The 104,182-nt window shown below is 53.9% G+C and overlaps 1 protein-coding gene and 1 long non-coding RNA gene across 7 annotated transcripts; one reads left to right on the top strand and one right to left on the bottom strand.

The window, feature by feature from the left end:
* The first annotated feature begins 751 nt into the window (after nucleotides 1–751).
* Nucleotides 752–34,387, top strand: LOC106004680. The gene is made up of 3 exons (XR_001177726.2): nucleotides 752–874; nucleotides 14,815–14,885; nucleotides 34,162–34,387. It is a non-coding gene; the product is annotated as an uncharacterized LOC106004680 (long non-coding RNA).
* NDST1 (N-deacetylase and N-sulfotransferase 1) lies at nucleotides 28,017–86,682 on the bottom strand. 6 transcript variants are annotated; one of them, XM_045079577.1, is made up of 15 exons: nucleotides 86,465–86,682; nucleotides 57,874–58,773; nucleotides 51,175–51,669; nucleotides 48,297–48,384; nucleotides 46,938–47,092; nucleotides 46,070–46,255; nucleotides 44,348–44,476; nucleotides 43,362–43,544; nucleotides 42,304–42,400; nucleotides 40,945–41,068; nucleotides 38,718–38,892; nucleotides 36,449–36,619; nucleotides 35,678–35,787; nucleotides 33,839–33,941; nucleotides 28,017–33,051 (listed from the first exon to the last, which is right to left on the bottom strand). In XM_045079577.1, the coding sequence occupies exons 2-15, from the start codon at nucleotides 58,384–58,386 to the stop codon at nucleotides 32,932–32,934; spliced, it is 2,649 nt and encodes an 882-aa protein (XP_044935512.1). In that variant the 5' UTR covers nucleotides 58,387–58,773; nucleotides 86,465–86,682; the 3' UTR covers nucleotides 28,017–32,931. The 6 variants fall into 6 exon arrangements, with proteins under 6 accessions (XP_044935512.1, XP_044935513.1, XP_004737874.1 ...); XM_045079578.1 differs by lacking the exon at nucleotides 86,465–86,682 and adding an exon at nucleotides 86,011–86,168; XM_004737817.3 differs by lacking the exon at nucleotides 86,465–86,682 and adding an exon at nucleotides 67,881–68,203.
* Between the last annotated feature and the right edge of the window lie 17,500 nt (nucleotides 86,683–104,182).

Genomic DNA, 104,182 nt, shown 5'->3' with positions numbered 1-104,182 from the left:
ATCTTGAGCACAGGGGCAGTGCTTTCTTCTTTCGAGAGAAGGGATCCCCCACTTCCCTACCTCGGGTTGGGGGTGGGGAGACCCCAGGACCCCAGAAGGAGGGCCAAGGTATGGGCTGGGAGCGTGCCCGCCTGCCTTTCCCACTGGAGCGCTGCTCTGGGCAACCCCCCCCAACTCTGGGCACGCATCCAGTGGAGACGTCAGCAGGGCTGGGAACTGGGCCGGCCCCAGGAAATCCCCTTCAGGTTGGCAGATCCCAACAGGCCTGGAGACCTCAGGTGAGGGAGACTCCCTCCCTGACAGCTCAGCTCTCAGTCCCTTGTGCCCTCCATCTGTTCTCCCCGAGGGAAAACGGAGGCCTCGTGAGGGCTGGGCCTTGGCCAGAGTCACATGGCAAGATGACAGCCGAGTGGGAAATTGAACGGGCCTTGAACGGGGCTTTCAGACCCTGTGCTTGCTGGCATGCTTTGCTGGTGGGCTGTTCCCCAGCTCCTTCAAGTCAGGGGCCCCTTCCTCCTGTTCTGCAGTCCCCCTGACTGATGTTTCTTCGCCCCCAGCGGTGGCCTCTGCTCCCCGCTCCTGTTATGCTCAGTCCCTTCTCACCAATGGTCTCACCAGCCATTTAATTGAATACTTTACACAGAGCAAGTGCCCATAACAAAGGTGAATGATCCATTATGATGACATTGACTGGGTTTCTATGGGGCTCCGAGCCCCCTGCCAGGTGTGGGGGCTATGACATTTACTGAGAGACGGGTCCGCTCCCTCCCAGGGCCCATGGAAGAGAAAGAGCAGCCCCTGTGGCAGGCAGCTCTGCACCGAAGGGAAGCTGCGGTCCAGAGAGGTTCAGATGTTTCTCCAGGCCACACAGCCAGTAAGTAACGGGGCTGAGCCTCCAGCCAGGATTCCCTGATTCCAGAGTTAGTGCCTGTAACCCTCTAGGGCCTCGCTCATCACCCAGACCCCACCCTGGTCCCAAGACTGCAGAGCTCAGCTGTTCTCAAAAGCCTCTACATTTAATAAGCTTAGGCAGACAGAGCTCCCTCGAACCATCCATGAAGAAGGGGCATTGACGCAGGAGCTAGAGGCCTGGGTTCTTGGCCTCAGTGCACCACTAACACCTAGACAAAGTCCCTTCTCTAGGGACATGATTTTTCTCCTCTGCAAAGTGAAGAGAACCACTTCGCTGAATTATGAAGATCACAGGATATAAAGGATGGGGTGGGGGGGGGCTTTGCCAAGTACGTGGTGATTTTCCTGTCTGGAATTTCATGCTGTGGATGGATCCTGGCATTAAATCCTGTCTGGGTTCCAACGGGCCCTGACTGGCTTCTTTGCCAGCCAGTGCCCCCTCTCCGTACCCTGCGTTAGCCCCCAGAGTCAGCTTCCTGAAGAAGGCCTTGCGTCTTGCCACCTCCCACAGTGACCCCTCAGCAGTTCCCACTGGCCCAGGGCAGCCAATGAGTTAAGACTCCTGGGAACCCGGTCCTCACCTCTGCCTCCTGACTCTTTCCCAGCCCAGACCCATGTCAGCCTGGCTGTCCCTCAGGCCTCGGGAAGCTTTCTTGCCCCAAGTGAACTGAACTAGTACCGCCCTCACTTCCACCATCACTTACTGGGGAGAAAGGCCCCTGGGCTTTGGTGCAAATACTTGCTACTCTACTGGCAACAGCTCAGTGAACTTTTTTTTTTTTTTTTTTAAGATTTTATTTATTTGGGAGAGAGAGAGAACACAAACAGGGGGAGGGACAGAGGGAGAAGCAGACTCCCCACTGAGCCAGGAACCCAATGCAGGACTCGACCCCAGGACCCCGGGATCATGACCTGAGCCAAAGGCAGATGCTTAACCAACTGAGCCACCCAGGCACCCCTCAGAGGCCTTTTTAGAAAGGAAGCTTTCTATGGGTTCTTGGCTGGGCTCTGGGAAGTAGGAGGGTTTCCAGGTAAGTGAGAGGTACTTGTCGAAATGCTAATTGTTTCATTGGGTGATAATAAAGCGGCCATGCATGGAGCACTTTACTCTGGGTCAGGTACCACGCTGGGGCTTACCATGCATTGCCTGCTTGTTCCTGACAATCAGACAACCGTTTGTGGCTGGTAGGGAGGCTGAGCTGTTTGCCTGAAGCCCTCCTCACTGCCCCCAACCCCGGCTGTGGCAGAGCTGGTATTCAAGCCTGGCCCGCCCAGCTCCAGCTTCTGTTCATAACTGGCTCTCAAGTCAATGTTTTCTATCCCCATCAACGGTGGAAGCTCCTGGGGGAGGGATATTTGGCCTCAGACAGCAGAGCTGAGCACAGGGCTATGTTCTTAATGGGCATTAGTGATATTTGCTTTCTTGAACACTGGAGCAGTCCTGGTGAGATTCAGTGATGCATGGAGGTGGGGCGTGGATGTGTGCACATGTGTGTACTCCCCCCCCCGAGCCTGGCAAGCCCAGCCCAGCTCATGCAGAGCCCATGACCATGGTAGGTCACCTGGAGCGCAGGAAGCACTCATAGGCGCGATTCCGCTGCTGATACCCATGACTCGCTCTGTTTCCAGTCCTTCGGGCAATCTGGTGGCCCCCAACTCGCGGCCGTTACTAAACTGATAGGTGTAGCTCATTTCATCCCAGAACTCTAGGGCTCAGTGACCCCTCTGTGTACGTGGATGGTGAGGGCTGGGGAGGTTTGATGTCCAGGAACACAGTTCACTAGCAAGGGGATCAGCACAGGAGGTTTTAAATGCAGACTTGAAGAAAGAGGAAACCCCAAAGCCCATTGCTTCCCACTTGCCAGCTTAGCAGAAGCTGCAGGAAAACAGCAGGGATCACCTGAATTTCCCAAGGTGGGCATCCTGGGACACAGCACTCCATCCCTGACCCTCACTGCCACAGCCTCACAAGTAAACACCAGCCTTTACCATCCAGGCTCCCTGCTAGGGATGGGAACGTAAGGAGAAGCCATATGGGTTAACACACTCGCGGATTCCACACCTGCACACGGAGCCAGACCAATTGATCTAAAATTCAAACCCCATCTTCCTTCACCTTCCAGCCTCTATGTGCTGACTCACGTCTTGAATGGACAGGGGGCCTGATCCAGAGCAGGACGTGGCAGCCCCTTCTATGTCCCCAATGCCCTGTTCAGCAGGACACTGCTCCCTAGGCCCTGTCCTCCTATGGGCCCAGGCGGGCACCCCAGCTGTGAGAAGGGTGGGCCACAGGTCCAGGAGCCCTCATTTCTGGCAGACCAACCTTCACCAGGGCCCCCTCTGACACATGAGACGTCCTGATCAGATCTCCGGTAATTGAGTTGCTTTGGGGGGTAAATTCCATCCAGATGTGGAGGGCGGGGTGGACTTCCTGAGCAAAGCAGGGGCGGGGTACTGAGACATGGGGGCCATGCAGCCAACTTGCCAAGCACCCAGGGGGCCTGGGCTAGAACATTGTTTTATGATAAAGCCAGAAGGAGAATTTCAGTGCCAGGACACGAATCTAGCCCCCTCCCTTAGTGGGTAGATGGGGAAACTGAGGTGTGAAGATCCTAGAGAGGAGAAGAGACTGGTCCAACATTGGCTGGTTGGTCTCACATCTCCTATCTTAGCCAGATTTCTTAAGTCTGGGAGTTTTTATGGATGGAAGGAGGCCCTTGGATTAGAAGTTTCCCATCGGCCCTTGGATTAGAAGGTCAGGAACTGGGGTCATGGAGTCGGGAATCTGCAGGTGGGGGAAACTCTAATCACCTCCAGCTTAAATCCCCAACCAGAAAGTTCTGTATTTCATTTGCAGGGATTGGGGGGAGGGGAGAGCAGGAAGGGAGAAGGCTCCAAGGACAAGCCTGTAAACAACATGCCCCCTGCACCCCACCTGGCCCTTACTGGTGGTGGGAGAGCCTGGGCCTCTTTTCCCAGGGGAAGCCCCTCCGTACTTCTGTCCTTTGACCTCCTCCGGGCCACATACCTTCCTGGCTCCTTTGGGCTGGCTTACTGGAAAGCAGGAAGAGGCCAGCCAGGCGGGTGGGTTGGGTTGGGGGGGGCATGAGAACTTGCAGAGAATGAGAGGAAACAAGGGGGGGGTTAATGGGCTGGGGGAGGACAGATTAAGAAGGGAATTTTTTTCCTCCTGCCTCATGTTTTGGCTGCCTTAGTGTGAACATGTCTAGGCGCCTTATCACAAAGGCCGGCATGGTCTGCACGAGAAAGAAAATAGCGTACAGTGGGAAAAATGACATCTTGATAAAATATCCCTGTGGAATGGCATTGTGGGTCTCTTATCAGCAGGCGGCTGGACCCCAAATACCTCTTGTCTGACGGTCCCCAGGCCCCTAGACCCCTCTTCTTCTTCCCCTTCCCTGGCCCTGTACCCCACTGCCTCTCCAGAGGGGCCTGTGCTGAAACTGGGACAAGTCAGGAGACCCAAGTTCTAGTCCCGTCTCTGCCACTGAGGCTGGGTGAGCTGGGCCAAATCCCTTCCTCTTCCTGGGCCTTGGTGTCCCTTCAGTAAAGTGTAGGGAGGCATGGATGGACCAGATAGTTTCTGAATATTCTTCCACCATGAATACTTCCTGATACTACCACCTTCACACTTTGCCGTTCTATGCGTTGTGAAAATTCCCAATTCCCACCCAAACACCGTCACACATTAAATGTTTCTGATGAAACAAAAACAAAAACAAAAACCGCAGGGAAGTGGGTGGGGGGATGGGGTAACTGGGTGATGGACATTTGGGGGCACTTGATGGAAGGAGAACTGGGTGTTCTATGCGACTGATGCATCTCCGAATTCTACCTCTGAAACTAGTCCTACACTAGATGTTCATTTAATTGGATTAAACTAAAGTTTTTTAAAAGTGCAAATCCCCTTCATTTCCATTAGACCTGGGAAGCTCTTGCCTGAACCCCAAGTAAAGCTATGCAGCTGAGAAAGAGGGTTCTTTTCAATTCTCACCCGAGGAGTCCAAGGAGAGCATAAGGCTTTCATTTCTCTTTGGATGCAAATATTGACCCCACAAAGTACTTCCTACATAAAAATCCTTGTAGAAAACAGGTAAGGGAAACGATGGATGGATCGTGTCTTCTCTGACCCATGCCCTCATCCTCATCCCCCCACCCCCCACACCGGGAGTGTGCAAAAACTCCAGGGTGGTAGCTGGAGGTCTGGATGCAGCCACGGGAGCTTGGCTCACCACTACCTCCTGGTGTGAACTTGGAGGACCCCTTCCTCTCTGCGAGCCTCCGTTTTGTCCTCTGAACAAAATTGGAGGGGGAACGCCCACCACGCCCACCTCACTAGCCACAGGCTATTGGGAGGTAAACTAAGCAGGAAATAGGAAAGTGCTCTGTCTGCCAACTGTAAGAGCTTCTTATCAATGTGGGACCTGGAGGACTCCGAGGGACCATCTAGCCCGGTCCTTCCTCACGCGGCTGGAGAAACAGAGGCCCAGAGAGATGCGCAGGGACAAAGTCACACAGCGAGATAGCAGCAGAAACAGGGGCCAGAGGAGAGAGCCGGGGAGGTGGCAGGACCCTCTTCTCTGACCATCTGCCCTCTCTGAGGATGGCCTGTCCCAAGGCCAGGGGGCAGACTTGTGGGATTTTGGAGACCCTGCCTGGCTTGAAGATTCAATATGAGCCCTCTGAGCTTTCCCTTCACATAGCCCCCCAGCCCTGAAGGGACGGGGAGAAAGCCCCTTTGTGTAGCCGCTGGGCCCCAGCTCTGACCGCGGTTTTGTTTCCTGAAGACCTTCCCCGCCACCCCCCTTCACAGAGAAGCCCCATCTGCACCCCAGCTCCGCCCAGCCAGTCCCCCTCCCCCGCTGCCTTCTACAGCAGCCTCTGGCCTGTGAGTCTTGGCCTGCGCACAGCACTCCACAGAGCACCTCTGTCCTCTGGCTGTCTGGGTGGCAGGGTGTGGGCCAACACCCTGTGCAAGTGTGCAGGCTGGACCAACAGGGGCCGGGGCCAGCTTACCCGCACAGGGTGCCTCCTTGCTCCCAGCAGGGACAGCCCCTCCCCATATCTGACTTCACAGATCACCTTGTTTTGTCCTGCTTTGTGACTCCAGAGCAGAGTCCCAAACAATCAGAACAGCCACAAGCGTTTTCACCTATAAGAATAGATCTGGCGGCTCCAGGTGCCTAGAGCAGAGGAAAGGCCCAGAAAGGAGAGGAGGCTGGCCTGAAGCCACACAGTGAACTAGAGGCTAAGCAGAGACAGACCCAGGTGTCCAGGGATCTATCTGCAATTCGGGCAAGCTGGGCCTCTGCAGGGAAGACACTTCCCTCCCATCCAGGTTATGTCCCCACCTCTGCTCCCAGCATTGCCCACAGGCAACCTCTTCCCTGATCCCTGACTATAGATAGTGTACAAATCAGGGCCACCCCAGGCAGTGTCCCCATCCCAGGTCCTAAGCCCTGCCCTGCAAATGAGGAAGCCAAAAATCAAGCCGTCAGATGTAGAGTTCAAAGAAATGGGAAAAGGGTCTGAACAGACTCGGAGGGCTTACCCTGATGACTGACAGATCTCTGAAGGACTGTCCTGGCCAAGAGCGGAGCACTTTGTTCAGAGGGCAAAGGTGAATCTACAGAAACCCAGCAGAAGGTCAGATTTCTGTTCAGGCTAAAGAAGGGCTTTCTCACCACCAACACTGCCCAAAGTTGGAAAGAGATGTCTTAGGAGGTAGTGAGCACCCCGTCACTGGAGAAGTGCAAGTGAGTTTCAGATTCCCACATGGGGCAGGCAGGGGCTAGGGGAGGTATTGGAGAAGACTCCCTCAAAAGCCCTTTTGTGTCCTGAGATGGTGTGATTTGAGCAAACGCATACAGTCACTCATGCTCACAAGCCACAACTACTCAAACACATGCCTGTTTGTGGGCTACAAGCAGGGTTAAGACTACACCCCTGTGGAGTGTCCTCTGTCCTCCCAGACATGGGGGTCACGGGGGATGGGGGTGCAGAACTGCATTCATTGGTCCCTGGCTAGGACCCAGGCACCACACCCTCTCGCTCAAGGAACCTTCCAGAATTTCCCCCAAGGGCATTACTCTTCCCCACCTCCAGATCCCCATGCCGGTATGCTTGTTGCTTGCCCTCATTCCACCTGGAATCAGGACAGCTTTTCTCAAGATTATTTTTGGTGGCGCAGGGACACTGCATGGAAACAGCTAATCTCCCAGCAGTGAGAGAGTTATTCCTTCAAAAGCTGTCTTTCATTCATCAAGGAGAGGGTTGCCAAATTTAGCAAATAAAAATACAGGATTCCCCGTTAAACTTGAATTTCAGATCAAAACCAAATTTCTTTAAGTATGACTATATAGTCTATGCAACATTTAGGATATACTTATATGAAAATATTATTTCACTGTTTATCTGCAATTTAACTTTAACTGGGCACTTTGTATTTCTTCTGACAGCTCTAATCAAGGAGGCAGTCTTAGCTGGGTGCTAGCCTGTCTTTCTCTCACATTGGCTCATCTCGTTTGTTTTTATCAAAGAGAGAGCAAGTCTCAGGCTAACTAGAACTGAACAAGATTGTTTTGCTTTTGTTTTATTCGACGTTGTCACTCTGAGGGGCAAGGGATGGGAGTCTTGCATTTGCAACAGCAGGACAAAGTTCTTTTCTAAAGAAATGTATTCAGATTTTTAAAAGGAGACGATTTAAAGAAAAATGTTAGATAAGTGGAATCACAAGCTAAACACAGATATGACAAAAACCAGGAAGGCAGAGCCCAAGGGACTAGCTAAGAAGATGTTGACCTTCTTCCCCATCTGTGAGCTCCTAGGCAGGGTCCCTTCCTCCCTGCTTTGGTCCCCTGTGCCCTATGCCCTGTGCCCTAGAAGTCTCCAGCCCCCGGGGCAGGCCCTCAGGAGACATAGAGGCTCAGTGGCCTGGGCCATGTGTTGCAATTCTTGGGGCGATCCTTCAGCCTGTCCTCCATCGCTGAGGTCCCCCAAGCCCCTTTATATAAAACAGCCTCCCCAGCCTGGGCTCGACTTCAGAGAGGCTGTTTCTGAGGAGGCAGCCGCCAGGGACTTCTCAATGTGTTTCCAAGTCAAATCCAAAGCTTTTCAGCTTTGCCAGGAAACCAACCCCCCCTTTCCCACCCTGGCTGCCTCCGGGAGGGAGGGCTGCAAGGCCACATCCTCTCAGACACGGCTCCCCTGCCTCTTGAGCCTCCTGGCCCAGACCCCATCGGGGCCCCACCCCACGCCTGGCACGGTGTTTCCATCCGCCCCCACACCCTCCCGCAGAGGCTGGAGTCCGAGGTGGGGAACGAGGGGAGGAGCCTAGGAGGATCTCATTCCCCGGAGGCGGTGATGGCCGAGGTCCTTGCTTTGAGCCCACTGGACAGGGGTAGGGCCCTGTGTCAGCAAGGCTACTCCTCACGAGCCCCTCCGCTCAGAAACCCCTTCCCCCACCCCATCACCAACAACAACCAGGATAGGAGCTGTTCTTTCTGAGACTCTGCATCAAACACGATGCTAAGTGCTTGCAGGAATCTTCTCGGTTCCCCTCACAGGGACCGTCGGGGGTGGGAATGTCATCACCCTGTTTTACAGAGAAGAAAGCTGAAGCTGGGAGGTGTTAAGTAACTTGATCGAGGTCACACAGCTCAAAGGGACAGAGCCCAGGATTTGAACCCTCCCAGAGGAACTGCCCCTCCTGCCTCAGTTGCCAGCAACACGTTGGCCCCAGGAGGGTTCTGGGAGGCAAGGTGGGGAAGCTGAGGGACCAACATGGCCGCCACGTTCAGTCAGTCACAGGAGAAATCCCCTTCGTGACCTCCCCCCGAGTCTGGACAGCATCTGAGAGGGGGCACTTCACCAATTTTGTGTGCAGCCTGGGGTAGCCCCTTGCCCCCCTCTGGGTCTCTGGTCCCCTCCCACCACAGGGGCCTGGGCCAGGCAGCGATGGTCTTTGCACTCTCCCTCCGGGAGCCTGTGGTCCCAGCACGCGTGCAGCTGGGGGAGCACGTCAGGTGGGCAAGGCCTGGGGACCATCGCAGCTTGACTCCCCTCTTGATCCTCAGCAAAGATGCTTCTCCCCGAGGCAGAGCCGGCTCGGCCCAGACATCAAAGGGCCTGCACGGCTGGTGCTTTGATGGGAGTCTTGTAAAGTAATAGGAAACATGAGGATGACACTGCCCCAGCCCAAAGCACAAGACTTGGAGAAATGAAAAGAAGAAACTCTTGGCAGCCCTCCGCATGGGTTTTGGCTGAACTTGGGCCCCTCACAGCTGCCGACAGCCTGTCCTCTCTCCACTAGGCTGCTTGTGGCCCGTGCAGGGTTGCGAATCCTGGGCCTGGCGGTGGGCCTGGCGGCCTCCCCCACAGCAAAGGAACACGTTCACTGGGGCCCCTTCCTCCCAGGCTCCCTTAGGCATTGCTGGGAGCCTCAGCGCCCGGAGCTCACAGGGGCTTCCGAGGAACTCTCCCTTGAGGATCTTCTAGCCCCGCCTCGACCTTGAGACTGTGTGGCTCCTAACCTCATAGCCTGCTCTTTCCACCCCCTCCCTCAGAAACAATCGACCTGAGTTTAGAAACCTGTCACCCCCTGTTCAAAACTGGCCGGGGGCAGCTTGGTGCTGCCGTCGGAGTGCGGGGGGCTGGTTTCCTCCAACCCAGCACAACCACCTCTGGGAATGTAGGCAGCTTGCACTGGCCCACGTGCTCAAAGGTGGACGCAGGAGGATCTGTTCATCCCAGGATTGTTTGTGGAACCAAAGGCCTTGAAAAATTGTCACTGTTAATTAGGAGGGACTGGGTAATGAAGAGCAGTGTCCACACGGCACAGCAGCAGCGCTGGGCAGGAATGATCTGCAACGCGTATTTTGCAACAAAATGGTGTGTCCCATAGGCTTCCACATTGTGTCAAAAGGAGGGGTGGATCCCTTGAATAAATGTAGCAGAGACTATCTCTGGGAGGATCTAGAAGACTTAACAATAGGGTCACTTCTAGGGAGGGAACTTAGGGGAGCATTGAGTTGTATCAATTGCTTTTTTTTTTTTTTAAAAAAGGTATATGCAATAGGAATTTTTTTAAGATAAAAAAAAAAAATGGGAAAGCCTTAACAAAAAGTTTTCCTACTTTCTAGAGGATAAAGTCCAGAGGCTTCAGTCTGACTTTATGGCCCCAGGAGTCCCTGTGACTGCTAGTCCAGCTTCCTCTTCTGTCCTTTGCCCCTGCACCCCACCCCATACCTGTGCCATGGGGCTGTTGCCTGACTCCATCTCTGGCCTTTGATAAACACACGCATACACACACACACACACACACACACACACACACACACACCAGACTCCCCTCCTCTTCTGATTCCCACGGTCGGGTGTCCAGGGCCTCTGAGTACACTTAACCCCCGCTTTCTTCCAGGGCCACCGCAAAGCCCCCTTTCTTGCCAACATGTAGAACCCATTTTCCTTGAGGCTGGGATCAAACCAGCCCAGTCTGCCTCTGAGAGGCTTCTCCCCGACTAAACCTACCCCTCCCCAGCTTCAGGAGTTGGGATTACAGGTGTCCAGGCGGGTGTAAACGTTCTAGCCAAGGGATGAGGAGCCAGAAACTCGGCCCTACAGCCTCTTCCCTGGGGAACCCCAAGAGTGCTAAATCAGGCCCAGAGGGAGAGCTGAGGGCCAGCTGGCTCATGAGGGAGGTGCAGGCTGGTCTTCCCACTCCAGATCTGGAGCCTTACCTACCCTCCACCCAGGACGCGGCCTGGCGTCCACTCTGACAGCTCCAATAGGCTTTGAGAAAGGTGTGGGAGGGTATCTGTACCCAGATCTGACCTTCCCAAGAGCACAAAAAAAACCCCCTAGATTTTAAACCTTTTCTTCTAAAGAGGAACTGGAGGCCCACTGACTTGTCCTGCGTCACATAGAAACCATGGGAAAGACGGGACTGGAACACGGGACTTTGACCCCTCCCCAGAGGCTGTTTTGCACAGTGTTTAGGAAACAGGGATCGGGTGTCACCTGATTTGCTGTGTGGTCTTGGACAAATCTACATCACTTTTCTAAGTTCGTCTGCTCATCGCTCACAAAAGGGAGCTGAGCTCTGTAGCTGCCCCTTCTAATCATGATGCTGAGCTCTTCTATTCTAGCAGGATAATGCAATTTTTAAAAGTAGGACTTCAGCAACCTGGAGTTTTATGATTATTAATATTTTTAGAGTCTAAAAACTTCTACCCAGCCATCCTTTCGTGTGCACCTCTGTCCCCCGACCCATCCACCCACCTACTGACCCATCCAACACCCATTCAGGAACACCTTCCACACACTCACCCTTCTACTCACCTACCCATCTGCCCCATTGCACACGAGCGTGCGCACACACACACACACACACGCACGCACCTGCCCACTCACTCATTTGTTCAACAAATAGCTCTTACTATACACCGGGGCCTGTGGACCCTGATGAATGGGAATGACTCATCTGCCTCCTTTTCGGAGCTCTCAGCTAGAAGGGGCCCAGTAGCCATCACATAATCCCACAAATGAGAACAGAATTACAAACAACGCTAGGCAAGGCCCCAGGTCTAGAAGGGCCATTCTGAAGGAGTTCGATCAAACCTCCAGTGTGTGGTAGGAGCTGGAGGGGAAATACTGAGCAGCTTTCCCAAGGAGAGGTTACCAGAGCTGGGAATGGCAGGAGGAGGCGGCGGTGAACCAGAAAGCAGGGTGGAAAGGGAAGGCTTGTGTGTTCGGAGGTTCCTGACGTAATCGCTCCCCGTTCCTGCCACAGCGCGCTGGATTCTAACGCCTATGATTTGGGAATTCGACTGAGCCCCTGAGACAGGGCTGGTCTCAGCTGCCCTGCCTACCCTAGACAGAGACGAGCGGCACAAGTGGAGTTCCTCTTCTCCCTGCTCCGTCTGCCAGCCTCTGGCACTCACCTCCGCCAGCCTGGTGTCTTGGGCTGCAGTTGCCCCATGTGTCAGGGAGCTTGATGTCCACGGGTCCTGAGGACCTTCGGGGTCTGGTTCCTGCTCCTGTCCTGCCAGTGTCCCTCTCCAGGGATGGCGTAGTCACTAGGTGCCTCTTGGCTCCTCCTTCCACAGCACCTGGTTGATGAGAACTTTGCCCAGCTCAAGGTTTCCTGGGGCTTCTCTGGGGCCAATCCTGTACAGTTCTTAAGAGCACTCCAGACCAGAGCACCAGGGCCAAGTTCACGCATCAGACCCTCCTTCAGGAAGGGACCAGAGGGATTTCAAGAGCTTGTCTGGTTCCCTTCAGAATGGTCTGTTCCCTTGTTGGTGCCGGGGCTCACAGGTATCTTGGCTTTAAGCTGTGCCCACAGGATGCTTGCCTCTCTCCTCCCATCCTTTTAAAAGTCTGCTTGGACCCCAGCTTGCCAAAGCCTTCACATGTTGGCTGACACAATCCCTTCTTCATCCAAGGCTGTATGGCCTCATGACAGAGCTTGGGTTTTGGAGAAAAAGGCCTGGGTTTGAGTTCTGACTAGCTGTGCGTCTTGGTTTCCTTCCCTGTAAACGGGGGAAAGATAAGAGTACCTATCTTCTTGGGTCATCAGGAGGAGTAAAAAAGAGAAAGCATACAAAATGCCTGGAGCCACGGCATCAACGGTAACCCAGTGGCGCGACAGTTCCTGTTCACGCTGCTCTGTAGGAGGTCCACGTCTGAGCCCCGTATCCGGGGTATGGACAACCATTAGCTCTCGTGGTTGGGCCCGAGCTTGTCTCCCCAAGCAAAGCCCCGACCTTGGCTTAGGGAGACTTGGCTGTTAGGCCTGGCTCTGCCACCCACTCCTGGGGTGACCTTGAGCAAGGTTATCCTCTCGGCCTCATAGGACCCGCTAAGCTGTCGGTCCCTCGATGATGGGAGCCTAGGCTACTCTCCCCGCCGAGGCCCAGTGTTAACCTCAGTGCCAGGCACACGGAAGTAAGGCCTCAAGGCTGGCTTGAGAGGGCAAAGGAGGAGAAAGAGGGGAGAAGGGGGGGGGTGGTCAAGGAAGAGACGGTGCCACCCCTTCCCGTTCAGAAGCTCCGGTCTGGGGAAAGTGCTTGTTCTCCCTGAGAAACCAACACAGTGGTTAGCAGCTTGGATTTACTGTGTCTCTGGCTGCCTGAGTCTGGACAAGCCTGGTCTGTTCAGCTGTGTACCAAGGGCTGGGTGAGGAGGCTTAGAGGGACTCAGGCGGCAAGCGCTCCCTCCTTGGCCCCCAGCAGCCTGGGCAGGAATGCCGCGGTGGGGAGCCAGAGGGGGTCAGGGTGTGTACCCGTGGGAGTGCGAGTGCAGGAGAGGGGCCCCCTGTGTGCCCAGGGCGGGGCTCTTCTGCTTACCACCTCTGTGACCTTAGGCAAGTGACCTCACCTCATCTGGGCCATGAGGGGGCCTGTTCCTGGGGGCATTAAATGGTGTATGGAAAAAGCCCAGGACCTAGGAAATGCTCAATAAATATGCTCTTACAATAATTGTTATTGTGTGGATGCTTGGGTGGCTCAGTGGATTAAGCTTCTGCCTTTGGCTCAGGTCATGATCTCACGGTCCTGGGATCAAGTCCTGCATTGGGCTCTCTGCTCAGCAGGGAGCCTGCTTCCCTCTCTCTCTCTCTGCCTGCCTCTCCGCCTACTTGTGATCTCTCTCCGCCAAATAAATAAATAAAATCTTTTTAAAAAAATTGTTTTCGTGTTGTTAGTACTGCGTATCTAAGTGTGACCAAGTGTGTGTGAGGCCAAGTGCAAGATTCAGTTTGGGGAGAGTGGGGGTGTGTGAAAGGGAAGAGAATGCTGAAACGTTGTCGGGACTAGCTGATGGTCGGGTTTGCGTGTGAAGTTGAACGAGTGCGTACACGTGAATACCACAAAGGGTGCTGGTCCCGAGCAGTTCACAGGATTCTCGGGTGCCAGGAACCGTTGAGAGGCCACCTCCAAATCCATTCCTCTCCATCAACGCTTCCCGCAGAGGTCACAACTCGGGCTGTGTGGTCACGCATCCTTCTCCCCAGGGATCCCAGGAGGGAGGCCTCTGAGGCCCCAGGGCTAACTGTAACCCCTAACCCCAGCCGGGTCTTCTGGCGGCTGCCCAGTGGCAAGCAGGCCTGTCCCTGCACAGAACTGTACCTGCCGCAGTCCCCACGCCAGTTGTGAAAGTCTGTGCCACCAGGTGGTATTATAGAAGATGCGCTATCGTTCATGGTCTCTATGTCCCTGTGAACCGGAGAGAACCAGGGTGCTGGCTCCCCCAGTTTGCAGACAGGCAAAGTGAGGACCAGACAGGATTTATCCATGTTCTCCTCCGTTCCAAACCAGGACTCCCCCACTCTTTGGGGTCTGCCAGAGAACATCAGGGAAAGATATGTCCCTGGGCCCGCGGTACCAGCCAGGTATCCCTGTGGGGACCAAACACGTCCTCCAAAGGTGGGGCCGGGGCAGGGTGGCCACGGGAGGCAGCCTCCAGGGCTCTGGGGAGGGAGAGGGCTCACGTGTACGAGTTCAATTGTTCAGCTCTCACTGGGTCAGCTGGGACACATGTCTCTCAAAGCCCCCACACAACATACTCTTCAACCCACTGATTTTACTTCTTGGAAGGTATCCTAAGGAAATCATCTATATGTGTATGAAGGTAGAGAGGTAGAGATTTGGTGCTGAGTTGTCCATTTTAGGGAAATTCTGAAAATTACCTAAAAGGCAAACAACCACAGGGCAGCTGTGTAATGAAGAGTTTCCGGCAAGGTTGATGGGGACCTACGTTTCTGAACGCGGGCAGATGTTCACAGCGTGCTGCCGTGTGGAGGAAGGCAGGTTACAAAGCCAGACGTGCATGGTGAGCCCACTTATTTGAACAATAAGCATACATAAATATTTATTTCCACAGATTCAGAATACCAGTAAAGAAGAATTTACACCATGTTAGCAGTCAACCCATCATATACAGCGAATCTTGGGGTAATGTTTAGTTCTCTCTTTTTTAGTTGTTCCTTGTATGTTGTTTTTCTTGTTTTCTTTTAATTATTATGTATTTAATATGAAAAGCATTAGAAGACCTGAGATGAGGCTGTGCTCTTTGTTGCAATCATGGTTCCTTTTTTAATTTTTTTTTTTTAAGATCTTATTTATTTGACAGGAAGAGATCACAAGCAGGCAGAGAGGCAGGCAGAGAGAGGGGGGAGAAGTAGGCTCCCCGCTGAGCAGAGAGCCTGATTCGGGGCTTCGATCCCAGGACCCTGAGATCATGACCTGAGCTGAAGGCAGAGGCTTAACTCACAGAGCCATGCACCGCAATCATGGTCCTTAAGAGGATTCTATGGGGCAATAAGCCTTGGGTAGATCTTAGCACCTGCAGGTGGAGAACCGCCTTCTCGCCCAGAATCTGTCTTCAGATCTACTCCCTGAACCGCAGATCTGGGGACCTCTCTTGGATCTTCCCACAGAAGGTCTGGGCCCTGATCACATCTCTGTCTGTGGCTCTGGCCAGAATAACACAAGAGCCTTAGGCAGGTGAGATACTTTCCTCTCTGGAGCTTAAAGCTATTTTCTGGGCAGCTATGTGCCTCATCCAGTAGGACAGGGTGGGTGAGGACCGCCATCCCCAACTCTGAACTGAGTCAAGGCCCAGGGACACACTGGCCAAAGGTCAAACAATGGAACCAAAGCCACCTGAGCCCAGCTGTGGAGGAAAAGGAGGTAGAGGCTCAACATCTGGGCTGCTGCCCCTGGCCCACTGCTGGTCTGCCCTGCCCCCCTCCCAGCTCCCCAAAGGCCAAGAACATCTGGCTGCTGGCCTTCTTCCAGGAGGGGTGAGTGGCGGTGGAGGGGCCTCCTTCCGCCAGGGCTTGCTGCTGTGGTGCAAGGCACATCAATCAAGGCTGCAGGGCTGGCTGGTGCTAGGAAGGGAGCTGATTCCCTCCCCACCCCCTCCCCAGACATTCCTGCGTAATGGAATCTCCTTTCCTGTCTATTTATTACCAACCCACAGAGCTCCGCCAAGCTCAGTCTACAGATTGAAACCCCACCAGCCCTGACTTTTCTTGGGGAAAGGGGTACCCCACGGGGGACCTGAGAGGAGCACCAGACCCTAACCCTCACCGGTATGTCCCACCCTGCTCTTCCATCCTGCCCATGGGTTTGCACAAGGGGCCAGATCTGAGTTAAGCACATCATGTAGTGGTTTTGTGTTTCCAGAGCTGGGAAATGAGCACTTTCTCATTATCCTCATCTTAACAAATGAAAAAACTCAGGCTCAGAGAAGTCAACTCACTTGCACGGAGTCACACAGCAAGGCAGAGTGCATCTGATCTCCAAATGCAAGCTCTTTCCTGGCTCTATATAGTATCTTCCTGCTGAAAATACTTATTCTTTCTCCATTAAATGACCTTGGCACTGTTGGTGAAAATCAGTTGACTACAGAGACATGGGTTTAATTCTGGAGTCTCTGTTCCTTTCCACTGATCTAAATGTTTAGCCTTGTGCTGGTGCCACACTATCTTGCTCACTGTTGCTCTACAGTGAGTTCTGAAACTGGGAAATGTGAGTCCTCCTACTCTAGTCTTCTTTTTCAGGGTTGTTTGGTTTCTTCTGGATCCCTTGAAATTCCATATAAGCTTTGGAATCAGCTTGTCAATTTGTACAAAGAAGTCATTTGGGGTTTTGATAGAGATTGCGTTGAATCTGTAGATCAGTTTAGGGAGTTCCATCATCTTAAGAATATTACTGGAGTTGGGGCGCCTGGGTGGCTCGTTGTTTAAGCATCTGCCTTTGGCTCATGTCATGATCCCAAGGATCCTGGGATCAAGCCCTGTGCCAGGCTCCCTGCTCAGCGGGAAGCCTGTTTCTCCCTCTGCCTGCCGCTCCCCCGCTTGTGCTTTCTCTCTTGCTGTATCTCTCTCTGTCAAATAAATAAATAAAATCTTTAAAAATAATAATAGTAATACTATTACTGGAGTCTTCCAATTCATGAATATATGATATCTTTCCATCTATTTAGATCTCCCCCAGTCTATTTCAAAAATGTGTTGTAGTTTTCAGACAGAAGTTTTGCACTTCTTTTGATAAATTTATTTGTGTGTATTTTGTTCTTTTTGGTGCTGTTGTGAAATAATTGCTTTCTTAAATTCCTTTTTGGAGTGCTCATTGAAAATGTATAGAAACACAACTGATTTTTTAATATTGCTCTTATGTCCTGCGACCTTGATGAACTCATTTATTAGGTCTAATAGTTTTTTAGTAGGTTCCTTAGGGTTTCCTGTGTATGAGGTCATATCACCTGGAAATAAAGATTAGTTTTACTTCTCCCTTTCCAATCTGGATGCCTTTTTTGGTTCTTTTGCCTTGCAATTCTGACTAGAATCTCCATAACAATGTTGAGAGAAGAAGTAAGAGCAGACCCTTCTCTTCTTCCTGGGCTACATCTCACCCCTTCCTTTCTCATGCTTCCTTTTCCTCATCTCCCATCCCAAACAGTGGGTGAGGGTAGGGGCTATCAGGAGAGAAATATATACAAGGAAAATGGCAAGAATAATATGAGAAAGAAGGAAATCAATGTGTTGGATATCTGAAAGCTCAAGAAATAGACCTTGAGCCCCATGATAGAACTGAGAAAACTGAGACCCCCCCCCAAAAAAGATGTAACGATTAACATTTATAGAGCACCCACGAGGTACCAGAGACCCAGGATAAATAGATGAAACAGACACTGAAGGGTTAAAGATGGAACTCAAACTGAGATCGAGACCTTGGGATCATGACCTGAGCAGAAGGCAGACGCTTAATGACTGAGCTGCCCAGGCATGCCTAAAACTCTTTTTTCTAGAAAAAAATGACTTGGGGTGCCTGGGTAGCACAGTTGGCTGAGCTCCTGACTCTTGGTTTCAGCTCTGGTAGGGCTCTCCGGGTCATGAGATCGAGCCCTGCGTCGGGCTCTGCTTGAGATTCTCTCCGTCACCCTCTGCCCCTCCCACGCATGCTGTCTCTTATTTAAAATAATAAATAAATAAATCTTAAAAAAAAAAAAAAGAAGAAGAAGAGAGCAAGAGAGAGAAGAAAGAAAGAAAGCTACACTCCCAAGGTCACACAGCAGAGAGGGAAGGAGCTGGGGTTTGGAGCCGGGTACCTCCCAGCAAAGGCTCTTCACTGCCCAACCCCTGCCACCCCCCCCACCCCCACCCCCACCCCCCACCCCCCGCTCAGGGACGCCCGGTTCTGCGTCACTACCTGATCACCCTTAGCCCTCACATGGCCCTCTCTGGGCTTCTTCTTGCTCCTTTAGAAGGAGATGGAGGCTCACAGAGGGCAGATGACCACCCTGGTCAATCAGCCAGGAAGTGGAGGACGGTACCACCTCTGCTCAGACTGCGCTCCTCAAACAGCCGCCTTCTCACTGCCCTTACCTCAGCTGTCCACCCCCAGGGAAAACGCTGACCTTCTGAATGCTCTGTGTGTCTCAGGCACCTTCCTCCTCCAGGTTTTGGCATTGTCCTGTGTAAGGAGGGGCAAGGCTCTTTTGGGTTTGACGTTGAAGGGTCTGGACGCCTTGTAACGCAGGGTGGAGCCCAGCCGGGGACGCCTATCTCCAGGGAGCTCCTAATCTAGGGCTAGTCCCACCCATGGGGATCCCCCAAGGCCATCCTGTGGGAGACATCCCACCATGACCAATTGCCCTCAGAGTATCTCTGTCAGCAGCCTCAGGCTGGAAAGTGCATTCCTTGGGAAACCAGAGCGCCTTCTGGGACACCAGGCCCCTAAAGGGTCCTGGCCCAGCCAAGACTGTGGTCAGTGCTGGCCACAGCCTGGCCTGCACAGCCCTTCCTGTGGGGGCCTGAGTGCCAGGGAGGCGGCCCTGTGAACAATGGACAGCTCTGTTCGGGGCCTGGGAGGCGGCGGTTAGTTCAGTCACACCTCACACCAGCTGGGGATCCAATGCTCCCCTGCTCACCTCTACTAACTGGAGCCTTCAGGCCTCAGAGGAAACACAGACACCTTACACTTAGCTCCCTCCCAGCTCCCAGACAGGCCAAGACTCCGAGGTCAGGAGTTAGGACCAGAATGACTTTGGGAATCCTAGAGAGGGCAACTCAGCCGAACCAGCCACGAACCCCTAAAACCCCACCCAACCGATGTCTTTGCTCAGATCCTCTGACCAGGCCTCAGTCCTCATTTGGTGAACGAGAAGGGCTCCAAGAGGCTAAGCAGTCTGCCTCGGGTCACCCGGCTAGGAAGCAGTGGAAATGGAACTCAAACCCAGATCCACGAGCCTCCAGAGCCTACGGTCTTCAACACTGCCCCAAACTGCCCTTTAAAAATCCCCAAGTGACAATGAGTCTCAGGGTTCAGGGTGACCTGCACAGATTTCAGCACACAGAAACACACACATATACACATGTGTGCCCACACACATGTGGAAACACACACACACACACAAGCACCTTTCTTACCAGACAACCCTGCCAAGGACAGCCTGGGAAAGGCCCTGGAGACTGTCCAGGCTCAGTCCCCGCCCCCCCCCTCCCACCCCACCTGGAAGGGGCCTCTCTTCTTCCCCAGTCCCCCGTATGGGCCCAATGGTCAGAGTCCCCTTAGTGTGTCACCAGTGGGGCAGGAGGTCAGTCCTGCCCTGGAGCTCCCCGCAGCCCAGCAGGCCTGGAGGTTGGTGGGACCTCCTCCCCCAATCCTCCCAGGGCCCACAGGCCCCCGGCCAGGCCTGGCTTCCGGAGCTGCCGCCACCTTGGCCGGCTGCACCACACATGGTTTCAATCAGCAGCCTGCGGGATGAATGGTGCCTTGTGAGAGCTCCGCAGGGCTCACCTAGCACAGGGCAGCCAGGTGGGACAGGCTTGGGGAGGCAGGAGTGCAAGGGGACCTGGGGATGGGGGGCATGAGCTAGGGGCGCGGGCCTGCAGTCACACAGAGAAGAGTGGGGTCCCGGCCCTGCCACCCACAACTCACGAGTCATTTCCAGGCCCCCTTCAAGGGAGTGCAAGGATGCGGGGAGATGGTACCCAGTGCTCAGAAAGGGCCTGGCACCCACTAGGCACTTTGTTACCTGGAGTCCAGCCTAGCCTGTCAGGGAACCCCGGGGGCGGGAGGCTCACCAGATCGACTTAATGGCTAAGGGAGAGGACCCCCCCAACCCCCCACCCACCGCCTTAGAGCAGGCGACTTCATTTGCAAAGAGAGAAGGCTGGCACCAACTGCTTCCCCCAGCTCCCTCTGCACCTTGAAGGGGCCTTGCAAAGGGAGCTTGAGAAGTGGGCCTCAGTTCCATGAGAGGGGGCAGAGCCGTCTTACTCGTCCATCCTCCTCCTCCTTCTATTAATGCTTCCATTTCACACATAATTTAACTATGACTCAGAAAGGGAAAGCAACCAGGCCGAAGCCACACAGCCGGGGAGAAGGCAAGCTGGAGTGCGAGGCTGCGAGATGCTGCCCCAGAGCCCCGGCTCTTGCCTTCTCCCCCACCTGCTGCCTGGGTGGCTGGCCGGGGGCACCCATCCACAGAGCTGAGAGCTCCTTTCCTGCAGGTCTCCAGCAGACAGGCCTGGTGCGGGCAGCACTCCCTGGTGACCCTGCTCGGCCTCTTTCCCCACCCACAGAGCTTCCAGAGACCTAGTCCAAAGGGCCCAAGGACCCACGTCCTCCTCCCCACCTCTCTCCCACCAACAGCTGAGCCTGGCACAGAGAAGAGGCCTCTGGGCATTTAAGAACGGAGGGGAGGGAGGAAGGGAGGGAGGAAATGTCAGGGAGGGGCAAAAAATTCATCGTGTTTCTTTGTACTGAACCAGGATGCGGGTCCTGTCACCTGACAGTCACGTGCAGTCTCCTTACTCCTGGGACAAAGGCCCATGGACCCTGCAAAGCATCGGGCTTCATCATCCTTCCTTCCTTAACCAGCCCCCCCCCAACCCCACCAACTCTCCACTCTCCAGGCTGAGGCCCCTCAGGTGCTCGGTAGCCCTTAGCTCTCCATCCCTCCCCTCCAGGCTTTGCCCATAATTTCACCTGCCAGGAACCCTCTCGTCCCTGGTCCTGGCTAGCTAGTCTTCCAAAACCCCTCCAAGCCCTCTATGCACCAGGGTGCCCAGTCCTCTGGGCTCCAGAACATCCTCCCAGATGTTTCTGGGAGCACAGCCCTAGGACCTCATGGACTTTCACTGGAATTGGACCCAAATTCAGAATCTAACTCTGCGGAAGAAGGAGATGCTTCCTCTCCTCTCCGTTGGAGATAGGACACCACCTTTTCGGCCTGGGTTTCTCTTGTTTTCAACTGTCTGTGAAATCAAGGGAGATGCACTCATGCAGCGATGTGTGGGACTTTTAGTGGTTCCACTGAGAAACCAACTCTGGAGCACAGTTTTAAGAACAAGCCCTTCCTGCTGTCTTCTGTGTGGACAGAGTGTCCCTCCTAGGCAGCACCAGCTTACCCAGGAGCTGGGTGTGCATGTCTCCCTGGGCGCCCCTTGCCCTGCTATTCTCAACCTCCTTGCCCTTCGGTGTGATGGGTCAGGGAGGGCCTCTGGGGAAAGCAGTCCCGTGGAAGTAACTATGGACATCTTTAGGGTTAAGAGGCAAAAGTGTTCAGCATGGCTTTGTTTAGGAGACTAAAAATCTAAAATAATGCTTCTTTCAACTATTAAATAAAGTGTGGTATGTTCACAAGCTAAACCCCATGAAGAGGAATTTTTAATGACACCAGAAGATGGTCATCATTGATTACTAGAGGAAAAAAAAAAGCAGATTATAAAACATTATGCTGGAAGAGGAAACCCAGCCTCCAGGCAGATATGTAAATGAAGGAGGGGTATAGGGTAAGACTCAGACTTGGAAACTAGAAGTCCTGGGTCCAAAGTCAGACTTTGGCACCCTGTAGCCAGGAGACGACAGATGAGTCTCGAAACCTAAAAGCTGGCCTTGCAGTGTGTGTCAAGTGGGAAGAACACTGGCCCTCTGGTACATGGCACTGAGGGCACTGAGACTGGGACAGACCAAGCACCTAATAAACATGAGCTTTAATGAGTACTTACAGCGCTGCTCATTGCTATGCTGAGATATTTTCATTTTTCTTAGGTTGGCCTATTTGTTTTTTTAAAAAAATGTCTGCAACAAATGTGAATGACTTGTATTAAATAAGAAATATAAACAAACATGACTATATAAGGAAGCGGCCCCACGGAACTCATGCCTGAGTTTTCCAGCATGTTCCTGAGGACATCCCTCACTGTGAAGCACGGATGAGATTTTCTGGAGAAACTGATCTGCTTGTGGTATCTGAAGGTTTCCCGGAACACACTGGCTGCCTGTGGGCTTCAAGCCACGGCAGTGTGTTCACCCTCAGTGTCCAGGGAGAGGGGGTCATTGACATAAACTATGACCCAGGTTCTGTCGCGTCCATAGGACAGTGTGTGAAGGAGTCCCACCAAAGAGTCAGAAGCGTTACCCCGGGGACCAGACCAAGAGCGACACTCAGGCTTCAGAGTTTCTGCACCTCACCGGTGATGTCAATTCTTTCGCAACAATCTCATGTCACAATAAAAATGGAAACGGCATCATTCGATGTAGCAGAAAAATGTTTAATAACACGTAAACGTGTTGACAACTTATTATGATAAAAAGAGGTTTGCAAAACAGAATGTTCAATATTGTCATGTCTACAAAAACAACTTCACGCATCCGACAGAAGGGCAAAGTCCTAAGATATGAGCAGCGGTGGGATACATTTCAAAAATTTTCCTCTCATTTGTCTGGATGTTCTCAATTTTCCACAATGGACAGCTATCACTTTTGTGATTTTTTTTTTTTTTTGAAGTGTGTTTTCTTAAAAGGAAGGATTTGGCCCCAAATGTTGCCAGCATTTTTAGCCTTTGTCTTGCCTCCACTTTCTCCCCTCCCCCACGAGCCTGTTCTCTCACCTGATTTTAATAGACGCCATTTTGCTGTCCCTTCTGTGTCCTTGAAAAAGGCCTGAAATCCTAGTTGGAGCGGGACAAGGCAGAAGCCAGGGCACAGGTCCAGCCCGCTGCTCCCCGTCAGTGGTCCCCCACCACCGCGCGCCGCCTTCTGGAGTATTGTTCTAATTAGCGGGGACGCAAAGCAGACCCAAAGGCGGAACTATAAACACTAGAGGCAAAGACCCATAAACAGCTGGTAACTGACTCCAGCTTGTGCAGATGGCCCTGGCCCTCTTTCGCACTAGGGGCTGGATGGGGGCTGGGCTGGACACTGAGGACTCCCCTCTGCCTCCCCTCCTCAGACCACAAGCTGCTATGAGCCAGGTAGTTAGAAATTTGGGAGGTCTGACATGGGGGAGCTTATATCTACATGAACAGGCAGTATGGGGACAAAGGGTCTTCAAGATCATGACAGCCCCATTACCTGCCCCGGGGCCTCAATTTACCTATCTGTAAAATAGGGAAGAGAAGAGCCAAGTGAGCCTTCTTTTTTTTTTTTTTTTAAATTTAATTAATTTATTTACTTGAGAGAGAGGAGAGCATGAGCAGGGGAGGAGCAGAAGGAGAGGGACAAGCACACTCCATGCTGAGTATGAAACCCAGCATGGGGCTCAATGTAGAGCTCGACATGGGGCTCAATCCCACAACCCTGAGATCATGACCTGAGCCTAAATCAAGAGTCAGATGCTCAACTGACTGAGCCACCCAGGTGCTCCCTAAATGGGCCTTCTTAGCTCTACTACATCAGGCCTAAAAATACGCCTTGGGACTAAATGCCTATCATCTACCTGATAGTATAATAGTATAATAACAATATATACCATTTGATAACATAAACATCCACTATAATAAAGTTATCTGCAACATAACCCATACATCATACTATGTATTATTGTGTGATACTCTTTAATATTTCCTTTTTTTTTAAATGACCATCTGATCAATATCTGTGATCAGAGGCAAGCCAGGAAGACTTCCTGTATGAAGAGATTTAAGGGCTGCAGATTTGACAGACAGAGGGAATAAGCCTCCAAAAATGTCATAATGGAGGGGAAGGGAGAGTCTTGAGGGAGAGGGAATTTACGGTGCTTCTTGGGAGGATGTCTCGGGCTGGGATCCACACCGATGTTCTACCCCAGAAGCACACAGACTAGTGCTGTAGAGGGCAGGAAGAAAACACACTGGAGGGGCACCTGGGTGGCTCAGTCCTTAAGCATCTGCCCTTGGCTCAGGTCATCATTCCAGGGTCCTGGGATCCTGCTTGGTGGGAAGCCTGTTTCTCCCTCCCCCACTCCCCCTGCTTGTGTTCTCTCTCTCTCTCACTGTGTCTCTCTGTGTCAAATAAATAAATAAAACCTTTTTTTTTTAAAGATTTTATTTTTATTTGTGAGAGAGAGAGACGGAGAGAGAGCGAGCATAGGCAGACAGAGTGGTAGGCAGAGACAGAGGGAGAAGCAGGCTCCCTGCCGAGCAAGGAGCCCGATGTGAGACTCAGATCCCAGGACGCTGGGATCATGACCTGAGCCGAAGGCAGCGGCTTAACCAACTGAGCCACCCAGGTGCCCCAAAATATTTTAAAAAAGAAAAGAAAACATGCTGGATTGAAGTGACCAAGACTTGTCAGCCTCTGGTCACGCAACATAATACCTGGGGAACTCATTAAAACACAGGTTCCTGGGCCCTTCCCGGAGTTTCTGCAGCAGAATCTGGAGCAACACGGCCAGGTAATTTAAAAAATCCGCTCAGTTGATTCTGAGTCAAGAAGTGTCCATATCTGGCACAGGTGGGTGTTCAGGAGCCTGGGGTCCAGAGTTCCCGGTGGCTAGAGATAGAATGTGGGGGAGGGTTGAGTCTCCTCTCCTGCCCCATGCCCGGTCACCAGCACAGTATAGCCCAGGGGGGTTCCGGCTGTGGAGTCTCCCAGACCAAGGACTCCAGCTGTGTGATTCTGGCAGAATTACTTTACCTTTCCGAACCTCAGATTCCTTATGTTTATAATAGGAATGATACTAATACTTAACCTCAGAGAGTTGTTGCAACGATCAAAAGAAGTAGTCCTTGACAAGCAGAAGGCCTGCCTGAGAAGTGAGAAACGCTTTTTAGTATTCATATAATTTAACTGATTGATATTATTATTTGTAATATTATTACCCCTCCACCAGCGACCCCCAGCTGCTGTGGAGGTGTTCTGTGGAGAGGTTCTCAGGGACCCTAGCTGTGAGAAGCTGAGGTCACACTGCCCCTTGCTGGACAAGTTATAGACTGCATCGAATAAGCCTAAATTCAAGCTCCATTTTTCTCCCTTTTACCCAAAAATACTTCAGCGTGCACCTAAGAAAAATTCTATTATTCTTAAGTAACAGTACAATCATTAAAATGAGGAAATTTCACACTGATACAACACTATATGCAATCGACACGGTCCGCATCCGCATTTTGCCAGTGGTCCCTCTGGTGTCCTTTATAGCTGATTGTTTCCCGGCCCAAGACCCCTCCCAGAGTCACAGGGGACATGCGATTGCCAGATGTCTTCACTTTCTTTTAATTCAGAACCATTTCTCAGCCTTTGTTTTTCCATGACCGCGACATTTTTAGAGTTCAGGCCAGTTATTTTGCAAACTGTCTCTCAGCAGAGATGTACCCGCTGGCTAGATTCATGTTACACTTTTGTCAGAAACTTCACAGGCGTTTGGCGGGGTCTGTCTCACACCGTGTCAGGTTGTCCAATTCCGATGATGTGGGCTCTAACTCCCCCAGCTGTTAGCATGTGGGAGTTGGGCTCTGCAAACCAGACAGGGAGGGGAGACTTGCCTCCGGTCTCACATCAGTCTGGATCCTCGGCTCGGGATCTTGACGACAGCTCAGGATAGCTGTGGCAAGGCAAGAACCGCCCCCAAGCCCCACGGCCCCAAGCTCTGATGGGAGCCCAAGGGCTGGGCCAAGGACACCTGTGCTGCCTTCATGGCATCATCCCTACACCAGTCTGGGTGCCTGGAGCTCCCTTTTTGCATCACCCATTTCTATGTATTTTTTTATGAAGACTCATTCCTCAAGTGATACACAAATATCTGTCTTTGTTTTTTTAAAAGTGTTGCAGCAAAAGCTTAAACCCCCTTTGAACCTTTGCCCTCTTCCCGGTCTCTTCTCTCTCTTCCAGAAGTAACCAGTTACCAGTTTGGGGTGAGAGGGATGTTATCTACACTCCTAGGAAAAACACACACTATGTAACATTCCTTTAAAAAATGGTCACACTGTAGGTCGGTCTCATAGAAATTTCCCTGGCAGGACTTGAAGACTGAGTTAGTTATTTTCATTATCACATACCAATGTGTGGCTACACTAGTAGCTATGTAGCTGATCCCCCATGGATGGACATCTAGGTTGCTTCCAGCATTTTGCTATTATGGAACACACTGCCCTAGGCACACGATCCATGGCTTCTGAGGGAGATGCCTACTTCTGGGAGCCTAGACTGCTCTTGGAATACCAGATTCCTTGAGTGGACTCCTCAGTTTTTTATGACTGCCTTTATTCACTTAACCTATTAGAAATGCAGACTCCTGGGGCACCTGGGTGGCTCAGTGGGTTAAAGCCTCTGTCTTCGGCTCAGGTCATGATCTCAGGGTCCTGGGATCCAGCCCATCGGGCTCTCTGCTCAGCGGGAAGCCTGCTTCCCCCTCTCTCTCTGCCTGCCTCTCTGCCTACTTGTGATCTCTGTCAAATAAATAAATAAAATCTTAAAAAGAAAGAAAGAAAGAAAGAAATGCAGACTCTTGGCACACCTAGGTGGCTCAATCATTGAGCATCTGCCTTCGGCTCAGGTCATGACCCCGGGGTCCTAGGACTGAGACCCACCTCAGCTCCCTGCTCAGTGGGAAGCCTGCCTCTCCTTCTCCCACTCCCCCTGGTTGGATTCCCTCTCTCACTGTGTCTCTATCAAATAAAATTTTTAAAATCTTTAAAAAAGAAAGAAAAGGAAAGGAAGGAAGAAATGCAGACTCTTAGGGTGCCTGGGTGGCTCAGTCAGTTAATGTCTGCCTTCACCTCAGGTCATGATCCCAGGGTCTTGGGATCAAGTCCTGCTTTGGGCTCACTGCTCAGTGGGGAGTCTGCTTCTCCCTCTGCCTTTCCCCTTGGTTTGCACTCTCTCTCTCTCTCAAATAAATGAAATATTAAAAAAGAAGAAGAAATGCAGACTCTTGGGACCTCTGAGAACATCTGGGCTGGATTTTCACACTGTGTTTCAAGGATTTGGGGGTTCTGAGATGATATGGGGGACCAAGAGGAGGAATTAGCTGGTGAGAGCCCAGACCCTGACCCCATTCCAACAGGAGTACTCCTGCCTTTACCCAGTTTTCAATGTTTCTTTTTGAAAAACAAATACCAGCTATTTTAAAATTCAAGAATCTCTGATGTGGCCAGACCCCCTAACTGGCATGGGAATGCTTCTGTATCGTGCCTTCTGGAGCTGCTCCCATTACTGTAGCCTCCAGCCACGTAGTGTGGGCGATGCCACATGGCCCATCCCAGGCTCCCGGCTGACGACCCGTGAGGTCTCCGCCAGTGCTGCTCCCGTGCACCAGGGCTGGCGTGTTGGTGCTCCCAGCTGTGACCTCGCACGCCCCCCAGCAGCTGTCCACGCTCCTCTGGCCCTTCTCTGCCTTGCACTCAGTGGCCCAGGTCAGTGTTCAAATCTTCCCATGCATCAGGGACTTGGTTAAAAAGCACTTAGCTGGGTGCCACTCCCAGAGGTTCTGAAAGAGCACATTCTGGGGAGTCCAGGGAGGTACATTATTTTAGAGCTTCGCAGAGGGTCCTGAGGGTTTCCCAAAGTGTGGTGTCTCGGCATGGAGAGGTTACAATGCAGACAGCTGGGCCCTACCTCACATCTGCCAGTGATGACTCTCTGGGCATGCAGTCTGGGGATCTGCATTTCCACCAAGTTCTCCAGGAACGGCTACTGCGTCCAACTTCCTCCACACCCCTCAAGGACGAGGGAAACAGGGGATCAAAGAGTAAAAGGACATCCCCATCATACACAGGGGCGGCCAGATTGGCTGTGGTGTGAACCTCCATATGGCCGCCTTCCCTACAGGCCTTTCTTAAAGTTCAAAGACACACAGACATGACCAGTGCGTACAAATAGAACCCCACTTTATTAGCAGTTAGTTCGAGATTGTACATTAATGGAGGAAGGTTCCCACTTTTAACACAACCCAAAACGGCTGGTTCGAGAGCCCTGATCAGGTGAGCTGGGCAGCACCCCTTCTCCCCCCTCTCCCAACCCCCACAAGGGAAGGAAACCTGTCTGCTCCCCTAGCGTGCCCCCCCACCCTCTCCAGTCAGCCCTCTCCTCTCCCCAGGAAATGACATGAATTTCATGCAAATTACAAAAGGAGCCCTCTTGCTGATAATAAAAGCTAGCACAGTCATAGAAAGCCCTCTCCCCTCCTTCATTCTCCTCAAGGGCCAGAGAGAGGGAGAAGAGAGGGAGGGATGAACTTATTAGGATAAAACACAACCAGAGTCTCCCCAGAACCTTGACACTGACCCCTCACAAAGCCCACGCCCCTTCCAAAAATCTCTGGCTGGCCGAGCTGACAAAGACGAGCCCTGGGGGGCAGCTGGCCCAGGGTTGCACACCAGGCACCCAGCATTGCCTGGAGGGCAGGGGTCTGGGCCCTCCACCCTCACTTCCACTAGAGCAGACCTGCTTTCTTCTTGGACATTTGAAAACCCCTGTTATAGCCCCATCTGCACATCTTATAAATGGGGAAGTTGAGGCCCTGGAGGGGAAACCGTGACGTAGCTACTAAACGTACCCAGTTGGGACGAAATTTCACATCTCCTGCCTCTGGCCCCTGGCTCTCCTCCTCACACTACAACTTGGGGGAGGCAGTTCCCCGCTTAGGCCCTTCCCTGGTGCATCCCAGGGGCCTGGCTCTGTTCCAGTGCACACAGACCACGGGCCTCCAGGAAGTAAAAACCGGGAGGCCACAAAACAGAGAGACAGACAGACAGGCAGACAGACAGACATGCTCTTCGTGCCCTGTGGCCCATCGCCAGGATCAGAGCGGGCAGCACAGGCTCTTCTGGGCCGGAGGCATCTCCTTCCCAGCAGGCCCAGCTGCAAGGGTTGCCTCCCTTGCCCTCCCCTGAGCTCCCGGGGCTCCACCGAGCCCTGCTGCTGGTTTGGCACTTGGTACAGGGGACAAGAGAGAGGCATCTCAGGCTGGAGTGAAGATGTCAAGTCAGCACAGAAGGCGGAGATCCATGCAGCCTAAAACACCCTGAACAAGACAGGGGCTAAAGGAGCACGTTCTGGGACACCATGAAGAAATGATCACACAGATCCAGATGCGGGACTTCAATAGGACGGGGGCCTGCTCTCCTCAGAAATTACATCATTTAAAGAACCAAAGCAACCAGAGAGGGGAGAGACTGAACAAAAAGCGCAGTTACAAGATGTCATGTATGCAACTTGAGCGGATCCTGATTCTAAAACCAGGCGTAAAAGTTATGGGGGTGGAGGAGCAAACATGGATTCAATAGCAGATGTTTTTAGGAAATCACTGTTGTCTCGGGTGTGATACCGGCCAAGACATAGCATGATGTCTTAACTCTCCGGGGATGCGGGCCGAGGCATTTTGGTCCAGTCTCGTGATATCTGCAACTCACTTTAAAACTAGTTTGGAAAAAAAATTCATACATACAGAGAGAGAAATCAAATGTGGCAGAATGTTCATTTTAACTCTAGACGGAGGATAGCAGGTGTTCATAATAAAATAACTGGTACGTGTTTTCATTTGCTCTTTCCCTCACAACCCGGTGGGGACCATTCCCTCCTAAGGGCACCCATCTCTGTGGGTCAGCCTAGTCATCCTTCATGGGGAACAGATGGCTGCTCCCTCAGCGGGGCCTCAGGCCCTGGCTGCTTCTCCTCATGGGCCTGGAAGAGGCCCATCTTGAAACCTCAGACTCCTCCACACGCAAGATGTGCACTATGGGCGGTTCTAGAACCCCAAGTGGCTGAGGCAGTCACAGGGGACAACCCACCTGCGCCTGCCCCAAGCAAAGGCTCTCGAGAGGGATGAGAGAATGGTCGGCAGTGTCCACTCCATGATTTAAGCTGTTTCTCTCTCTCTGGCCAAACAAAGTACGTTAGAGGACACTGAGGATGCAGAGATGCCGTACCTACTGCCCTCTGGTTTGCCCTCTCGTGAGGAAGATCTGTGTGCTCAGTAGCTGGGGGCCCCTAGAGGGATTTGTCTGTCCCCTTCCTCAGTAGCTACAGTTCCTGGCAGCGGGTCCACGAGCAAGATTCATGAGTGGGAAGGAAAGAAGTAGCAGGGACCAGACAGACTCAGAACATGTGGCAAGTCAAGTGCCCAGCCTTCCAGAAGGACCTAGACAATATTCCCCACCACTTCCTCTGCTCCCACAGGGGTCCGCCGGGGCCTCCAACCTGCCTGCTCCTTCCTCGGGCCAGAGGCAGAGAGAAATGGAGCTGCCAGTGCACCGGCCATTCCGAGCTCCCAGAGAGGGGGGCAGGCGTCCAGACACAGAAGGTAGATCTCAGCAGTGGGAGCTATAAAGGTCTAGCACAGGCCACGGAGCCCAAGCCCCTTGCCGCAAGATGGGAGATGAGGCCTGGGGTCCTCACTGTGGAAGATGCTGCCCCCTTCTGCGAGGGTCAGGTTCCATGGCACTGGCAAGTCTTCACAAGCATACAAGCAGGCGTGCCACCCTGTCCCCAGACACTGTTCCTCATCCCCTGCGGGCTTGATGCTGGGTTCCCAGCCTCGAAGGCCCCAATGAGAAGCATGGTGGGAAGGCTTCTCTCGGAAGACAGTGAACCCACACGCAACCGTCCCGCTGAGTATCCCCCTTTCTTCTCCACTGCCGGCGAAGAACTTGAGAAAAGGGCTTGGGTTCAGAGGTCAGACAGACCCGGGCCCCACCCCCATCCCCAAAGACCGGGGGAGGACCTCTCAGAGAGAGCAAGGCAGGACTGCATGTGCAGACCAGGAACGGAGAAGGCTCAAAGGCACCCTGGCTGGGAAGGAGTGGTTTGTCCCCTATCCTGGATGACCACGGGTGTGACTGAGGGAGGGACAGGAAGCTGGCACAGAGTAGGGTCCCCAGGATGGGCTCAGAGGCAGTGTGGCATTGAAAGAAGAGCACTGGACCCGGAATCAGGAGTCTCAGGTTTAATTCTCCTCCCTGCTCTCACCCAGTTCTGAAACGTCGGCCAAGGAGGCCGCCTCGCCTTTCTGCTTCCATACCCGTCAAAGGACCCTTCCAGCCCCAAGATGCTAGAGTCTTCCCAACAGGACAAGGCTCTCCAGAAAGGGTTTTCTGGATGTTGGCTGGAAGCTGATGGGCAGTGGGAGGGGCCGGGGAGAGGCACCCAGCCTTAGTCACTTCACATTGTTAAAGAGGCGGGTGGGAGCCGACCCTAACCGGAAAACAGCCCCGAGATCCCGAGGTCTGCAGGGGGCCTGGAGACAGTTCTGTGGGTCCTGGCGGGCAGCCCAGCTCCCAGGGCGGCTCCCAACCTAGCACCATGTGACAAGGACGGGACAGGCCGGCCTTCAGCCCCCTGGCCTCCCGCCCCAGCCCTGCTGTCTCCTTTGGCCAAAATTCCTCCAGGGTCACTGAGCTTCATGAGACCAGCTGTCCCGGAGAGAGCGGGTCTTCCCTGGGCGCTTCACTGCCTCTGTTCAGCTGCAGTAGCCCCAGGGCAGCCGCGACACGGGAAGGGAACAGACACCTCTCCAAGAGGCACCTCCACAGTGTCTCCCCAAGGCCCAGACACACGAGGACACGCCCTCCCCTCCCTTCCATATCATTCTTTAGCACTGAGATAGGACACTGGGGCTTGCCACCATTTTGTATGACTGAATTAAAAACAAACCCAACCAAAAAAAATATAATATATATATATACACATTATATATATATATATATATATATATATAAAAACACAGTGCGACCCCAGCACCCAGGGTATAAACTCTGGCACCAAGAAAAAAAAAAAAAACAAAATATTAAAATACTTTAGCTTCTTAGTATTTGGGGGTGCAGGTTAAGGGGGTCTAGGAGCCCTTGGCCGCAGGTAGCTGGGACAAAGCCATGAATGGCAGTCTCACCCACACTGCCCAGGGTCTGCCCAGGGGCCAAGGTTGGGGGTGGGCATGGGGACAACATATGTACATTGGGACATGTATACTGGCAGACTCCTGAACCGCCTCAGTCTTTTACCACAGGAAATACCACACGTCATATCCCAGGATGAGGAACAGGGTAGGGGGGCCTGGGCCTCTGGGTCCTAATGGCATGGCAGTGCCCCGGGGTCCCGAAGCAGACCCTGAGGACTGGGTGGATACTGTAGGAATCAGCGGTTCTTTCCCCAGAAGGGAAAGTGAGATGTGAAGGTATTAACCGGAATGCGTGTAGAGGTGCAGAGTTCTCTTGAAGGCCCCCCACCACATCCAGCCCAGTGACTTTGGGCACCCAGCTGGCCCCTCTGAAGTGCCTGGCTCAAAACAGTCAGGGAGGCATCCAGTCTCTCTCCCTAGTTTGGCAAAAGGCCCAGCTGGGCTCCTCTCCCTGTTGTCTGGAGGACAGGGCAAACATGGCAGCTAATACTGAGGGGAGACCCCGCCGGCGCAGGGAGTGATGGGATGAAGGGGAGGGCATGGTTGGTAGGACACAGTGAGGGACAGAAAAGGGAGTCTCACGGACTCCCTCTCACCAGGAAGTGGCCTTCCACCAACAGGGGGTGGCCTCCCCATGGAAGGCTGTGCACGGAACGGACCTCTGGTGGCGAGGGAGGTCCCGGAGGCCACAGACCCAGCACTGGATGCTCCGAGGCGCTTGTGGACCCGCCTGGGCTCTTCTCCTGGCCCTGCCTGGGCCTCAGCTGAGTATTGCTTGGAAGTGCCCGGCCAGCCCAGGCCCAGCTCCCCACTCTGCGGGTCAGTCTGGCTCAGCATGCGGCAGGCCGTCCAGGCCGTCACAAATGTTCAGTCTGGCTGTGGTGGCCGCGGCTACCTGGTGTTCTGGAGGTCCTCCCGCAGCCAGGTGGGCAGCGTCTGGCCCATCTTGTACAGCAGCTTGGAGAGCTCGATGTTGTGGTCCCGATAATAGTCCTTCAGGAAGGCGCGGGACTGGAACAGGAGGAAGAGTTCAGATCTCAGGGATGTGCTGATTCTAGAGGGACCTCTCCCCTCTGGAAATCTACCACTGTCAGCTGTCAACCCACACACCTATCATCTATTCATCACCATCCTCAAAATGGCAGCCTCCGAAATAAAGCGAGATGGCAGGACACCAAAGCATAGTCCACAAGGTCAAAATTCTTGTGATTGGGAGAAAAGAAGGAATTCGTTAAAATCAGGACTGAAAGGCAGGGTGTGTGACCTTTGACCTACGCCCTTCGGACATGCCATTCTCTCCTGCAAGAAGGCTTATCCCCCTATCCATCCATACCTCGGGCCACACGCTGTCCCCCCCGCCCCCCCGCAGGCCCAGCTCCGAGCCCCTCCCCCTCTGGTCCCCCTCCCAGCTTCAAGTGCCATCTCTGGTTGGAAATCCGCTAGCACTCGCATGCAGCTCTCTAACTGCAGGAAGCACGTCCTGCCTTATATTCTTCCTGGTGTGTGTGACTTATTTCCACCCCCCACCCCCTACCCAGTGAAGGCAAAGACACGTCTGATCCATCCTCAAAGCCCACGGCATTCAGCCCTAGGCAGAAGGTCATAAATAGTCACTAGACTAAATCTTTTCTAACCCACCATGTCCCAGCTTCCATTCCCTCCTTGTAAGAACATCATCCAAGAAAGGCCAAGGCCGTTAAGGTACTCAGTGCAGGGTCAAGAGGAGAGAGGATTCCCGCTGCTCAGGGACACTCCCCGCCCCCGGGATCCAGCTGCCACAGGTGGTGTGTGCACTTACATCCAGGTCCATCTCTGGGTATTTCCGGCCCTTGCTTTTGCCCAGACACTTGGTTTTTCCTCCTTCGAGCAGCTGGCACCAAAATCCTTTCTTTGGATCAAACCTGCGGAGGTGGGGAAAGCCTATGGATGGGAGCCAGCCCAGCCCACCCCTTCCCACCTTAAGGCCAAGTTCACAGACTCTAGGAGTGGCAGAGCCTGGACCACAACCTACTCCCCTAAGCACACTCTGGAACCCACAGATAGATAGATGTATGGGGGCTGGGGTTTGCTGCTGCTGGCCCTGGGCTACACTAAACATGCCTGCCCTCTTCTTCCCAGCAGAAAGCAGCTCACGTGCTGAGTTGCTCTCATCCTGGTGAGGCAACCCAAGTCCCTCCAGCAAGCAACCCGGAAGAAGAACATCTGCCATTCATCCTTCGGGATTCGAGGAAACCTTCCCAGGGCGCTCTCCCACTCGGGGCCAAGCACCTTTTTTCACCCAAGAACCCAAGAGGGAAGCAAAGCTTAGTGGCATTGTGGTGGGTGTGTGTTCTAATAAACTGTTGATTTTTCAAGAAATGCAATGTCTGCACTAGTACTTAAGCATAGCCATCACTGAGAAGTTCTGGCTTTTAGAGTAAACTTCAGAAATGACAGAGCCAGACTGCCTTCAGGATGCAAAGTCATGCTGGGCCTTCAAAGGTTTTTTCTGAAGGGAGGGAGGAGATGAGATCTGAAGCTGCCAAGGGTGGGGGAGGCACACTGGCATCAGAACTCAGCCCCAGATCAGGGCTGAATGCTTCCAGCATGAGGACAGCGGGAAAGCAGAATTCGCATTTGGCAGGTGTAGGAGACAGGGAATTCTGACTGGGTCACAGGGCAGGCATAAAGGAGGAAGATGAGGATGATGAAGACTTAAATGATCTCTGAGCATCAGTACATGCCAGGCACGGAGCTAAGAGCTCCACATGCATGCCTCATGCAATACAGGGGCCCTTGGGAAGCAGGAGTCATCACCTTTATCTCCAATGTACAGATGAGGAAAGTGAGGCTTGAAGGCCCTAAGACACTTGTCCAAGGTCACACAGCTAAAGACATAATGGGTCTTCTAACCCAGGCATCTCTGATGCCAACAGCCCCACACCCTTAGCTGCTGCTCCTGTCTGCCTCGAGGTAAAGGATTGCTTCTCTTCTTCCCCTTCTACCTCCAAGACAGTGAAAAGGGGACATTCTTGCTGCATGACTTTCCCAGGAAGGTAACCAGGGAAGGTGATTTTATTCCTCCCTCTCTTGAGACCACCTCCTCACCCCATACAGCTGTGTAAGCCACTTGTCTGTAACATGGTTAACACATAACTCCCTAGCCCTGAGCTCCTGCCACACAGGCTGGCCTCTACCCGTCTTGGGAGGGCATTCTCAGTGCACCTGTACCAGGTTCTGCGTGAGTGCTATTATAATCCATCAACAATTATCTATAGCTTCCTTTTCCTGAAATTATATTTAAATCATGACCTAATGCTAAGAAGCCCTTGTGGGAACTAGGGCTGCCTAATATTAGTTTAAGTTAGTTTAATAAAAGATTCTAGAAACGTTCAGCACAGACTGAAAAGAAAACCCCAGTGGTGGGACTGACCAGAGTGGAACATATTTACCACCTCCCTTTTTTATTGAGTTGATACCTTTATTAATATGACCCAAATCATATTAATATTAGCTTTTCCACTAAATAGCCATTGGGAATATGCACATTTTCTAACTCTAATTTATCTGTGTCTCCTCCATAATTATTCAGGCCTTTTGCTTTTGGGTCCAGGTGCCTGCTCAGAAAATCACCCCTTTGAAAAGCCAAGACACTCACGCCAAGGTTTTGTGGTAGTCAATAGTGTTGGTCACCCCAAGGAACTTCTGCACTGTGTCCATCACTTTGGCAGGTTCTGTTCGCAGCAGTTTGCCATCCAAGACCAGAATCTGGAGAAAAGAGAGAAGAGACAGGATGATCTGAACCTGTATTTACTACAAGAGCAAACAGGTTCCCGGTCTTCTGGTCAGCAGCCATGGTTACAAACTGGGGACTCTTCACTCCATAGACTCTGCCTCCTCTCCCACTCCTGCATGGCAGGTGTCCCTACATCTCAGGCTTCTGCAGTCCAACTCTCTGCTCTCTGCCGGCTTCCCTCTCCTGGAGAGGAAGCTATCACTCCACTCCTTCCTGCCTGTCACAACCCTACCATATCCCTCTCTGCCTCTCTCTAAGCCTCTGGCCCAATGTCACTCTCCCGCCTCAACCCTCCAAGAGGTTCCCTAAAATGCCTCATGTGATCTAGCCCTGCTTACCTCTCCACTCAGGCTCTCCACATCACCACACCCCTCTCAGGAAGGCAGCCTACCCCAGGGCTTTTGGAGTCCCCTCAGGGACACAGAGCCTGGTAACAGGACATGGGCTCAGGGAATTTTCACACATTAGCCTTGGGATGAACAAGAACGAAACTTTCAAAGACCCCAAAGATCTAGCTCGCCAATGAGGACATTTCAGACCCCATGACAAAAGAGATTTGAGGCTCTCTGCCAGCTTCCACAAGCCAGAACTGTTGAGTGCCCCCCACCCCAAGGGCCAGGGATAGGCAGCTACCTGGTTGGCGTGAAAGGCGCTGAGCCAGCGCTCAATGTGGGTCGCGTACCAGCCGGGGACCAGGCAGCGGCTCTGGAGGGCCCGCAGCTTCAAGGATGCATCAGGCCCAGCCGTGATCACTTCGTGGAAAGTATACTTCAGGGCCACTGGGTCATCATGGGCTCGCTGGTGCTGCAGGTTAAGGGAAGAGGGTCAGTGTGTCACATGGGGGCACAAAACAAAGAAGCTCTCTTCAGCAGCCACGAAGGGGCCTAAAGACCCTGCCCGGAACCAGCAGCCCTGGGTTCAAGTCCCGGATCTGCCTCTCACTACACTTTGACTTTGGGGAGTCATGACCTCTCAGAGCCCTAGTTTTTCCATCTTTGCAAGATAGGAGTAGAACTAGATCAGAGTTTCCACATGTTGACTGTCTTCCTGTCTCCTCTCTGATGTCTCCCATATCCACAAGCCACCTGTGTGCGCCGAGGTCCACACACTTTGATTCCCACTGACTCATCTTTCTTATTCACATAAAACTATTTCAAAATAAAACTCACTACTGCCTCCATAAATAGAAGACCAGACTCAGCTGTCACATAAAGAAGGTGATCATTCATACATACAATAAAAATAAAGCAATGTTTGCAAATGCCAGCCAGATAAAAATAAATGTCTGCTACAGGTCCTGAGCCCAAAGCTTGCACTCTTTTTGTTGAAAACAGAGCTTAACAACATTAGAAAGTACTTAAAAGCCATTTATACTAAACTGAGAATTTGTCCTCTGTAGAAATTAGAAGGTGTTATTATTTAATGTATGTGTCCCCTCCTCAAAATTCCTGCGTTGAAGCCCTACCCCACAGTATGATGGTTTTTGGATATGGAGCCTTGGGGAGGTACCTAGGGGGGAGATGAGGTCATGAGGGTGGGGCCACCACAATGAGGTTAGTGCCCTCGCAAGAAGTGACACCAGAAGGAGTGCGAGCTCCTGCTCTTGCTCTCGCTCTCTCCCTCTCTGCCTTGTGAGGACACAGTGGGAAGGCAACTGTTTAAAGCCAGGAAGAGGGCGCCTGGGTGGCTCAGTGGGTTAAGCCGCTGCCTTCTGCTCAGGTCATAATTCCAGGATCCTGGGATGGAGTCCCGCATCGGGCTCTCTGCTCAGCAGGGAGCCTGCTTCCCCCCCTCTCTCTCTGCCTGCCTCTCTGCCTGCTTGTGATCTCTTTCTCTGTCAAATAAATAAATAAATTCTTTAAATAAATAAATAAATAAATAAATAAAGCCAGGAAGAGTGATCTCATCTGGAACCAAATCTGCCAGCATCTTGATCCTGTCCTTGGAAACTCCAGCACCATAACAAATTCCTGTTATTTAAGCCCGAGTCCATGATACTGTAATTATGACTGCTCGAACAGACTAAGACAGGCTAGGAAAGGAATCAGAAAATGCCATGTTTGAGCCACCTGATAATGCCATGGGCTGGTCCCATCCGGAGACCAGGAGCCTGCCCTCCAGGGGTCACACTGTTAGGCCTCCCCACTGCACCGAGGCTCACACATCCCTCAGGGTGGGCAGTCTGTGGGGAGCAGAGAGCAAGTAGGATCTGCACCTGGCCCGCCACCAGGATGGCGGATGCAGTGAGGCCCCAGAGAGGAAGGGACAGGCTCAGAGGGCTACAGGGTGCTGCTGAAAGTGGCCAGGACTGAGGAGGCCTTCCTGGACCAGCGGGTGGATGAGCTACTCACCCCCTACATCCTGGACCTGGACCAGAATCCCAGGAAGACTGGCAGGCAGGGGAGGAAACCTCCCAAAAGGCCTGATCTTAGGCTTTCCTATAAGCCTAGGGGAATGGGTGCTCAGAAGAAATTAAGTCAGGTCATTGAAGTTAAAGAAAGTTCTAGTTCTTACATTGTCGAGTGGGGATGAGGAGTCATTACCTTCTCTAACTCAGACAACAGTCAGGTAACTTCGTTACCTGATCAGGTGTCTGCATCCCCTACCATGAACGCAGAGACCTAAGCCTTAATTTAATTCCCTCTGAATCCTCACCCCCACCCCACCCCGTGCCTAGCGAGGAGGCCAGTTAGTAAGATCACTGTTCACCCAATCTCACTTTCATCAAAGTGGAACCAGCCTCCACCCCTTGTTGGTGTCAGAATCAGAGGCAGGACCCCAGTGAAGCTAGCAGGGTGGGCAGGTGGGCTTAGTAAGTACCTGTCGAATGAATGTATGAGTAGCTGAGTGGTGGACAGAGCCCCATGCCCCTACCCAGGGCTCCACCCCAGCCCCAGCTCACCTGGTACCAGGAATAGGCCCGGTCCGCTGGGTTGATGAGGATGGTCAGGACCTTGGCCTTGGGTAGCAGAGCAGCCGCCCGCCGGGGCGCCACTTCCGAATCGAAGTAGTTGGCGCTCTTCTCAAAGTAAAAGTCAGAGGTGGTGTTGGAGGGGATGGGGAAGAACTCCATGTACCTGCAGGAAGCCCAGAGGGAAGAGCTCACAGGCAAGACTCGTGAGAAAGGGGCCGGAGGAATGTGGCGGGAGAAGTCGCTGGGGTGGGAGTTCAGAAAGCCAGCAGGCACACTGATCCCAGTGACCTGCTCCTGGTAGGGATTCTAGATGGTCGGCCACTGGGAAGTGCCCCTTTGTGGAATCCATGCCTTTTGGGGGGACCTTGGAGTCAGGAGGATAGGAAGACTTACAGAAGTGATATGGGTTGTAAGGCAAGGGATGGTGCATGGTATGTTTGACTCTTGAATGAGGTATTCCCAGTTAAAATGACTGGGGCTTAACCCACTGCTCTAAGGGCGAAACTGGGACACCTCTGACCCCAGGAAGAGCCTGAATGGTCCCAAGAGATGCCTCCTCCTGCTCTGCCCCATCCCGAGTACAGGGTTTCTTTACTGGCCAAGAATATCACTTTCTAGGCTGTCACTGCCGACTAGGAGACAAAGCCAGGGGGAGTGTGTCACCTTCTGCCAGTCACACCCCTCCCTGGCCTCACGTAGGTCAGCCTGACAGCCTTCCAGAGGAACCTTCCATATCCCAGCCCAAGGGATGCCCATTCCAGCCCTCTGGGACCAGCTCTGCAGGACCCCTCAGGAAGCTAAATGAACACTCCAGAGCCTTCTAGGGGCTCCTACTCATACAGAATAGAGGGACAACTTCAGGGCTTCATGGGAACCAAAGCCCACAGGCCCACGTTAGGTAAGGGTGTAGGATCCCTACTGGATCCTGGGAGACAGGGTTACTCCAGAAACCCCTTCGTCAGAACTGCCCTGGGGCTTCTGAGGCTCCTCACCCCGCCCTATACCTACCTACAAAACCAAAATCTTGGGAATGGGGCTGAGGAACTGCTAGCTCTCCTATTTCTGAATTTTATTTATTTTTTAAATTCTAATTACAACATACAGCATTCTGTTAGTTTCAATTTCTGAATTTTCTTTATGAAATAGCATCTGTACACCCACAGTCCATTGTCTGTAACACCGAAATTGAGAAAGCTCTGAAAACAGAAGCGTTTTCCCTCAAGTTTAGAGCAAAGCCATTTGGCAGCAAAACCGGACCTATTAATCTTAGTGTAAATAGTCACGGTCTTTGCTAGAAACGTGTTTATGCGTGTATGTGCTGCTGGGGTGCTTGCTGATGGGGCGCTGCCCCAGGCCCTGCTGAGGTTAAATGTACGGTGTTGTACCATGTCACCTCCTTAAAACCTGACAGAGGGTGACATTCAGGGACCCCAGAGATAGTCCACGTGTTAGAGACAGAGACAGGTAGGCAGCTAGGCAGGCAGACGATAGACAAAAAAGAAAGAGAAAAAGTACAGAAACCAACAGAAGAAGGGCCATAATCTCTCCACCCAGGCAAACCACTGACACAAAAATAATAAGAGTAACACATGGATAGGGTAAGAAAAGGCGAACAGTCGAGAAAGATGCAAACTGAAATGACTGGAGCGTAAAACTATCCCCACGTGCGCCACCCCCACCCCCTACTGCCATAACCTCTGGAGACAGGTTCTGGAAAGAAGCTGCGATTGCTACCACCTCCCACCTCCCCAGGCAACTCCCCATAGGCTGGCAAGCCACCTCTGACGGGCTCACAAGAACACCACCTGCTCCACGGTGAGGCAAGAAATTTTGGCCAGCTCTCAGGGTCAGAACATTTGGATTTTAGCCCCTGCCCTGTCCCCAGCTCTTGGGACCTTGGGCAAGTCACTGTCCTCCTCTGGGATTCAGGTTGTTTTCCCATAAGCAAGGGAGGTGCTGGCTCCTACCTCCAGCAGCCTCTGACCCCAGGCGGTGACGGAAAGGGGCAAAGGGCTTCCTCATCAAATGTCCCGCCCGTGACAAGGCTCCAACATCATGACTCAAGGGTCACTGAGCTTTGTCCCTGTTTACAGGAACTTCAGCTGTGTGTGAGGAAGGGCCAGCTGCTTCCTGCCATGAGCACGGCAGACCTCCTCCGGGGCAGACGCCATGCCAGCAAGCTCCCATCCAGCCCTGGACGGACAGGGCCACTCACCAGTCGATGCCTTTGTGATAGTTGTGGCCGTTAAAAAACTGGATCTCCTCAAAGGTCTCTGAGCTGGGGTAGTTGCTGCTGAGGTCCGGGTGCATACCCAGAAACAGGTAGAGGGCTGTGGTGCCTGCAGGGATGGAAGAGAGCTGAGACCAGGGCTGTGTCCCCCCTACAAACACGGAGTCGGGATCATGGATTCTGACTCCAGCTCTCCATGACTCATGGAGAGATCCTGGGAAAGTCCCTTGCCTTCTCTGGGGCTTAGTTTCTACACCTGTGCAATCCAAATTAACTTCACGAAAGCCAGGACAGCAAATACAGGGCATGCACGTGGAAACCGCAACTCTTGCATCCACTGTAGATATCACTAATTCATCACGGCATCCTAAACACTAACCAAGAACTTGGTCTCAGAATCCTTCCAACCCCTCTACTCTAGGAGCCATGCCCAGTTCATTAGGGTTGTCTCATAATCCCAGACCTAGAAGATTTTCAGGTCTGGGCCTCTGTCCTCTGACACATGGGAGGAGCTCAGAGAAAAGGGAGCTCTCGACCCTGCAGGCTGTTGATGGGAAATTCATGAAGGGCTAAGAGATCTGGCTCAAATGGCTTCTCCTTCTGGGAGCCTTCCCTCATTCACACTGTCTGTCCTACTCGACAGTACAGGACCTACCCCTTCCTTCAGAGAGTTCATTCCTTTCCTATGCTGAGTCTATGGTTTGTAGGCTATAATAAGACATCTTGGAGGAGAAGGAAACTCTAGAGTTTAGTTTCTTTAAGAGTATAAGCTTGAGGGGGGGGTCAGAGATATAAGGGTTCAAGACCTAGATCTGTCACTGCCTAACTGAGTGTGTCAGGGGAGGTCACTTCACTTCTCTGAGCCTCAAGTTATTTTATCTGTAAAATGGGCATACCCATTTGAGCGTTACAGTATGTGTGGATGGCAAACACTCAGCAAGCATATCATTGCTCCTCCCCCTTATACCTCTGGCAGACATGACTAATTGATTGCCGTCCTCTTTGCCCTGAACCAGTTTTGCCTGGCACTGCTCAAACGTGTGGAACAGCTGATCTGGGCGCCTCTGCCTAGATTCAGAGATGCCCAGGAAGAGAGCTCCCTGAGGCTGTGGTTCAGGGCTGATAAGCAAATTCTACACCCGTCCTCCACCCTCTCCCCCCTTTCATACTGACAGGCGGTTCACGTTCATCCCAACAATTCATATTCATCCCAACTTCATTCTCAGTTCCTGGGAAAGAGGGGGGCAGATTATCAGGGCCTGGAACCAGGGCAAGGTGGTCCCGAAATTCTGTGGCTGAGACAGCAGGTGGCGAGGGACCCTGGCCAAGAACAGAGAGACCTGCCTGTTTTCTGGGGGCCAATGATGAGGAGCTTTGGGAAGCGGTCACATGTCTTCTCCTTGGACCAGATGTCTTTGTGACGTTTGTCCTCACAGGGGTCCTAAAACAACAATGGAAGGAATGTGAGGGGGGAGGCCCAAACCCAATGAACGGACTCTGGCTGCACACAGATATGTGGCTCTTACAGTGCTGGCAGGTAGGGTACCTATGTGTGTCCTTGTCACACGCCACCTCAGGACACTGAGCTGCTCGCAGGCAGGGACCACTTCCGGTGAGTCCTAGCAAAACACTCAGCCCAGTGCTTGGCACGCAACAGCAGCTCACGAACATCTGCTAAGTTTAATTGGGTGAGCTGCATCTGAACCAGGGGTCAGCAAACTTCTTCTGCAGAGGTTAGTAAATGTTGGGTAAGTGTTTAGTAACTACTTTAGGCTCAAGTACTACCTGGTCTCTGTCCCAACTACTCAATTCCGTTGTTGTAGCATGAAAGCAGCCCTATACAATAAGTACGAGAATGAGTGTGGATGGGTTTCAATAAAACCTCACTTACAAAAACAGACTGCAGGCCCCATCTGGCCCATGAGCCCTGGCCTGCAGACCCCTGGTCTGAGCTATGAGATGGCTTCCATTCCAGCTTAGCTTCTCTTTCCAGATTTTGACAGTCCCCGGGGCAGACCCCCCCCAAACCCTCCCATCAGTCCCCTTTCCCGTTGTACAGAGCCTTCTAGCATGCGAAGGGACATAAAGGACTGAGTCCAACCAGGCCAGGCAAGAGCTTTGATCTGCCCTTGATCTACACTCTGCTCCTTTACAGCCTTATCAAGCTTTTTCAGAAGGTGTGTGTGAGTGTGCACACATGCATGTCTGTGGGGGTGTGTGTACATACCTGCGTGTGAGAACATGCGAGTGTGCCCATGTAAGAGTGCACCTGAGTTTGCACTCAAGAGTGACTGAGAGTGTGGGGCCAAGCCCACGCCTGGCGTGTGTGCCTGGCACTGGTGAGCATTCCATCTCTGCGACAAGACACCCAGGTGACCCCCCGCACCCACGCACCCACCCACCTGCCAGAGCGGGTCCTTCTCCTCGGAGAAGATCTGGAAGTACTTCTGTGCCAGCTGCACGGGGGGCAGCGTCTGCAGCCGCAGGTTGGTCCAGGAGTGCAGGAAGCGCACCAGGTGCTTGAAGGTGTACAGGCCCAGGCGGTCGTTCCCATAGTTGGACAGGTGCGTCATGAAGATGCTGATCTGCTCCGGGGGAGGGGAGGGCAGGGCCAGTCAGCATCTGAGTCCCCTCCACCCCACTTTTGACTCTTCTGGTCAGGCCACAGCTTGCAGAAGTCACTCTATGACTATTCTGAGGCTCCCTGGGGCCTTTAGCAAACTCGCTGAGTGACCTTGGCCTAGGCACAGCCAGGTGAACCCAGGTCTGGCTGACTGACCACCAACTAGCACAACCCTGAAATGGGAAGCTGACCTATTGTGCAGTCATATGCGTGTTCTGTATTTTTGTCAGTGGAGTGTTCACAGAAGACAAGAAGGGCTCAGTTATCCCATAAAGCTGAGTAACACCACTGCTTAGTATCTACTTAATGGTATTAAAGCATGGATGATTATTTCCATTTTACAGTTAAGGAAAGAGAGAGCCAGAAAGCTCAGATGAATAGTTTAAAATATATGTACTTCAAAATAAATGTATATATACAGATATAGTTTATGGATTAATGACTTACTATTTTTGTTAGTACCTAACATCCATACATTTATACACACATGCAAAGACTAGAAAAAGAACACATACAAAAACACTCACACTACTGCACTAAAGTACAAGACTCTGGAAGGAAAAAGGAAAGACAACTCGGATTCTCTTCCCAAGGTCACACAGCAGAGCAGGGCGAGAGCCAGGGGTGTAGGGCAGATATCCCCACTCCCGGCCCTTGTACTGGCTGCAGCCCCCTCCTCCCCAGGCCCAGGAAAGCCAGCCCCGGCTGCAGACAGGCTGTCCAGCAGTGGCCCCTCACCCCCAGCCAAGGGCTATGAGCACTCACAGGATTGAGGAGCACGGTGAGGAAGAGCTCGCCCCCGTTGATGATCTTGTCCAGCTCGCTGGAGCCACCAGGGTACTCATTGTAGAAGATGGTGTGTGTGAAGAGGCCGCAGGTCTGTCGCGGGAGGACCTGGGGATGGGGCAGGGGAGAGCTCTGACCCTCTTATGTGACTACACAGCCCCCACTCTTGGGGGCCCTCTCCTCCAGTGACCTTCTGCAGCCTGCAACATTCCTTCAAGTGAGCCCGCGGGCCCTTGCCGTTTCACGAACTTCGCCGCTACTCTCTGTTAACAAAATGAGCAGGCCCCAAAGTAACAAAATAGGCAAGTGAGAACACTTGCCCCGCAAGGGTCCCTGACCTTCTGCAAAGCAGTCCTCCCGGTCACTCTCATAAGTCCATCACAGCATTAGAACCTGCCCAGGGATGCTCCCAGTCACTGGCTGGCTTAACTGTCGATTCTGCCTCCTCTCTTAAAACGGCACCCCACGAGAGCAGAGAACTTGCTTGTCTGGTCACCACCTCCTCCCCAGAGAGAATACGAATGCCTTGTATTGAGAAGGCCAGTGGAGGAAGGGAAAGAGAGAGGGGTGGACGGACAGACAGACAGATGGACAGATGGGCAGATGAAAGCATGGGCCTTCCCACACATGCCCCATCTGGACTGTCAACAATTCATCTTTCCAGTGGCTCAGGCCCAAAACCCTGGAGTCATCCTGACTCCTCTCTCTCCCCCACACCCTACCTCCAATTTATTAGCAGATCCCGTCGGCTCAACCTTCTGATTAAGTCCAGAATCTGATCACGCCTCAACCCTGCACCCTAATGGAACCACCACTCTCTGATCTGGAAGACTGAAGGGGCCCCCCCAACTGGTCTCCCTGTTTCCCACTTTGTCCCCTGCGGTCTCTGCAACTCAAGGCTGCCAGAACAAGGGAAACCTTTATAAAGGTATGAGCCCGATCATAATAGCACTGCATGCAAAAACTTCCCATCTCACAAAAAGCTAATGTCCATCCAATGGCCTCATGTAGCCCTACATGATGTGGCTGGCCCATCACCCCTCTAACCTCCTGTCCCCCGCCCCATACTCCCCTCCAGCCATACTGGCCTCCTAGTTGGCCCTCAAATACACCTAGCACAGAGCCTGCCTACCTCAGGGCCTTAGCCCTTGTTCTGCCTTGAAAGCTTTTCCTCATATAGCAGCATCGCTCATTCCTAGGAAGGCCCTTCCTGTTCCCCTTATTTAAAATGACTTCTCCTCTTCCCTGGCACTCCCCTTCCCCACCTGACTCTTCTCCATGGCTCCATCACCAACTGGCCTCACATTACGCATGTCACATATCTGTGAGTGCACTATCTCCTGCCACTAGGACGTCAGGTCCACAAGGGCAGGGACCTTCACTGGTTCTGTACACTTCTGCATCTCCAGTGCCTTGAACATTGCAGAAGCTCATTAAAAGTGTTGAAGTAAGCAAACGAACGAGACAGAGGCCTGTTCCCTATCCTCACGAGAGGCCCCTTTGGAAAGTGTTCAGCTCCCAATGCCCTGTCACAAAAGCTTTTTTAAAAAGGAGCTCAGGAAAGGGCCAACCCTGCAGCCGATCCTCCCTGAGATGGAGAACCTTCCTTGGATGCCCGAGGGGACAGCAAGGCCTGGCCTGCGACCCTAACCCGAGCACGTAGGCCATACGTCCCCAGATGTGCAGCGGGGGCCCACTTACCATGATGCCATTATGGATGAAGCCGCGGCGGTAGCGGGCCGGCTTCAGGTGGGGGTACTCCTCTGTGCTGGTCACGCGGATGCTCCACACCTGCTTCCAGGCCTCATACAGCTGCACGTGCACGGGGTACACACCCGAGTGGTGGGGGGCCACCGCATAGCCCATGTCTGTGGGGATGCCGTGCTCCTGGGGAGAGGAGGCCCAGGCCAAGGTGAGCATGGGGCTCCTTCCCCACCAGGTCTCATTTCCCCTTTGTAGCATGGGAGAGAGAAATCAGAGGCTAGAATGGCAGGGCAATGGGTCCATGCCCTCATGGTACAGATGGGAAAGCTGAGGCCCAGGGAAGGAAAAGGACTGGGCCCCGAGTCTCAGAGTGAGGGACTGACCAAGCTGGGGAACTCTTAACTCTCAGCCCCGTGTTCATGCCCTCCAGCACCCCGGTGTGAGGAGCAAGGAATGGGCTCTTCCTGCCTGTCGCGCGGCCTCTGACTGGCTGGTGGGCCAGGCTGAGCCTGAAACTGGGCCTCATTCCCTCCTCCCCGAGTACCAGCTCCAGCTTCCCTGAGCCTCCCACTCTGGCCTGAAGACAGAGCTTGGGCTCAGGAAAGAAACTGGCCTGGCTTTAAGCCCTGCGGGCCCTCCTCTCAGCTGCTGGGGGTCCCCGCACTTTTTGGTGTTTTAGCTCAAAGGGACAGTATCGATAATCGCCTCTCAGGGGCTCTGCGAGGCTTTAGAGAGACAGGGGCTGCAAAGACCCTGACGAAATGCTATGCGATGGAGCTGCAGGACAGCGGTGAAAGGCCAGTGGTCGGGACCCCCAGCCCCCAGCCCACCCCACCAGCTCCGCCCCGTGGGGAATCTTACTCACGACAGCGAACTTCTTGTTCAGAGCCATCTGCTCGGCCAACACCGACTGGTTGTGGAAAAGGTGCGGCTGCATGTGGCTCCACATGTGGGGGAACCACCAGAACTCCTTCACGTACGACAGCAGCAGGTCGTCCCCCGCATCCTCAGCGTCGGTACCTGCAGCCAGAGCGCCGGCCGCTCAGCTCAGCCCGGCCTCCAGGAGGCTGCGGCCCAGTCCTTCTCCTCTCTGGGCCCTGGGGCCCCATGCGTGCCATCCGTGATCCCAGCGCTTTCTCCCAGCTCTGGGAGGCCTGCTCTGATCCGCTTCCTGTCTGCCTACTGGGCCGTTTGTCATCTGTCTTCTACGTCATGATCTGAGCCGCTCTGTATACAGACAGGACGTCTAGTCCTGTCTCATACTATGACCCAAACTACCTCTGAAATGCTGAGGACCAAGAATCCAAAAAATGTGCAGTATTGCTATGAGGCTTTGGGAGCCTGTTGCTGAATTCCCCCCACCCCCCACCCCCAGAATTGCAAAGTATTAGGGTTTTTCCTAGAATTGCAGAGAGGCTCTCCACACTGTGGCCCAAGCGGAAGGCAGTCTGGCCTAGGGATGACAATCTTTCCCTCCTGCTCAGACAAGAAGGGCAGCATTTGAGGAACTTAGGAGAGCCCGAAAGAAGAGGGAAGGCATGAACCTTGCCACCTGCACCCTCAACCTCAACCCTTAAGACTTTACAGTGAGGGACGCCTGGGTGGCTCAGTTGGTTAAGCAGCTGCCTTCGGCTCAGGTCATGATCCCAGCGTCCTGGGATGGAGTCCCACATCGGGCTCCTTGCTCAGCGGGGAGCCTGCTTCTCCCTCTGCCTCTGCCTGCCATTCTGTCTGCCTGTGCTCGCTCTCTCCCCCTCTCTCTGATAAATAAATAAAATTTAAAAAAAAAAAAAAAAAGACTTTACAGTGAAACGGCAGTGGCCATCTCTGGGGCGGCAACAATTATACAGCACTCTCACTGTCCATGCGATGTATTTCTGCGGTGTTCTTAAAACTCACCCGATTACCTTTTTAAGCAGGCATAGTACAAATAATTTGTAAAGATGGAGGAGAGGGGGAGACAAGAGGGAGAAGATGCCCCCAAAGACAGCACAGGCTGAAGGAAGGGAGGGGTAAGTGCGGGCTTACGTTGTCTTATTGCTGCCTCCACATGCCCTCTGCCGGGGGCTGTGACTGTCTGTGGGCTATCGGATCAGGGGGAGGTCACCAGGGTCAAATGTGGCCCTAACATTAGCCCATCAGCCCCCCAGGCACAGTTCTCCATGGATCCAGATGCTGAAGGCCCCTGGAAGTTGCTCCTGGGTACACAGCCAGGCCCGCTTACCTGTGTGGAAGAATTTCCCTGAGTAGCCCAGGTTGAAGGTGAAGTTTGGGATGTGCGTGCGTAGTTCATTCTGTGTATCGAACAGGGCCTAGGGTAGGCAGAGGAGGAAGAAGAGGGTGAGGTGAAAGCCAGGGGCTCTGTTCTTCCCACTGAGGGCCCAGAAAGATCCTGTTGTAGGACCAGTCGCAGAGTCTGCAGGGCCCAGCAAAAGATGAAAATGTGGGACCCTTGCTCCAAAATCGTTTTAAATATCAAGGCCAGGGCAGAGCACTGACCTTGTACAGGCCCCTTCTGTGTGCGGGGATCCCATACCCATGAAGCCAGCCCTGAGCCGCCACCTGCCTCGGGCCTCCAGCCAGAGAAGAACTGTCGCTAGCCCAGCTCTACTATGTGCCCCTAAGAAAGCTTCGTGACTACTCTAGGCCTCAGTTTCCCCAAGTATGAAATGAAGGTAATAATTCCTCTTGGGCTGATTGAATGAGACCCTGCGTGTCAAACTGCCTGACATTTTAGTCAGCAACGTAAAATGGTGGCATGGCTATGTCTTTGGTCATGGCCACTGTAAGCCTCGGATCCTCGTCCACCAAACGTGGAGGGTCTCTCCTGGTGACTGCCAAGACTGATGTCACAGGATCATGACTTTCCAAAGACATATGGCGTCCCCAGCCATGCGATGTCCCCAAGTATGGCGCACCCCATGCTGGGCAAGTCAACAAAGGGAGGCTGACGCTTGCAGAACAAACACACACTTGTACTCTGGAGTCAGGACTCCAAAAGTCCCCACACCGCACAAAGCACACAAGGCTGCTAAGACACCTGCGAGAGCGTGCTGTCAGACCGTTCTGCAGACGGACAGTCTTGGGGCCCCCACTAACATTTCACCAAGGCCAGGCACTGCCTTACAGACACACATGCTCTAGCCGTGTGGCCCTGGGCAAGTTAAGTCACCTCTCTGAGGCTCAGTGGTCTCTTCTGCGAAATGGGACTTAGGATGATACCCGCCTCAAGGGGCTGCTATGAGGATCCGCTGTGGCCATATACAGAAAGGGCTAAGTGCAGAGCCTGGACTGGCCAAGCCCTGCATAAGCAGCTGCTGTCTGTGTGATTGAACCCACACCGTACAGCCAGCACTGTCCAAGTTAACCGGGCGACGCTCATGTCTCTGGAAGAAAGGCTGAGTTGTAGCCTGTGCTTGGGATTAAGGCACAGGGCGAAGAAGGAAACCTCTGCCCCTTCAGACTCGCAACGATGTTTAAAGCAAGTGGGACCCTGGCTGGTGAAGCAATCAGCAGTGTGCTCGGAGCTGAGCGCACAGAAGAGGGTGTCGCTATTAGTATCCTGGGACAGATAGAGCTTCGACCCGCTCTCTTCCCTCACTGCCAAAGTGGGGAAAAGAAGCAAGCAGGGCAGCCTCAGGGCTCGTGGGGGACGCCGCAAGCCTGGCAGCCTGGTTTCCTCATGGGATCAACGCTGAACCAGTCTCAAGGACTCACCTGGACAGCAGTAAACACTAAGGGTACAGGAGGAGAAAGCAGAAGAGCGCCCTAAGCAGCAAACAGAGCGATCTACTTTGAGAGGTCGGCAATTGCACCGCATGAAGCCTCAGAGCTGGAAAGCCTCAACAGGCATCACCTCAACACTTGCTTTCAACAGGACAGCCCTTGAGAAGGTGAACTCCCAGGAGCAGACACAATGTGCAAAGCAGATCAGCGCAACACAGCCCCGTCCCATGAGATGCGAGCTGGGAGGGCCCCTCTGTAAACTAATACCCCCCCCCCCCGTGGGGAAACAGCCTGAAAACTGCCTATCTGCCCCTCTTGGGAGTTCCCCCTGAGGCTCAGACATGGGAAGGGACTTGCCCATGAGTTCCAGCCATTCAGGGTCCAATGGGTCTTGACTCCCCACACAGTGCCTGCCTCCCAACACCATTTGCTGTTCTCCTCCGGAGGTGTAAGAAAGAGTAGAGCGTTCACTCCTGCCCCTCTGCCTTCCTCCCAGGCCCCAGGGCCAACCCTAATTGTGACTTCAGGAGGACAGAGAACACAGTGCCCACAACAGGGCTCACTTGGGAGGAGAGCACTAAGTCTCTTTTGCCCCCTGAACATCAAAGCGAGGTCTGGATTTGGTGCTAATATGTTCTAACGCCTGCTAATCTCCTAAGGGAGGAAAGGGTCATCAGGCAGCAGTATCTCTGTAGAATTGAATCCCCTGGCTTTGTTTTCCTTGGATCTGCTGTTGTGCCTGCCCTCTATTTATGGCAACCAGTACTGATTTCTAGTGATGCCGTTCTCTTTGCAAAGAACTCTGAGTAAAATAAAGGCTAGATGAAAGTGCACTTTCAAGCTTGCTTAATGGTCTTCATTTGTAGGCTTCTCTTCAGCAGTGATGCGTGTGTGTAAAATTTCGAGGTCTGCAAAATGCTTTTACATACAGTTTAGTTGGGTAAACACTTTTTGAAATAAACACATCCATTCTGCTATTTATACAGACCTCGGTTAGAATATGCCTGTGTACAATTCAAGCTCTAATTCTTGTTTAAAAAGTTTTGTGGGAACTCTAGGACTGACATAAACATTTTTGAGAGTGAAACATCGCATCTGGATTAAAAGGCAGATACCTAACCCTGCAGAGCTCCCACCCTTTGGCTTCAACAGTGGAATCTCTCCCACTGCGGATACCTTCCTGAGCTCCACACCCCAAAATTCAAGGCTTCAATATAATTTCCAGTGACACTTTTGTCTAATCGCTAAAGCCGGCTGGCCGAGGAAGGGGGACGCACATAGCACCGGGGAGAGGCCGACCGCGAAGTAATGACGGGGAACCCCAAGGGTCGAAGGTGGCGAGGCCCCACCCGACCTGTCTGGCAGCCCCCCCATACCTTCACGTCCTCCACCTTCATGCGTGTGCCCTCCTTGCCCACAAAGATGTCATCGATGTCCACCAGGATGTAGCGGTCCAGAGGCAGCGAGAGACGCTTGCCTGTGAGGAAGGCCACGGCGTCGACGAAGACGAGCTTGTGCAGCCAGAAGTTGAGGTTGTTGCCAAACAGCACGCGCTGGATGCCATCGTGGAGGCCCAGGTCCTGGACCACGGTGGCGTGCAGCGCAGCGTGCAGGCCAGCGTCCGCGCCCAGGTGTGGGATGGACTCGGACGAGCGCGTCTTGGCCAGCAGCACCGGCTCGTAGGTGGAGTGGTTGGACTGGAACACGGTCCAGTCCTCGCCGGGCAGCACGCCTTTCTCCACCTCGCTGGGCCGCGTCACGTAGAGCAGTGGAGACTTGGGGTTGATGCTGCAGTCCTTCAGGCCCAGGTTGGAGTGCAGGAACAGGGGAAAACCTTTGAGCTGCGCACTCAGCAGGCTGTTCTCGTTGGCCTGTAGCCGGGGCGGAGGGCAGGGAGAGGGCAGCAGAGCCGTCAGATCCAGAAGCCCCCAGGGAATGTACAATCTCAGGTGGGGACTGGTCACAGTAGGATCAATGGTATTCTCGGACATTCAGGGAGGCTTTATCGCATCCCTGGCCCTGTGCTAACCTAGCTGCACAGACCCAGCTCTGTCTGCAATATACCAGCAAACATGCACCACGTACTTCCCAAAGCCAGAAACCCGGGTCACACCACTTGGCGCGCAAGGATGCTGTTAATCATCACAGTGACCCCACAACAGAGGCATCGCTGTCATTCCCATCTTACAGGTGAGGAAATAAAGGCCCAGAGAGATTATGTAACTTACCCAAAATCACACAGTGGAAACTCTAGCAGCTCTGAGCCTAGGCTCTGCCCCAGACTGCCTGGCCTCGGGCAAGTTATGTACCCTCTCTGTGCCTCTGTTTCCTCTGCTGTAAAATGTTCCTCATGGGATGCTAGAGGGTGATGAGTGTTCATCCTGGCAAAGTGCTTGGGTCCGGGCTGGCAGCACCACAGTTGCTCCTCTGGTCCCCATACCAGCCTTAGGACATGGTGCCTGTGTTATCGCACTTCATGGGGGCGGAAGCTGAGGCTACCCTCAGACGCATGGGGCCAGGAGGAGCCCCAGTGACCAGCCAGACCATCTGCCCCTGGAGCCCACACGCCCAGTCACCAGGTCCCTCTGCCTGGCTCTTCCTACACCATCCTGGCTCTTGCTACACTAACCTCTCCTTGGGAGAAATCTTAGGTGGATGCCAATGTAGAAGAGATCAGAGAGGAGGCATCTGCTGGGGGTGCCCCATAGCATCCCCAATCCTCCATATGTACCCAGCACCCCCAAGGCCACCACCTCACAGGAGCTCAGCTCCCTGCACCTCCCTTCTCCTCTGGGGCCTGGTGCTGCCCAGCTATGTGGGATCTGCAGACAGTGCCCGCAGCACCCCTTCTCCTGTTCCCTAGACTCACAGCCCCCGTCCTTCATACCAACCCCTGACCCTTCCTAGCCACCTGCTCCTGGATATGGTACAACTGGCCTTTGTCCCTGTGCCAGTTTCATTCTATTTCCTTCACCTGACAAACTCCTGTTCATCCTTCAAAACCCAGTGCCAAAAACCCTCCTTTGCACTGGCCTCCCTGGAACCAGGTTAGAGCCTCACCCACAATACTTTTCACCTTGGCTGCTGCATTATCTGTTCAGGGTCTCTCTCCCACCAGTCTGCCCTCTTGAAGGCAGGTGCTATATCATTTCTACCTTTGGAACCAGGTGCCCCTAAACAGGCTTGATACCCAGAAGAAGCAAACATTTGATGAGCAAACTGGATTTTTATTTTTATTTATTTTGTTGGGAGGAGGGTAAGGGAGAGGGGTAGAAGTAGAAGGAGAGAGAGGCAAAACTCGATCTCATAACCCTGAGATCATGACCTGAGTGGAAATCAAGAGTTGGATGCCTAACGGACTGAGCCATGACTTAACTGGATTTTTTAAAAGAATAGAAAGGGACAGACAGATCCTTAGTACCTGGCCCCTGACAGTTGTTCAATAATGGGTTTCATTTGTTGATTCCACAACTATTACTATGTTTCGTGCCAGGGATACAGCGAGGGAAAACAGATACAGCTCCTGACCTCATGAACCTTAAAGTCAAGCAGGGAAGAGAGAAAGCAATCCAAATCACAGAAATAAATACAAAACTTCAATGAGGCACATCCTACACAGAGCAAGTTCATAGTTCTAGAACAGTCAATAACTGGCCACAGCTGGCTCAAGGAAGACTTTCCAGAGAAGGGACTTTCAAACTAAGGTTTAAAGAATGCTTAAGTAACAACTAGGGAAAATAGGGGCCACATTCAAAGGACAGCAAGTGCAAAGGCCCTGAGGAAGGAGAGAGCTCAAGGAATAGAAAGAGGCCAGCAGAGTGATCAAGAGGCAGAGGAGGAGATGAGGCAGGAAGGTCAGCTGGGACCAGACCTGGGATCCTGGAGGCTTCAAGGGGCAGCAGGAAGCCATCAAAAAAACACTATCAAAAGGTTTCAAAGACGGATGACAGGTTCCAATTGGCATTTTTAAAAGATCCATCTGGCTGCCGTGTGGAGAATGAGTGGGGCAGGGAAACACAAAGGGCACCACATGAGGGCCCCCAATGAGTCTGGAGAGGAAGTTAGGAGGGTAACCCAGGGCCACCCAGGAGAGCTGGTCAGGTGAGCACTGCACAGGACACTCAGCTGAAGACAGAGCCGCGTGCCCCAAGTGGAGCTGTCTGTGCGCAGAGGATGTCTTTTGCTAACAGCCCTCACAGAGGAGTGCTTGTTTCTAATTCCCACAAAGGCTCTGCAGGGCTCTGGCCTCATACAATGCAGTAAGGGACCTGCATGCACTTCTCCACATACCAGTACCTGCCAAGGCCCACCCTGTCCTCAACTAGCCTCGAGAGTCGAGACCCAATGCAGAGAACAAGCCCGAGAGGCCACTCCACTCAGCCCCGAGGTCCATGGGACCCCTAAGCCAGCACTGGCCAAGGATAGGAACTACTTGGGCTACGTGGGGGCAAAAGCAGGGGGGCCTAGTGACATTCCGGGCCCTGTCCCTCACCTGCTGTGGCCTGGGAGGCCACACTGGCCGGCAGGCACTGGGGGATCCCATTTCAAAGCCCCATTCCTGAGCTGACTGCCAGGCCCTGGCAGCTCAGCCAGCGGCCCAGCTGGGGAACATGGAGGAAGGCAGAAAGCCAGTCAGCAATGCAAAGGAGCCAGTTGGGGAAGGGAATGGAGAGCAAGACTCAGCATTGCAGAGAATGACCCTACCTGTAGGCTTCAGCCCACCGGAGGGGACCCCCTCCTGTCCCTCAGCACTGAGGACCCACTCAGGAGACACCAAATCTCCCAACGGAGTCATGCAGGTAGAGGGAGGAAGGGCCCTGACCCGGGAATCAGGAGGCCCAATACAGACTCTGTTAGTAACCAGATGGATGACCTTGGGACACCCCCCAAAGGGGTCTTCTGTGGGTATCGGTCCCCCAGTCCGTCTGTCTGTTTGCACTGACATGCCCGTGCGTGGCTGGGTTGGAAGGCAGGAGTGTGGTGGTGGTCTAACCTCGGCCCTGACTTACTGGCCATGTTACTGCAAACAGCTACTCTGCTTGGAGCCTCAGTTTACTCCTGAAAATAAAATGCCTCCTTCACAGGGTGGTCACGAGACTTACCCAGGATAAGGCCCACAAAGCAATGCATTCAGCATCTGGCACATAGTAAGTGTGCGATAAAAGAGGTTGGGCAGCCCTTGTCAGTCCCCTGCTAGGATGTGGTCAGCTCCAGGGCCTCTGGAGTCATGAGGTTGAGATACAATGATGTCAGGAACCAAGGCTATCGATGAAGATCAGCCCTGACCCCCCAGGACCTCCCAGAGGCGCGTGCCCGTCAGAACCATGAGACAGACAGAGGCGACCGACTGCCAGCTGTATTTGCTGAACACGGTGATGACAAAGCAAGACTAGCTGCCATTTAATGGGTGGCTCAGGGTGCCACCCACTGTCATCTTCAGCACGGCCCCACTTCACAGATGGGTTGAAGATCCTGCCCCGGGTCCCTCTGCTTATAAATGACAGAAAGATATGAACGAGGGTCCGGACTCTTCAGCCCCTGCTCTAACACTGATCTGGGAATCCAGCACCTGGGAAATTTGGCAAGCGAGTGTCTCCAGACCTCTGGAGTGCAGAGACCCTTTGGGTTTGACAGGTCCAACACATTGCACCAACGCAAGCCTTGTGCAAAGAGCCAAAAGATGGAGCCTGACCACCAGAGGGCTCTGTTTGAGCAGAAAGTCACAGGCCCCAGCTCAAGACCAAGCAGCAGTCTTGTCTCACGCAGTATGGTAGAAGAGCATGGAGACTGGAACTTCCACAGACTGCGCCGCCAACCCCCTGACCCCGAGAGACAGTGAGCCTGTCCCTCTGCTCCCTGGGGCCCCATGTCCACCTTCTGTAGAGCCAAAAACTGGGGCTAGACAGGACCCAAGCTCTGGTACACCAACTGTGCCCCCGGCCTGGTCCCTGGAGACTACAGGAGTTCTGTGCTCAGATGCAAATTATACTCCAAAAGGGGCATCTGAGGCCCTGGATTCATCACATGGTGGTTATGACTAAAGCCTCTGCAGCCAGACTGCCTGGGTTCAAATCCTGGATCTGTGCTTATTAGAGAAAGGAGTGGAAGCACATCTCTTCACCCCTCTTTGCCTCAGTTTCCTTTTCTCTTAAAATCAGGACGATATCTACCTCCCCTAGAGGATGGCTGGTGGGTGATGGGTGAGTTCATTCTTCACACGAAGCGCACGGACAGTGCACTGGGCTGGGGCAGCACTCGGTAAGTACCAGCCATTGTGATGTTCTTCAGGGCTGGGGCTCTGGATCAAACTTAATGAAGTTCATGGCAGGGAACGGAAGAGTCCACGAGAAAAGAAAAAACAGACAGCAGAGGCAGTCTGAGGTTCTGGCAGATGAAAAGCCATAAACCAGGCCAGCGTTTCCCAGAGGATGCTCTGTAAAATAAAGGCCTCTGTGATCAAGCCAGCTGGGGAACAAATCTCACCAGGTTTGCTCCACTGCAGGACTTCTAAGGGCCTTCAATTTCTTGGCCCATAAAACCTTCTTTTACTCTCAGAGCATCCTGCTGCACTCATGTGGGAAAGGACACACCGTGGGAACCTCCTCTGGACCAGGCTCCGCCCCACACCGAGCCCAGGGTCCAGGGCACAGGGGTGCTCACGAATGCCTGGGGACAGAGGGTGCCCTGCTGGCAGACACGCGCCCCTTCTGACCCACTCCCGCTCCTCTCCTGGCTCATGCCAACAAAGAACCTGCTTCAGGACCTGCATACTTACTAACGTCACCTCAGCCTGGAGGGCCCTTTGTGCCGAGAACTATGTGACTCCTTGTCTCCCCTCCTTCCAGCCTCTTTGTCAAAGTGGCCCTTCTATCAAAAACAGTGTCAACTGCCCATACCCATTACTTCCCTGTGTCCTTTCCCGGCTTTATTCCTTCTCGTACTTATCACCATTTGCCACATGGGGCGTTTACTTGTTCATTGCCTGTCACTGACCCCACCCCACTGCACTGAAATGTCAGCTCCGTGACAGCAGTGACTCTGCCTACTTCAATTACTCCCATGTCCCCAGTGCCTAGCAAAGGACCTGGAACACAGTCAGCATGCAGTAATATTTGCTGAATGTCCCCAAGCACCTACCTAGAGTCCATACCGCCCATCTTGAAGCCAGAGCCTCTAGATTCCCCCAACCAGCTGCTCCCCATGGACAGCTTCTTCACAACACTTTCAGCAAAGACTCTGATCCCAGCAGTCGTTCTGGGTGCCCCCATGGAGCCCAGAGCAGCTTACCTGCCTGTTGGGATTTCTTTTTCCTCTTTCCTCCAATGCAAAATGGCTCTATTCAGGAGGTGCGTAAATGCCACAGCCCACCAGAGCCAAGAGGAAAGAGCACAGGATCAAGAGCCCAGACCACCTAAATTGGAGTTCAAATTCTGGCTCGCCTACTTCCAGGCTACCTAGCCTCAGATACATAACCTTCCCACGCCTTGGTCTGCCTATCTGCAAAATGAGGGCACACCTCGTCCCTTGTTCACAGCAGCAAGCCTCTCCCACCTCACAACTGTTCCGGGGGCTTCCTTTAGGCAAGTCCCTGCTGTGTGCTGGGCAATCCCCCTGCCATGTGCTCCTAATAAAAGCTAACATATTTTTTAAAGATTTTATTTGAAAGAGTCAGAGAGTGCAAGCGCGAGCTTGCACAAGCTGTGGGGAGGGGCAGAGGGAGAAGTAGACTCCCTGCCGAGTACGGAGCCCAATGTGGGGCTCCATCCCAGGACCCTGAGATCGTGTGACCTGAGCTGAAGGCAGACACTTACCCAACTGAGCCACCCAGGCACCCCGAAAAGCTAGTTTTTAAAAGGCACTTAGTAGACAGCAGGCACTGTGTGCTCCAAGTGCTTTACAGATCCTCACCCACTTCTCCTTCATGACAATCCTAGGAGGTAGGCGCTACCATTATATACCCATTTTACAGATGAGAAAAGTCAGACACTCAGCTACCGAGTACAGATCGAAATGGGGACCCAAACTCAGCCAGACCTATGAACTGCTCGGGGACCCCCCCCCCCAGCCCCGCATACCTTGAAGAAGCCGATGATGCCCACACCGTAGGCCACACAGTACTTGTCCAGCAGCTCCCGGTTCCAGGCGTCCAGGTTGACATATTTAAGGATGTTCTCGTAAATGATGAGGGCAAAGCGGCCACGGCCCTTGTCGGTGAGCGTGGGCATGTCCCCCTTGCCCGGTGCGATCTCCGTGCGGTACTTGAAGCGACTAGACTCCAGGATGGCCACGACCTCCTGGCCCAGCTGGGAGTAGAGGCTCTCCACAAACACCAGCACCAGTGGGTCCGTGCGGGAGGGTGTGGCTGCCTGTATGGGTTTGAGTGGCAGCAGGCGGCTGGGGGCCACAGGGGGCGGGTCCCCACAGTCTGGCTCAGGGGCATCCGCCGAGGGCTCCAGGCCCCGCTTCCAGCCATACAGGTAGTAGGCTGAGACAAAAACGCTGAACAGGCAGAAGACGAACAGCAGGAAGAGGACAGCCTGCGGGGACACGTGCCGACACAGCCTCCGGAGGCGCGCCAGGGCAGGCATCCTGGCCCCCGAGACCTCGGCCGCCGGAGGCCCACCTGCCCTGGCCACCCCCAGGCCCCACGCAGGAGGAGACACCAGAGTCGTCCACTGAGCAACAGTTTCACAGACACTGAGCAAGCGCAGCCCTCGGTGGGCAGCAGGAGTGGAGGGTCTGGGCCCCCGGCCCTTCCTCCCAGCCAGGGGCACAGTCCGCAGGCCGGTCGCGCTCCTTCCTTCCTCTGTGCCCCTTTATGTCACCATGGCAAACCCCCACGTGGTTCTGTGCACAGGAGAAGTGCCCCCAGGGCGTCAGGGCCTCCTGGGGGGGCTGCGCAGTGGGCCGAAGGACGCTGGGCCGGCCAGGGACGGCCACATGTCGTTCGCTCCGTGGGGCCCCCGGGGCCAAGGCTGTGGAGAGGTGAGGAGAGCCGGGGGTGAAAAGTCAGAGAGTGGGCTCTCGGGGGTCTGCTGACTGCGGACACACAGGACTGGACCTCGGTGGGCCCACACTCAAGCACTGTTGCCCAACCTGGCTGCACAATGTCATACAAGCCTCATAATCTCTCTGAGCCTCAGTTTCCCTACTTGTAAAACTGGGCTGACAACGGTACCTGCCTCACAAGAGGCTCAGCGTGTAAGCCCCCTGTCCTAATGTGCATAATGGGGACAACACGGTGTCTGCGATGGTGGTTGCTATTCATTGTAATTACAGAGACCAAGACCAGACCAAGAGACCCCCAGAAGCAGGAAGGACAAGGTGAAACAAACATCCGAAGGCCTGGGAGTCGGAGGCGGAATTCTAAATCACGGCTGAACACCCCATCCTCACCATCTCCTCCTCACCCACAGTGCCCCTCCCCCATTTCTCTCTCTGAATGGGCTCAGCCGCCTCATCAGGCAGCCAGAACTTGGGGTTCCTGGGTCCCCTTCAGCTCTATCCTCCGCCCAGAGCAGGCCACCCGTATTGGTCTCACTGGAAAGTCAATGGAGACCACACACCCAAACCCAGTCCCCCTTGCACATGAGTGGAAGCAGCTGCTGAAAGCCAGCAGGAGAGAGATGGGGACAAAAGGCTTGAGGGTCTGGGTGGGCACAGCCAGGGAGTGACTAGAATCCTCAGGCCCAGACTAGGGGGTGAAGATGTTGAAAATCCCTCCCAGGCCCAAGACACTATCTGGTGTGCTGAGTGTTGGCCCCAGCAAACCGGAGACCCAACAAAAGCAGTTCTAGGAACTTACGATCGCAGGGGTTGTAACTGTAGGCATGTGTGATGATTTCCCCACAAGAATCTGAATCCCCATGCTGCTTGTAATAGCAAATGCCCAGCAACAGGGGACTGTCCTTAGCAACTATGATGCAAGCATCAGACAGAATCCCAGGCAGCCACTTACCACTTCTACAAGATGTGAAAGAAGGACATTTACTGACACAAAAATATAATTGCCACACATGTTGTTAAAGAGGAAAACGTTTATAAAAACAGTCTGCGTGGTCACATTTCTGTTAAAAATTGTTATGTGTAAGCCAGAAACTCGTACCAAATCCCAACAACAACAACAAAAAGCCCAAAATGTTAACGATGATTATGTCCGAATAATTTTTATTTTCTTCTTTTTGTTTCCTAAATTTTCTACAATCATCATTTACCACGTTTGTGAAAATTTAAAAAAAAAAAATGTTTTTAGAAGATGTGCTCAGAAGCATGAGGCAGGAGTGGGAAATGAGAATATGTCCCAGACACCCGTGCCACTCCCAGTTCTGCCAATGACGTGCTGTGTGACTCAGAGCACACCCCTACCCCTCTCTGGGCCTCCTGCCTGTCAGAGAGGAGCTTGGGTCATTCTCAGAGGGGCTCTCCCACCTCCCATATTCTGCAATTCAGTCCCTACTATATGCCAGCACCATGGGGAACCCAAGGTAGCCAAGAAAACAGACACCTACAATGCAGGGGAGGAGTGTGGTAGTGGGAGAAGGGCATTTGAGAGAACTCAGGGGGACTTAACTCTTCAGGAGGAGCAGGATCAAGGAAGGCTTCCTGGAGGAAGTGGTACCTGAACTGACCAGGAGAACAAGTTGGGGGGAGGGGGGCTGTGGGTGGAATAGGGAGAGGCACATGCCTCAGCTTGGAGATAAGAGACCCAGCCGAGCTTTCCAGGGACTCCTTGTCACTCTAGCTGAGAGCAAAGCAAGAGGGAACAGGTTTCCTGGAACAGCTGGAGGGCTGGGGTGATAGTCCTGTTTATTCCCATTTTGCAACTGCATCCCATTTCCCACTGATAAGGGCAGCCCTCTGCCCTGTGGTCACAGCGAGCCCCACCTCTTGGCCTTGGGTCCAGGACCACAGCACAGTGGGTGGAGAGGTACAGCGCCTGGCTGGTGCCCTGCCAGCCTACCACACCTGAGGATATCTAGCCACTCCAGCCACCCAACCGTACTTCCCCTGCAGGCCTAGATGCTATGATCACTGGCCCTTGGTCAATTGCATGAACAGACTTACAGTGTCCCCGTTAATGATGCAACCAGCAGTCTCAGGCATCTGGGGGTCCTAGACCCCTATGGGAATCTGACAACATTTTCCCATAAAGAATACACATATATGCTTCAAAATCCTGTAACAATTACAAGGAATCCAGACCCCTACCCTCAAACCCACCAGAGGACCTAAAGTGCTACTGTAAGAAAGCCTTGCGGTTACATGCAGACTGGAAGCAGCCAGCTTCATTCACACTCACGCAGCCTCCCAGCAGCCGTGTGACTTTGGGCAAGTTATTTAACTTGTCGGTGCTCCCAGTTTCCTAATCTGTAAAACAGCAAAGTCTGACATGCTCCCAGAGCTGTGAAAATTAAGTGAGTTGACACATAAAAAGCACACAGACCGTGCTCGGCACACAGCACCAAATTGGGGTCAGCCCCTCTCCCTGTGCACATTGGCTGCTTGGTGAATGGAGGCCCAGTGTGGACAAGAACTGAGCCCACAAAGCTCGGTCAAGTCAGCTCCATGCTCTCTCAAGCCTCTGACAGTCAGTCCTCAGAAGCCCAAATCCCCATTTTCAGAGCCTGTGGCCTTTCCCTGGAGCCACACGGACGGGCAAAGGTCAGATGTGGTAAGAGGCCAGGAGGCCAGGGAGGAAGCCGCGACGAAGCCCAGGCTCAGGAGAGGGTAAAGGGAGAAAGAAAGTGGGTCGACTAGCCCGTCCCCAGAGAAGCCAAATACTCTGAAGTGGGGGGCGGGGGAGCATGAGACGCTGCTGGCAAGAGGAGCCTCCAGCACTGCCCCCCACCACTGCAACCCCCATGAGGGCCTGGAGCCAGTCATTCGAGACCCTCCACACGCGCCTGCATTCCAGGGCCCCTGTGGTTCAAGGATGGGGAACTGGGGGGTTTCTAATCCCCTTGGAGCCACCAAGTCCTCCAGGAACAGCTGGAGGCTGAGGTCTCGGTGCCCTCCCTCCCTTGATGCCCTGGCCCTGCCTGGGTCTTGCTGGCGACATTGCCAGCAGTCTTCCTGAACTCCAGCCTCGCCCAGCCAGTCACCAGTCTTGGTCATGCATCTAAGCCTGTGCTCACCAAGTTCCCATTGCCGGAATGCCTCCCCATCCCCCTTGGGATACTTACTCATCCTTCAAGACCCCAGTTCCAATGTCATCACCTCTCTGAGGCCATCCCCATGCACCACCCTCTTTCCTGCCCCCAAGTCCCATTCCTCAGGCTTCTGCCTGGCCCCATCCCCTCTCCACAGAGTGGAACTGGAAAGCCAGGCCCCTCAGGCCAAAACAGGATGCAAATGTGCATTCTTTGGCTAGCACAGCATTTTTCTTAAATTTGAGATTCATTATCAATATTTCAAAATCAGGAGATTTCACATAGAAGTTAGAACTTCTAACTTTTCTTTAAAAAGAGCATGTTCTGCTGACACTGGGCACTCATCCCCAGAGGCCATAGAGTCCCACAGCCGACCTCCTCCTTCCCTCATTTGACTTCCTGCCCAGTCCCTGGGTGCACCTGGGTGTAAGGTCCACACAGAGTGGACTCGAGGTGTTTCCATATACAACTCTGCAACCTGGAGCCACCAGATCCTGGAGCAGGAGGAGGACTTACTGACCTATGCTGGGGCAGGCCCTGCCAGGCTTCTGGCAGCTGGCACATGGAGGGCCCCCTACAAATACTAATTTCATTTCTCCTCTTTCCCCACACGCCTGGGTGCCCTGAAGGGCAGGGACAAGTCTGATTCATTACAGCAACCCCCACCGCTCTCCCCAGGCATAGGTTCTAATTAAGTATTCAAGGTATGAATGAGGCATAATGAGCTGTTATTACTCCCAATTTACAGATAAGGAGACTGAGGCTCCAAAGCGAAATGACTTGCTGTCACACAGAAAACCGCTAAATCTTGACTCAAATGGGTTTCCTTCCTAACTTCAAATTTGGTCTTTCATTCCTCCATGCGGAGTCTCCCTAAGGGCCTTTTATAATAAAAATAATAACAGTGATAACGTCACAATCATCATCATTGTTATTTTTACTGCTACATGTTTCAAGCACTTACCACAAGCCTGGGCACTATGTTTAGTGCTTTTACACACCTAACCTCATCTAAGCCTTGTAATTACTAGTGTCATCATTTACATTTACCGTCAAGGAGAATGAGGCTCAGAGCGGTTAAGTCACTTGCCCAAAATCACACAGCTAGTCCCTGACAGAGCTGAAATTTGAACCCAGACCCCGGGAGACAGAGCAGCCGGCTCCAGATCCTGGCAGGGACACCTTGCCTGCAACAGGGGACAGTGGGAGGGGGCCTCAGTGACCGAGACCTCGAGCCCTGAGCCAGGCTCCCACTGTGCTCTCCCAGCCCTAGGCCCAGCTCTTTCTGCCAAGGTGCTGGGGATAATGAATGAGATGCTCTGGTCGTCATGGAGATGCCATGGCAACGGTGCACTTTCGGGAAATACCACGGTAACTGTGGCCACTGCTCAGGAGTTGAAAGTCACTCCTTACCCCTCACCCCCCCCCAACTCCAAAATGCTCTGCTTCCCCCACAATCCTCTCCAGGTCCTGGAGAGAAAGGAGGCAGAGGCCAAGGGCCTTCCAGAGACCAAGCTATCGAGAAATTAGGGTCTGGCTCTGCCCTAGATGGTCAGGTAGACTCCAGGAGCTCTCTGAGAACGCAAGCTCTCTGAGGCTCAGCTTCCTGTGCCTTTCCTAGGGCAGGCGCACCTAATAAGCAGCCTTCACAGACTCGACGTCTACTGTGTGCACCCAACCTCCTGGGAAGGGCAGCACCTGTCATTCCCTGTTGCATCCCACCCATCGGGAGAGGTGGCAGTGTGCTAGCTGCGGGCCTTACGGTGAAGGGCTCCAACTGGAGCCAGCCTCCATGGGCTTGAACCTTGCCTCTGTTATTTACCAGCCTTGGGATCTTTGAGCAAATCCCTCAACCTCTCTGAGCCTTGGTTTCCCCAGGTGGAAAACAGGCTTCATAACAATTACTATCTCACAGGGCTGCTGCCAAAACTAACAGAGACAATGTGTATCAAACAGCTCAGGGCCTGGCGCAGGGTGATATGGCTTAATACAATGACTAGCCATTTCACAGATTTGGAAACTGAGGCTTGGGAAGCACCTGGTCCAAGGCCACAGATCAAATCCACAGTGGATCCAGGCGGAGAAGAAAGGAGGTCAGGTTTGGGAGCACACTGGAAGGTGGGGACAAGCAAAAAGCCCAGGCCCACCCCCTCTTTTCAGTACTTATTAAGCGGCACGAGGCACCAAGCGTGGCACTGGACACTGAAGATGTAGGCTTTTTTGGGGGCCCCGAGGTTTTGTGTCTCTGGTGTGCTGCTGCTGCTGCTGGGCAGACGCAGGAAGGTCCCTGCAGCCCCGCATATTCACCGAGCCCCGATTTTATTTCCTGCCTCGGGAATTCCCAACACTGCCCCCATACCCCCATACTCACACGCACACGAATGCACAGACTCACAGGGTGCCGGTATGTTCAAGCGGTGTCATCTCAGCCATCTGGGCCACAGGCGCCAAGTGTGGGGTGGGAAGCAAACAGCTTCAAAAGTCTGTGAATGGGCACCCGGGCTTGGGGGAGGAGGGGTGGCTGCCGGCCCAGGCTCGGGGAGCCCCACAGGCAATCCCAGGGCCACTCCCCACAGCTGACCCCGCCCCTCCCAGCCTGTCACACCCCCAGCACAATCACACCACCACCCACCACCCGGCCACACCCCGCAGTCGCCCAGCTCCGCCAGCCACCCAGTCTCAGCCTGCCCCACCCACCACATACAGCGCAGAGAAAATCCTCCACATTTGCTTCCCAGCTGTGCCGGAGTCTCTCCAGCCCAATGACACCCCTGGGAGGCCGAACCAGAAGCAAATCCCTTCCTCTGCTGGAATTCACCGCACACCCCATCCCCCACAGGCCCGCAGTGCCGCCTGGCTGCGGGCCAAGCTGCTGCCCATCAGTCACCCTGGAGTCCAGGGCTGCCACCCAGGGACTGTCGGCAGTCTGGCTCTGAGTCTCGGGGTTGCAGAGTGTGCAGCCCACCCTGCTGTGAACACGCAGGGACACAGAGACCCCCCCCCCGCCGAGAGGAAAGGACCCCCCGCCACCACCCCCACCTACCCAGACTCATTTTCTTGTCCATTAAAACCCTGCCCATCCTCCTCCACGGCCAGCCTCAGCCGCGGAGCTGGACTCCGCCGGCTGTATTTCAAAGTCCTAGGTGAGCTACCCCGCTCTGTGTCCCACCATGCAATGCCGGACGCATGCTGCCAGACGCCGGCTGCTCCCCGACTACAATACAGGTCCCCCGACTTCACCAAAGGCTCTCCAAAGCAGAAGTGCTCTCCTACCCACGGCGGGTGCTCAAGAGAAATGGGCCCCTGCCAGTTCCCTTCCCCTTTTTGGATCTGCCATGAGCTATCTCCAAGCTAAATGGCATTAATAATATGAACTTTCATTTATTAGACACAAATACGCCTGTGCTCTATGCTATTAACCCGTGCCACAGCACCCCGACCTACCTTCCCCTCACATTACAGACGAGGACAGTGAGGCCTGGAGGGGGCCTGGGACTTGCCCCAGCTCACAGAGCTAACGAGTGGGTGACTGGGATCCCACACAGGCCGCCCGGCTCCAGAGCCCAGGCCCGTCCTGCACGGGTTCCCCTGGCACGGCTCTCACCATTGCCCCGCACGTCCCACTCTCTGCTCCCTTTGAATGGTGCTCTTTCTGTTTTTGTTTCCATCCATTTTATGTGTGTTTTAACATCAAAAGCAGCCTCTCCTGGTCCGTCTTGGAAGAAGACTCACAAATCATCCATCAATCAACAACCGAACAAAGCATAAAGTGCTGGTTCCCTCCCCGGTTCCCAGCCTGGGATTTGTTCTGAGTTCCCCACAGCACGGAATGCGCAACAAAAAAGACCTCAGGAACTCAGACCCCACTTGTTGAGAATTTGTCTTTCCGCCAACAAAGCCTGAGCTGGGAGTTTACCTTTGTACTGGCTCTGAAGAAAGAAAAGGGTTTACCAAGCGAACAAACCAACCAGCTTATGGGGAGGGGCGGAGTGAGGAGCAAGACAGGTCAGGACCCACTGGCCTCCAGTCCCTGCTGAAGCTCCTAACACAGACCGGGGTGGGCAGGCCATCACAGGGCACGCTCCCCCCAAGAAGCTTCCCCAAATAGGGCTCTCTCCCCTCAGCCCGCAAATCCATCTGTGACAGTGCCAAATCCATTCCCATTTTTCTTAGGCTCAGATCATAGGCACTCAAAAGAAATGGAATGATATTTCCTTGCAAATATCATAACCTCCCTCGCTGACAGCAGCCAGTTCTGGCTGAGCTCCTGGTAACTCACTGGGACTGTGATGAGAGCTTCCCCTGATCTGTTACACCCAACCCTCACACCCTGAGAGGTGGGGTCACTGATACACAAACTTTATAGCCGGGGAAACTTAGGCTCAGAGAGGCTAAGCAACTGACTGAAGGTCCCACAGCTGGGCAGCGGTTAGGATGACTCCAAGCCAGCTCACCTTGGGGCCCCTATTTGTAGCCCCTCTATAGTCCTCATGCCCAGCATTCCACACCATTCTTAACCCAGGTCTGAGGCCTCCCGCAAATCACCAGCCCCAGCTGTGTAAACACAGACTGACCCAATTTCTCCAGGGATGGGAAAGCCTTCACTGGCCAGGAAGGACACCACAGACTCCCAGAAAGGCAAGAAGACCTCAGCCAGAGGGCCTTCAGCTTCCCTTGTCCCCAGGGGCCTCTGTCATCTCTGACAAGCAGGTGTCTACATGAGAAAGGGGGCTGCCCCAATACCCCAGGCAAAGGTCTCATGTGAAGGAAGAAGAGAGAGAGGCAGGAGTGAGAGTCAGAAGCAGGAGATGTCAACTTGGAGAGCGAGCTCAGAGGACAACAGTGACCATCTTGCTTCACAGGTCTGGTGCACACCAGGTACTATCATGACCTCATTTACTCACCATTTCTTCCCAGTGAAGTAGAAACAAGTTTTTCATGCCCCATACACCTGCCCCACCCTGCCTGCCACCCCAGCAGGAGAGCTGGGCAATGCCAGGCAGCCCCAGTCTCCGTCCTTCCGTGTGCCCACCCCAGGTCACCGGATGCCCCCTGAGAGATTCCAAGAAACAGGCAATGTCGGTGGGGGGGTGGTCTTCCATCTCACAGACGCAAAAGCCAAAATCCACGTGGTTCCTGGAGTCCACACCGGCATCCCAAGCCCTCCACGTGCTTCCCCATGCACCTCTGGACAAGACCCTTCCCTACTTCTAGCCCCTGCTTCCTCTACTGGACAATGAGGGATGTGGACTGGAACAGACATTTGTGACATCCTGGGGTTACAGAACCCTCTGAGAATCTGTAACAACTCTTCATGAGCTCCCCCTAGAAAGAGACCATACCATGTTCCAAACAAATCAGGATGGCTGTGACCGATGTCACCCACCACACAACAAAACAAGGACATGGGAACTTTCTCGGGGGTCCTTCTGGCTTTGACATGCCGTGGTTTGCACAGTGCGGACAGGACCAAAGTCACGAATGTGACTTCCTGAGCCCCCTGGGACCTCACTGTTTCAGCTACGCCCCACGGCTCTGCAGTCAGCCATTACCTCTCAGACCTACTGGCTTCCAGGGGGCCCATGGACTTGCCCTGCTCCAGTGAAGCTACAAGGTAAAAGCTAAATAAAGATAAACGGAGTCCTTCCTTCCCACCACATCCTTCTACTCCATCTGGAACCCACCCTGTCGGCCCTGAACCATCTCGCTGGGGCGGTCCCGGGGGCTGGGACACTTGAGGAAGCTGCTCCGGTCCTAAACGCAGGCAGGGTCCAGTGTCCGGCCTGGAGGCCAAACGGCCCCCTCCTGTGTGGCTGTGAACATGCAGGCGCACACACGTCCTGACAGACCTGGGAAGACTGGACAGGAGGGAGGGGGCGAGGGGCCCCGGTCAGAGGGTACAGGAAGGCCGGGGAGAGAATGACGAGACCCACCAGATGTCCAGGCAGCAGCGCTGGGCTCCGCTTCTCTTCAGTGCGCCCTCTTAATGGCCACACACTCCTCACTTAACACCACCGCACCTAATCCCTGAGCTAGGACAAATGGCATTACTCTCGGCCCAGCCCTCGCCCTGGGAGGGAGAGAGGGTGGGGTGGCCCTGGGGCGCCCTGAGCCCAGCCACCAATGGAGATCCCCGCCATCCCTGCCAGAAGCCTCCAGGCCCCTCACTAACCAGTTCCTTGCTGGAGGCCACCAACCCCCCTCCCTCCTGGACTTCAGGAAGAAGACGTCCTGCCCAATTCTGCCCCACACCCAGGCAGAGCCGCCCTCTCCCCAAGAAAGGCGCCTTACATGGAAGGGGAGAAGGCATGTCCCTGGCCCTCGGGCTGATGGGCCCTCCAGACGCTCTCAAGAAAGGCAGCAGCCAACACCCGAAGAGACTGCGACAGTGCAGCTCTGTCGGGCTTCCGTGATCCAAACAAGGCCCTTCCCCCTTCAGACCTCAGTTTCCCCACGCATCCTGAGAAAGAGAGGAAGAAGGCCTGATACGGTCTACTGGCACCAGCTGGCGGTCAAAGCATTTGTGACCCCGGCTTCTGGGCCTGGCCCCCATGCCAACTCAGCTGGCGGGTTCTTCCTACTGCCCCGGCCAGCAGAGGAAGAAGCAGGGTAACTGCCAGGTTATAAAAGGCCTAGAACCCACGCCAGCATGTTGAGGTGTGGGGTAAAAAGGGCCTGACATAGCCCAGAGAGGAGAAGCAACTAGGCCACGGTCACACACGCAGCTGCAAAGGGGCCAGGCTAGCTTGGCTTTGTTCGGCAGCAGCAAACATGTGAGACTGCCCACCTGTGAGGGAACCTGCCTTGTTAGAAGACACCAAGGAAAGCACAAGGCTATTTGCTAACAGCAGGATTTCAGGCCCTTTTTCCAGTAGGGAAAAAGATGGAGTGTTTTATGTGTGGGCCTGGGATGGAGGCTGGGCTGATTATCCAGGCGCCCCCATGTCACCTCACAACGATGGCCCAGGACCCTTCCAGCCCTGCATGAAAACTGAGAACCCCTGCAGGGAGCAGAGGCCTTGACTACCTCTTCATGGCTGCCCAAGGCCCAGCCAACAGGCGCAGCAGAGGTGATGGAGAAACTGCCCCCCATGGGGGGCATGGACTAGGCTGCCCACAAGACAAGAAAGCCTTAGGGAAACCGAAAAGGCTCCAGGCCCTGTGGCCAGAGCCGAGGGCAGCTGGATGTGTTGGGGGCAATAAAGAGGAAAGGAAAGCTCTGAGTCACTTAGCGCGGCACATGCTCCCTGATCACCTGGAGGCCTGGTGGGCACAGCGCAGGCCTGCTGAGACCCGGGAGGCTTCACTCGGGACACACACGGAAGTGGCCTCGTCCCTCTAGACTTGCTGGGGCTTGTCACCACGACAGGAGTCCCCCACCCACATGCTTCCATGGAGGCACAGCTGGTAGGGAAAGGGAAGGGAGAGGAGCCAGGTGGGAGGGCCTCACTTTCTCTGGAGCCCAGAAACCAGAGAGCACGGACTGAGTGAAAGCGCCCGGTGACCTACTTATTGCAGATTCCTTTTAAAGGGGCCCAGGGGGACTCAGTGAGCCACTTAGAAGGTGCCTTACAGGTGTCCCCGCACTTCTAAGGCTCGGGAATCAGTTCCTGGTATCAGGAGACTGGAGGTGCAGTCCTAGCCCTGGCTACAACGAGGCCGGCGAGGCTAGCGAGGCCGGCGAGGCTGGCGAGGCAGCAGGCATGGACGGGCAGGTGGCACCCATTCTCAGATGTTGCTGTGCACCTGCCCAGGGCTGAACGTGAGCACCAGCTCCCAGGGGCTCCTGAGATTGAGGGCTCCCTACGGTGTGCCTCTAGGTGTCTCACTTGCCTGACCCCAGGCCCAGCTCCCCTCTAACCCACCAGTGACCCCAGCAAGCACCTGCTCCTTTCCAGGACTTGCCCCAATCACCCGCAAAATGGACAGTTCCAGCTGGCTCCAAAGGCCCTCCTGGCTCCAAGCTAGGCGACTGACCTCTGCAGCTCATCCCCAGAGGTGGGCACAGCGGCCCCCACTTCCCACCATCCATAAACCCGTGAGTCCATAAACTCCAGGCAGAAAACACATTATACAAACCCCTCCCCCGAACCGAATATAACCACGTGCTGGTCCTCTGCTGGATGCTTGGCCTCTACTTCATTAGCGCCTCCTCTCACAGGTATGGAAACTGAGGATCATGGAAGTTAAGCATTGCTAAGGCTCCCAGTGCTTTGCTGAGATTCGAACCAGTGTCTGGCTGTAATCCTGCATTCCATGGCATCAGCCACAGAGAACCCAAAACCCAAGGGCCTGGAAGATGCCAGCAGGTCTTTGCACCTCCCACACCTCTAACTGTGCAGCAATGAGGCTACTGTGTGAAAGGCAGGCTGGTGGGGGCCGGGAGCAGGCGGGCAGGGAAGGGAAGCCTGCGTGGGAGCTGAGCATTTGCAGACTGACCAGTCTCCGGCCCAGCCAGTTGTCCACCACCATCGCTGCAGTGTCTTCGTCACTGACAGCACACTGTGGCCCCTGCCGGGCCATTTTGAAATCATTATACACATGCAAAGCTTTCTCACAGCCATTGCTTTAGTGTCACAGGACAACCTCGTAAAAACAGCGGTGATCTCCTCCGTCTTTCCCCAATGAGGAAAATGGGGTTCCCGGGGGAGGGGTGATGTCCCCACACACACATTGCGAGGCAGTGTTTGAGAGTGAACTTGGAGCCCACCTCTTGTGCCCCCCCGGTCCAGAGCTTTGTCGACTCCTTCATGCCCTTGACTTTCAGTTCAACCAGCACTTACAACAATGACCATTTCTGAGAGTTCACTCCATTTATATCCGGCGTTTCACATACTATCTCATTTAACCATCCTCATAAACGAAGTACTACTGGTTTCACTTCACAGAGTTGCTGGGGCTCTGAACATGGGCACCTTGCCCAGGTCACCATGCTAGAAGGGGGCAGCACTGGCTCTGGGGTCTAAGCTCAGAACCTCCACCTTGCACTGCTCTGTCTGGGACCCGAGGGGAGAGGTCACCAGACACAAACAGCTTGTGTGCCTGGCAGGTTAAGGCAAGAGTATGAGAATAGGAAGACAAACAAAGCTCTCAGAGAGCCCACAAGACAGAGGCTGTTACAAACATCCGGGCAGGAGGCCAGGAATCTCAGCAAAGGACATGGGAACAGAGGGAGGTGACAGATAGTAGGGAGGCGGCCCTGTGAGACCTTGGTCAAGTGCCTTGCTTTCTCTGGATCTCAATTTACCCGCTGTAAGCAAAGTCCCTGGAGTATCTCCAGAGCTCCCCTCCAGCCCTAAAATCACTCGGACCCTGGGAAAACAAGCAATGCCTGGTGACAGCCTGGCTGTGAGCCCTGGGGTCTCTGAAATGTCCTTGGCTGTCCTGGCATGGCTCAGCTGCCGAGAAACAGGCTTGCAAAAGCCCAGGGCTCAGCCGGCATGCCTGGGCACCAGTGAAGTGTGGGTCTTGAGGGGCCGCATTCCTCCACCCGCTGTCAACCTCTCCACGGCTCCACTGGAGCAAAGCACCACCCAGCCTGGACCCAGACCAGGAACTGAGGGCACAGTCAAGTGCCCCGCGGAATGCCACTCCCAGCCTTCCCTGTCCCCACTGGCCCTGTCCAGAGCACTCCGTGTAACTCAAGTCCCCTTAATGTCACCCACCCCTCAAAGCCCCACATTCATATTCCCTTGAGTCAGCCACTGGGAAGTACACACAAGGGGTCCTGCAGGAGAACTTGAGAGAAATAATCATCCTGTCCCCGAGTGACCTATGCAAGGCGGAGGCTGTTCATGCCGTCTGTGAGGACCCTCAGCTGGGGAAGGGCAAGCAAGTCCAGTGGGCCTGGCCCTCAGTTCTCACTCTGGCAGGCAGGAGGAGTCAGGGACTTAGCAAGAGGACTCAGGCCAAGTCCCCACACTCACGGCTTCCCTAAAACCACACACGTCGCATGCTCCTACTCCATAACCTTCCATGGCTCCTACTGTCACCGGGCAAAACCCTTTAACCTGACCCACCACCCAGGTCACTGGGACTAAAAGCCTGTGTTTAACAGAGTATGGGATATCCAGAGCCTTAGCTAAGAGTTTTGTGTGGATTTTCCCATTTAACTCTCACGGCAACACCGACAAGTTACTGCGGTTGGCCTGTTTTCACAGATAAGGAAACTAAGACTCAGAGAGGTTCTATCACTGGCCCAGAGTCTCACAGCCAAGTGGTAGAACAAGGATTCACACCCGTTATCTGGACTCCAAGCCTGGGTTCTAAGGTGCCGTACAATCCATCCTCCTCAAGAACACCCTGCCACCCTCAGAGGCCCAGCTCAACCCTTCTGTGTAGAAGAGGGGAAACCAAGGCACAGAGTGAAAGCTCTCTCTACTGGCAGCAGAGCCTGGTCAAGGCCTGAGGCCTGAGGCCTCCAGAGCTCCCCTCCACCGCCCCCCCACAAGAGGCACACTGGGCAGAAAGGCTAGGACCACCATGACAATGAATCCTCAGAAACTGCCTTTTTCCTCAGAAGGGAAAAGCAGGAGCAGATTTGCGAAGAGCGAAAAGAACATGAAGGGCCCAGAACATTTGTTCTTGAGAGATTTTCAGTCTGGGAGGGCACCCCCCCCACACCCATGCAGGGATCACTGGTGCAGGCACCAGCCACGTGCCCCACCACTCCAGCCAGGGCTCCAACTTAATACATCTGACCTGAAATCTCCATTTCTCTCCCCAAACCTGTTTGTCCCCTACAGCCTTCCCGGTCTTGGTAAATGACAACACTATCCCTCCAGTCCTTTAGGCCAGAGTCTTTGCTGTGGACACCCTCTTCCTCTCACACCCCACACCTAATCCATCAGCTTATGCTATAAAATCCATCCAGAATCTGACCTCTGGTGGCCTCTGCCCAGTGGTCACCCCGAGCCCTTCTTCATCCGTGTGACTACAGAAGCCTCCCGGCCAGGTACCCTGCTTCTTCTCAGGCTGTGGCCCAGTCGATCCTTCCCCGATGTGTGCTGAAGGGAGTATGACCCTAGTCCCAAGTCCTCAGCAGCTTTCCCTTTCCTCACACAGAACAGCAAAGACCTCTGGAGGGGCCAGAGGGCCCAGCAGTCTCCTCCTCCACACTCCCTCAGGCCCCATCTCCTGCCAGGATGGCTCTTCCTTCCGTCCCAGGCACACCAGCTCCTTCCTGTGCCTCGAAGCCTTTGCGTGGCTGTTCCCTGTGCCTGAAATGCTCTTCCCCAGAAATACCATGGCTTCCCCCACCCTCGTGGAGCCTGCTGTCCCTCTCTCTGGAGACCTTCCGCTACCACCCAACACAGCAGAGTCACTTGCTCAAATCACTCTTTCTACCCCCAAACCAAGCTTTATTTCTCCTCCTGGGGCCTCTTGCCACCTGACAAATAGCGAGTACTGAACCAGTGTTTGTTGCTTTGCTGATTCTACCTCACCGCCAGAAATGTCAGCCCTGAGTCCCAAACACGGACTTGGTCTGTTTTGTTCGCTGCCATGTCCCAGGATAAGAAAAAACTGCCTGAACAAAGTCAATGCTTGAAAAAAAAAATTGTTGGATGAGGGATTACTGCCTCCCTCATCTGCACATCTCTTTTGGCTTCTGCAGCCCCTGGAGACCAATGTCACTTGGAGGCTGATCACCTGTGTCAGCTGAAACGCTGACGGTTGTCACAGGAACAGCTCCTGGCCAGACCTCCATCCTGTGCTGGGACAACTGACTGCCTGGACCAGAGCAGGGCTTTACTTTGATTCCTGTCTGGTACATTTGCCCACCCTTTTGGCCACTGGGGGAGAACTTCTGGGCTTAATGGCGGGGCCCATGGGGTGGATCCCTGCTCTCCCAGCCCCCCAGTGCTGCCGGGTCCCAGGTCCAGCATCTGACAAAACCCCATGATCCCAGTAAGAGGAGGCGGAGGAGGGCCTCCCAGTGCCACGCCTGCCCTTTCCCTGTCCCAGCGGGAGGGCCATCAGAAGGAAGCTTTGTTTTCAGAATAAAGAGCATGAAGCCCGGTGCCAGGCGGAAACGGGCACCAAGGGGGCCGGCCCATCAGAGACAGCTTAAGGAAGAAAAAAATGAAATGGAGAATATATGAGGGATAATTTGCACATCCAACCGGTTTCATGCCTCTGGGGTGGCTGTGACGGTGGTGGCTTCACTTCTCCAGGCCCTACTGTGGAGGTCAACACAGACAATCAGACTATTATCCCGCTCGGTGATCTGGCATTGACCCTGCAGAGGGAGGTGGGGACACAGGAGTGCAGCCTTGCCTGGGAGTCAGATCACCTGAATCTGGGCCCAACTTTCTATGCTCTCATGTGCGACACTGATAGAGTCCCTTCTTCTATGTACCTCAGTTTACCCACCTGTAAATGGCTTATCGAGGCCTGAACTTGAAGCCCTGGGTTGCCTGTCACAGGACCACACACTGGGGCACCCCTCAGCCTGTGCCAGTTCACTGGGCCACACAGGCTAGACCTCCAACTTCCCTGCGCTCGGGCCTCCCTGTGGGGCCTGACAGCCAGAGCACAGGCCCTGTCCACTCTGGCCCTGGCTTCTAGCCTCCCTCTTCCCATGATTACCTGAGATATGTGAACGCTCTCTGGGCCTGGCCCAGTGACAGGGGCCCTCATCCCCACCCAGACACTGGCTCCTATGCTGATCCCCACTGTCATCTTCTCCAAGGATGGCTCATAAGGCTCTTTCAGCCACAACTGAAAGGAGCCCAGTATGTTAGCACACAGAGGGCAGAGGAGAAGCCCAGAGACGGAAAGGAGCATGCTGACATGAAGCACAGCTGCCTTCCAGGCGTCCTCCCTACCAGCCTGGGGCTTTAAGAGTTAAGACAAGGTCCTCAAAACCTGGCTACAGAGCCCCATGTCTGTGCCTTCTGGGGAGAGGGAGGCTGTACCTTTGACTGAAGGAACCAAAGACGGGGGACTGAAATCTACATGCAATTTTTTAAAGTTCCGCGCCTTTTCCTTGTACCCAGAACAATTACAACCCCTCAGCCAAGAGCTCATCCAAAGGGAGACAGCTTAGCTGGCCTCGGGGCTGGTCAGGATTTCAATGAAAGAGTGAAATGAACCTTGGACAGACAGACAGCTGGACAAAGGAGCTGATGGATAACACATGGACTTGAGCAGCAGAATAAAGCAGAAAAAGGCTCGGAAGAGGGCCCGGCTGGTAAACACCCGAACGGATGCCCTGCCTTCCCCCTTCTCGTCCCCCCAGGACAGAGAAGTCTGAACTTGGTGCCATCGGAGGGCTGCTGTTCCCTACCTCCCTGTCCCCCGAAACTCCTCCAAGTCCCCCGGGGGAGTGAAGCGTGGGACGGTTGCAGGTGAGATGGTCCTCCCTGTGGCTGCACAGCGTGGGGACAACAGTTCCAGTGACACTGTTCATCCACAGCTTAAGAAGCCACCTGGGTCAGTGGCTAAGCAGCACAGCTTATCTGGGAGGAGGATTCGAGGGCCACAGCCCAGGCTGATCCAGAGGCCTCGATTAAATGAAACCTTTGCAGCTGGCAGGGAGCACCACTGCCACACCTTCGCTCAGAGAGGAAACACTTAATTTGCTCCTGCTGTGTACAGGGCCCTGAGCCTTAGCACGATGCTCTGAGCAGAGAGGAGCCAGCCCCCCATCCTCTGCCACTCTTAAAGAGCTCACAAAGCAGAAAGACGAGGAGCCACACCATGTAGCACAGGAGAGAAAGCAGTCCACACCATCAGGATAGAGTTACAAACTCAGACACCTGGATGGCCAGAAAGACCAGGTGTGTGTGCAAAGAACTCAGGCTCAAGGGGTTCTGATCTTCCAAATTTGTGAAGCAAAGCCAGAAATCGGGACTTTTAGGTAAAATCTCCTCTCGGCAATCGGTTCAATTTTCATCATGGGCTGAGCAGAACTTGCCCATGGGGAAGATGTGGCCTGCCAGCCTGTGGCCTCTGTTTTCTGGAAAGTGACATACTGTGCCACAGAACATGCTGTGAAGCTCAGTAGAAGCCAACTTCCCCATAGTGGAGGGGCCCAGGAAGGCTTCCGGGGAGAGAAGGAGGGGTGTGGGCTGCAGGACAGATCCTGCAAGAAAATCCTGGGGAGAGGTAGGCACACCCCCTGGAAACACATGGGCCATGGATCAAGGGGCCCTTAGCCTATGGCCTTCCTTTGCCCCCAAAGCAGGCAAGAGGCATCAGCTCTCTCTGTCCCCAGGTGGCAGGGGGAGAGGCCCCCATGACCAGCAAACCTCCAGATTAAATCAATGGGCAGCAGCAGAGCACAGGTTCGATTTCATCCCTGTAGTGTGAGGAACGGGTCAGCTAATGCAACAGCTCCATCGGAGGCAGAGACAATGGAGGACAAAACGAGGTTAAGAATCGTGTCCTGTCTGGCCAGGCCTGGCTGGTTACATAAGCCTGCCTCAGGACAAAGCCATGTTCAAGGCACCAAGCGAGGGCCTGGGCCAGAAAGTCCCAGAAATACAGAGAGGGTTCTCCCTCCCTCCCTATCTACCCTCTACTCTCCCACCTTGCCTTGCAGCTCCTGGAAAGCCCAACACAAAGTACAGAGCCACAGGTGGGGACTAAGACCCCCACGGTAAGGCACTTAACAGTATCACAGAGCTGGGATTAATAACAACAGCACCCTTTTACCAAGTGATTACTTTGTATCAGGCACCGGGATAAGTCCTTCCCCTGGATTACCTTATTTTAAAAGCCAGGGATACCACGAGATAACTATTATTATTCTTCCCCTTTGACAGAGAGGGAAACTGAGGCACAACCCCAGCCACTTCCCGAAGGTCACACAGCTCCTAAGCGAAGGATTTAGAACCCTACACTGGCCTCCGAGGCCACACTCTGAACCTCCATGCTCTGCGGCCAGAGGGCTACCGTCAACCTCAGGGCCTCATCAGCACCCTGCTCGCTGTAGTGCAGGCCCATGGCCTCCCGCCCTCCTGTCGGCACCTGGGGGGACACTGGGGCCTCTGACAACCTGATGAAACCTCCAGACTCTCTCTGCAGAGAAAGAATGCAGAGGAATGCCGACAGAATGTTGTGCGTGATCTCAGGGGCACACAGACTCCTGCATTGGTGAGAACAGATGAGTCAAGATCATAGGATCCGCAGGATTGAGAGACAGGAGGTGGCAGAGGAAGAGGACTCCCCCAAGCCCTTCGAGACGCCTCGTATCTGTAAACATGAAGCCTAAACTCACAGCTGCTTAAGTTCCTAGGCGTGGGCATGAATCGGGGCTCAGGGCCTAGTCATCCCTTCAGGGCTAGGAGAACAGAAGAAATCACGACATACAATAGCCCTCGCCTCTGCACCCACTGGGTGTGACTCAGCTCCCAGCTGCTGGGCAGACAGTGCACAGCTGGGCCGTGGCATCTGGACGGGGGTGGCATCACTAAGCACACCATCCCAGCCTTCTGCCTGCCCCACAAGTCAGCACCGAGGGAGCCCACCTCGATAGAAACCAGCCCCGGATCTGCCCTTTCTCCACGGCTCTGAGTGTTTCCCAAGGGGGCTCCTATGTAGCCACTGCCCAAGCTTCCATGCCAGCTGGGGCCCAAGGAGTAGTAAGTCAAGACGACAGCCCCCTTGCAAGGCACCAGAAGACCCCGGCTCCAGGGCCCAGTCTTCGGCTATCTCACTGCATGACCTCCAATAGGCCCCTCCCACCTCTCAGAGCCTCAGTTCCACCAATTGTAAAAGGGGAGACCACCCTATCCAGCCCTTCCCACTCAAAGTCCCGAGTATATAAACAGCAGCATGACAAACTCCACGGAGCCCTGGAAGCTTGCTTTCAGGAAGTTACATAAACATCCTTCAGAGAAACAAAAGTCAAACCTAAAGACCATTTTTTTTTTTTTAAAGGATATCAAGAAGCCCTTTTTATAGTCCAGCTTCCCCCATCCTACTTCCATTGTTCCAGATATCCTCTCAGGACCTAGAAAACACACTTGGTTTCCGTCTGGGGTTTGGGCTTCTTGGTGTTCTTCCCTTGGACGCTGCCCTGCCTCTCTTTGGCAGCTTTCTCCCCAGGACACACCCGTCTCTGCCCCCAGCAGCGCTCTGGGCCACCCTGAGGGTGATGGCTACCCAGACTGCCTGAAATGGGGTCAGGGACAGTGTTTGGGAAACAAACCCTTCCCTGGTCAGAACGGAGACAGCTCTGGGTTCTGGTCCCAATCATGATACCATGTGTGGCCCTGTGCGGGCAAGTCCCTGCTCCTTGGTTCCCCGCTGGGAAAAACGAAGAGGCTGCCACACTGTGTCAGGAAAGCCCTCCAGCTCCTGGGCTCCTTGGGGACACCAAGGCAGAAAAGAACAGCAGGCTAGACAGTAGGCTCTGATCCTGACCCCCATCCCCAGTCCTCCTGCTAGAACCAGAGACCCACTCTTCTCTCTCTGATTTTCTCCCTTGCCCTAGCTGTGGGATCCTGTACGCAGCGCTGAGTGAGTCTGTGTGCCCCAAATGGTCATCCAGACAACAGTAAGAATGACAGCGTCTGCAGTTGGAGGCCCAATGGGGAGGCCTCAGCCCGAATCACCCCAACGCAATCCCATCACCCCTGCCAAAACCTAATTCATTCATCTGATAGTATGTATGTTTCTGCATCTTTAAAAAACCAGTCTAAGCTGTGGCTTGCTAAACAAACACGCCAAGACCATCCCCACCTCCCATCTTCCAAGGAGATCGTGCTTCTAAGCACCCCTACAGAATTCTATGGAATTCCTACATCTACCACCTTATGGCTGTACAGCCTCAGTATTTTCATCTAAGAAAATGGGGACAATAATAGTGCCTGCCTTATAGGATTATGCCCAGTAAGCACTGATAAGCCCTCAAAAAATGCTGACTGGCAATTATATGATCATCAGTAAAATTATTGAGATGCTTAACACCACTGGGCTGGTGACAGCTAGGACGCCTCCGCCCTCTCCCACCACATCTGACCACGGTCCTCGCACACCCATGCACGCGCCTTCAGCCCGCAGCACACACGCTTCTCTGAAGCAGAACCCACACTCTCCACCTGACTCCAGCCCCAGAACATGGCTGGCTTGTTCCTGGCCCCCACTCGTGCCACCCACAAAGCTCCCCACCCTTCAAGCCCCCTGATCCTGCCTTCTTGCAGTGGCCCCAGCACTGTCTCCTATATCTGTGTTGGGGTTCTACTGAACCTCATTACTGTGTCACAAGGTTGCTTCCTGGAGATGGAAGGCTCTTACGAGATGGTGTCTCTTTGAAGCCAGGGTAGAAAGAAACTGGGATTTTCTCTGGGTCTTCCACATATATTGGGTATCCGAGTATGCTGAGAGCCCAAGGAGAGAAGCATCTTTTTTTTTTTAAATTATCTAACCAAGTGTTTCTTGAACTTTAGCAAGCACCTGAATCCCTTGGAAGCTTCTTCAGACTGCTGGATCCCTCCTTCCCCCCTGATCCCAGCTTCTGATTCAGTAGGCCTGGGGTGGGGCCACATAATTGGCATCTCCAGCAAGGTCCCAGGTAATGCCGACGCCTCTAGTCCAGATACTGACTTTGAGGACCACTGACTTAACCCGCAGGGGAATCGGGAAGAGCTCTCTCAAGTACGTGATGCTGAGACTCCTGTAAAAAGCATGAGCAGGAGCGGCCTTGATGTAAGGACAAGAGGAAGGGAATCTGGGCAGAGAGGGAGGCATGAGCTCAGGCACTGAGATGATGACATCCATTTCCCCTCACCTGGCCTCTGCCTGGGCAGGCAGTGCAAACCAGAGGTGGCTGCCACAGAGCAGTTACAAGCAGACCTCCGCCGCTGGAGTGCCACCACAGACCTGTCCAGACAGGTGGCTCCCCCACCGCCGGCCGGGGGGGTGAGGACGATCCCAGCCCTGCTGCATGCAGCCAGACCTCAGGTGTGAATGAGGCAAGAGTCTCCGTGCCGGGATGCTGTGCCACACCTCTGGACATCTTGGCTGGCTCTAAGTGCTGCTTCTCTTCCGGGGTCTCACAGAACAGGTCAGCTTCAGCTGGCCAGAACAGCTCCTCAGACACCAGCCAACCATGATGGTCACCCCCCAGGCTGCACCATCTGCTCCGCCAAGCCCTAGGTGCCACACCTGCTTATGGGGGGCACAGGGGTGGGGCGGAGGGATACTAGTGCCTGTCTCCTACAGCAGTTGGGAGGACGACCTGAGCTCTGTGGTCAACAACAATGTCGCCAATTACAATAACAATTACAACAACTACAATAATAACAACGTTGCCAATGACAACAACTAACATGGACTGAACTTCAAGCTAAGCATGTTTCCTGCATTATCTTTCTAGACACTGAAGAGCTTGCCTGAGATCCCACCAGTGGGAGACAGCCCAGCAAGGATCTCAACTGCCAGAGCCTAGCTTCCAGCCTCTGCTCTGTCTGTCTGTGTTCTACTCAGCAGCTTCAAGACCTACCCCGGAGTCACCACTCCCTGCCGTCATCCTGTCCCCATTCCCAAGGCACAGGGAGGCTAGGCGGGAGGCCTCTGGGGGCTCCAGCCCACGGTGTGCACAGCCTAGGGTGTGGATCCTTCATCCTGAGGACGGCCACAGGACCTGCCAGCCAGGCCAACTTATTAGACACAAGTTTCAGACACCGTTCCACATGGCCACCAGAGAGGAAACTGGGCCTATAGAGCTTGAGCACCTCAACCTTGATGAAAGGAGAGAAGAGGAAAAACAGGTGTAACAAAGAGAAGAAATCCTGTCAGGCTTCCCGGATGAGAATGCCAGCACCCACACCCCATACAAATTACCCTGAGTCTCTGGGCCTGTTTCCTCTTCTGAACCAGCCTTCTCAGGCTATTAGACAGAAAGGTCAGGGACTCAAACCCCAAGGATTCCTCCCTCCCTCCATCTCTGAAAGGACAGACCACCCCCCAGATACAAACAACAGTAATACCCACTGTTATCTCTAAAGAGTTCCTACAGTCTGGGCTCTTGCCCAGGGAAAGGCATCGAACTCCCCTAGCAAAACAGGGCAATTATTACCTCATTTTGCAGCTGAGAAAACCAATGCCCAAAAGGGGTTTAAGATTTAGGTAATTTGCCCCAGATCCCACAGCTAATGGTAGCAGAGCTGGGATTTGAACCCACAACTTTTGACTCCACTGTACAATGCTACCCACTCCCACCAGTGTAGAAATGACCCACAGGCAGCACCCACCTCCAAAGCATGGAGCCTAGAAGAAATGAGATGTGTCCTTAAGAGATCTGAATTCCAAGCCAGGTGTGTGAAGGGCCAGGTGAGGGGGCCATGTCACAGGCTCTGGCCGTGCAAATGCAGGGTGCAGGCCATGCCAGTTCTGTGGCATGAGGACTGACTGTATGGAAGTTGTAGCACTGGAGCTGGGCCCTGGTTGGGGAGGCCCGTGGGGGACCAGTGAGGGGAAGTGACTGGCGTGCAGCTCCTTTACTAGATGCAGAGATGACCACGGCGGCAGGGAAGGCTGCACACAGGCAGGGGCAAGAGGCAGGTTCTGCTTGAGGGTTGATGGGGAATGGGAGATGGGGCATAGAGTCACACAGTGGGCTACTCCCCAGACCTAGCCCACAAATAAATAAATGCTCATTTGCAACATAGATTTTTTAAATTAGATTAATCCAGTCCCTATGAAAAAATAGAACAGGGAGAAATACGAAGGGCTAGGAGGCAAGTTAATATAAACTCTCTCCATCTAGAAAAGAGCTTTGGTCCCATCTATGACTCCTCTGGGGGCACACTGGCTCTTGGCAAGAGGCCACACAGCCCTAGACGTCCATGTCCTTTCCTTCTACCAAGCTCCAAGCCTCCAAGCTGAAGCGGATGGGCAGCACTTTCTAAGCCCCACAGGCAGGAGAAAGCTGGTGACACCCCCTCTCCGGGACCAGGAGACCCTGCTTTAACCTTTACTGCAAAGAAGGAGGGGAACAGCCCTGCCCCTACCCCAGCCTTCCCACTCCTCACTTTCTAACTCACAAGCCCTTTCCTGCAGCTCCTTCTGATTCAGATGATTCATGATTCAGCCTTCTTTCCACACATTTTGAAAAAAGAGAGACTGAACCCATTTCACAGACTGGAAAATGGAAGCAGAAGGCTCCAGTCCTCTGGGAAACCACAGTCCACAGCCGTTCGGGCTCTGGCAGCTGATCCAGATGTCCCGAGGGGCCCCTGGAAGGCCAGCCGTGCTGAGTGTGTTCCACAGGGTAAGGACTCTCTCAGGCAGAGCACTGCAGGCCAGGCAAGTATGGGGAACTTCCAAGAAGCATAGGAAGGGGCAGCTCAGAAGAGCTGTGAGAAAAACAGGGGGCGGAAGTGGGCCGAGCACCACCCCAACTGCTGAGATTCTCGAGAGAAAAGGGAACTGAGAGAAGTCCCCCAGACCTGACCCTGCCAGCACGCACCCTCTGCATGCTCTCCCCCATACCTTTAACAATGCTCACCACGTATCTTCAGCAATGGAGACCCTGCCTCCTCCCCAGGCACCCTAGTCCCCTGTTAGCCTCCTGTTCCCTTGGTGCTTTCTCTGCCCTCGGCAGGCACCAGACAAGGCTATGTCCTCTGCCCACAGATAGCCCTGCAGGAATTCAAAAGTGGTGGCCCTGACACTTAAGGGTCCTAAACCTTAGGTCACCTTCAATGATCCTGATCCCCAAAGCAGCTACCAAGTCCTGTGGACTCCTCCTCCTTTCCTCAGCCCCATGGCCTGAGTCAGGCTTTGGTCAGCTCTCTGCTGGACCACAATTAGCATCATTTCTGAGTAGGTCTCAACGCCACCAGTTTTGCCATCATCTTTGGCCAAATGACTTCTGGGAGGAACAGCCACTAGGGCAGACACAGTTCTGGCCCGTGTTCCAATACAGTTCTGTAAGTGACTCAAGCCATCTGAGTCTCCACTGCCCCATCTGATCAGAGCAGGAAGAGAGGCTCCTGGGAGAATCAACAGGTGAAGGGATGGAGGTGGGGGTCCCAGCGGCAGAAGCTACTTTGCAGGGGTGCTGTGAGATTTCAGCGGAGCGTCCGAAGGAGCCTGGCACGAGACAGTAACATGCATTGACTCAACGAGCTGCTTACAACCCTCCGTCCTCTACAGTAGACAGAATAAAATCCCAACTCTAGAGCAAGACACTGCAAACAGCCCACAACCGAATCTTGCCTCCCACTGCCCCCCTTCCCCTAGGCTGCATCCTCGAAAACACTTCCTCCCCCAGGAAGCCCTGCCGACGTTCACAACCGAAAGAGCTTTTCCCCTCTACTGACCTTCCAAAGCCCATCTCTCACTGACCACGTCCTGCCTCTTTACCATCAATGATCCTCGTCTTCCCTCCCCCATCAGACCAGCACAGCAGCCTCTCCGCTGAGAAACAAGCACCACCTCACCCTATTTCATATCCCCATCACCCCACTCTGCAGACACTTTCCATACATATTTAGCAAATTACCCTAATGTTCCATTTCACGTAAAGCACGTCCAAGTCCTCCAAACAGTCCAGATATTTCAAGCCATACCCAAAACCAAATTCCAAGCCAGCAGAAGTCTGCCCGATCTCTAGGGACTTGCAGGCCTGGCTTTGGTCCCAAAGTAGGGAAGACAGGTCGAGTAGGCCCAAAGCCGAGGGCAGTCAGAGCTCAGGGCTGCTAAGACTAGAGCCCGTTTCTATGTTTCTCAGATGCAGATCTTTCCGCTGGCCTCTGGGCCAACCCCCCATCTGCGATTCGATTCCGTATTTGACCGCATCCTCAGCTTCTGATTTCAAACTGTTTCTCGCATGCCTCTTGCCATCCTGTCTTGCCTCCTGGCTCCATCCCTTCACCTGTTGATTCTCCCAGAGGCCTCTCTTCCTGCTCTGATCTGGATGGTAAGGACCATCTAGCCACATGCCAAGGGTTGTCCCCATCCCTCAGAACTCCTTTCAGCCCTCCAGCCCCTCCCCTCTCTGCCCTGCATTTCCACTCTTGTTCCTACAGGCTAACAAATCTGTCCGCCCAGGAAGATCCCCTATTCGTGCAGTCTAGCAAAGGCCTACAGACCCTCAAATCCCAGATCTAGTGTTGGCACAGCCCTCAGAGCAGCTAGAAAAGTAATGCACAAACTTGCATCTCCCAAGAACTTTCATTACCTACCGCACTCCATTGTTTTAAGACGTCATGTGTTAATTAGCAAGTTGTTTTCCATTTGAAAGAGATTACTCAAGGCTCCCAATCAGAGCCCAATCAGCAGTCATGAGATGGTACCCCCACTAAAAGATTGGGCCAGCACAGGTCATTGAAGCCCATGGAAGTCTGGGTCACCCCATACATTGACTCATGGGCCCACTCTGTGTCCCAGGCTCAGAAACCCCATATACACATGCATTTTCCAACAGTTTTCTGTAATCCTGACACTGGCTCAAAGTCCACCTACCATTATAGTCCTCAGGGACCTTTGTGCCTGGAGCATCTAGGACAGCCCATTAGCTCAGCAATAAGGACCCTGCCACTGATTCACACAAGAGGACACCTAGGCATAAATCTCTTGGCCTTACGTCTCTTGTCACCCCAAGGGCTCCACTTCTTGGCCCTACCTCTGCCCTCTGCGGATCTGAAAGTGACCTGGTCTGAATGGAGATGAAAGGCTCTGCCGTCCCCTGGGTGCTGGGGAGAGGCCTGTTGACAAAGCCACCAGCTGTCCCTAGCTGGAGCCAGGGAGACCGGCTCCTCCCTGCACCACCCGCACTGGGAGAGCATTCCGGCCACAGGCCCAGCCAGCAACAGAAGTTGGACCATCACTGGACTCCAGTGGACGTCCCTTCTGCTCCAGCTGCCCACAATAACAAGAGCCAGGACACCAGACCTCATGCTGCACCAGCACCAGGCAGAAGGAGCATCACCTAGGGATAAGGGTAATGGGGAAATGGGACAAGTGTCCTCATAATTTGAACTGAAAATAACATGAACTCATAGTCACAGCAGGACCTTATAGAGCTCTGAGGCTGGGGGAGGAGAGTTAAAGCCAGCTCCTCCGCATCCCACCTGTGTGACCTTCACCATCCTGGACCTCAGTTGCCCCCTTAGCGAAATGCAGCTAACAGTCAAGTGGGAGAACTGAATAAAATAATGTATGTAGAACAATTAGCCCAGTGCCTGGCACATAGTAAACATGCAGTAAATACTTGTTGAATATAAACATGCCACCGTTTACTGACATACCACAGGCTCTCATTTCATCCTTATTCTAGAAGATACTATATATTTTCCCATTGTACAGGTAAGGAAACTGAGGTGAAGGGAAGGGAAGGAACCTGCCCAAGGTCACAGGGCTGGGAAGCGACAGACACCAGGTCAGTCTGCACCTCAGACCAGGGGGCAGTACTGCCAGAGGCCGTTCTGAATGATTGGGGGCTGGCGAAGAGGAGTACAGGGCCGGGGCTAGACTGGAGGTGGGGTTCTGAATCCCCTGGGCCTGGCGTGGCTCCTGGCTGACCCGTGTGCTCGAATCCGGGAAAGCCGAGCCAGGAGGCCAGTTCCCAGATTCCCGGCCTGTCCCAGGGCCCAAGCGTCCACCCGCGCCCCCTCCTCACCCCGTCCCAGAGCGCTCAAGAGCAGCGTTCAACGCGGAGGCTCCTGGCTCCGTGAAGCTGGGGGAGGAAGGGAGTTAGAGACCAGGCCGCGCACAGTCCCGAGAAAACCGGTCCGGCTGCCTCTACCCTGCCCGGAGCAGGGACCCGGCCTCTAACCCCCCTCCCTCGCCAGACAAAAGTTTCCCCTGTTCGGGAGGAGGGGAGGGGGAGGGGGCATTCCTCGTGAGTGACATTATCCGTGACCTACAGCTGCCGCGCTGCCCTCGCCCGCACCCTGGCCTGCCCCCGGCCCCCGCTTGGCCCCCCACCCCTTTGTCCTCCACCCGGGTGCGCCGGGCCCCGGCAGACTCGGCTCACCCGCCCGGCGCCCGCCCGCACTAAACTTGCGCCGGCGGCCGCCTGGGCCCCGCGCGGCCTGCACGCCCGGCTCGGGCCCCGCCGGCCCGGCGACAGGGGACTGGCTGGCCCCGGCCCTCCCAGCGTCTTACCTGCCCAGGCTGGGGCGCCCCCCGGGGGAGGAGGCGCTCCCGGAGAGCCGCGGGACGCCTGGGTTCTCCCCCGGCCGTGCAGGCGCCGCGGGGCTCTGGCCCCGGCCGGGGTTAACCCCTCGCCCGCCGCCTCCCGCCGCTCCCACCCCCGCTCCACGCCGCAGCCGCCGCCACCACCCGCTCCGCCTCCCGCTCGCTGTCCCCCTCCCCCTCCCGCCCGGTGCCCAGCCCCCAGTCCCGGCCCCCTGCACAGCGCTGGGGCAGCTCGCAGTCCCTCCCCGCGCCCCCCACCCCGCCCCGCGGTCCCGCGGCGAGGAGGTGGGGGTCTCCCGGAAGACTGGCAGTTGGGGCGCGTTACCATGCGCCCCACAGCCCGTGGGGCACAGAGGGGCGAGCCCGCGCGCCCAGGGCCCCCGGCGCGTCTCCCCTTCCCCTCGCCCGCCGCGGTGCCTACCTCCCCGAATCGCGGCCGTGGGAGCGGGGTTCGATCTCGTGATGGAGCGTGGGTGCCGGCCGGAGATCTGCTCCGGAGGCCCGGCGGCCGGCGGGCGTGCGGCGAGCGCCCCGGGGCGGGGGCCGGGGCGGGACCGGGCGCTGCTATCGAGGCTGGATTTCTCGGCTTCCACCCGGATTCTCCCTCGGCTCTCCCGGCCGATTCGGTGCTGCTCGGCGACCACGTGACGCGGGCTGCCTTTGACCCCTGTCTCCGAGCGGGTAGGGGGCGGGGGCCGGAGGGGGTGTCAGATGCGGGACCCACGAGGGCCCCCGGCAGCTGCCCGGCGTCCCGGAGGCGGTGACCCCCGGGGAAACAAAGCCCGGGGGAAGCCAACAAGTTATTCGAGGTCAAAGAGGGAATAGCGCTGGGGGTCGGAGAGGCTTCGAAGAAAATGAGGGAGACAAAGACCCGCGCCCGCCGCGCCTCCGGGGCCCCCGGGGAGCGCCCTGGCCGGGGCCGAGGGGGGCCTCCGGACTCTGACGCCGCTGGTCTTATGACAACCCTCCAGGACCTCCCCAGACGGCTCCCCCCGACAACCCCGTCTCTGACTGAGTGACCCCTCCTGCGCTCCTGGGCAGGCCTCCCCCCCCACACACACTCCACCCCACCTTTGCCCCGACTCTCGAAAACCCCTTTATTTCCTTTATCATGATTATCTGGTTCATTTACTGGTCTCATTGTTTACGAGGATGTCATCTCCCCCAACAAGTTGTTCCCAGCTGAATCCCCAGCACCTGGCCTCGAACTAGCAGATGAAGGGGTGGATGACCTTTAACAGATTTCTTCTTCCACTAAGCCTCAGTTTCCCATCCTCAGTGTCATTTCAACCATCTCAAGGACCCTGCAAGTTTTGCAAGACTATAGTGGCCATCATTATTAAATGGATGGGGACAATGAGGCCCAGAGAGATGGCATGATTTCTGGGAGTTTCAGAGAGAGCTGAGGGGAGTCTGTGTTCAGATCTGACTGCTCTAAGCAGAAGGGCTTTTTGCCCTCTGTGAACCAACCAGAACAAGGAGAGATGGGGTGGGGGAAGGAGCGATTTGATTAGTGAGCCTTGAGGATCTCCTCATGTTGGGGGTCACTAGGCCCCTTACCTGGAGATCCTGTCTCTGTGGACCTTGGGCGAGGCTGGGGCAAATTTGGAAAACAATACATCAGTAGTTTCCTAAGGACCTTCTGAGTTTCAAGACTGACTGCAGGAACAAAGGTGAAAAAGCATATAAGCAACCAGAGCAAAGCCAAGAGAGGTAGAAAGGCCGAGCTGCCCATATGACAGTAGGAGACACTTGTCCCCATTTCCCTAAAGAGTAACTTTGTCCTGGAGGAAACAGGTTTTCAGCCAACCCACCTATGTCAGGGAAGGGGGGGTGGGGTGCTGAGGCCTGAACAAGAAGCTGTGCTCAAGTAACAGCTTTGCAAGGAGTACCATCGGAGAGGAATGAGCCTATAGTGGTAGTCCCAAGCCCCAACTGCCGGCCATTGCAAAGAGGTGCTTGTGCACACTCCAGTCCTGCCACCAGTCTGGCCAGGGAAATCAGCATCCACCAGCAAATTATCCTGTAGAGTCTATATTTCTGTCTTCAGTGATCTAAAAGTCCTTGAACATACTCTGAGTCTTAGGCAGGTTAAACAAGCCCCCTAGTACCTTACTCATGCTAATCTCTGCTTTAGAAGAGATTTCCATTTAGAAGAGATTTCCATCCACATGAGGTCCTGTGAGCATCTTGTCTGTGCCAGGCACTGAGGTCCTAGTAAGGGAGAAGCAGGTTTGAAAGAGACATGGGTCTACACTCAAGAGGGATATAGACATGTTTGGAGGTGATCAGCGTGCCCCTCCCTGTGTCCAGGAGCTGGCTACACTGAGTGCCTGCTGGAGAGGCCCAGGGCAAGAAGTGCAATGCCTTACCAGTAAGAGGGGAGCAGAAGGAGGGAGCTTTGGGGAGAGGCAGTGTTGGAGCAGGGTCGGGAGGAATGGGTGGGATCAGGGTGGGGAGAGTTAATGCTCTGCACAAGGAACAGCCTGTGCAAAGGCCCCATGGAAAGTGCTGGGGGAAAGCTGAGTGTTGTGTGGGTGGGAGGTAGGGGGCAAGAGGAGGAGGGCAGAGGTAGCAAGAAGGACAGAACGATCAAGAAAACTGGAGAGGTGGGTTAGGAGCAGATTATAGGTGACCTCTTGGGAAAAGCTCCACAGATCCGACATTCTCTTGAGAGCCTTGTGGACCAAGAAGGCTCTTAAGAAGGTGAAGGAGGTGATAGCCAGGCTGTGGGAGGCCCAGGGGAGGGGAGGCGAGTCCGGTCGCAGTCCTCATCCTCCTGCCCAGGCTGACTGAGATCTGGCATCTCATCAGTGGAATAAAGCATTTGGGAGGCAGCAGCGAGCTGGGGTAACTCCCCATCACTGATAGCTACGTCTTCCTACTCTTGTCATGTCTTCAGAGTTGCTGTTGACCAAGATGGCCTCAAGGCCCTCTGGCTCAGCGTCACCCAGAAACCCTGTGAGGAGGCAAGGCCCAGGCCCCACCCAGAGAATTTACCTCCACGGGACCATGGACTACGAGAAGCTGACCTGCATTTCTAACCACACCCAGGAAGACTGTCAAGATGCCGGTTCCTCCATCCCCTCAGGATCCACTCACACCTCTCAGAGCTTCCAGGATTTTCTCTGCCCTGACAACTCCCCCTGCCCAGATCCTCTCCTCAGCCCCAGGTAACTTCTCCCTTGCCCACTTGATATGTTCTCTAGTTGTTCCAAGGTTACCTTTATCCGATTCCACAAGTCAGAGGCTAAACTCATTTCTTCCACCCAGACCTGCTTCTCCCCCTTCTCCTGTGGCCCCAGCTCACATTTCCAGTCCAGAAATCTGACACTAGCCCCTTGTCCCCGCATCCCATCCGAGAGTCAGTCCCTTGGTTCTGCCTCCAGATTCTTTTTTTTTTTTTTTAATCTAATGCAACCCCATTTCTTCTTCTTCCCCATTGCCGCCCTAGTCCAAGCTGCCATCTTGTCTCCACCATCTTCCATGTTCACGGTCTCTTTATCATTCTCTCTCCCTCCCTCCCACTTTGCTCCCTCGGATGCAACCTCCTCATTCTCATTTCCCACTTAAAGCACGGCTTACCATTAATCTTAGGATGAATTCCCTGCCCCGATGTCCAGCCTCACCTCTCATCCAAAATGGTACGCCCTACCTTCCCCTTGACCTGACTAATTCCTTGATAAGAGCGCAGACTCAGCCCGACTGCCGGCTTTGAATGCTGCCCTTTCCACTTACAAGCTGTGTGACCTTGGGCCTGTTTGTCAAAGTTTCTGTGCTCAGCTTCCTTATCTCTAAAATAGGGACAATAATAGTATTGTAGTTGGGGGGGGATTAAATGAGTTAAATATGTCAAGCCCTCAGGATTGTCTGTGTCCAGGATGACCGGCATATACAAGTGTTTAAGTGTTAATTGTGATCTTTTAGATTTCAGGCTAAATTTCCTTTCTTCTTGGGGCTTTCCCTACACCCGTAATCCGGACCTGGTCTACATGCCACATCCCCTCTTCATCCCCTTAGCTACTTGTCCCCTGCCCATCCCTCCCCCTAGAGTACAAGCTCTGTGTGGGCGGATCCTCGTTTGTCCCACACCGCTGAGCCCCATGGCTCTGCTCAGCCCAAGGCACAGCGTAGGCAATTCACACACATTGGCGAACAAAGCAGAGGAAATGAAATTCAGCAGATATAGCACCAGATACATACTGTCCACCTACAAAATGCTCATCAATGGTACTTTATTCATTTATTTATTTGACTTTTTTTTTTAAGAGGTAGAGGGAAGTGGGGAGGGAGGAGTGTAGAAAAGGAGCAAAGGGAGAGGGAGAGAATCTCAAGCAGACTCCGGGAGCCAGAGGCAGGACTTGCTGTCAGCACCTTGAGATAAAGACCTGAGCAGAAATCAAGAGTCAGATGCCTAACCGCTTAATCAACTGAGCCACGCAGGCGCCTCTATTTGACATTTTTTTAGTACCTCTCCTGCAGTCTTCCTCATCCCATTCTTAGGGGGGAGGACAAGCAGAGGGATATAGAGATGAACAAGACAGAGGTGGCTCCTGCCCAGGAGGAATGCACAGTCCACTGCAGAGAGGACATGTCAATACAATAGTCATGTGTTCTTACAGGAGCCTGTAACAATTTTGTTCCCCTCCCCCCACCAGAGCTCTTTGAAACAACAAAAAGTGAAAAGTAACTAAAAACAGACACAGTTGCTGATTGTAGCCAACATCCCAGTTCGGAGCAGGGCTGTCTTCAGAGTGGGAAGGGTAGGTAGGTCATGTCCTAAGGGCATTCAGGCCTCCCCTCCTCTTCCTCTGTCCAGAGAGGTCTTACTCTGCCTTCAAGGCTCCTCTTAAGCAGCAGCTCCCCCAGGAAGTCTTCCTGTTCCTGCACGGGTTCTTCACCGGCCCCCATGATGGCTTTAGTGATTTTCTAGGACTGTAGTGGGATTTGTCAAAGACAATCCAAATTCCATGTCATTTGCTTCTTTAAAAAAATAAAAGGTGATTCAATGAATGTGTAACTACATGTGATTTCATGTTTGGACTTCAGTGGAGGCAGAAAATAGCCTCTGTCCGACCACGTGACCTGATTTGTGGTTTGGAGAATACAGTCACCGTAATTACAGCATTGACCACATGGTGTAACAGTTTCCTCCCTCTCCCTCCTCTCTCTCTCTCTCTCTCTCACACACACACACACAAACACACACACACACACGTGCGCACGCACACACGCATAGTTGAGTTCTTCCTGGCAGGTCCCGATAATCTCTTAAACAAATAATGGAGAAAATCTGTGAAATGGGCAGATTATCCATGCTTCAGATGGGCGATGGACATAAAATGTTCTGGAAACCAAGCAAAGATTGTCTGAGGTGGGGGGATAGGAGCAATTAATTACTCGTTCTGGTGCATGCCACCCGCTTTCTGTTTGTTACTCAGCAACCCAGACAGCCTGAAGCTCAGAAAGGTGAAGCACCTTCCCCTGAGGTCACCCGGACAGGAGTGGCAGAGATTTCCAATCCAGGGCCATCCAACCAAAGACTGAGTGTCCCTAACCACCCCACCTCGCAGGTGCCATGAGCCCCCACATTGTCCACGACCGCCTAGGTTCTGTGCTCCCTCCCCTGACTTCCAGGCGTTAAACTCCCATCCTTCCCCTGCTGTAAACCCTCTTTCATCGCAGCTGCTGGTGCTGTGCTGCTGCTGCTGTTTGAAGAGTACTTGCAGCTGGTTTCCAGAGCACTCCCACCTCCAGGGCCAGGTTTCTTTCCTGTTTCAAGCAGAACTTAAAGACACGTGTCACGCCTTCCCCAGACCATCCCTCACTCTCTAGAGCAACCACTAGCCCAGGGCTCACCTAGCACAGTCCCTTTCAAACGAAGTACTTTTCCTTTGTTTGGGAGACATTCTGAAAACCGAGTCCTGGGGATCACGCAGTAGTCCTGGGAGGTAGACATGGTAGAGATTATTCACCCCCATTTTGTAGACGAGAAAATGGAGATTTCGCTAACCTGGAGGAGATGTCCACAGGGGGCAAAAAGGCCCAGCGGTCGCTACACAGGACCTGCAGACCACCTGCCCGCAGGCTTCCAAGTCCCTGGAGGGTTCGTCTGGCTTGTAGAACAGATAGAACAACCCGGTAGGGTGAACAAACACCTTCACAATGCCCACACCAGGCGGTAATGGCTTCTGCAAACAAATGTAAATCGCTTAATTTCCCTTTTCACTGTGTTCGTTGTGATGCACCAATTACAACCTGGTGAAAGAAAAACACTCAAAGACTTGTGGTCTCTAAATGATGTCACTGCAAAGGCTCAAAGTCCCCTGAGGGCAGGGCAGGGTCCCGCGCTGAGTTCATGCCCTGCCAGCCCAGTGGAAGGCTCAGCTACCATCAAGATGGCAGGTGCCAAGGGCCTGGAGGGACTGTTCTTTCCCAGACTTCTCTGCTGCTGGTCAGAGGTGCTCTGCCTGGCCTTGCCCTTACCCCGAGGCCCCATTTCTCATCCACTCCTCCACTCTCTGGCCTCCTCATTCTTCAGTGCTCTTCACTTGATCCCCTGGAGCTAAATACTTCTAACATCACTCAAATCAAAATATTGCTTTAATCAAAAGTGGGGAGGGGGAGCATTTCTCCACAAGATTCCCAACAATTATCTTAATTTATTCTCACCACCCCCGGGGGGTAGGGCTAAGCATTACCATGGCCATTCTTTAGTTGAAGAAACTGAGGCTCAGGGTCCCATTAGCTGCTCCCTGCAACCCTGCAGCTGGGCCACCCGGTTTGGAGGCTGCCGTCTCATTTTCCTCGGTCCCCACCACTCCATACACACGCCCAGCCCACTTTGTTCATTTGCAGTATGGGCCCCTTTGACATTGTAGTTTAGGATCCTGAGCCAATCTGATATGCCTCCTTCCAGAAATGGAGAAACTGAGGCCGAGGGAGGAGCAGTGATGTGGTAGAGCTAGGACCTCCTGGGGAAGACCTGGCCCTGCATCCTTCCCCATTGTCCCACTCTATGTGCAGGAGAAACAGGAAGGGGCACCAGCAAGGCAAGGTCTCCCGGGATCGAGTATAGCTACCATTCTCCGGCCCTTGCAAACGTGCCGGCATGGAGCGGGTGGGGGGCTGGAAGTTGGCTCGATGCCTGGCATGGTGGTCAGGGTCATGGTCTTGTCTGGGGCTGTCTGCACCAACAAGTGTAGAAGGTGTATCCTTCTGAGGCCCCTCTTCACACCCACCTTCCCCGGCTGGGTCTGTTCTGAAAGGCAGCCGGGGGTAGAGAGGCAAGAGTGAGGGAGATGCAGGGATACCTTCCCCCACGTCCCCCCACGGCGCACACTGCACACAGTCCCACTCATTCACAATCATGACCTGTGCCCCTCTGCCCCAGGTACCCCCACCCACCACCCTCCTTCCGGTGCTGAAGAGCTTCGGAGCCAGATTGTCCTGTGTTGGAATCCCAGGTCAGCCTCCTCTCACTGTCATTTAACTAGCCTCCCATTGTTTATTTGTAGAACGGGGATAGTTATATTGACCTCATAGGGTAAATGAGGTATCAGGAAGCTGCTGCACCAGGCCGTGTGCAGCTAAGGTTGTTTCTGTGACTTTCTGCAACGTTCGCCTATGGCTCTTCGGGGTTGCTTTGCTCTCTGTGGTATACACATGTCCCCAGAGACTGACTCACAGGCTGCCCTTGGCCCTCGGACACATAGCCCTCCCACCTCTGATCCATCTGCTCCAGGCAGCCTGGGCCCCTCAAGGCCTGAGCACAAGCCATGTCTGCCCAGCATCCCTCTGCCCAGAATGCCCTCACCTCTATCTCTTCACAACTCCAACTCCCACCTCTTCCTTTAAGTCCCACCTCCTCCAGGAAGCCTTCCCTGACTGGCCTCTGCTCTTCTTCTTCTTCTTCTGTATTGACGAGGCCCTCTGAGTCACTGGCACTTAGTCCTGCCTTGGAATTCCTGATTCTATTGGGGGGTGAGGGGGAGGCTCTTCCTTCCTCCTCTAAGAGTCCCTTAAGTTTGAAAGCAATTTCCAAGCGTATTTGGAAATACGCTTGGAAATCAACCCCCTGATTCTTGTGCCATCCCATGTCCCCATACCTGTTTCCCACCTACCTGGAGCTGGAAATAGGGCAGATGGAGACCATAAGCTACAGGCCAGTTATCCAGGTGGACAGACAGGGTAATCTACAAATTGGGGTAGGCTGGAAGGACTCCCCCTCCTCTGTTATTGGGGCCCCAGGACCAGTTCTGCTGAGGGGTGGGGAAACAGAGAGGGTCATCTGGAGCTGAGGGTCCCCGCCTGGGGGTGTTTGAAGCCCACCTTTAGGAACAGCTGTCAGGGTAAGTCCTACAGCCTGGGAAGGGGGAGGGACAGGACCCGGAATCCCAACCTTTCATGGGGACCTGACCAGCAGGCCCTGGAAGGTGCTCTGGGAACCGATCTCAAGGATGGAGAAAAGGGCAGGAGGTAGATTCCATCCAACGTGAAGAAACTGAGCATTCAAGAAGCCCAGCAGCTTTAGCTCCAATGAACTTTCTGCCAGGGAAGGGGTAGGCAGAAGCATGTCAGCACCACTCAGGGTAGGATAGAAGCATCCCTATGTTAGATGGGAGAAAAACCAGGATTCTTCTCAGATTCTTCAAGGCTCTGAGAGGTACTAAGAGTCAAAATCCATGATATAAAGATCTGGAAATCTGGTTCTAAAATTCTATCACTTTAAGGTTCTGAAATGTCACAATTTCATGATTCTGAGATTTTAGAAAAGATTTTATTCATTCATTCATTCATTCATTCATAGAACATGTGAGCAAGGGCAGGGAGGGGCAGAGGGAGACGGGGAGAATCTCAAGCAGACGCCTTGTTGACCACAGAGCTGGGTATGGGACTTGAACCCACGACCCTGAGATTGTGACCTAAGCTGAAATCAAGAGTTGGATGCTTAACTGACTGAGCCTCCCAGGCACCCCAGATTCTGAAATTTTTTTAATGTGATTCTTAGGTTCTAGAACAGCTCTATTAGACATATAATGCAAGCCACTCACTGAATTTTAAATTTTCTACTAGCCACATTTTAAAAAAATACAAAGAAACAAGTGAAATTAATTTCAGCAACATATCTTATTTAGCTCAATATGCCCAAACTATTAACATTTTGGCATGCAGCTAATATAAAGCAACTATCAATGAGATATTTTAAATTCTTTTTTTTTTGTATGAAATCTTCAAAATCCATAGTTAGTTTACATTGACAGCATATCTCAGTTCGGACTAGTCATATTTCAAGCACTCACTAGCTGCACATGACTAGTGGTTACAGTGTCAGACAGCAGTTTAGAGACCTAAAATCTATGCATTTTTCTAAAACTCCAGGATGCTATGCATCCAAGATTCTAGAATTCTGCAGTATACTATGGTTCTATAATGTTACAATAGTGATTCCACCAGATTGAAATGTTTCCCCAAGTTTTGTGGATAAGGCTTCCTCCCTACATGTGTGGAAAGAAATGCAGGCCCCTGCAGAGTCCCAGGAGGTGGGAGCCAAGGAGCCCTCCCCTCGGCTGCCCCCTCCATCTGGCCCAGCCCGTGGAAGAGGGGAGTGGACGTGCCCGTGTGCCCAGGGAGCTGGCCGCTCTGTGCGGAGCTGCCTCACCCGCCATCTCTCGGGCTCATCACCTCTCCATCCATGCGCACAAGCCTGGAAGTGAACCTCCTGCCTTTGAATCTTCTACGGGAGGGGGCATGCCCCTGCCTCCCTCCCTTCGCTTCTGTCCACTCTGGAGAGCATCTAGGGACTACTGGAGCAGATGGAGCTAAAAGTGTGGTTGAAATCCCAGATGGAGGCCAGTGAGGGTGGAACTGGTCTCCATTTGCTGGAGGCTGAAGCTGGGAGCCCCGTGGAGGGCAGAAGTCAGAAACCTACTATCTAGGGTTAGGAGACCCAAGAGGGCTCTCTGAGGTCATGTGATATATGCCTTAAATTGTGCAGATGGGGAAACTGAAGGAGAGCAGAAAGGGTTTCCTAATCTAGGCATAGCGCAAGTGATGTGCTCTGCCAGGAGGATGTCTTCTGGTTAGCCACAGGGTTCCTCTTACTCCCAAATTCCCTTTCCTGTCTCCGCTTGTGGGGAAAGTCCAGGTGGAAAGCTGGCATGGCAAGAGGCAGAGGGAGAGGGAGAAGCAGATTCCCCACTAAGCAGGGAACCCTACGCAGGGCTGGATCCCAGCACCCTGGGATCACGACCTGAACCAAAGGCAGACACTTAACCAACTGAGCCACCCAGGTGCCCCTACTGTTCCATTTTCTATAGGTGGGGAAACTGAGGCCCAAAGTGAAGCCATGATCTGTCTCAGGCAGCAGAGCCAGAGAGGGACAGGGTCTTGGCCACTGGGGAATCATTGGTTCAACACCCATCCAGGCAGCCTCCCACCTTGCTCGGCCCACACCCCCCCCCACCCCCCACACCCCACCCCCTCACCCCGGCACCCAGCTGCTCTGTGGAGACAAACAGTAGGAGTCACCCACAGCCACATTTTCCATGGGCTGCTTCCAGACCGGGTTTCCCCTCTGAGGAAAGTCCCAAGGTTGTTCTGCCTGGTCAGGAGAACCAGGGAGGAAATGACAAAGATCCTCCTGCAGAGGGTGACAGAAAACAGCCCAGCCTTTGGCCCCTAGGGATGCGGCTTTGCCAAAGCGGGGGCAGGGCCAGGTGTTGAGGGGAGGGCCAGCAGGAAGGTAGACCTGGAATCTAGATTTGGAAAAGCACAAACTTGAGAGTGCAATGAGCTGGGGTTTGAATCCCAGTGCTGCCGCGTGACCTTGAGTCTGTGATTCTCTCTCCGCTATCCGATGGCGAAGGCCCATCTCCGGGCTCACAGCAATCTGAGTGCACAGAAACTGTGCCCATGTTTCCTGCTGAATAAATGTTAGTTCTCGCTCAAATGCCCCTCCAGGAACCAATCAGTCCTGGGTACCCCCCACCCCCGCATCTGCTACTGTTTGCTGCCATAACTATGCTCCATAAATACTTACTGAATAAACAAATGAATGAAGGATGGTTACCAAAATACAGCAGAATATAGAGGAGGGCTTTGAATTAGTTTATCAAGATATCTGACAGACGGTCACAAGTTCCTGGGTGGCCTCACATTTTAGAGAATATAACAGCCTATGTGGCTAAAGTACTCACTGTGCGTCAGGTTTGGCTGAGGACCTTAGAGCACTCAGTTCTCCCAGCAGCACTGAGAAGGTGTGATGTGTTCTAGATGGGGAAACTGAGGCACGGAGCAGCTAAATAGTCCCAAGGTCAACTTGCTGGTTGGTGGCCACCCCTAGGCATGGACCCAGAGCTCACAGTCTTTACTCAGGAATGGCCGAGGGTTCTTTCTTTCACTCTCTTTTCCAGGTTCCCCTGACCAGGACTCCTCTGGAGGAGGGACTCTCTTTCCTGGCTGGTGCTGGTGCTGCTCAGGGCACCCCATGAGTTTTGGAGGCCTCTGCAAATCAGCTGCTGGGAGTGTATGTGGGAGATGAAGTGGGGGTTGGCCCACCCCAAAACTGTTCCCCAGGCCCTTTGTCAGAGACAAATTTTCATAGCTTCCCAGTGGGCTTGCTGCCCAGAAGGAGGCAGGAAGCAAGGCCATGGGGTTTGGGCTCCACCTCCTTTGTCCTGCCTCAGCTCATCCTCCCCCACCACTGCTGCTGCTTTGTGACCTTCCTCTTCTTTGCCCAATATGGACCTTGAACTTGAGGTTCACTGTCAGGCAGACTTTCCAGCATGAACTCAGTAACTCTGGTCTGGGAGTCCAGGGACAGAGTTTTATGTGCTGCCAAAAACCCAGGGGTGCGTGTCTCTCCAGGTGAACAGGTTTGTACAAAACCTGCCCCCAAATGGGTCGGGAATGGGCCAACAGGCACACATGCACACATCGGTATACGAGAAGCTTCACGATGATCACGTGGTTCCGTCCTGACCTCTGTGCTTAAAGATGAGTTAGATGGTCATCACTCCTATTTAAGAGAGGAGGAAACTGAGGGCCAGGAGGATTAGGTGCCTATCCATGATTACGCAGACATATAGAGGCAGAGGCAAATGTTTACCCAAGGCTCCAGAGGCTGTATGGTAATAATAACTACTATTGCCACTGTTTACCAAGCTGACTCAGCCAAGAGCTCTTCTCTTATAATCTCCTCGACACTTTCAAGTAGTGACCCTCATTTTACAGATGAAGAAACTGAGGCTCAGAGAAGCACATTGCCTGCTCAAAGTTCAGTTATTGGCCACCACTAGACAGAGTGTCGAAGTCACACTTGAACTCATGTCTGTCTGGCTCCAAAGTCTCAAAGCTGGCAGGCGAGACAGGGCTGCCTCCACCGGAAGTAGAGGAGACATCCTGTTTCCCAAAGTGGGGCTGGGGCTAAGCCCGGCCTCACTCCCTGTACATGGTGCTGCTTCAGGCCTGGGACACACAGCTCCTGGGAGCCCCTTGGGGGACAGGTTCTGGGAAATGTAGCAGGTGCCTCGGGACATCGGGGCATGCTGGGTCCACACCTATGTGTGAGCCCTCCACATGTAACAGGACCCCTGATCTCAGCCACTGTGGCCCTAGGGCACAGATGAGCTCCCATGTGTGTGCACACAGATTCCTTCCTTCCTTCTATCCTTCCTCTGTCCCTTCCTCCCCTCCTTCCTCCCTCTCTTCTCTTCTTTGTTTCCTTCACCAAACACCACCCAAGTGGCCTTTATCTTTCTACACACAGACACATACTTATTTTGCTGACCTCCCCAACCAGGAATAGCTACACAATTGATGGGGCCAGTGCAAAATGAAGATGCAGAACCTCTTGTTCAGAAATTAAGAATTTCAAGACGGTGACAGTGGAGCTTTCAAGCAGGGGTGGGGCCTGGTGTGCATGCACAGGGGGTGTGAGTGTCCAGAGGGCAAGCCCACGTGCCCACCCCCCCAGCTCAGCTCACAGCTCACCCCCCTAACTCCAGCCGCCTGCTCCTGACACAAGGCCACTTTACCCTCCTATCTCACCCCAGAACGTTCCAAGCTCTTTCCCACCTCAAGACTTTTATAAAGCCCATTCTCCCTGCTGTAGACCCTTTTCCCGATCTTGTCTCATAACTGAGTCCTTCTCACCGATCAGGTCTCAGCCCGAATGCCACCTCCCTGGTCCATCTGTGTATCCCTTCCCAGTGTGTGTCATAATCTGTGACCTCACACATACTTCTCAGTTCACTGTTTATTGTCCCTCTTCCCCCCTCAGATGTTGGCTCCATGGGCAGGACCCAAGTCTGCCCTGTTCAGCTTTGAATCCCTGGGGCCCAATCCAGTGCCTGGCACCTGGGGCCCAATCCAGTGCCTGGCCTGGCCCAAGAGTAGGTATTCAATAACTATTTGTAAAACAGTGAATGAATGGACATAGACACCCTAATACACACACACACACACACACACACACACACACCCCCCTTCTCCCACCCTCCTTCTGCAACCCAGACAGTCTAGCACAAGGATGCTCCCCAAATATCCTGGTGCCCCCGACATCCTAACACAAAGATCCAATGAGACCCAGAGGGGCAGGATCCTGAGACCTGGAAACAAGGACACATAGAATTGCCAAGGCCTGAAAAAAAAGAGAAAGAGAAAGAGGGAGAGGGAGGAAAAGAGGAAAGAACAGAGACAGAGAGCCAGAGGAAGGAGAGAGAGGTAGACAAAGAGGCGAGAACAAGTTAGGCTTGGTGATAATCCTGTTTCTTCTCTTTATTAGTGAAACTAATAATTACTATTAATACCTGGCCCCTCCTTGGCCCTTTCATCCAGGCTGGTGGGGAGGTTTTGAAGATGAAAGTCCGGGGGTGGGGGTGGGGTGCCCTCAGATGCAGTTTCCAAGGCCTCACAACCACTAATTAAACTTGGGAGACCCCTCCAATTACCCCTCCCCACGTCCCCCATGCTGTGCCACCTGACTCAATGCCTTTCCAGGTGGGAAGCAAGCTGAGGGGCTGTCGCTGGGGAGGAGGGACTGACCGCAGAGCCAGGTGTGGGGAGGTGACAGAAAGAGGAACCTCACACCAGGTGGCCCTGAAATCGAGAAATCCTGCCCCCAGCTGAAATTACAGCTCATCCCTGAGGCTGGCTCCCCACCCCCACCCCAGGGTCTCATCTCTGAGCCCTGCCAGATGGCGGGGTGGGGGTGGGCGGTGCCACCGAGGAGACTCTAACTGGACAAAGAGAGTGTCCGCGCATCCAGCTCCTCCACAAGGCTCAGGGCCACCCAGTCCTGGTCTCGGACATCCTCAGGGAGGCCTCCCCTTTCCCGCAGCTGTGACTGACCTCAGCCAGGCTCCCCTGCGCATCTACAGCTACCTTCCGTGCCAGAGCCACCTGGACTGTGGGCTGGGTGACCTCCCCCAATCCCTCGACATTAAAACAATCTAGAAGCAGCAGCGCTGACCTTTCCAGTGAGCCTCAGCTGCCTGCCTCTTCTTTCTGCTGGGAGGTCCTACGGCTAGCTCCAAAAATAACAGGGCCTGAGCTTCCCACCCTCCACTCAGATCATGACCTCTCCCAAGCTCCACCACGTTGATAAATGGCCCCACTATCCACCCACTGCTCCAAATCCTACAGATGCTACTTCCAATGTATCTCTCAAATCTGGATTTGTTCCTCCCATCCCCACAGCTTGAGCTTCCATCTCTCACCTGCATGGCCACCTCCACCTGATTCTCCAACAAAACCAGAGTGAACTTTGAAATATACAAATCAGAACATGCCTTGCCCTGCTTCAGGCTCCTCACTGCCTTCCCAGGGCATCCACCCTCCATGGCCCACCAGGGTCCTGGCTTTCTAGATGTTCTTTTCCCCAGTCTTTGCCTGCCCCCTCCTCCAGGCAGTCCCTCAGGCTCTTCTCTGCCTGGGCAGCCCTTGCACTAGCTATACCCTCTGGCTGTTTGCCTTCTTTTCTTTCAGGTCTGAGAGTCTGGTCCCCACCCCCCTCCAAGAGCATGAGCCCAGCCCTGTGGCCTTCTCGAGTCTGAGTCAGCCTGTTTCCTTCACAGCACTGGGCCAGTATATTCATGCATCATCTGGCTGGTTCCACTCCTAGATTCCGCCTTTGGGTCTGTAATATCCATTGCCTTATGGTCCCCCAATGTCTGGCACAGAGCCTGGCATGTAGTAGGCACTCCACAAGCATCTTGAATGGGTAAATGCCCCAGAATCTGTGTCCTGCTACCACCACCCCATTGGGCCTTGTTCTTCTCAGAGGACCTACGAACCTGAGCAGATTCTCTGGAAGCCGGTCCTGCAGCATGGGGACGGGCAGAAGCCCAGATTCAGAACTGGGAGGCCTGGTGGCCACCTCACCTCAGGCATGTCCCTGGCCTTCTCCAGTCTTGGCTTCCTCTCTGGAAAGTAAGGATAAAAATCTGAGCTCTTGGGGGTGAGAGGAGGCACAAAGAGAGAATGTATGCCAAAGCCACCTCACAACCATGTCCCAGGGGGATGTCCTGACTGAAGGGCACACACACAGACTCACACTCACGCTCCCCAGCCAACTTCTGGGCTCAGAAACTGCAGAGCAGGTCCCCAGCACAAGAGCATCCCGTGCCCACCCCTACGGCTCCGCCAGCCTCAGCCTGGGCCTGGCCACCCCCCCCCCCCCGGGCCCAGTGTGGGGATCAGGCGCCATCTAGTGGGAATCACGGGTGGGAGCAGGCATTCTCAGCCCCTGTTCCCATCTCTGCCTTGATCTCCCTCTGAGGGCAGAGCAGGACCTAGGAACAAACCCAGGGGCTGCCCGTCCAGGTCCTTAGCTTCTCATCTCGGATCTGGGAGCCCACGTCCCATTATTACCTACCCTCCAGCCGCACAGAACTTCTCCATGAATGATCCTTTTTCTACAGACTCAAGACCTTCCCACAAGCTCTTTTCTTGGCCTAGGAATTCTCCCCCACCCTCTTCTCCCTGTCCTGGCGGATCCTGAGCCCCTACTTACACCCCTGGCCCAGCTAGGTCTGCCCTCTGTTGCCCCCCAGGCACCCTCCCATCCTATTACTAAGCCTACTCCGCATATATACACCAGGCTTCTTGCCCAGATCCCTCCTTCAGCAAAGACTTTGGCAGAGGCCCTGTCATGCTTCCCTCTGCAGGGTAAGGGTTCAGAGGGGCCCATACACTCAAGCTGTGAGTAAGTTCTAGGAGCCTCAGAAGCAAGTGGCTCACAGCCTGTGGAGGGTGGACATTGGGAGTTTCCAGGAAGGACTCAGGGTGCTGCTTCAGGCCAAGCCCCACCTCCAGTCCTAGTGCCCACTGGGCCTCCGTTGGTCTCTGACTCGTGGCTGTGTGTCTGTGGTGAACTCACTCACCCTCTCTGGGCCACAGCTTCGTCTTCCCACGTTTCCCTTGCTCCCCTTCACAAAACTTGCCTCCAAGAGGAGCAGAGGATGGAAGCCATCAGCAAACTAAGGTCTGACCTACTGCTGAACGTGGGAAGTTTGGGCATTCCAGCCTGGGCTTGAGGGCCCAGCAAAGGGCTGGGTGGGGGTTTGTCAGATGAATTCCCTATTCTTCACTTACCCACCCAACAGATGTTTAGAAAACCCCTAGATCTGAGATTTGAAATGTCGTGTTCTGGAGTCAGATCACCTGGGCTTGCGACCCTGCACCACCCCGGACGGCTGCTGACTGCTTACTTGTTTGCTCAGTTGTAAATGAGGGGACTAAAACAGTTCTGCCTCCTAGGGTGATGGCAAGGACTCCACGAGGAGACACCTGCACCCGGCTTGGGACAGGGTCTGGCGTGCTGTAAGTATTCCAGTAACACAGGAGTTTGCGCCACTGCTGTTGTTCACTGGCGGCTGCTGGGCTCAGTTATGAAGCTCTGCCGCCTTGACCACCCGCCCCACACTCAGGCCTCCCTTGTCTCTGGCACTCCGGTCCCCGGTGCAGCCCTGGCAGGCCCTCCACAGTTCCCAGCCTTCGATTCCCCTTCAGTTCCTTAAAGCCTTCTGGAAGTCTGCCCTCAGGAATTCCAGGCCATCATCAATGGAACTTCCCTCTCTCTCCATCTCTTCTCTGGACTTTCCCATCCTAAGAAATCCGCCCCCCCCCTCCACATCTCCCCGCGTGCCTCCCCGTGGCTTCCCCTTTTGCTTCCTCAGCCTAGGGGTGGGGGTGAGGGAGGGTAGGAACCACAGGGTCTGGGCATGTTGTCGTCCTACTCCTCCTTGTTATATCCAGGCCATTCTCCACCTCCCCCCAACATGCACACAAAGGACCCCAGTTTTTAATTTTGTCACGTATAGCTAACATGCCTTACTTCACCTCAATGAAGACATCTCCAACCCCTGGGTCCCATCTTGCCTCCACCCTTAAGGCCTTTCCCCTGGGCTCGGTATCCCTCTCCATCTGTCTATCCCTGTTTTAGTTCTTGGTTCTCTCAGGATTCCCACAGAGGATGCTGCCTCCATGCTGGCCTCTGGTCCCTTGATCTGCTCCTCTCTGCGAAGAGCCATTCACTCCCATGGTCACTACCAATGCCTGCAACTCCTCTTTCCACCAGCGTCTCAATCCCCTGCCCCTCAGCCCCTGACCTCCAGCCCAAGGTATTAGCCGGTAACTGACTACAGCTGTCCCCTTGCCCCACTGGGACCGCTGACCTGTTGCCCCCCAGTCTTTATGATGTCCCTTAGCCCCCTGATGCTCTCATGATGTCAGTCATCCAGCTTCAATGTCATGCTCTGTCATGATCCTTGCTCCTGTGCTCTCACCCCCATTCTCCTGCCCCTCTTCCAAGTTATCTTCCCTTGACAAAACCACGGCTCTGGTGTAATCCAAAGCTCTGTTATTCCATGGCTGCACCCATGCAGCTGATCATGGCTATGGAAAACACCAACCACCAAACTCAAGTGTGCCCTTCGTGCTGCCCCAGAATTACCCTCTAGTGCTCTAGATCTCGGTGACCACTTCAAGACTTCTCTCGCCTCCAACCTTCCCTATCCCCCAACCCGTCCCCAGCCTCGTGCTACTCCCCTCACGAGACTACTCTGGAGCTCACCCCTGCATGTGCTTACCCTGCATACCTCCCTTCTCCCCCATTTACACAGATGCGCTACCCACA

The sequence above is a fragment of the Mustela putorius genome, unplaced genomic scaffold (assembly GCF_011764305.1).
Source record: "Mustela putorius furo isolate JIRA1106 unplaced genomic scaffold, ASM1176430v1.1 tig00000407_pilon_pilon_pilon, whole genome shotgun sequence".
Classification (NCBI taxonomy): domain Eukaryota; kingdom Metazoa; phylum Chordata; class Mammalia; order Carnivora; family Mustelidae; genus Mustela; species Mustela putorius.
The sequence above is the reverse complement of the archived record's forward strand: the minus strand, read 5'-3'. Positions and strand labels throughout refer to the sequence as shown.

Coding starts and splice junctions, on each gene's coding strand:
- NDST1 (XM_045079577.1), bottom strand. CDS start 58,386: ATGCCTGCCCTGGCGCGCCTCCGGAGGCTGTGTCGGCACGTGTCCCCG. Junction 43,545..44,347: donor TCACCGTGCTCCTCAATCCT/GTGAGTGCTCAT, acceptor CCCCCGGAGCAG/ATCAGCATCTTCATGACGCA. Junction 38,893..40,944: donor TATCACAAAGGCATCGACTG/GTGAGTGGCCCT, acceptor GGCTTCCTGCAG/GTACATGGAGTTCTTCCCCA.